At 42.9% G+C, this 135000-nt stretch overlaps 4 protein-coding genes and 4 non-coding genes across 13 annotated transcripts in view; 4 read left to right on the top strand and 4 right to left on the bottom strand.

Moving 5' to 3' along the window:
* The first annotated feature begins 10035 nt into the window (after positions 1-10035).
* LOC146984320 (helicase ARIP4-like) lies at positions 10036-54891 on the top strand. Of its 3 annotated transcripts, none has more exons than XM_085781390.1 (22): positions 10036-10288; positions 38226-38469; positions 39368-39501; positions 39688-39861; positions 43203-43423; positions 43623-43805; positions 44119-44252; positions 44981-45177; positions 45284-45487; positions 46044-46182; positions 46269-46446; positions 46988-47212; positions 47330-47448; positions 47529-47653; positions 48568-48667; positions 48764-48969; positions 49156-49331; positions 49558-49754; positions 50223-50440; positions 50808-50897; positions 51403-51492; positions 51670-54891. In XM_085781390.1, the coding sequence occupies exons 1-22, from the start codon at positions 10174-10176 to the stop codon at positions 52722-52724; spliced, it is 4524 nt and encodes a 1507-aa protein (XP_085637516.1). In that variant the 5' UTR covers positions 10036-10173; the 3' UTR covers positions 52725-54891. The 3 variants fall into 3 exon arrangements, with proteins under 3 accessions (XP_085637516.1, XP_085637518.1, XP_085637517.1); XM_085781392.1 differs by lacking the exon at positions 10036-10288 and adding an exon at positions 23082-23457; XM_085781391.1 differs by lacking the exon at positions 10036-10288 and adding an exon at positions 24757-25036.
* On the top strand, positions 25151-84362 carry rhoab (ras homolog gene family, member Ab). Of its 2 annotated transcripts, none has more exons than XM_085781395.1 (5): positions 25151-25159; positions 79503-79660; positions 81222-81342; positions 83412-83542; positions 83679-84362. In XM_085781395.1, exons 2-5 carry the CDS (start codon positions 79505-79507, stop codon positions 83850-83852), a joined length of 582 nt encoding a protein of 193 aa, XP_085637521.1. In that variant the 5' UTR covers positions 25151-25159; positions 79503-79504; the 3' UTR covers positions 83853-84362. The 2 variants fall into 2 exon arrangements, with proteins under 2 accessions (XP_085637521.1, XP_085637520.1); XM_085781394.1 differs by lacking the exon at positions 25151-25159 and adding an exon at positions 70001-70108.
* Positions 58220-65667, top strand: tmem115 (transmembrane protein 115). The gene is made up of 3 exons (XM_085781393.1): positions 58220-59699; positions 62043-62407; positions 64780-65667. The coding sequence occupies exons 1-3, from the start codon at positions 59208-59210 to the stop codon at positions 65084-65086; spliced, it is 1164 nt and encodes a 387-aa protein (XP_085637519.1). The 5' UTR covers positions 58220-59207; the 3' UTR covers positions 65087-65667.
* Positions 84363-95493: 11131 nt separating the features above from the next.
* The window catches only part of sema3h (sema domain, immunoglobulin domain (Ig), short basic domain, secreted, (semaphorin) 3H), a 65292-nt gene continuing 25785 nt past the window's right edge, over positions 95494-135000 (top strand). Inside the window, exons 1-8 of one of the 3 annotated variants that reach the window (XM_085781397.1) lie at positions 95494-95511; positions 99002-99121; positions 123923-124077; positions 129506-129568; positions 130734-130853; positions 132592-132685; positions 133027-133146; positions 134820-134965. In XM_085781397.1, coding sequence (XP_085637523.1) covers positions 99022-99121; positions 123923-124077; positions 129506-129568; positions 130734-130853; positions 132592-132685; positions 133027-133146; positions 134820-134965 — 798 coding nt within the window. In that variant the 5' untranslated portion in view covers positions 95494-95511; positions 99002-99021. Of the gene's footprint in view, positions 95512-98592; positions 99122-123922; positions 124078-129505; positions 129569-130733; positions 130854-132591; positions 132686-133026; positions 133147-134819; positions 134966-135000 lie in introns of those variants that run through there. The other 2 variants (XM_085781398.1, XM_085781396.1) reach the window with 2 other exon arrangements.
* On the bottom strand, positions 104653-104725 carry trnar-ccu (transfer RNA arginine (anticodon CCU)). The gene has a single exon. It is a non-coding gene; the product is annotated as a tRNA-Arg (tRNA).
* trnar-ccu (transfer RNA arginine (anticodon CCU)) lies at positions 105108-105180 on the bottom strand. Its single transcript has one exon. It is a non-coding gene; the product is annotated as a tRNA-Arg (tRNA).
* On the bottom strand, positions 106283-106355 carry trnar-ccu (transfer RNA arginine (anticodon CCU)). Its single transcript has one exon. It is a non-coding gene; the product is annotated as a tRNA-Arg (tRNA).
* trnar-ccu (transfer RNA arginine (anticodon CCU)) lies at positions 106742-106814 on the bottom strand. Its single transcript has one exon. It is a non-coding gene; the product is annotated as a tRNA-Arg (tRNA).

Raw genomic sequence — 135000 nt, forward strand, 5'->3', positions numbered from 1 at the left:
TTGATTGATCCACAATAGAAAAATAATGTTTGCATTGTGTTTGTGGTTCTCTCACATGTACATATTTACACATGTGTATATGCTGCAGAGCTGCACTGAGGCCATTTCTCTTATTCATTTTATTTAAAACCAAGAAGTGTATTTATGCAAACATGAGGAATATCAGCCAGGTATTAGAGATTGTTTTACTTACTCTTTTACTGTTTTAATGTCACTGTCACTGATCAGTGAGCTCTGGCTCAATATGAAAAAGCCTAAAGGTGCTTTGAAAAATGTTTTAACTGAGCTGAATCTGAGTTTTTAGAAAAGCTGAACCTGATGAAGTTCATGTTCACTCCCCTCCATCTTTAAAATCTGTCTTGAGCTGTTGCACAGTTTATGAGGAGACCCTGGCTGGAGCACTGATGTAGTAAACCAGGGTTCAGGCCTACAGAGCAAAGATGTTTCTGGAAATTTTAGTTTGGGCTTGTTTGAGGGTTAGAAGAAGAAGCGTAGAGGAATTACAGTAGCTATGTGTGTGTGTTTGTGTCTTGGTGTATATCTTGTATAACTTTATTTCTTGTAGTAAGCAGAACAGTGGCATTATTAGGCAGATGTTATGTAAGGCAGCTTATGCAAGCAGCTGTCTTCTCCCTGCCCTCCTTCCTCCTTTATCATTCGTTTATATTTCTCTCTCGCTCTCTTGTTCGCTCTCAGGGGCTTTCAGGAGGTAATTACATGGTGTCTGTGGGTGCATATGTGAAGCACAAAGTCATCTGTATTTTGTCTGTTAATCCTCAGTATGGAACACAGCTCTGGAAGAATTCACCTGTGTTGTTACTTCCCTGAATCAGAGGTGAATGTTGAGTCTGTGCAATGAAACAATGGAGTCTGTGTGTGCGTGTGTGTGTGTGTGAGACAACAGTGACGCCAACACAATTAATTTAAACTCAACAGAGCTCAGAGGTACAAGAACGTGGGCTTACAACAGTTTAATGGGGCACAGTGTAAGGCTGTGGATTACAACATGGTATAAGTCAGCCTGAGTTGTCTGGATGGTTACAAGAAACTCGATGGGAGAGGTGTTCACTGATCAGCAGATGAGCGAATGAAGAGTGAGGGTTGACGTTTTAAGTTATCATCTGTAACTTTTCCAGATGAAAATGTCATAAGCTGAACCCCATGTAACCGGCCCAAGATACTAGTCCAACAACAAAATGCTGAGTTCAGCGTAGGTCTCACATCCAGTCTTTTCTCTGAGCTCTCATCAAAAACTAAAAGCCTTTAACTTTGTACAGTCCCTTACTCTGTCTTCTTTGGTCTCTGCAGCTTATCTGCCATGACAAACATATACCCCTTTCCCACTGGCCAAAAAACCCGTTTAAACCCGCTAACAATCGGCTTTTGGTGGCAGTGGGAAAGGCGCACCGAGCCGCGTCGACTCGGCAAGCGACGCGGGTTAAAATCGCCTTTAATCGGCTCGGCTCCGAACGGCTTGCAGTGGGAACGCCAGACCCGCGTCAACCCGCTAATTTACGTGATGACACTGAACGTTATGTGACGCTACGTCATCACGCCGGTCGCGTCTCATATCACGTACCAAAACAAAGCTCTGCTCCACTCTGCTCTCATCCGAGACTGGGATCAAAAGATCAGAGAACACTGACCAAAAACGATAGAAAAAAAGAAAAGAAAAGAAGCGACAGTCTGTTTAACTGACGTGTTGTGTTGTGCCGCGGACGTCCGTCATCCGGCCGCAGCAGACTCTCTGTCCTCCGCGGTCCTGGTGCTCCAGGTCAGCCAGCCAGAGAGTCTGCCTCAGCGGACGGACACTCCGCGGCGAGCGGCTGTGGCATGACTGTGTGTGTCTCTTGCACCGCGGATGAGAGCGGGGCGACTGGTTTATGCTCTGTCTGATCCCTCAGCGGGGGGTCAGACTCGGCTCATTTTGGTCAATGGGAAAGGGGCCAAATGCCGATTGTTAGCGGGTCGACCCGCGTTTAAAAAACCCGCGTCGACCCGCTAATTTTAGTGGGAAAACGGCTATAGTGAGAGTAGTGAGCAAGCTAGCCTCTTGTCTTGTGGCAAGTCAGGCGGTGTGACGTGTTGCTGTGAAGTGATACATGTTCTGGTGAGAGTCAATGAAAGTCAATAAAACATCAAAATTATTTTGAAAATATCAAACTTAGGTAAAAAAAAAAAAAAAAAGTTTTACAGTGTTGCTTTAATGGAGAAAGCTGTGACGGTCCACCAGGAGTCAGGTGAGGCAGAGCCACACCCACACTACTGACGGACAGGTGGAGGTGGAGAACAGGGAGAAGTCTGAAGTCACCACTCCTTCTCCAAATGGATTTCAAACATCACATTGTTGTTAACGTCTTCAGACTGAACTCCGCAGGATACGTGTCGGTTTCTCCTCAGCTTCTGTGTCCGTCACCAGCTGTATCTGATCTTGTATCTGATCTCACGCTGCTGCCTCAGAGACGCTGTCCTATTTTTTACCAGAGAAATCGAGGTTACCCCCTCCCATCCCATCCCATCCCATCGCCGGGCATGGGGGTGTTTTTAGGACACCAGACAGACCAGACTGCTCCCCTCCCCCACACATCCTGGCTTTGTCCATCTCCCCTATCATCCTTTTTTTATTTTAACCATCCCACCCCCTCCCCTCCCCGCTCCTCCTGGGCTTTTTATATTTTGCCCTCAGCATCTTGTTTCCATTTTGAGTAAATTTAAATCTCTTCTCACTCCGTCCAGCCCAGTCAGACAGTAACACTGCTCACACAGAGCAGTGTTGGCTGAATCAGACGTCTGTAGAGCCCCCCCCCCTCCCCCCGCCTGCCACTTTGTGAGGTTATATAAGGTAGGAGGATGTGGGGGGTAATGTGGGAATGGCTTCTTTTATTGCTTTACTCTGGCTGTTTTCATGACGGTTTTGTGGCCAGTGTTTGATTAGTAGTGCGAGCTCTATCTGCGCACAATGGTCTATTTCTCATTTTTCTCGACATGAAATGATTAAATCGTCTCAGGCTAGCTGCTGAATGTAACAGTCTTGCCGGTGTCTTACTCCCAGCCAATAGAAATATGGTAAAATAGGAGGAGCTTTTGTGGAGCTAAGAGCTAAGTTCATGCTGATTTGTGGCAGATTCACTTACCCAGCTGTCACTCAAAGAGGCCCCGCCCTCAATCCTCCATACCTTTAGCAGTTAATTAAGTGTAAACAGGTGAGTTTAGATAGTTTGTGCCCCCTTTATTTAATTTTTCTTTAAATAAATAGAAAAGTATTTCTTTTTTCCCACTGTTAGTGGCTTATGATTAATTTGTTAAATAGTTTGCCTTTGACTTTTCTGCTTATTTTGTATTTTCTGTTTTTAACAACAACAACAGATGTAAATATTAACTCATTGAGTGCCAACCACGTAATTTCTCGTTTTTCGTTCCCATGCGTTGAGTGCCAAAAACGAGATTTCTCGTTTTTTGCTTTTTTTTTAAATTATGAAACTAGACACTTTAACACACCTTCTGTTCTGCATGTGGATGCAGCAGCTGCTCCGCTCTCACCCACGAGGCTCCAGCAGCTCGGAGCCCAAACAGGAAGCCCTCAGCCGACAGTCCCGGCCGTCAAAGCAGACCGGCATCACCGACCCGTACCACAGACGGACCGCGACCACCCGTGGGGCCGGTGTTCCCGACCTGCTGTGGCCGAGAGACCATCACGTTCCGCGGCGAGAGGCTGTGACACGGCACGGTGCGTCTGTGTTATTGTTGTTTAGTGGCGCCCCCCCCCCCCCCCCCCGCCCCCGATGGTGGTTTTGTGAATAGAACAACAATTGTTGTGTATATTTATCTTACACGAGCCCTTTGATCCAGAAATGCGAGTGTCAGAAGAGCGACAGGCACAAACAGAGCACCTTTCATAAAAGACGCTCTATCTCCTTTTCTAGAAAAAAAGGAGGGATTTTGGTGAAACCCAGCCATGTTTAGCTTGACTTTTCTCAGGAATAGAGGCAAGTAGAAACAAACAGTTTGTGGCCATTTGAAGCATAAAGTTTCACCTTTCAAATGATGAGGTATGTGTTGGTGGCAATAATATAGAATACACTGTGGCTCTACAAAAATCGTCAAAAATGGTCTAAATTGCCGGTACACTTGACTAAAACTTTGAAAAGGAGCGCGGCATGCATTTGAGCATCAATAAATTAGTGAATGATAAAGATAAACAGTCTTCATGAGGGAGGAACATGAATGTAGTTTTTGGATCTGGCTGTAAACATATTTGTTTCTGGGCACATAACATGGGGAATCTGAGGAGACTGGCTCAGTGTTTGAGACACGCTCTAGTGGTCACGAGAGGAACTGCAGCTTCAGCTCAGTTCAAAGTGAAAACAATGAGATTCAACTGGAGCAGGTACGAGCTGGATGAAACGCACTGTAAAGTTAGTTAAACAGTTTTTGCAGAGAGTGGATTCAACAACACAATACAACACCTGCAATGTGTAATGCAATCCAGTGCAACAGCCCTGCAATAAATCTCACCTCAGTGAAGCTCACATTTAATGTGTCAGTGATTTAAAGTCTCCTGTGTGGTTCAGTTTCAGGCTGTAATTTGTGGTGAACGGTTTCATTACAGTTTAATGTGCCAGTATAACCTGGACGTCATCTGTCTCACTGAATCTGCAGACAATGTTCACAATTAACAATTGCACAGCTGCCGCATCACACAGTTGTTCATTCTACATGTTCTCCTGCAGGTTGTTGAAAAGGTTGAGTGTGTAACGTACACAGAGCTGCAAACATATAATGTGTTACATAACAGTTATTTTACAGACCGCCCCACAGGACCTGTATACGCACACCCAACAGCCTGATTGCAATGGATCCAAGAGGTTTTTGGATGGATATGACGTTCAGGTCCTGTAGGAAAATAACAAGCTGTACAGTCTGTAGGAATTCAGTCCAAACGGAGTCAGGTTACTTTTAATTTTAGGGAATGTATTTCTTTTAACAAGACAAATGCCTCAGAGAATCAAGTGGAAACCAGTCGAAACATTTTTTCTTCTTAGTCGCTTAGATTCATGCGCTCACACCAGTTCTACCCTTTTAAATACTCAGAGAACCTGTGGTGGTTGTTGTTGTTGTTGTGTAGAGGTAAGAGTGCAAGATTTATCTACACCATAACCGTCTGCTTTTATATCAATTATACAGTTTGACCTTTTATAATAATATAATATATATAATATAATATATTAATATTATGATATCATTATTTGTTAAATGCGTATATCACCATCAAACATCACCAAAGGCTGAGACAAAGAAATGTGCTTTACAAGACACACAGGCGCACGCACACACACACACACACACACACACACACACGCACGCACACACACACACACACACGCACACACACACGCACACAGCCAAAATCTGCAGTCACACTTCCCTGGCATGTAATGTTACATAAGGAGGTCACTGATCCAAGTACTGTATGTGCTTGTTCCCAGTTTACTGAGCTGCTCCAGTTCCAGTGCTGGTTGTTAGTCTGCTGTTGATAACTATGAGGTGAGTGTTTCAATCCAGAGCTACACTACCCAAGTGTCCTTGAGCAAGACACATGGACCAAAGTATCTCAACAACATTTTTAATGGTTTGTCATTAAACATGTTTTGTATGTTTGTATGTTCACAACCCTCAGAGGAAAAATCTGTTTGGATCATTTCCCTGAAGTTTAGTTCTCTGTCGATTCTCCATCAGTGAGTCTTTCTGTCCTGCTCAACCACAATTTTAATTTTGTGTGTATAAATGCCTATGTTCTAGTTTGTAGCCTAAACTTTGCTTTGGTATCATGGTAATGCGCTAAAGCATAATGGTAATTACAGCGAATATGACCTGCTGTATGTTTACATGCACAGTGTTACTAAAGTTCAGCTCAACTCAACTCAGCCGTTTAATTTGACAGCTGTCCTTGATGCAGTAAATGAGCTCAGGAAGGAAATCAAGTTATTGACCAAAGTCTGTCCAGCTCTGCAAAATAGGAGGTGATCTCAACCTTTCATCTGGTTGGTATTGGACCTTTACGTCTTCAGGTCGCCTGTTAGCCTACATCGCAGGCCAAACCTCCCAAACAGGTTGGTTAGTAGCTACAGGAACTGGTGGCTTGTGCAGGAGTGAGAACATGGACGACTTTACAACTGTTCATTTCCTACATGCTGCAGCTTGTTACTGACTTTGTCTTGTTCCGTTACACATTTTGTTCGAGCTCGGGGTCAAAACATGACTCTGCAGTAGTTGAAGGTATTAATCATCTTGAGCTGTAAACACACCGATGCCACTTTTCACCTTTCCAGGTGCTGCTACGTCTGAGCTTCACCTTCACGCTGCTGTCGTGTACTGGGGTGATGACCCCGAGCCGTAGTTGATCTTTAGTTTCTCACTTATTTATTTATATCGCCCAGAACATATGGATTAACACGGTGACTTCTTTGACAGCCCTACCGTCACTAGAATCGTAACCATGGTGACACACTCAAACGGTCACTCCCTTTTCATATTGACCAATCACCAAACAGGACTGCAGAATTGCAAACTTCAATTTCATGTGAACCACTACATTTATGTAATTCAGCTAATAATAATAATATTCTATATTCATACACCACAGCTGCGACTTAGCTGCAGTCTCAAGAATAGTTTCAGTAACACCATGTCACTGATGAAGCGTCTCACACGGAGGACAAGATGAGACAGATTGGCTTCACCTGTTAACATGGTGGCTAGCAGCTCACACTCTCTCCACTTTGTATGTGCGCACGTGATGACATCATGTACTCAGTTTTCCTCATCGGAAAACTGTCAGTTGGCTTTTATTTTTGAGTTCACCAACATTTAAAAAAACTTAATCTGTGATGGCGGTTGGTTTTTCCCATTTGTTGAAATGTGTTTATGTGTAGTAGTAATTCAGGCTGAAACAGTCTGATGTGTTTGTATCAGCACAGTAAGTCAGTGGGAGAGACAGTGTCTGAATCATGGTGATACTAACCAGCATCACTGTTGTTGTCTTGGCGAGCGTCTGAGCTGCAGCGGTGATTTCTTGTGTTCAGTCAGGCGCTCTTCACTCGGCCCTTGAACTGATCCAAAGCACTTTTTATTTCACTCACTTGAACACGAGTGGGGTCAAATGAAAAATGATGAGAGGCTGATGGTTTCTCTGTCCGTCCGTCACCCTCGGCTCCACCGCATCGTCCTGCAGCTTCACAGAGCAGGTCTGAGCTCACCAACAGAAACAGGTCCTGTACGGTAGTTAAAGTCCCCCTCCCGTGACCCTTTTTGGTTATTTTAAAACATTCTCTGTGGTCTTTAAATTGTGATTATGAAGTTTTTAGCCCAAATCACAAAACCTTTTTTCAGGGCTCTTCTTCTGCACAGCACCAGCAGCCTTTCACCTCTGAGCCAGATGCAGAACGGGGCGGGAGCTTGTAGCACTAGTGCCCTCCCCTGGGGTTGTGACACGTCAACCCCAGTCTCCCTGAAACTGCCAGTTTGCGTCTGCCATTGGTTCACAGCAATTTGAAGGCAGAAAAACTCAGAAATGCAATTTTGCACTTCCTTTTCTGCTGATATGTCCTATAACACAAGAAAAATGCCACAGGAACATGTGAAAAGCACGAAAAACACGATTTTCATGGGAGGGGGTCTTTAAACAGTGTGTGTTTGGGAGCAGAGCGTCAGAGTTCAGCAGTGGTCCAGCAGTCCAGGAGGTTTAACTTGGTTGGATTTATGAGGCCTGTAAAATCAGGCCGTTGGACCAATAAGTCAACTTGGCTGCAGCTACCTGTTGTGTAATCTGCTGTGTAATGTTACGCAAGGTAAGCTGGCTGGTGATCAGAGGTGAAGCTCGCTGTAATTCTCCTGTGTGCCTGGCATCAGTGGCTCTGTATTGACGGCCTTTTTTCATAGCCATGATTCTTGTCCATGTCGGCAGAGAAAACATCACACTGTAACTCACAGGTGCTGCTAATTAATGGGAATTATATAATAATAGAGAATATTTTGATTATGATTTATTGTGACACAATTGTTGCCATCTGCTTGTAAAGACCCTCTGATCCAGAGTTTCACCTTGTTAATTTTTTTTATACGAGTGAAATAATAATCTGCACCATGACTGAGTGTTTCCATCTTGAACCAAGTCTCATAACACAGATTCACACAACTAGGGATTCATAAGTCACAGAACCGAGGAACCAATCCTGTCAGCCTTTGTGGACAGGGGGCGGAGCTAAATACTTTAACTTTGTGAGTACAGCGAGAGAGTTATTATTAGCACAATGACTAAAACTCATGGGTCAGCCACATACACTGTAAAAAGAATGGACGTAGCACCCGTGACGACACCCATTGGTTTGGGGGAGTCTGTTTTGTGCCGCTACTACGGGGGTTTGAACTGCACCATGTTGGATTTGACTTGCCATATTTGGAGAGGTGCGGCGGTTGGCCAGCCGAGAACCCGCCCACTGGCCTCGAAGTAGCGGTCCCCGGACCTGTCACTCAACGTTTCCGCGCCCTAATTGGCCGGTATTTTAAACCTAATAACAGTAAAACGGTATAGAGTTTTTAAAAAAATTCACCCCCCTCAGAGTGTGTTCGGGGGTAGAAACTATCGGTTGAGACCAAAAAAATAAAATGTACCAGGCTGTAGATATGTTTTTTTAAGCTGTAAAGTCGGCTATTTTAACATGGGGCTCAATTGGAGTTGCTCCCTTCTGACACCAGCCCCCAGAGGAAGCTGAGGGGATTGCAGTTTTTTGAACGCGGAAGTGAGCTTCACTTCTCAGACCGACAACTGCCCCCTTGGTCAGCCACTGCCAGTTATGAGTCATTACCAAATAAAAGATTCTTATTGGACTAGCCATTCTGAAAGGTTTTAACTGTGTTAACCGTTTTAAAAGACACAAACTGTGCTAACTGAAAAGATGCTAATTACACCAGCTGCTCTGATAAGGCGCTAACTGTTATTTGAATATGCTAACCAAGCATCTCATTGACTGCTCAAAGAAGATGCTAATTACACTAACTGTTCTGATAAGACGCTTACTACCATAATATGCTAACTAAGCCATATTAAACCATATTAAAAGGGGCTACACTATCTGTAAAGATGCTGACTACACTAACGGGTCTAAACAGTTTAAAACATGTCCAGATAGGAGCTTTAAGTAATGATCATGATCTTGTTGTGAACATGGTAAATGGATTTGTATTCATATAGCGCTTCTCTTGTCTCTACAACCACTCAAAGCACTTTATTTACACTAGGCTACTAGTCACTTTCACCCCTTCACACAGAGCTTTTTATTTCTTCTTGCACATTCGACATTTGGACGGTAGAATCCAGGGATTGAACCACCGAGCTTCTGATTAGTGGAAAACCCGCACTACCTCCTAAGCCACACACGCCCATCACAGCATTACGTCGCTTTAAAAACAAAGGAGCCAAACTTTGCTTTTACCAGACCATGGCTGACGTCCCCGGACACTGTGGTTTGAGTATATGAGTGTTTCACAGAGAAACGTCTTTGAGTGATGCGAGTGTAATTTTGCTGCTGCTAAGAGATGGGGCTTTAAAAGCATCTTAGAGACGGCTGAGAGCTCTTCACCTCCCTCACCGTGTCTCCCTGGTACATATCCCTCCATCCATCCCGTCTGCAGCTCAGCCTCTCTCTCTCTCTCCTCTCGCTTTTAAAATAAAGTCTATTCAAAACCCCAGAGCTGAATTTTTCCTACAGAGCAGCAGGGAGAAAAGAATCGGATGTACTTCCTTCCCTCAGGGAGAGAAAACACAAACTACTTGTTTATATCACTAAATACCAGAGGACACAGTGGATCAGGCTTCACCTTCAACTACACTTCACTTCATGGCTAATATTTATTGCTCAGTGTCTCATTGTTTTAGGCCTTTCTTCTTGATTTCACCTGAGTGAAGAGTAGAAAGAATTCCTCTTCCATCATTAGTCGTCCTGCAGAGTCTTACATTTCATTTATAAAGCATCTTAGCAGTGATGATTTAATATAATGGGTTATTTCACAAAAAATAGATTTTTTTATTGTCACATACCTCTCTGACTGGTCCTCAACTGTCCTCAGGTCTCAGGTGTGAATATGCTGAGGTAGCAGCAGCAGCAGCGGGTCAGGATGTCTGATGAAGAGGAGGAGCAGCTGAGCAGGAGGAAGAGGGACACGACCATATGTTACATCGGCGATGAAGATGAAGACAACGATGGAGGAGATGAAGCCGAGGGGCTGCCCAGTGAGTCAATATGGTGGATAAAAACTGTCTCACTCTGATTTCAATGTTCACTGTCACCACAGCGAACCGGACACAGACCAGTTTACTCAATTGCATCTCTGCTGTGACTCTACTGTACCTTGATTGTGTCTCAACAGCATCTCTTTTGAGGGAGAGTTACTTTTTCTTCATTTTAAATCAGTTTGCTAATGTGTCACTATGACATCAGCAGGTCAAGGAGACATGTCACACTTGAAAAATAGATGAGACCCCAAACCACGCCATATGAGACATGTGTGACGTGTGTCTCATGCAGGCAGGGCAGCTCTCTAAGCTGAGAACATGGACACAAAAGTAAAAAACCAGGCTGTTCTGCACCTGTGACGCACGCACACACGCTGTTAAACTGAAGCGTCCTCTCCAAACTTCTCCTGCTGTTGTTGTGATGCAGCTGTGATGCAGCTGTGATGCAGACTTGGTGTTTTCTGGTCTCCATCTCATGTTGCTTTTATTCTTCTGTGACCTCTGCTTGAAAGGTGCTGCACAGATAAACATTTATTCAAGTCAGTGTATAAAATTGTGTTTGTAGAGGGTTTAAAGATGTTTTCTTTTAGAGCGAACTGAAGCAGCAGCTCTATAGTGACTCTCCTCTCTCCCCTCCTGTGTCCTCGTGTCCTTGTGTCCTCCCCCAGGAAAACAAACTCCTCTAAACCCACTCCTCATTTCTTCTGTTGCCAGTGTGTGTTACATAACCCAATGAATCATCCATTAGTTCTATTAGATGCTGAGTTTGTGTGTGTGCATGTGTTTGTGTGTGTGTGTGGGTAGGAGTTAAGATGTAAATTTGAGTTAGAGAAGTAAACTGGCATCAGTTGTTTGATCTCTGTGGTTTGTACGGTAGTTGTCACTGTAGGATGTGAAGTGAGAGGTGGGGGTGGGCGGAGCAACACAAATCAACAACTATATATATTGTAGTGACATTTTGCTCATGAGCCAGTGACATTTTACTCAAGTGTCAACACAAATGAGAGATTTACCCACAGGAATAGCAGAAATAGAAAATAGAAATATTGATTAATTAATTAGGATTACTACAGATTTACAATTTTATAAGATTTTGACAAGGTAGGCCTACATAGGTTAAAAGACAGAAAATGATTTTGGGTTCATACATACTGTAGGATACAATCATTATTAAATATGTGCCACAGACTGATATGACGCTGTGGAATCAATGGATCCAACTGATGTCTGAGTTTCAGCTTCCACTTACAAAAACTGCATTTGTTTAACTCGCAATAAATCTATATGAGCCAGGGCTTCCTGTGACATCACAGGTAGGGGAGGGGCCAAGCTTACCTCCTCCCGCTTACCCTACTTTCACGCACACACACTTTGAGACACATTACATCTGTATACACACAAACCTGAGGAAAGCTGGTGATGGTGATGGTGATGATGATGATGATGATGAGTCATTAATCATTCATCAAACAGCCTCAGCTCATCGTTCATCTCTCTCTCTCTCCTCAGGCTTATAAAACATGTTGTGGTGTTGTTGTTGTTGTGCAACACTTTGTGTAACTGACCCAGTGCAGCAGCAGCAGTGTTGGGTCACAGAACTTTAGAAACCTCTCATCTCAGAACCAGAGCATGTTTTTAATGCGCCATCTTGGTGTTTAATCTCAAACAGGTGAGAGCGACCTCACTGAGGTGTTGACCTGTGTCTGCCTGTTGAGGCTCAGAGTGTGAGGTGTTGAATGCAGCCAATGAAAAAGCCTGAGCATAAAAACCATGTTGTGAGACTTCGTCAGGTCAGAGATCGTCTGACCTGCAGCAGTGACTGGACACTAGGAATGGGCGATATTTTACCGTTTGCGATATACCGTCAAAAAATTTCCCCACGGTAAGAATTTGTCATATCGCGTAATAACGATAAATTCCCGTTGGTGACGTTTTTGGGTTTTTTTTTTTTTTTACTTTATTGTATTCAGATTTACTCCTGTTTGATGATGTTGTGTGCAACCACGCACTCGCAGCCCAGCTCACGTGACAGGCACCTGCGTGCAGACCTGACCTCTTGGCTCACGTGAAGAACAATAACAAACATGACGGAAGGCGAAGCTGAGAGCGAGGAGCTCGTTGCTAAACGAGGCTCCAGCATTTGAATAAATGTTGAATCTGTTCTCACATTTCAAACCTGTTTGATTTGAGTTATTACAGTTTTGCAGTACAGGTGAATTGGTATTTTTTTATCGTCACTTTTATCGTTGGTATCGTTAGATAGTCCATATCGCCCATCCCTACTGGACACCATGTGACCAGATGTAAAACATGACACCATGTAATTTACTATTAACACAACAAAAGTTACATTTGGTGGCAGCTTGTGCTAAATAAATATCATCTGAAACTGTTAATATAGATATGTATTGTACAATAAAATGGAGCAAATAATGTAACAGCATCAGCTAAATGCTCCGTCGATATTGCTACATTTTAGTTTCATCTCTTAAAAACAGACTCAGAAGGGTATGTTATTGTCGAGACAGCAAAAACGAGACCTCTGAGAATAATGACATATACACAGTCACACACAGTGGCCCATGATTGGCTCTGATCGGCCTTCAATACCAGTGGAGCAAACAACACAATAATGGCGTCACAGTGTCTCTGACCTCGTCATCCATACTGAATCTGTCAGCACTTTAACTTTGAAGCTTGTGTGTTTTCAGGCATGTTAGTCTGGATGCACATTGTTTTTTGTTTTAAAATGAAAACATAGTTGTGCGGATGTAGACAAAGTGTATGTGTGAGTCTTCGTTTCAGCTTCTTTTCCTCTGGTTAAAAATCCACACAAGACTCAATAACATCAGGGTTTGGAAAAGAGTTGAATAATAATAAATAATAATACATTTTATTTATAGGCGCCTTTCTGGACACTCAAGGACATTGGTTAAAAACAGCACAACACAAACAATAATAACAATGGGGAGTAAACAAAATGATGATGATGAAAATAAAAAATAAAAATCAGGTTAAAATTACACAGTGCAAATGAAATCATAGGGAAAAGGGCAGTGTTACTAGTATAATAAGCATTGTGCCGAGAAGTAAAACAAACAAATTCAATATATCCGTATAGTCTATGGATGATTATTTTTATGTATTTAATTTTTAATTCATATTAAATGATAGCTCATGCTCAAGCTTTTGGTAACTAGCAGCTTTGCATTAAAGTAGAATATATGGAGTCTTATATTGTTATATTTTATATTATTATATTATCGTTTTTTCCTTTTTGGTGATTTTACTTTTGAAAATATTTATTTATTTTCCCACATTGTCAGTGGAAGTTAAAATTGGTTCTGTCGTCTTGTCACTTTTTTTAAAAGGTTGTTTGAACTCTCACAGCCTGTGCCCCTGTAGCAGGTATTGATCGATTGATTGGAACCTTGTGTTGTGTATTGATCAGTCACAGTTCAGAGGATGACTCAGACACATGAAGAGAAACATGAAAAAAACACATTTCCACGTTTGTCCTCCTCACTTTGTCATTCTATTTTTCCCCTGAGACATCATCACCCCCCTGCTGTTTCATGCGTCTATCCCTCTGTTGCTATAACAACCGTCACCAGGACGCCAGCCCCCTCAGAGTTGTGACAGTTTCCTCCTCCAGGTTAACCCCCCCCCCTCAACCCCTCTTTTCTCTATCCTTTTACTCCATTTTCTCTTCCACTTCTCACAGATTCACATTCATCCATGTTTTTTTTTTCTGTCCTGGCATTTTTATTTAAATCTTATGCAACTGAAACCTCAGTCAGTCATCCTGAATTGACTTCTTCCATGTTCTTCACCTTGTCACATTACGAGAACAAAGAAAGTTTAATATTCACGTGACACAATTGTCCCAAACAGAAATAACATTGAGTCAGTTTATCCACATATAAATTCCAGTTTAAATTTAGTTAAAATAACAGATATTAATATCACCAGTTACAGTAACAAATCACTGCTTCGTTCTTCTGATGCTAAGAAAATCTTCTTCTTGTTATATAGCCTGTATATATTTATTTTTTTTCAGTTGAAGGTAAGTTCACTTCTACAAAGTCTGATGATAATAATGATAATCAGTAGTATGATTCTCATTATCACAGTTTTTACTCTGAAGAAGTTCGGAGTTGTCATGGTGACCACTGGCTGCATGCTCAACACTTGTACATAGGCAACATAACACACACACACACCCACAAACACACACATACATATGGGAGATGACACGTTCTGTTGCTGCATTCAGATATTTTAAGAAAACGTGTTTTGAAAAAGTCGTCACATAAGAATCTAAAGTCGTGTGTGAAACTCTTAATTTTTCATGTTAATGTCATCGCCTCCTCGTCACTAGTGTCAAATCACTCTATCCTTCCCTTTTTGTAGGATTAACAGATTGAACAGAGTCGGACCTTAGACACGTTTACTAGAACAGAGGTAAAACCAAGAAAAAGTCTGTAGTTGTCCATGTTTACATAAGGCTCCTCTTCTTCTTCTGGTTTAATGCATTTGGCATTTTGCCACGCATCTCGTCATCTCCATTATGCCAGGGGGCTGCAGCTGGATGCTACTCACGTCTTGTCATCTCTAGGACCAGGCTAAAGGCCGGGGAAGCCCATGCTTTCTCAGTTATCTCACTCAAAACCTAATTTTTACTCTGTCGTTTGTAATCCACAGAGTTTGTGGTCTTTTATAATGTTTGAATGTACAAGTAATTATTATTATTACATGCTCACTTTAAATCAATGTGATGTTTTTCCAGTTAAAAGGGTCAGAAAACATGAATCTTAACCAGTTAGAGAGGAGCTTTAATGGAATTGACCCAGAAAAATACAGGAAATACACACATCCCAGAAAAGTGTGTGCTTGCGTGTGTGTGTGTGTGTGTGTGTGTGTGTGTGTGTGTGTGTGTGTGTGTGTGTGTGTGTGTGTGTGTGTGTGTGTGTGTGTGTGTGTGTGTGTGTGTGTGTGTGTGTGTGTGTGTGTGTGTGTGCGCTCTGATAGAAAAAGCAAGGCCATTCTTCAAACAGTGACATTGAGTAATGAAGTAGGGATGTGGGACCAGTCTCCTAAAATAAAACCACCCTCTTCAGTATCACAGTGGTACTGGGATGTTCTGGGTCAGGTGTGTGTGTGTGCGTGCGTGCGTGCGTGCGTGTGTACCTCAGGGTTTTTAATGCATACGTGGGTGGGTGTGAGTCTCTGTGTGAACAGATTGAGGGGAGTGTGCTGCATGTTATTGGCCCTCTGCAGCTCAGATGAGGCAGTCAGAAGGTTTAGTCACATCTTTCATAAGACACACACACACACACACACACACACACACACACACACACACACACACACACACACACCGACTCCAGAGAGCAGCAGAGTAATAGTCTGTTAATTAGCCTGTTGCTCCCCTGCCTGTGTGGGGGCGTTGGGTAAGCAGAGCTCACACTGAAGAAAAACAAGTAAACATGTTTCCTCCCACGGACATGAAGACACCTGCTGCTTTCATCGTCACGCATCACCTGTCAGAACCAGAACCGGGCCGGTGCACAGGTGTATGTTCACATAAGGACAGTGGGGATGTGTCCCCAGCAGTACAGAGGGAGGAATGGTCTCTGCAAGTGAACTCATTCTCACTTTGTTTGATCTCTGGCTCCTCTAGGCTACACATTAAAGGGACATCGTGTAACTTCTCCTGTTATCTATTCACAAAAGTCGATTATTTCGTTCAAAAATATGTTTTTCATTAATCAGTAATCCCCCCATCAACAAACTGAAGTGTTCCTTTCAGCTCTGAATGAGCCGTTCATATCATTCATATCTACATGGAGCGGGTAAGCTCGGTGCTGGCTGCCATGTCGTGTCACCATGTTTTTACGTTCAGTGGCAGCGTGACGGTAGGAAACTCAGGTGGAGGTGGCGTCTGTGAAAAGTCACCGCGGTAACGCAGTGAGGAGGAATGGAGCGTTACACTGATGCTGCATTCACCTGCAGTCGGGCAGACAGCCGTCGGTAACAAACCAGATGTCATTTTAGTCACAGAAGTCCAGAGAAAGCCGGTAAAAAGTGGGTCAGGTAAACAATACGACATCACCATGACAACATATTGTCACGTGTATTGTTTTGCCTCGTGCTGACGGACCACTTGTTCACATAGAGGCTTGTTTAAGCCGCTACGTGCAGCGGCTGTTGTCCGTCTGCCGTCTGCCCAATTTCACGTGAATGCAGCATGAAAAATACGATTGAGTTGCTTGCGATATAACCGCAACGCTAGATGGGAGTAATTCCTACACAATGTACCTTTAAAGTGTGTGTGGGCAAGATACTGAATCCCAAATAACCCTGTTGTATCATCAGTGTGTGAATGGGTGAATGTGAGTTGTCGTTAAACTCTTAGTATATACATACATACAGTCCTATCAGAAGCTATCTGATGCTCAAGTCATGTGAGATAAATATAGCACAGGTACCAACATCACCAGAAACATATCAACTGATGGTTTTGAACCACTAGCATCAAATATTTCATATTTTATTATAATATTATTTTATTATAACATAATTATTATAACACAAGATCATCTCTTAACATCTTAAGATGCTCTTATTTGTTAATTGGTCATTGTCACCATTAAACAGTCGATCTCTTAATTTTGCAGGGTGGGGTGAGGTTGTTGCTGTGTCCTCACCAACCGTCCGGCCTCGGCCTTGTGCAGCACCTGCAGATTATTAACGTTAAGTTTTTCTCTTCCAAACAGAAATGAGCAGCAGCTGCAGGATTATGTTCTGTTTTATTTAAGGATGACAGCTTTGATTAAAACCTTGAGTAGAGTGTGTGAAGTGAAAAAAGGTCAGCGGTAGAATTATCACCTGCTGCAGCTTTTAGCTTCGACCCAGCAGCAGCTGTTATTTCAGGAGGTCGAGCTCCGATCAACAGACTGAAGAGACAGAGACCGAACACAGGTGGAGTTACATTGATCAAAATAAAACTATAATCACAATGAATCAGTTGCTTTTAAAGTGATCATATTTCATCATCACTTAATTTGAGTTTCTGGATCAAACAGGTTCTGTTATGAGATATTTAAGTATAAACAAGGTATAAACCAAGTTCAAGTATTGACTGTACTGATCCTGTTCCAGGCTGCATACTAGACACCACGTTTTCATTTTGAAGCCAATGCGATCTGTGTCCAGATTGCACACCTCAAACACATACACAATCAGTTGCACTGACCAAGTAGCCAAAGTGAACAGGAAGTAGAAGATTGTCTCTCTGCAGTTGGTAAGCTGCTAAAGATCCTTTGAATAAGGAACATCAAAGAACTTCAGAGTTAAACTACACAATTTAACTTAAAAGCAGCTGCTGCAGCCGAGACAACAAGGTCAGAGACACTTTGAGCTATGAGTGGGCGTTACATCATCGTTCACACAAGTCTCCGTTTCCTCCGTCCAGAATAAAAAACACCACCAGAGTATCCAAAATAAAGCAGACTCAGCCGTGATTCCACAACAGTCTGATTTCAGGCTTTAAAACTCTGCAGGTGTGTGGACAGAGGAGAAAACGCAGCAAAAGAGACAAACTCTAATTGTCTAAATGGCAACACTTAATTTTCTATCATATGTCCCGTCATTCCGACAATTTTTGCCCGCTATGGTCGGAATGACGGTATTTTTTTCTTTTTTTAAACATCCTGCCTTTCCGACAAATCAAGCGTATAGCGTTAGGTCTAGCAGGTTAGTCCTAGTTCAAGCTCTAAATCAGCATCAAAAGCGTGGCTGATCAGCTGATGGCTCAGCTGACTCCCTGTGGCCGCTTCCTATTTGGAAATAGCATTCAGAGCGCGCTATTTAAACTGCTCTAGCCCGACGTCACCTCCCTTGCTGCTTCCTCTGCTGGCTTCTTTGCAAATTGCAACCCACCTCCACCCCAGCTCCTCCCGTCATTCGTTATGAACCTTATCATTGTATCTTGTTGGCTGCTCTGCTCTGTCTGGGTTTTCTTTGCTGCTGCGCTCTCTGCTTATGCCGTTCATGATGGTTCATGAAGGGCAGGAAGGTGCTCTTCCTGCCTCAGGCTTTCACACAAGCGCGTGGAAGAGCAGGGGGTCCCAGAACAGTACCATACCGCCAAATGAAACTTGTGCAAGTAAATCTAGATTATTTTGACAAAGTGGTTCTGACTGAATTCCTTTAATAGCACACTGGTTGGGCTTACAATGAAAGGAGTTGGTTAAGTTTAGTAAAAAGACCAGGTAGAGGCTAGACAGGCAGACTAGCCCCTGTCTGCGCTCTGCTGTGTCATTACACACAACCATGTGGGTATTCCTCTATCAGCATGTCTTAAAGAAGGGAGTCACCTGTTGAGTAACGCACATTTCCTTATATTGAAAGCCTTGTCGGAATGGTGGGACGTTCGCATGTCGGAATAGCGGCATGTCGGAATGGTGGGATGTCTAAATGGTGGGATGTCGGAATGACAGCATGTAACCGGACACAGCAGCTGTCGGTTTACTAAGCTGCAGGGAAGAAGCAGAGCACTGCAAAAGAAGCTAACAGTCTGAGTGTAGCATGTAGAGAGTTAATTAAAACATTGCCACCTCTGCTACAGCTGTTTGGGTTCAGTAGGATATGAAGATAATTTCTAGCAGAAGAGGCTAAGACAGGAGACGACTCAGAATCAACAGAAGAACAGAGTCGTTATGAAATTATGTTTGAAATTATGTGTGTGTGTGTGTGCATGACCTGATTCAGGGCTGCACAAAGTGTAGGAGGTGATACAGTAACACCAGCTGGTCTACATACTGATAGAGAGAACTGCCAGGTCTTGCTGTGCGCATGTGCGTGTGAGCGTGCATGTGGTGTGTGTGTGAGCGAATAACAGGTAACACTCGCCAGCCTGATGTTTTGGCAGAGGAGCTCAAAATTTTCCTCCCTTGAAAAACTTGCCTTGAAAAAAGTTAATAAAAAAGCAAAGAAAACTACAAAGTGCGAAAGAAAAAAGAGAAGTTTAAATCTTGTTGGAAAAAAAAACTAACGATTTTGGTTGAACATCTCAAGAACACAGCCGTTGTAAAGTTAAACCTCCTGAGCTGAAGGTTTAAAGTTTAAGATCAGAGGTGCAACGGACTTGAATTGAATCTTGGTTTAAAGTAAAAAAACAAAAAAAACGTTTTATTTGTATGAGATGTTTACAGTTTTTCTCAGTCGCTTACATTTCTCTGATCAGAATTGAAATTCTCAAAACTACTTGTTCAGTCTTCACATAATTGTATCACTTGTGCACATCAAAAGCAGCTTCTCATTTCTTTGAACAAGTTGCAAATGCTTTGGTACATCCATGCAAATGATTATGTACAGTTCTCTGCTGTTTATTGAACAAAATGTATTATAATCAATCAATCAATCAATCAATCAATTTGTTTATTTCGGACATGTCATGGGTCTCATCCCCAACAACATTTAGGCATTAGTTCATGGTATAAGTCTTGACATGCAAAATGGTTGAACAAGTTGTCATGATATGTCAAGGATATTTCTATACATTTCCATGAGACTTTTTTCTAAATCTGTCCTGAATTGGTAAATTGCTCCCAGGTGAATCTTGGCTTTCTCTAATGAAGGGAAATGTGTGAAGCATTAGATCAACCAATGATCAACCACTTTTCTGAAATAGCTCAAATGTGGATGAGATTTTTTGAGGAACATTAGGACGGTGTAGGAAAACTGCACTGTAATTCCTACAGCACTGCATGTACAGTTTCCCCTAAGGAGATTGTCCTATGTTCACATTTCTGTTATGCAGTGCTGTCTTTTCCTTTTTATATTGCAATGACATGGTCTGTCAACAAATTACAGTACAAACAGTAAAAGCGTAAATGTGAATCTTGTCCAGTCTCTTGCAATCAATCTCCCACATACACTTAGATGTAACTTACAATTTACAATAATTGTCATCAAAACTTTAGCCATAGTTTACCTCAGAACATCATATATATTGACAACATGACTAAGCAATTTGACTGTCTTATCCGTACCTCAATGACACGAGGACTTGTCATTCTGATGGCACTGACGTGTTCATTGACAGATATTTACTTTTGAGAGATGAACTAAGGATTTTGAGCAAGAGACTGGCCTTTGCAGGTAATCCATGGTGTTTTGCTATTTGTACGAATTGTTTTGAGAAATGCACTTACTGTTTTGCAAATGTCGAGGATGATTCGAAAAATGTACCAAAGCAAATGAGAAAAACTGTAAATGAGATATTTCTTCATTTTAAACTGGTTTGGTGCAACAGAAGTTCAACTCAAACCAGGATTTGCTCTAGTTTAAAAGAGTGACACAGCCTAAATCTCAAACCTAAAGAGGAACTAAGCAGGATTTTCCCGTGACTATGCCATTGTGCCAATGTGACATTTTTACCTTAATTAAAAAGCTCTGGAGTAATTGTGATAGTTAACTACGTGACTCGTGACTTGTTACGAGTGAGAACGGAGGCTCTGTCCCAACCTTGCAACATCAGTGTAGTACTTGGCCGCCGCCCCGGTGTTCCAGCTCTCGTCTCTGTGCACCGCGACACAAACACGCTCCATAACCCGCAATCTTTTGACAGTTAAGACGACACAAAATTACACATAACATTCAATGTCATAACATTGTATGTTATTTAACGTTATCCACTGCTCCATGAATTGATTTTTCACCAGTTTCGTTAAAAACAAGTGCACATGGCCAGGCAGAGGGTTACCAAAACAGAGGAAAAGCGACCAGACTTGCACAGTTACTCTTAGAAAGATGTTTTGTTGAGCTGGTCCCTGAACTTTCCCTTCAGACTTCAGCAGGATAGTTCTCCAAAATAAAATAGATACTACTGCCATATTCCCCTGCCCCTCCTCTTGCCCTCTGTATCTCCCCCATTGGTCAATCTAGGTTATGTAAACAGTGAAATGCAGCTGGTTTCCCTCACAGGAGGCGTGGCCAAATACCAGAATTGTGGTACTGTGGCAAAGGTGAATGTGTGTGGTTTGTGTGAGGGTAAGAAGTTTATATGTTGCTAGGCAGCCCTCCACCTCACATTGCTGCCATCTCCTCCCCCATCTTACTATTCTCTCTCTACCCCTCCCCCCAGGCCCTCAGGCTCAGGATCAATGTAGGTTAGTGTTTGTAGCCATGTGACACCATGCACTCACCTTCCACCTCTGTGTGTGTGTGTGTGTGGCTTTAAAGGGTCTTTGGGTTCACAGGTTGTTTTGCGGCAGAGCAGCCCCTTCCCTTCCTCACCTCATTCAGCTCCTGCGTGTTTGCACTACGTCCTACAGCTGCACAGCTAATCACAATGTAATTAACATCGCCATGGCCACGTGCAAATCCCAGGAGCTGCAGTTTTTTTTTTTATAAAGGTGAAATGTGTCACAACGTTGATGTACATTTTCAGCACTGCGAGTGTTGTGTTGATACATTGACAGCCTGGACAACAAATTATTTTCTTAAGACAAAAAGGGACAAATTTGTTCGGTACAAGACCCAACAAACAGCACATTGTCAATTTTAAAGTTCTTTTAGAGAAAATGAAGCAAAAACGACAATTCACATTACATAGTATATTCTCAAAATTATTTTATCATGCAGCCTCGATTGCTCCACAAATTCATCGTTGTCTCTGCTGATGGTTTGTGTTTTTATGTGTTGCTAAGATTTACCATTGATGCGGTGAGGGTGTTTATAGCCTGTTTATCTGTCTTTATGATGTGTGATCTCGTTATGTGAAGCCAAATGAGAATTTTTTTCAACCAGAAAGTCGTAGCTCACGACTTTAGTCACCTCCTTCCCTCCTCTCGTTCACTTTCTGCCTCCTCTTCCTCGTCTGTTCATCAGCTGCAGTCGTCCTCTGTCTCATGGCTTCATCCCTAGTGCACAATCACTGAGGTCTAATTGCTAGTCATCTTCCAGTTTCACAAATGTCAACAAAAATAGATGCAAAGTATAAATTAGGTTCCAAAATAATGTAGTAATGTATGAATTACCCCCCATTATTACAAGAAGAAAACATGTCAAATAAATTGTCTAGATTATCTTGTTAAAGAGTCTGATAAAGTTAAAAGAAAACAAAATGAAACTCATTGTCTGTATCATAACCTGTATTTGGAATGGATAAATTTGTATATAACACGTTAAACAGCAAACATACGATTTGTGTGGGCAAAACATTACACATTATAAATCCGTACTATTCCTTCGTAATAGCTTTGATATATAATTACCGTATTACGTACACATGCATATGATCAAATGCACATGTACATTTAGCCTACCATATTAAATTCATGTAAATGTTCATATGCAATACAATCATTTCATATTTGCACATCAGTTGATGAGTTAGGATTGTACACATTCATGATATTGCAGTAGTTCAGATCAGAAACACATAGTTTGTTGTGGCCAGGGGGATATTAACGAGATAAAACAACAAATGTAAATAAAGATAACTCTAAATATAGGTCTATACATAAAGTAGCTAAAAGAAAATATATGTCCTTACACTGACTGTAACATATAATACACAAAGTTAAAGCTGCAGGAAACAAACAGACAACAAACTTTTTTGTTTTCTCTCCTTCTTTCTTGTCTGTTGAGTCTTTTCCTGGTTGAACCCTATTACCCCTGTTACCTAAGGCAGCCTCTCCGGGGTGGGCGGGGCCTGCTGACATCACACTCACTCCTGTGTCAGTTGGCCGAGTTGGGGGAGGGGAGAAGGAGAGTGAGGGAGGGAGGGGGGAGGAGGATGTAGACAGGAAAGGCAGCACAAGCGGTTGAGAAGGTTGGGGGGGGGGGGCCACCTACACACGGCAGCACGGGGCAGCTTTCAGCGACTCATTGTTTTGTAATTGTCCCGATGGCCTTCTGTCTCAGTGGAGCCAGTGAGAGCTGCGAGACGAGGCTGAGAGCTTCACACCCTCACACACGCACAGACACACACACACGGTTTACGGGACTAGTTGAGACGGACAGGGTGAAGTGTGTGAGCAGGATGAAGGACGAGCTCTCAGCAGCTGGAGGAAGTTTGTCAGAGTGAAAGTGGTGGAGCAGCAGCAGCAGCAGCAGCATGGACTCAGAGTAAAACACTGCAGCACATGACATGGGTGAGTCTCAATGTCTTTGTTTCTCATTCATCAATGAGTCTGTTGAACCGCTGTCTGTGGATCAGTGTGTGTCTGCAGCCACTGGGTGGGGGCGGGTAGCCGGTTCTATCACACTGACCTACATGTGCTGCAGTGCCAAGTCTGTGACCGGGCGGCTCAGAGGTTTCATAAGGCTCATTATGAAATAAATACAGGAGTCGTACTCTCATGATGATCTACATGGGGTTTTTTTGTGTGAGTTATTTGGTTTAGTTTTTCTTGGAGAAGAGCCTGAATTTCGTTTAATCTCTTTTCTAAACCTAACCCATTCATAACTAGTTTTTGTGAGTAAAAGTTGCCCCCAGTCTCGAGGTAATGAGCCGTTTAATCCAGGGGAAGGTGCTTCCTCTGAGTTTCCTCACTGAAACAAATTGTCAGAATCAACCACACAAGTTTAAACAAATGTGCTTCCGGACTCTTTGTAAATGGATTGATTTTCACTTAGAAAGCTGCTCTGCTTGTTCTACAGCTCTCACTTTAACTAAGCTACTGCACCGTTAACACAACACTGGTGTGTTTTGTCACACAGAACTTTGACCAAGTAGACGTGTGAAAAACTTCTTTCAGAGTCAGACAGAGATTTACTGCTGAATCCAAGACATAGCTTGGCTTAAATTACCTGTTTAAATTGAGCCTTTGTTTAATGACTTCAGTGTGTGTGTCTTTGTGTGTGTGTGTCTGAGAGAGAGTGTGTCTGTTAGTATGTGTTTGTGTGAGGATTAAGATTTACTTTGGATGGATCATGCGTCATGTGAGTTTGAATGTTTGGTGTTTGTTGGTATTTCAGATGTTGACGAGCTCTCGGGGTCAGTGGGTCTCTGGCTGTAGGGCTTTTATTTTGAAATGCTCTGAGATGAGAAGCTGCAGGTTGTAACGGTTGCATTCAGTCCCATGTATTTTTGTGTTTCTTCTCCTCCTTTCTTTTCATGAGGCTGGTGATTAACAGGCGTTGTTGAGGTGATTGCGTTCATTTAGCTCCAGATTCTCTCTATCACTTTTTATTTCTTCCAAACACAGAGACAGACGGAGGGTTTGAGGTGGAGTGGGCGGCCGCTTCCGTGCATGCTCCGTGTTCCTCACTGTGTTATGGAGGAGTGGTTTCTCCTTTTTTTGGGCGGGGGTTGGGGGAGGGCGATGGAGGAGCTGAGCTGTCCGTTGGAGTCCCCCCTCAGCGGGGCCCCGGCTCCAGCATGAGGGTTATGTAAGTTTTTCAGCTGGCAGCCTCCTGCCTGCTGCTGCTGCTGCTGCTGCCTCACATTCACACTGTTACAGAGTGGAGAGCAGCACGGAGACCGGTCGTCCTGCGATCTGAGTCACTGAGTCACTAAGGCAGTAGTTTAACCGCAGAGGAGAGGAGACGTCCGCCTCCTGTCCACGCCAAGCCTGCCCCCCCCCCGCCAGCAGAGGAGGCTTGCAGAGTTTGACAGAGAGTTTAGAGACCGAGACAGGACAGAGAAGAGGACAAGGGACTCAGAGGAGACCAGCTCTTCTCTTTGCTCCACAGCCATGTTGCTCCTGGACGAATCAGAGTCATTTGCAGGTACGTGACATCACCACCACCACCACCCTGACCACCTGAGACCCACACCTGGAGGGAGGGGAGGGGAGGGGAGGGGGCTCAGAGGGTGATACTTCTGAGGGACAGTGGCAGAAACTGCAGATGGTTCATGTGGTGAGATGTTCAGGGATAGGATGAGAAAGCTGATGGAGGTGAGATGTTGAGTAATGGGTGTGCGGCTGCTTTTGTTTGAGGCTTGTTAAGTTACTTAACGTTGTTGTGTAACACGGGATCCATACCTACCTCTGCCGGCTCTCTCTCTCTCTCTCTCTCTCTGTATCTCCCTCTCTCTGTATCTCTCTCTCTCTTTGTATCTCCTCAGGTTTCAGTCTCTCTTTTCTTCTCCTCCTCCAGTTCTTCCATTAATTTCACCTCCCTTATCAGCTCTCCATCCTCCCTCCATCCCCTGAGCTGGTCATCTCTCCCCTTACGCTCGTTGTTGTCGTCACAGTCCTGTCCCTCCCCCCCCATTGGTTGTTTCTACGGTTACCTAAACCAATGCTGGCGCGTGATTGGTGGCCGCGGGCAGGACTAGGCCATGCTGGAAGTGTGAGCATGTGGAGGCAGGAAAACATATGGTTCATCAGACCAGTGGGTTAGGGGGGTACGCGCACGCGGCAGTGGGCGGAGCCAGAGTCTGCAGCTCATCTGAAGAGACGTGACACGAGAAAATTTAGTTCATAGTGATTTGATTGTTAACTGAGCTTTTTAAAACTGCATCAAGGAAAAGTACGTTTACTGAGACTCACTTACATCAACACAGGCTGAGCTGTAAATATAATAATATTATTACATCACTGTCATTGTACAGTGTATATTCAGCACACTGATCTAGGTATGTTTTTTTTTTTACCCTAAGTCTCTTTAATCTATTGAATTGTTTTCTGTATTTCATTTAACTATATATAATTGAGCCTTAAACTTTAAGTAAAAAAACACACACAGGATCAATGAATGAAAAAAAACATGGGACTTAGAGACGTGATGTTGATGATCAGGTGGATTTTGTTGTGTTATCTGTGTGTGCAGGATTATTAAATGTTTTGAATTAAAGCCACAAGACGCTTTAACTTCACCAGACAATGAAAACACTTCACTGTCCTGACTCTTTGGTCACTGTTAGAATAGAATAGAATAGAATAGAAGTTTATTTATATAGCACCTTTCACAGACGACAGTCACAAAGTGCTTTACAAAGCAGAGTGCAATGGGCAAATTTCAGTGACACATTGACAGACACAAATCACAAATCAACAAGCAATAAAAACAGTTATAATTACAACAGATTAAATACAGTTAATAAAACGCCAGTGTAAACAGGTACGTTTTTAGCTGTTTTTTAAATAAAGAAATGGAGGAGGCTGCTCTCAGCTCCTGCACTGTTGATTTGAGATCAGTTTGATCGAATCGAATTGAATTGAGTTAAGTTAAGTTCAAACAGAAACAAGTGTGAGGAGATCATGGGCTCAAGGCTTAGGATCTGTGAATCGAGTGGTGGAGGAATGAGACCTCGGCTGTGTCGGGCTGTGTGTGTGTGTTTGTGTTCAGGTTCTCACTGAGCTGCCGTTTATGTGTTGAGACCTTGACATGGAGGAATAAAGTGACGTCCACATGCTGGAGATTCCTCCGAGCGTCCGTCCCACGGAGACACTCGCTGCCTCGTCAAAGTGGCATGCGGAGGCTGAATGAAAGAAAGAACACACTGTTCTCCCTCACATCCTTCATGGAGGTTGTGTATGGGCGAGTGCGTGTGTGTGTGTTTGCACGCACACACACCTGTGAGTACACTCTGTTCATCATAAGAGAAGTAAAAGTGACGTCACGTTTTTACGGATGCAGGAACAACCTGTCCTATTCAGACTCGGCCCAGGTCCGGGCCAACGCCGGCAGCACGTGTAGCTGCTGCTTTCATAATGCCACAGTGAGGAGGATGTGGGCTCGGCTGAACGGACCACATGGCTCTGATCTCTCTGCTTCCTGCTCCAGACCTTTGTTCTCATCCGTGTAAATCTCCTCTTTTAACTTCTCTCGCTCTGTCGGCTTCTCTTTTTTTCCCTTTGTTCATCTCGTCGCTGCTCAGAGAGGATCTCTCTTGAATCCCTCCTATAGTTTATTTTAAATTCCCTCTCTTTGTCTGTGGTCGATTGTCTGCAGCAACTCTGAGTCCTGTTTCAGTCTTTCAACCACAGAGTGAACGTCATGAGGACGGTCAGTGAAGAGTCGGAGTCGATCACCTGGATCTTTTTAATCACAATGAACCACATGTTCCAGAAGTTTCTGAAATGATGTTGAGCAAAGATCAAGTAACACGTCAGTCACTGAGTCACTGAGTCTGGGCCCAACACCGGCCCAGACTCAGTGACTCGTCAGAACCAGAGAGAGAGAGAGCAGCCGTGATGGTTCAGTCGGTGTAGGTGAGAGAGGGAGAGAGAGAGAGAGTTTATGTAACAGGCTGTAGGACGACCTGTGTGTGTGTGTGTGTGTGTGTGTGTGTGTCCTCCTCCTCAGCAGCAGTGACACACTGGCCTACAAACTTGTTCCACCACCGCTCGCTCTCTTTCTCTCTCTCTGTCTCTCCATCACACCGTCATTGTCTCCTTACCTTCTCTTTCTCATACTGTTTGTGCCTCTCTCTCTCTCTCTCTCTCTCTCTCTCTCTCTCTCTCTCTCTCTCTCTCTCACACACACACACACACACACAGCCAGAGGGAGGGTTTCATAACTTATCTGCCTCACTCTAATAAAGCAGCCTTAATAACTCATTCAAGGCAGTCTGTTATATAAGAGAGGTGTGAGTGTGTGTGTGTGTGTGTGTGTGTGTGTGTGTGTGTGTGTGTGTGTGTGTGTGTGTGTGTGTGTAGCTCAGTATCTTAACATCAAATTTATCTTGAAGTTTTAAAAGTTTAAGTCGAATTCAATCCTGAAGGAAACCAATTTTCCACAAAACTTTGATTTGTCGGCACATGAATCATAGATATCACCGATCAATAATCAATCATTCGTAAAGTCTCCAGCTTGTTTGGGATCAGCTGCAGACGATGTAAGATGGAGGAGTGCTGTGGATAAAACCAAACCGTGAAGGTTCATTCCTCTCATTACTTCAGGTTCTGGATCTGATTGATGTATCGATCTGTTTCAGTCCATCGGCCCTTCCACCTTAAATCATCCCTGTCTGTCCACCTTAAATCATCCCTGTCGTTTTTACAGTCACTGCCGTCTGGAACAGTTGTAAAAATAAGAGGAACAGCGTGAACTTTCCTGAACAGCGCACACACACGCACACACACACACAAAGACACACACATGCTTGTACTTACTGACACACTCATCACAGTGTACAGTACGTACCACTGTGTGTGTCTCAATGTCTCGATCCTCTAGTGTTTGTCTGAGTCCTGCAGCATGCTGAGTGTGTGTGTGTGTGTGTGTGTGTGTGTGTGTGTGTGTGTGTGTACAGGACGTGAGGTTCTTGTGAGCGTGCTGGTTGTATAACAGCCAGCGGCAGCGGTTACATAAGCGTCCCCTCTCGTCCGACCAGCCTCAGCGTCGGTGGACTGTCTGTCTGCTGCACACCAACTTTCGGTCTTCACTTGTGTGTGTGTGTGTGTGTGTGTGCGTGCGCGTGCGTGTGGCATTCTTATTAAAGCAGGTTGTTTTATTATGCACCGTAGCCTCTCGAGACACTGGAAATAAAGGAGAAGAAGTTTCTGACCTAGATTCTTGACACAATCCACTGACCCTATTCACACTGACCCACCTCCGTAATCGTCATGGTGAAACTTTGACACCCCCCTCCACCCCCTCTAACCCCCCACGTCACACAAACACCTTGTAGAGTCAGAAGCTGCTGGTTCCTCAGATAAGGTCTAACCTTGTTCATCATCTGTTCTGCTGAATTTCTCAGTGATCAGCTACATGAACCTTGATCAAACAACCTTCACATCCACGTTGTATTTCTATGTGAAAGCAGGAAGTTCAGACTCTTCTGTTCATATCCAGAGTCAGAGGTCGTTTCTGGCTTATGGAGACACGGGAATCGGTTGTGACCAAAAGTAGTTTAAAGGGACAACGAGGAGTTTCTAATCGGTTATAAAAAAGTCTCACGTTAATGTGGATGAATCTCCGCTACCCACACTTGTTAATGGGCCCATTTTCGATAAATATATCATTCTGTCTCTATCGTTATTTTGTTATTATTAGTGGTGGCGGAAATGCTGGTCGAGCCGACCAGCGTTTCTTTACTTTCAGTTTCGCAACGAGTCATGAGAATAACGTAGCTGAATCGCCGTTTATTGATGAATGAAAACATGAGTCCGTCTTGCGCCGGTCAAAAGAATTTTACGGTGCGCGGAGGCTCATAAATGTAGTGTGAAAACGCTTCGCTTTTCCAAAACTCCTCGTTGTCCCTTTAAGTTTTGTCTCTGATGATCAGATCAATGAACCTTCATCTATGTTCAGCTGGCCAGACCTAAACAGACCAGTTCACATCCGTTAATGTTTCTGCAGCCTCCCAGTTTGGATCAACCAGCCAGAGCAGTGAAACACAGAGAAATGTAAACAGACCGACCGTAGAGTAAGCGGCAGTCTTCTAGGTGGAGCAGTCATCATATCAAACCTTCTGCTTGTTGGAAAGCTGGCTGTAATTGGTCAGAACAGATGGAAAGATGGTTTGTAATGAATCGATTCATCAATTATCAGTGAACACTGGTGGAAAATAAAATGAAGCCACAGACCAGGAAATGTTGGAATGATGAATTATTTATCATGGGAGATCATTGAAAAATAAAAGTTAGAGGAGATTGTGTCTGAGTGACAGGACGCTGCTGTGTTGTGTTTGGTACAGAAAAACAAAATCATACATTCTGAATATTGATGCACTCTCTGTTGTGTTTGTACACTCATTCAGTCAATTTGACCAAAATTGCAGTAAAGAACAAAGTGAAGGTTTTGACGTTGTGTGATGACGCAGCTGGTGGGAAACCTCCTGCTCTGTGAGGTCTATTATTATTATTATTATTATTATTATTATTATTATTATTATTATTATTATTATTATTATTATTATTATGATTTAGTGTTTTATAACCATACGTCAGCAGGAGGGAGCAGAGGGGAGCGGGGGTTATGTAACAATGAGGACACAGCGGTCGGCTGAGCATGCTCAAACTCGTACCTGTACAAGGGCAGGAGGGGAGGGGGAGAGTGTAAGGTGTGAGATGAGAGAAGAGGAAAAATGAGGGGTGATTAGTTTGAGGAGAGCAGAGGAGGAGGGAGACAGGTAATGAGACATGTCTGAGACAGGTAAGAAAAGACAGGAAGTGGAGAAGAGAACGGAGCGAGTGAGAGATGAGTAAGACAAAGAGGGAGGAGGAGGAGACGGAAAGACTGGTGAGAGGACAAAGAGAGAGACGGAGACTGATTCCATCATCAGGTTTCCTCACAACAAAGACAGACAGTTATTTGTTTTTAAGTGAAATCAATATAAAGTGATAAATGTCAATGTCTTCACACATCTCAACCAGATTTCAGATTCATTTTTATTTGAAGAAATCAGACTCAGAAAGAAAGTTCCAAAATACTCTGATAGGATTTTTTCTTGAAAAGTCACAGCAGAGACATAGAAAGAAAAGTTAATCTCATCCGAAGACAAGCAGAGTCTTCCTTCTCCTGCTCCTTCAGCCTACATGTCAAAAACGCCTATCAACAACATCCTCTGCCTCAAAAACCCCTTGATGTGCCTGATTGCCGTCCATTAACTTCATCTATGTCTGTGTCCGGCTCTTGTTTTGCTCTCGTCACTTGTTACACAATTCCCATTTCACTTTTCCAAAACATGTTGAATAACCACGAGAGAGAGAACAGACGTGTTTGTGGCCCCAGACGCCGAGCAACAAAACATTTTTCTCCCCCTGAAACGTCAGAGGGAGGAGCCAGATCAAACTCTGTGTGTTACGGTGAATCCTGTCTCCCTGAGCTTCCTGTCCACTTCCAGGAATCCCCATCTGTGTTCAATAAAGTGTGCGTGTGTGTGTGTGTATATGGGATTCTCCGTGGTGTTGTAGTAATTTTCTGCGTCATCCGTAATCTCCTTACGTAGACAGCAGGAGGCTGTGACACACACACACACACACACACACAGAGACAGACAGACAAATACTCACCACTTCATTCCACTTATATATGAGGTTTTATTTTGAAAATTGATGTAGGTCAGTGCTTCACAGGGAGGAGGAGGGAAAGTTTAGACATGAGGAGTTTGTTTGTGAAGGAAGCCAGACAGGAAACACACACACACACACACACACGCATGAAAACAGTGGATCCTCAGTTCATTCAGTCAGTGCATCTCTTCACCAGTGGGTGTTTGTGTGAGTGTGTGTTCGTCAGTTACACCGTGTCCTAGTGACAGAACTGGACCTGTATTTAGGTCAGTGCTCAGGATCTCATATTTCCTGTGTGTGTGTGTGTGTGTGTGTGTGTGTGTGTGTGTGTGTGTGTGTGTGTGTCCTCTTTTCAGCCTCAGTTCATCATTAATGGATGGTGATAATAAACCACATCTCCAAAATGAATTTAAAGCGAATAGAGGTTTCTCAGAGCCTGTTGTGACTGTGGCTGCAGGTCATGTGACAGACACACATTTCTGACATATTCAAAGTTTATCTCACTGACACAGCCACCGTTTCCTGTTTCACCATGAAACAATAAACTATTCCAAACGTCTTTGGTTTCAAAAAAGACACGATCTTTAAAGAAATGCTGCACTTTAGTTCACTGCTTCTTGAGTTTAGAAGTTGTGAAGACTGCTGTCAGTTGAACCCTCAGGGCCACCGTAGAGGTCACACTCAGCTCTTTCTCCGTCTGTTGTGATGATTGATTATTATGGAAGATGTTGCAGGACAGTTACTGCGCGTTAGTTTTTATTGGTGATTTAAATTGGAGGGAGGATGTTTCATCATCTGCTTCAGAGAGGGAGAAGAGGAACTTCTGTTTTTGCCTCTGTGAAAAGAGAAAGTGTTTCTGATGAATCACTGTCAGGTGGAAACCTCTTATCACCAATTCATCAATTTTCTCAGAGAATCAACAGGCGGTGACATGTCACCGATCAGCTGATCGTCCTGTTGTTCCTGTACCTTCATGATGCAGAGCCAGAGTTTCACAGTGTTTCCAAATGTTTCGTGTTTTCTCTCGTTCTGTTTTTTTTTTCCCACCGCAGGGAATGCCTCTATCACACAGACACACACACACACACACACACACACACACACACACACTGCTGTTGCATGGTTTGCGGTGTTGAGTTCCTCAGCTCAGTCTGAGGAGTTATATAAACACTTAACATATACGTAGTTATTGGTTACATAACCATGTGGTTGCAGAAAACACTCCACCATTGCGGACCCCCTTTCACCCCACAGCCCCCTCTGTGAAACACACACACACACACACACACACTAATCATGATTTTGTTCCCGGTGGTTTCACATTCTTCAAGTTGTGTTGTTCATGTGAGGAGCAGCAAATCTCAACCACTGGGTGTGTCTGAGTTGTGTGTGTTGTGTGTGTGTGTGTGATGGGGGCTGTGACGAGCGGTGGGTCTGTTCACTACGTCACTGCTGACGCTTCAGAAAATCATCATAACACTCTCTCTGCTCGAACAGTTCAGAGGTCAAACATGGTCTCAGTTTATTTAGTTATTTCTCTTCCTGCTTCCTCCTCCTCCTCATCATCACTCAAAGCACAGTGTTTGAGTTTGATTTGGTCGCCTAGCAACAATCACCTCTCCTACTCTTTAATTTTCGCCTCCACTGCACGTGTTCATGATGGAGTGTTTCTGTGTGTGTGCGTGCATGTGTGATTGTTCTACCAACTGGTTTGTTTTTTATTTGCTCACACTCACATCACTGGACCGAAGCAACAAGCAGCTTCTGTTCTTAGGTCTTGGCTTCTCTGGAGCTCGTTCTCCCTGCGTATACGCTCATGGAAATGTGAACACCTGGGTCACATGACTCTGACGCTGGTGTTTATCAGCAGTGATGTAAAAGCAGCCCTGAGATGACGACTTTCAGGGCTCAGACACACTTGTCCAGGCGCTGCCCCACCTGAGCTCCACCTTCTCTAGAGACTGAGCCTCAACAGCCCGAGGACAAGACCAGACAGATCGGCTTCACCTGCTGTTAGCTGCTCACCCTGTCTCCAGTTTGTGTGTCTCTTTGTGCCTCTGTTTGTTCTTTAAGTGCACGTGATGACACGTTAAAAAGGAAAAAGTATAGGCCTAACTACAAAATGTTGTGGGAAGCAGTAGGCGAATGTAGCTAAACACGCCTGACTGTGGCTGTATTAGTTTTGGATTCCTGCTGCTTTGGTCAGCATGGTTTCCTGTTTTTCCACACTGAATTCAAATCTCCATGGTAACGAAGAGGTTGCAGCATCAACAGAAAACACTGAATTTCACCTGAATGTGACAAAACCTGAGCAGCTGACAGATTCAGAGGGGAAAATGTTGAAGAGTGTGGTGTGAGGCCTCGGTCGTTACATCTGTCATGTAATCGAATCAGCTGAGAGACGAGTCGAGGTTTGACGATGTCATGATAAATGTGCGTTTAACATCAGTCAGTCAGTGAGACGCTAAGATCTTTATAGCCTATTTTGTTTGTTGTTGTATTGTGTTACTGTTTCCTGGAGAGGGACATGACAACAAGTAGCCTATATTTGTGCGTGTAACACTTGATTAACACCTATAGATTTTCTAGGTACGATTATTGTCTAGGTACGTCTATTATTGTCTAGGTACGATTATTGTCAGAGAAATAACGGTATTACGATTATCACGATTATTATACATTAATTAATTTCAAACACTATTAATGTGTAAAATCAAATATAGTCAAAATATAATTACATTACTAATTATTTACACAAAGTATCTATTAAAATATGACCAATTATTAAAGTGTTTGAAATATATAAGTCATTAATTGTCATCTATACCAAATGTTTAAGTTAATTTTAATCTTTTTTTTATTATTACAAATGACACTGACTCTAGCATTTAAATTCCTACCAATTCAATGCTACGTTAGGTAAATTGACCAGTAGCTGTGCATTTACCTTTACTTTGGTGCACATCCGCCAATACGGTTCCGACATAATCTTTTTTTGGAAAGTGACGGTATTTAGGAATCTTTACGATCAATTAATTGTGGCGTTTAATACCGCGATTAATTGTGAAAACAAGTAATCGTGACATCCCTAGTCTATACTGCTCTATAAAGAACAGGTGCTGCTTTGTGAATGTCCTGCTGTGAGTAGATCCGCCGCCTCCCGCAGCAGCAGCAGCTCTTTATCAACCACTGACGTGATGAACAGTTACACAGGTGTGAGCGCAGACGGGGACTCTCGTGCAGATGAGTGTGGGCGCTGCTGATTCCTCTGATAACAGCAGCATCTCGTCCAAACACCAGCTCCTGTTCAAAGTGACAGATGTAACGTTTTTTTCTTTTCACCTCTCACTTTATATGTAATTTAAAGGAGCAATCAATTAATGCCAATGATTAAACTGATGTTTTCGCACTAACCAGTGTGTACTGTACATAGATAGATAGATAGATAGATAGATAGATAGATAGATAGATAGATAGATAGATAGATAGATAGATAGATAATTTATTGTCTGGGGTAGCAGAAATTTGTCTTTGACAGGGCTCATCACTTTACATACACTCAATAAAAACACAGTAAGGCAATAAAAACATTTAAAAAAATAAAAAGCACAATAGCAGCAAGTCATTTTGGGTTGTTTAGTTAGTTAGTTGTTTAGTTGTTTAAGTAGAATTGTCACATATCTGTGCTTTGCTGCACTTTTTTTTCTGATGCAAATGCTAAAGATGGTGTAGGAACCCTAAATTGTGCTAAGTTCAAAATCATAATTTGAACTGCACTTTTTTTTTTTTTTTTTTTTACTTTTCCATTTACTTACAATACTTACTGCTTTTAATATCATAAAAAATGTGATACTGCAGCACAGTAAATATCTAAAATGTGACTTTAACTTATATCAAAATCATTATCTGGTAACATACTTTTTACTCAATTATTGTTTTCAAGTCAATTATACCGTAATAGGCTGACTCTAATTTACACGGAGTACAGTGTCTCTGACCCTGAGACTGGTCTCTTCTCTCAGCCAGAGCAACGTCCTTATCTCCTACACAGCAGATACACTTCTCTGGTAGAACCATCGACTGGCTGTTAATGCTCCTCAGTCCCGCTCACTGTCCCACCGTCCCGCTGCGTCTCACATCCCCGTGAAACCTAAACACAGGAAGTTCTGCACAGGACAATAAACCAGTTAATTGTCTTTGTTTTTGTGTTTATGATTATAATTAGTGATAGTAATATTATTATTAGTAGTAGCAGCCTAGTAGTAGTATTAGTTTTAAATGAAAAACAACAAAAATGATCATAATACAATTAAAGTGTGTTAAACAGCTTATAAAAACATATTTCATAACATTCATAAAAGCACTACCCCTCTCTCTCTCTCTGTCTCTCTCTCTGTCTGTCTGTCTCTCTGTCCTCTTGACCTGAGCGGAGGAAACACTTGTCCTCCTTCCCAGAATCGACGTGTGTGTATGGTGTGTGCTTGTTTGTGTATCACCTCACCTCCCATGTTTTTTTTAAATGTGCATGTGTGTACACCTCCTCTCGCTCTGAAGTGCATCTCTCTCTCTCTTTCTCTCTCTCCCCCTCTCTTTGAATGATGACCTCGCTTTCATCTCTCTCTCCCTCTACTCTTTCCTGTCTGCCCCCTCAGTGTCCCTTTAGAGTCCTTACTGCGCGTGTGTGCGTGTGTGTGCGTGTGTGTGAGAGAGAGATTTTCAGGAATCGTTACATAACTGTTCTGTAAGGTGGAGCCGGGCAGGCGGAAAACAGAAGACGCAGTGATTGAGTGAATGTTCGATTTAGAGTATTACCCTTGTCTGAAACAGCAGTTAATATAGATAATTATATAATGTAATAGATTTATGGTTTAGTAAAGAGTAAAATGTTTATGATGACTCAGACTGAATATTTCAAATAATTTACTGCATTAACAACAAACTCTGCTCAGAGTTTCAGTGTTCACTGATGTAATTCACTTGTTCCTTTTCTCCAGCAGAACTTAATTAAGTAAATAGGTATTATTATTCACTAGTGTGATGTGTTCAGAGAAGTTTGTTCACGTATGCAAACTGATGTTGAGTTTTATGCAAGTTGTTTTTGTAACTGACAGTAAACTCATCACCAGCCTCTGAGTGCGTCCGTACGTGCGTGTGTGTGTGTGCACATTCTCATAGTGAGCAAAACTAAAGCACAGGTTTTCCAGGAGTCACGCAGGGAACATGTCTTGGAGTGTGTGTGTGTGTGTGTGTGTTGGCAGTGTGTCCTTGTTTGTCCAGTCACCCCAGGCAGATTCTTGGCTCGACCAACCCACACATTTGTGCGTGTGTGTTTGTTTGTTATTTATGTGATGATTTATGTTCTTCTGAGAACATTTGTCCTCTGGAATGTGTGTGTGTGTGTGTGTGTGTGTGTGTCTCTCTCAGTGTGTGTGTCTCTCAGTGTTTGTGTCCTGTCTTGTGTTTCGTAAGTCGTCCATATTTATGATCCAGCTCTTACATAAGCCTCAGATCTGGTTCAGTGTGTCTCTGGCAGAACAACTGAGAGAGCGAGGAGGAGGAGGAGGAGGAGGAGACGAAGGAGAAGGAGAGGAAGAAAGGAGGGACTGAAATCCAGGCAGAGAGAGAAGGAGCAAGAGAGTAGAAATGAGGACAAGTTTAGAGAAACAGAGATGAAGGACAGCCTCTCTCTCTCTGCTGTTTTGCTGCTGATGTCGTTTAGTTAAATGTTAATTTGTGTAAATGTGAATGGTCTCAGGCTGCGACTGAGATGAGTCACAGCAGTATAATGAAAGTTTCCAATTCAAACACCAGAGATCTGAGAATAAAACATCAACACTTGTTTTATTCAATTTCTGAACTTGTACAAACAACTGGTCCTGGACTTTTTAAAGCTGGAAGGAGACAAATCAGACATGGTGTAACTGTCAGTGATGATGAGTATTCATTAGTTGAACTGGACCTTAATGATCTCTTATTAATAGTAGCAGCCACAAAAAAAAACCTAGTTAAAGGGATAGTTCACCCTAGAATGATATTTCGCTCATTATCTACTCACCCTCATGTTGACTAAGGGCTGGAAGAAGTTTCAGATTCCTCCGTGGCTTCTCTGAGTTACAGGGGGTCTCGGCGTAGCAGTGCATTTCAATGCAACGGTTGCAAAGGGACACCGGAGCTCTTCGTAAAAAAACACACACAAAAAAACATCCAAATACCTCCATGATGCTCGTATGTAATGTCCGTCTTGTGCTGAAGCCCCAAATTGCGTAATTGTCCCGAAAAAAATTAAATAAGTCTATATTTTAAGCTTGTTTGTAGCGGAAGCTTCTCAAAGCTCCTCTTCCTGGTCCGTCCAAATCTCGCGTGATTTGCGCCGGCGTCAGTGCGGTTACTGCGAATCACGCGAGATTTGGACGGACCAGGAAGAGGAGCTTCGAGAAGCTTCCGCTACAAACAAGCTTAAAATATAGACTTATTTAATTTTTTTCGGGACAATTACGCAATTTGGGGCTTCAGCACAAGACGGACATTACATACGAGCATCATGGAGGTATTTGGATGTTTTTTTTGTGTGTGTTTTTTTACGAAGAGCTCCGGTGTCCCTTTGCAACCGTTATATGGACATGCACTGCTATGCCGAGAAGGAATCTGAAACTTCTTCCAGCCCTTAGTCAACATGAGGGTGAGTAGATAATGAGCGAAATATCATTCTAGGGTGAACTATCCCTTTAAAGGTGAGATTCTGTTGATCCAAACTAGTTTGAAATCATTTTCAAACTAATCATTTTTATCTAAAACCAAGATTCAGTTCAAGTCTGTTGCACCAGAACATGAAACTGTGATCTCTGGCAATTTAGGACCACCTGTTGAAGAGGTTTATCTTTTATACCTGCTGGGTTTTTAAATCTAGATCATTAACATTCATCAGGTCCAGTGTGAATCTCTGCTCTCGTTAACTACTTCCTGCTTTATGACACATGGACTAACCATTACTTCCTGTCTTCTTGTCACAGACCAGTCCCACAGTGCCCCCTTCAGCGCCGAGAATGAGGCTCAGGGAGGCGACCCTGCTGTGTGGCAGTGCACGCCTCCCCCATCTACCTCACCTTCGGGGGAGACGCCGGCCCACCCTCCCCCCTCCCAGCCTGTGTCCAGACCGCGTTCCAGGCCGGCCAGCCAAAGCCCCTCCCCTCCCTCTGCCCTGACAGGAACCAAGAAGAGGGGCTCCAAGCCGGCGCACATGAGGCGCAACATCAGGTACTGGATACATCCTCCTGTCCGAGGTCACAGGTCACACAGACGTTCACTGTTTATTCTGATGTCAGATGTCACAATAATTCAGATTTGTGTGCAGTTGTATGGACAAACTTAAAGTCTGAATTAAATTGGACATTTTATTCCCAATCCATATCTTTATTTGTTTTTTTATCAATAATGAAAGTAACAATAACATGTGAAATAAACAATGGCCAAATAATTGTAGTGCCAATGCTATATGCCAGGCAGGTAGTGAGTATCGAGTTTAATGGGTTTTTGACAGTTTTCTTTCCTGTTGCATCCGGAAACTCCAGATACTGAACCAAAGAAGGCATTACTTTTGAATTCTCCCTCAATATTTAAAAGATAATGATTAGAAGACAGGGTTTCCCCCAGAAAACTTGTTAAGCCCGATGACAGGGTGTCCACTCACGGCCAAGTTTAAGTTTGCGACAGCGACGCAACGATAAACGGGAGGTTAGGGTTATGGCTAGGGAGTTAGGGGGGCAAGTCCAAGTAATTTGACATTTTTTAGCATTTTATAAAAAAGTAATGCAATAGTTACCTTTCCTGATAATTAGTTACTAATATAATGTAGGGTAACACTTTATTTTAAGGGGTCCTTGTTCCTGTGTATCTACCTAATTAATTACAGTGTAATTACCTATGTAACCGTATGTAATAACATGTACTTACATTGTAAATACACTATGTATTTACAATGTAAGTACATGTTATTACATACGGTTACATAGGTAATTACACTGTAATTAATTAGGTAGATACACAAGAACAAGGACCCCTTAAAATAAAGTGTTACCATTGCGTCTTCCAGTCTTTAATAAGTCATATGTGTGAGTTGTTTGTGAAACTGACGGTGTGTTCTGCGTCTGAGCAGGAAGCTACTCCGGGAGCATCAGTTGGAGGCAGTGACCAAAGCCGTCCAGCAGGAGGAGCTTGAGAGGAGGCGACGTCTGGACCAGCAGAGGAAACAGGATTTCCCCGTCCCGCTGCTGCCCGAGTACACGACCGGTGAGAGCATTAAACCCACATTCACTACAACACTCAGAGTAACTTCACTTTATCATCCTCGCTGTTAGCTAAATGTCAAAACTCTCCTTAACACACCTAGATAGCATCTTAAATGCTGCATTTCAGCCAACCAACCAATGTCTCTCTCTCAATCTGCTGACTCGTCGTGTCTCTTTCCCTTTCCAGGCGATGTGACGAAGCACGTGTCTTCATCGTCGACCTCGACAGCATCACTGCAGGAAGTGAAGTCGACCAGACAGGAAGTAATCCGCCTGGACTCCAGTAGCACGGGTCTCAGCGATGACGGCGGCAAGACGAACGTACCCGCCTCTATAACTGCAGAGTGCAAACACAAAACAGGTGACACAGACACACTCACACGCACAAATTGTGATTCTTATAACTCAAAGTTTTAACCTTGAAATGAGAGAAGTGTTTTGTTTTGTATTTTAAATGAACCTTTGAGCGAACAGTTCCCTCTCAGGTGAAGAGGTGAAGCTCAAAAAACTTAAGTGAACAGAGGTAAAAGGTCAATGTGGGCCTCATAATAACGTGGCAGAAAGGAGGACAGTCCTGACTCAGGCTCAGTGTGTTTACAAAAATAAAACAGTTCCCTCTTTAAACCAGCTGTATTTTTATGTATCAGTATATCATGACAAGTTAAGCCCCTCCCTTATTTTGATTATGCAACTAGGCCAGTGAGTCAGACGCTGCGGGAGGTCATGAAAGCAGATAGGGACACGGAGCTGTGAAGTTTATTTATTACCCATCCAGTTGTACATTCTGAGCTGTCGTCCAAGGCTTCAGTTAGCTACGTGCTAATGCTTCAGATGCCTGATCAGCACAGAGTGACCTGCAGAACGCCGTGTTAAAGTTTGTCTGAGACGTCAGAGTCTGTAGGAAGTATTGGAAACAAGAAGTATTAGTTTTTCAGTTCACGGCTGCTCTACATCTGTGTTCAGACTGACAGGCTGTGCACAAAAGGAGGAAACTAACTAAATCTTCTATTCATGGATCTCAGACACACTGCAGGTCTTTATAGTGAATGTCTGTATATATCAAAAATAAATTATTACAATTTAAAGGCAAGGCAAGGCAAGGCAAGGCAAGGCAATTTTATTTGTATAGCCCGTTTTTACAAACAGTTTGTCTCAAAGGGCTTTACATGGCATCGTAACAACATCCTCTGTCCTTAGACCCTCACATCGACTGAGGAAAAACTCCATAGAAAACCCTTTTAACAGGGAAAAATCGGAGAAACCTCAGGGTGAGCAACAGAGGAGGGATCCCTCACCCAGGACGGACAGACGTGCAATAGATGTTGTTACAGACAAGAAAACAGTTTACAGTTTGTCACTAAATGTAATTTGTAATTATGTATCTAAACAATTTAGATACATAATTATGTTATAAAATGTGACCGGAAAAAAATGTAATTATAATCATCATCATAACCATGTCCCTGTTGGCACAAAGTTGAAAAAACTAATTGTAATTAGTGTTTAGAAGACAAAAATTAGAGGTATTAGTCACTCACTTGAACCTATATTCGATCTAAATCCTAAATGGCCTCCATATATCCTCAAATATCTGGTGCTTAGCTTCTAATGGTAACATCTGTCTCATCACCTCACAGTCGCCATCAAACCACAGGCGGAGGCTCTAACACAGGGGCCGTCGGACGGCAGTTAGATATCTTGCTCAAGGGCACGTGTAGCAGCTGCTGAGGGGATGACACATTAAAACCAAATTAGCTCCAGACAAAAGCAGAGAGTTAAAAACATGAGTCAGTGTCAGTGGAGAACGGACGAGTAGACTCGGAGGACGTTGGTGATGATGTTCAACATTAAATCAAAAGCAGCGTTGCATCATAAAAGAAAACATCTGTCCAGACATGAACTGTGTCTCAGTGAAGACAGTGGAAAGGAGATATGGATTGTTATTGATTTTTCTTTTTTTCAAAGAAACTTTCAGGTTATATTTGATAAAGTCACTTTTAAAGTTTCCTCAGCAGAGAACAGAAACACTCAGTGGAAATATTTAAACTCAATTTGTGTGTGTGTGTGTGCACGCAGGGAGTTTTTGCAGATTAGCTGCCATGTGTATCAGAATATTTAAAACCTTCACAGGGTACATCATGTACTGTTCCCTTATTGCCTTAGTACACACACACACACACACACACACACACACACACACACACACACACACACACACACTCTGACACACAGATACAAAGCCACTCAAATAGTCAAGGATAAACACACACACTTTAACACACTGTTTGGGATAAACAGGTATTTCAGCGATCAAAGAGATGGCTGAACCGTGCATGCGCGCCGCTAACACACACAAAAGACAAAATACACATAGAAGTGAGAGAGAGGGATGATGGGAAGAAGTTTGTAGATTTGGGAGCAGAGAGAGAGAAAGAGAGAGAGAGTGTCTGTGGGGCGATCAGGGCTATAAAGCTGGCTAATCCTGGTTATGAGCCAGAACACACACTTATACAAACACACACACACATTCACAGTGGCACAGTGACATTTCTAGTTGGGGTTGCATAACCAGTCTCCCCCTCCACTCTAATCCTACTTGTATAACCAGCCATTCACTGCAGTTACATAAGCTCGTTTTCTCTCTCTCTCTCTCTCTCTCTCTCTCTCTCCCTCTCTCTCCCTCCCTCTCTCTCTTTTACACACACTAACACACTGACACACACACCGCCCGCCGTGCCCTTCAGTTTGCCAGCTTGTGTAACTTTCACCACTTGATATCACTGATGCTGACGTTCTGTTATCAGATATGAGTTTTGTTTCTTTTGCTCAGTCACCGTGGCGACGCAGCCACATTAACCGATCGTAACTGATCAATGATAATATAATAGGAATTGTGTTTATGGTAAAAAAGTGGCATCAGATTTTCAGCATGAAGTTTTACATGATGAAGACGATGCTTCAGTTTTCATCCAGACAAACAGGCTCATACATACAAAAGCCTTAGAATCCGACCAATCAGAGGCCAGAGGGAGATTCACTGTAGAGCTCTGTGCTCAGGTGTTTGTTAGATTATTAGTTTAAAGCAGAAGTGAGTGGTCCGGTCGTTTTCGCTAATGCTGCGTTCCAGGCAGGCTTTTGAAATCGTAAATTACAGCTTCAAGTCACAACTTACGACTTTGTAGCGTTTCAGGCAACCCACTCGTGTTTTTCCGACCTGTTTTACCGGTGAAAGTCACTATAACGGCCACTCGTAACTTCCGACCGGTGAACTCGTACCAGATCGAACTGGTACGACTTCACGGTCGGAAAAATACGAGTTTCCTTGAACGCACCATAACAGTCCTCGTCCCTACGTCACCACATTCACGGCGTCCCTTGGCTGCACACACAGCCCTGCATGCCGTTCTCTCTCCTCATTGGATAAAAACTGTAGGATACGATAAAAGTTTTCTCCTCGGCTCAGAGCAGAGCAGAGTGACTGACAGACCCGTGTTTCAGTCCAAACACTCTATGTAAGTGATTGCTGTCGGAAGATATAACTATTTAAGACTTATGTAAACACAAATATATCACTTACTTCTGCTTTAATATAAGAAATAAAAACATTAAACATGAAATTAAAGTGAAATTCTGACATGTTATCTATCTTTTTTGTCCTTTCTTTCTCTTTCTTTTTCCCTCCTCATCTGATCCCTCGTGCAGATGTGATCGACCTGAGCTCGGGGGAAGATGACGCCATTGCCCACATCAGCAGTGAATCCACCAATGAAGAAGAAGACAGCGAGCCGAGCAGCGCTCACGTCAACGACTCCCTGAACCATCCGGACGCACAGGGCCGAGTCCTGGTGAACCTCACCCACCCGGACGAGGACCCCGACGTCTTCCTGACGCCACAGCTGGCCCGAGCCGTCAAACCTCACCAGGTATAAACGACAGAGCTTCATCAGTGTAACAAACCAGATCTTCGTCCATGTGAACCGACCTGTTATATATGACAAATAGATAATAGATAAACGTCTGTAACATGTAACTACCGTATGTATGTTCAATATCAGCTAATGAAAATATCAAAATGATACATTTCTATGTGGTCTAACATGTAACCCCACCCCCCACCTTCAGATCGGTGGGATCCGTTTCCTGTATGACAACCTGGTGGAGTCAATGGAGCGCTTCAGCAGCAGCAGCGGCTTCGGCTGCATCCTGGCTCACAGCATGGGCCTGGGCAAGACGCTGCAGGTCATCTCCTTCATCGATGTCCTGTTCAGACACACGCAGGCTCACACCGTGCTCGCCATCGTACCTGTAAGCACCTGGGTTTTATGGGAGTTGATGAGTCAGAGAAGGAGTGGTCGGGTCGTTCCTGTGAATAGCAGTTAATCAACAAGCAATAAAAATTGCTTCAGTTCAATGATAATAATAATAATAATAATAATAATAATAATAATAGCGCAATTTGTAAAAGAAATGACCTGAACCAAGTCTTTCACATAAAAATATATAAAATAAACATAGTAGATAATCAAAAGTTAAAAATAAATATCACTGAATCTGTTTAAATATTCAGTTGATCCTTTCAACTCTGGTCTAACCCCACCCCCTCTCCCCTGTCTGTCAGGTGAACACGTTGCAGAACTGGCTGTCAGAGTTCAACACCTGGGTCCCGCCCGCGGAGGCGTTGCCCCCACACGCCGACCCCGAGCTGGTGACGCCTCGCAGCTTCAAGGTTCACATCCTCAACGACGAGCACAAGTGAGTGACAGCGACTTCCTGTGTGAAGACTTCGTCAAAACAGCTGCTGAGATTAGATTAAAGAGAAACGTGTCACAGGAGGTTTGAGTCTCTCTCAGACTTAACAGAAAAAGACAGTGCTGCTGACCGTCTGCTGCACTTGATCCCCTCAAACTTGTTGTCCACAGCTGCTCACAGCTGGAGGGGGGGGGGGGGGGGATTAGGGAGGGGGAAGAGGAGGGAGGAATGCTAAGAGATGAGTTTCCATGTTGGAATCTGTGAGTGACACAGTGACCTGGATCTGTCGACTGTGAACTGACTGTGACTGATTTAAACTGTAGAACCTGTTCACACGTGACGACGATTTATCATTTAATAAAAACTGTTCATTTATCACAGTTATAAATCACTGACTTAACACAGTGACGCTGTGTTGTTTCCTCTCTGACTCCGTATCATCAGCTTATCATTGAATCCAACATTTCTTTTTTCTGCCTCTGATAGAGATGCAGCAAATCATTTCTTTCACCATTTTTTCTCTCTTTTTCTTTCTTTTGCTCGTTTTTCTTTCTTTCTTTCTTTCTTCCTTTCTTTCTTTCTTTCTTTCTTTTTTTTCCCTCTCTTTACTTCTGGTGTGAAGAGTTAATTCAGAATAAAGTAGTAGAAGTCAAAGTCAAATCATTTTTCTCTCTGGCTAAACCTGAAGTTGAAGCTAAAGTTCTCCTTCTTCCTCTCCTGTTGCTGCTCAGGAACACAGCGACCCGGGCGAAGGTGGTGGAGGACTGGGCCCAGGACGGCGGTGTGCTGCTGATGGGATATGAGATGTACCGGCTGCTGTCGCTAAAGAAGAGTTTTGTGTCCGGGAGGAAGAAGAAGAGCAAGAAGACGGCGGGACCCGTGGTCATCGACCTGGACGAGGAGGACCGACAGCAGGAGCTGCTCAAAGGTCAGAAGGGGAGTGGGGTCGGAGAGGTAGAGGAGGACGGTCGGAGTAAGGAGGAGATGAAGCTTTAAGAGTGTGAACGTCATATTAACCCTTGTTATTCCTCCAGGTATCGAGAGGGCTTTGTCCCGACCCGGCCCGGACGTGGTCATCTGTGACGAAGGCCATCGCATCAAGAACTGTCACGCCAGCACGTCCCAGGCTCTGAAGAACATCCGGACCCGGCGCCGTGTGGTCCTGACCGGCTACCCTCTCCAGAACAACCTGATTGAGTACTGGTGCATGGTGGACTTCGTCCGTCCCGACTTCCTGGGTGAGGACCAGCACCTCACAGTCAGACACTCGCTGACAGAAGATGTTTCAATAACTTCTTTTAATTATTGAATATTCAGGCCTAATTTTAAAAAGTTCAATTCAATTCAATTCAATTCAATTCAATTCAATTCAATTCAAAAAACATTATTGTCTATCGCAAGGATAGAAAATTGTCATTAGTTTGGGCTCCAAAACAGTCAGACATACAAACACCAACATAAAAAATCACATTAAAAAATCTCACATAAAAGCTATAAAATTCACATGACACTCACATAAAAACTAAAACAGCAAGTAGATCTTGCCCTAAAAACAGGTATCTATCTCTTTTCAATCAAGAACTGTTGAATTAGGCACAAACACCGAGTCAGACTAAGTGATGAACTTATCTGAGTTTGACTGTCAAAGGTCAAGTGTGTGGTGAAAATGTGGTTTTGGCCTTGAAGAGCACAAGATCTCAGTTACACTTTGATCTTGTTACGCTGACCCTTTTTTGACAGAGGGACACAAGACTCTAGAGAACTAACTACAGTTTCCACCTGTGTGACCTTCAGGTACACGGCAGGAGTTCAGTAACATGTTCGAGCGGCCGATCCTGAACGGCCAGTGCATGGACAGCACGCCTCAGGACGTCCAGCTGATGAGATACAGGAGCCACGTCCTGTACAGTATGCTGGAGGGCTTCGTACAGAGGTGAGAGGTCGTGACCCCTGCAGCCGTCGTCTAGAAAACCAAACTTCAGTTTACAAATATTCACTGTGACCGTTTTCTTACTCCAGACGAGGCCACGACGTCCTGAGGGACCAGCTGCCCTCGAAGGAGGAGCATGTGATCCTGGTCCGTCTGTCCCCTCTGCAGAGGGCGCTCTACACCGAGTTCATGAACCGCTTCAGAGAGGCAGGAAACACCGGCTGGCTCAGCCTCAACCCACTCAAGGCCTTCTGTGTCTGCTGCAAGGTGAGGGGCGGTTAGAGGTCAGAGGTTAGGATCCACAGTTTGATATTGAGCTCAATGAAAGGTTTTATTTTAGTTTTTAACTGTGAAAAACTTAATCTAACTGATGGGGAGTTGAGTTTTCCCCTTCACTGCCACTTGTTTTCATTTTTTTAGGATTAGGACATTTGTTAAACACAGTCAATCAATGTATAGAACTTCTACAAATGTTCTAATACAAAGTGCTAAAAAAAACAAACATTTACACACTGATAAACAAATGAACTCGTAATAAAATGGAACACAGATATAATAAGACAATAAATAAAAAGAACTCAGTGCTGAAGGTTAAATAGTAAAACAGAGACAAATTAAAGTAACACAATGAATAACAATCAGATATAAAACAGAAAATAATTCAAATCATTATGAAGCTTTACAATAAATTTCCAACTCTTTTGTATGGTGCGGTTCACTTTCTCATTGTTCAGTCAACATGAACATTAATCTCTCCTTTTTGTAAATCAATTAATCATCACCATGACGACTTCCTGTTGCTCCTCAGATCTGGAACCACCCCGACGTCCTGTACGAAGCCCTGCAGAAGGAGAACCTGGCGAGTGACCAAGACCAGGACCTGGACCTCGATGACATGACCTCCACTGGACCCGCCCGCTGCCCGACTGCGCCCAATCAGAAGTCCAAGCCCCTGGAGAACCCCGCCCCCATTGGTGGACTGAGTCTGAACCAGCTGCAGGAGAAGGCCAATCAGGTCATCACCTATGAATGGGTACGTCAGGTTAATGCTCATTTAATAATAAAGGTCTCGGAAGCTGCTGCAGTTAGAACAACACCTGATCATATCAGCTCTGAGTCTGAACCTGAATCTAAATCGTCCTCCTCTCAGGCGAAGGACATCATGTGCGACTACAAACCTGGCGTTCTGGAAAATTCGGCCAAGATGGTGATGCTGTTCCACCTGATCGAGGAGAGCGTAAGGAAGGGAGACAAGCTGCTCGTCTTCAGGTAAAATACCTCACACCTTTTTACTGACATCACTGAATCCTCCCAGTCTGCGATCTTCATCCCCCATCTTCCTCCTGCAGCCAGAGTTTGTCCACGCTGACTGTCATTGAGGATTTCTTGGCCAAGAGGGCAGTGCCCCCCTCCCCCAACGCGACCAACAGAGACAGACCCAACCACAATTGGGTCCGCAACCTCAACTACTACAGTACGTTTCCGTTTACTGTCAATAGAAGATGTTTTTTAATCCATAAACACAGTCAAACAAAATAAGTTTAGAGGAGGCGAAAGAGAAGATCAATCCAAATCTATTTGTAATCTATTTATTGATTTAAAGGTTTGATTTTTCTATACATGTCATCCACCAGGTTATCTCAAGTGTGTTTTTCACCACAGAGGTGTTTTGAGTTTGTGCCGTTGTTCCTTTTCTCATTGATTTACATTCAGTGCTGCCACCTGCTGGTCTCTCTTCAAAACACCCAGACGTCTCCACAGACTCTGAGTTTAGAGTTTGTCTGTTTTCATGAATCCAATCGTTATTTTCTTTCCTCTGTTCATGATTACGGTGGCCCTTATGGCTCACTTATGACTCACTACAGGTTAAGAAAATGCATTCAAAGACACAAACATGCAACAAACTCTCACAACAAAAACTTTTGTTGTCAATCAGTTGTTTTTTGAATTCGTAGTTTATGTCTTTGCAAGTGTTTTCTAATGTCGCAGTGTGTTGAGGTACAACATAGATAGATCATGGCACTGAACAGCAGGTGGACAATTAAAGAACAGGGATAAAGTTGCACAATAGTAAAGTCTGTTTTTGATTTATTAAACTCCAATTCACAACAGACGTTTTCTCAAGGCACTTTTTAAATAGAGCAGGTCTGGACCTTCTCCTCATAATGGTATTTAAAAACCCAATAGTTGCATCAAGAACAGCACAAGGCAACGGTGAACCAATAGTGAACTCACTTTAATCAGTCATGCTTGATCTAATATAATTAATATACATCAAATACAGAGAGAGAATTAAAAAACACATCATTAGACTTTGTATTTGGTGCTGAACTGAGTTTGTGAAGCTGCTTGTTTCAAATCTGCACTGGTGTGTGTGTTGTGTTTAAGGACTGGATGGCAGCACCACGGCCTCGGAGAGAGAGCGACTGATAAACCAGTTCAACGACCCGTCCAACACCTCAGCCTGGGTCTTCTTACTGTCCACCAGGTAGAACCACAGCAACAACAACAATAACGTCACCGACAATGCTGATGAGTTGAAAGTCCCCATGTCCTCACTGATCGCCCACTCTTTGCTCCTCAGGGCCGGGTGTCTGGGTGTGAATCTGATCGGGGCGAACCGCGTGGTCGTGTTCGACGCCTCCTGGAACCCGTGTCACGACGCCCAGGCCGTGTGCCGCGTCTACCGCTACGGCCAGAGGAAGCCGTGTCACATCTACCGCCTGGTGTGTGACTTCACGCTGGAGAAGAAGATCTACGACCGGCAGATCTCCAAGCAGGGGATGTCAGGTGAGCTGTCAAAGCCCCGCCTCTAAAAACAGAAATGTAGATCGATTTAACTTAAAGCAGAAGTATCAAATATGTATCAGGCCAGATTCTGTGGAGGTACTGAATCACTGACCCTGGTTTTTATCTGTCTGTTATTCTACTCTACTATTTTACTTAGTTTATAATATTTTCTACTTCCTCCTCCAGACCGGGTGGTGGATGACCTCAACCCCGTGCTGACCTTCACCCGGAGGGAGGTTGAGTCTCTTCTTCACTTCGTGGAGGAGGAGCCTGACCCCTCCCAGGTGCGGCTGCAGCCACAGGACGGGATGGAGAGCGTCCTGAGGAGGGCGCTGCACCTGTACCCCCACCTCATCACCAAGGTACTGGAAACTAATCTGAGACTGTTCACCCTGCTTTTTATTCTCATCTACACACACCTGTGTTTTAGTCACCTATTTCTATTTTTTATTGTAAAGTGCTTTGAGCTGCAGCTCTTCTATGTAAAGTGTTTAATAAATATAGATTTTTTTAAAACAAACATACTGTATTTATTGAGTTTTCTACAGATTACTATAGTGTAACTGTGTCTTCTCCCTCCCCCCACAGCAACCGTTCCCCCATGAGTCCCTGCTGATGGACCGCAGGGAGCTGAAGCTGAGCAGCGCTGAGAAGTCGGCAGCGAAGAAGGGTTACGAGGAGGAGAAGAGGGCGTCGGTGCCGTACACCCGCCCGTCCTACGCCCACTACTACCCCGCCAGTGACCAGAGCCTCACCAACATCCCAGCCTTCAGTCAGAGGAACTGGTCAGCGTTTGAGCTCATTATCATTATTACTATACTAAGTAGTAGCAGTAGTAGTAGTAATAGTAGTAGTAGTAGTAGTACACATCAGTGGCAACATTGTATTAAAATTATAATTACTACATTACAGCTGAAATCTATATTTTCAAAGTCCAAGGTTAATTAGTTTGCCCAGTTGTAAATAGTTTTTACTATTTTATTCATATTTTACTATTTCCTTTGACAAAAACAAGTATGTGTTTTTTGAATATGAGATGCACATAAGTATCAATTCATATTGTGTTAAAAGAAAAATCATAGGACCAAGTGATATCGAAAGATAAAACTCGACTACAGTTTAGCTAGATACATTTTGAAACTTAAAAACTAAGATCAAATGTAACATTGAACTGAATCCAGGAGACAAACACAAAAGCGATTTTAAAACACGAGTCATAAACTAAGAGAGAAACTGAACTCTAACCCCCTCAGGCGCCCCCCTCTTCGCACTGAGGAGAAGCCAGTGGCGAGCGTCCGGCCGGTCCAGTCAACCCCGGCTCCCATGATGCCGTGCCAGGCGCCTGCAGGCTCCGCCCCCAGTAACGGCTCCGCCCCCAGTAACAACTCCTCTGAATCCAGCCTCGGAGGATTTCCAGTCAACTGCCTGCAGAAAGCCGGAGTGTTTGTGCAGAAGATTGTCACCACCACAGGTACAAATATCAACACTGGTTCTGCTGTTTAAACCTTGTGTTGTCATGTTGATTCTCATTTAATCCTTTAATCTGGATCTTTGATTAGAAATTACCTGTATTCAGATTGTACAGAAGGAAACAGATCAAAATCTACCCCTTCGACACAATTTAAACTGGCTCATATTCTACATAATTGCACATATCCAGCATCAAACACCAAGGAAGACTAATAAAACCTTATTACTTTCTTATTGTACTTACAACTCATTTCATGTTTTGTCAAGCTCATTTATTAAAGCTCTGGGTGTGTGTGTGATGATGTGCAGTATCCTTTACTTTTACTCCACTTTGATTTCAAGTTAATGTTTGAATTTGATTCTTTCAGACATCGTGATTCCAGGAACCAACAGCTCCACAGATGTGCAGGCGAGGATCACAGCTGGAGAGAGCATCCACGTCATCAGGGGCACCAAAGGTAACAGATTACCAATCCCATTTTTAAAAACAATTAATTTGTCAAATTTTTCAAAATACAGCGTAGTTGAGAAGGAAATATCAAAAATCATCAAAGAGAAAAAGAAAAGATAGAATCAGACAAATGAATGAGTTACTTGAGGGAATCCCTTGAGATAAAATATCCCTCCCGTCTAGACAGATTAACATTTAGTGAGACTGATTCAGAGTCCACACACAATCACAGTGATTGATTTGTACAAACACTGGTGTGTCGGGTTAATCTCATCAACAATGGAGAGAGCTGCAGCTCAGCATTCACCCACAATCCACAGGTGATTGTTGAAGCTTGTTCCAGCTCCTCACTCCTCAGAATACAATGAATTTATCTTTGTCACAACAAATCAGTGAACCACTTAAACCAGTAAAACGATAAAGGAAAATTGTTTAAATGAGTCATAGATCAGAATAAAAAATCTGATGTAAAGTTTCAGTGTGTAATGATTTACTTCCTCCGTGTGTCTCAGGGACCTACATCAGGACATCAGACGGTCGGATCTTCGCCATCAGAGCAGCTAATAAAGCCAAAACTGCAGAGGAGCCAGCACCACCTAAAGGTCAGAACAATTACTCACCTGAACTGAACCCAGTAAAATATCAAGCTTGGATCAAATATTATGATTCTTACTTTTACACAAACTTAAAAGAAAACCATTGACATTTTTATTATTGATATAAACCTGTTGAATTATTTTCCTGAATCTCTTTTCTGACCCTGTGTTCCTCCTCCTCAGACTCACCGGCTCCACCTGTCGAGGCTTCAACCAATGGCAGCAACACCTGTCTGTCACCTGACGAGAAGCAGGGTCTGACCCGCCCACTTTCCCCTGACAGCCCAGAGATCATCGATGAGCTGCAGCGCTACACGGCCGGGACAGGAGGGGGCGCTGCCGCCGCTCAACCGGAGAGGGAGGGGCATGCTGGGGCGGGGGCGGAGAACAACCTGCCCCCGACTAAACTCCCTCAGACCAACGGCAGCAGGAGGAGCCACCACGATGCCTCGGTGCCCCCCGGCACTGACACCTCGGCCCCCCAGGACCTTAGGACCGGCTCCAAGCGCAGAGCCCCCAGCCCCCTCGCGGAGGAGCGGCCCAGCAAGCAGCCGCCGGCAGGGAAACACTCCTCGGCTCCTCTGGCCCCACCCGGCTTCCCCTTCAGCGGGGGCTACGGCCTCCCCCCGCTGGGCTTCAGCCCCTCCATGCTGAGCGGGTCCCTGGGCCACCCTCTGTTTGCGGGGGCTGGGTCGCCTTACTTCCAGCCCCCCCACACTCAGCTGGGAGACCCGGGCTACATGTATGCAGATCTGTTTGGCCTGGGCGGAGCAGGCGCTCCCCCCGCCTCCTCCTGCTCCCCCTCATTGACCACGACCACCACGGCTGCCGTCTCATCTTCCTCATCGCCCTCCTCTTCCTCCTCAGTCAAAGCTGCCAGTCTGGTCCCGGGGGCTCTGCCCCACTTCATGCTGAGCCCCAGCATGGTGGGCATGGCAGGGATGCTCCCCCCAGGCTTCCCCCTCTCTTACCCTCAGTCTCTGGCGAGTCTCTACACCGGCTCCATGCTGCCGGGGGGGCTGCCGGGCCCCGCAGCCACACCTGGCCCGGCCGGAGCCAGCTTCCTGTCTCAGTATCCTCCCACCGCCGCTTCCAGCTCCTCCTCCTCCCCCTCCTCCTTCTCCCCGTCAGCGCGCTCCGAGGGCCACCGCGGCCCCGTCCTGATGAATGGCAGCAACCTGAGCGGCGTCAGCAGCTCGGATGATGAGGATGATGTCATTGAGGTGGGGGGGCAGTGACCTGACTCATGTGACAGAGTTTGATTGAATTTAATGATCATCCCAGTTAGGAGGACGTTGTGTCCATCAGGAGACGAGTTCACGAGACCCAAGTTCAAACAAGCCGAGGCCTCGACGCCAGGGACACAGACTGAAGACAAGACAGGGTGAAGTGGTGATGGAGCCTGAAGCTTCTCATCTGTTCTGTCTGGAGACTAAAGAGACAGAGAGACAAATGGACAGAGAGACAGAGACATGTTATTGTGATGCTGAATATGTGAGGAGAGGAGCAGCAGAGGGACGGACGAGGACAATGAGACCCTGAGGACTTTGGGCTTCCATGTTTGCTGTAGTTTTAGTTGAATAATTGCATTGAGACACTGATCACTGGATGTGGTGCTGCTGACCTTTGACCTGCGGTGACCACACACAGCCACTAGTTGTACTGTCGACTTTAGAGATTCTAGTTCTGCAGCTTCTTGCTAAACGTGGAAACTCGTTTGCTTTGTTCAGCTCATTAACTGATAACGACGTCGGGAAACAGGAGTTTGACTACGAGGCCGAGACGTCAGTTCAATTCTCTGATGGTTTTTGTTTTGTTAAATATTGCTACTGAATATTTCTTAAAAGATCAAACAGAAGTTTTCAAGGTTTATGATTCACTGCCAGGACAGGGGTAATGTAAAAAAACAAAACAACAAAAAAAAAAAAACAAGGAGTGGGGTGAGGGGTGGGGGGTCTTCTGTTTTCTGGGGGATCTTGAATTATTGAAGAAGCATTTGCGGTTCATTGAGGACGAGGTTGAAACCTTTAGACTCTAGTGAAAGAATGTACGTTCAGTCAGATGCCTTCAAACCAGGCCTTTGTCAGACGACTCCTCTTCAGGCATCAGACGTGGGAAGATCTGATTCTTCTTCTCTTTTTCTGTCTGTGTGTTTTTTCTATCGATGTAACTTCTCTTCTCTTACTTTGTAAAGAAAATCGATTGCCTAAAATCAGCCAGGTGAAAACCAGATTTAAAAAACAAACAAACTGTGTTCCACTGAGGAGGCGTCGACCTCGTAGCGGAGAATCCACCAACAGAAGATGCCTTTCAGCCTCCATCTTTGTGAATGTTAGCCGTGAGAGGTGCGGTGATGAGGGGCGGGGCTCTGATCTCACCTCAGTCTCACCTGTAGCCTAGAGACAAACGATGCAAACACTCACTCAAGCCTATACGTGTTCTCGTACCGACCCCCCCCCCCCCCACACCGAGCCCTGGTTTTGCTCGTGTCGTTCTTTCTGTCCATGTCTGTACGTTGTCGCGTTGTTAAGGCTTAAAAAGGAATAGTTTAAAGCAGCAGTTCCCCCTGGTGAACAGTTTGGGTATTACAATTGTAAAACATCTGCAAAACACACAAAAGATGAGTATCATGAAATATATATAAAACGATTTTTTATTGTCTTAAAATGCAAAATTCAAGAGCTTAAAAACCTCTTTCACCACTGAGAAACTCTTCTCATGAAGTCGGCCATTTTACCACTTTGCCACATCGTGCACCTGCCTGTTATCCTCATATAGTATTTACATCTGTTTGACTTCACAGTAAAAGACAATATCCATGTCACAAGCTGGAGGAATTAAAAGTCCTACATGTTAATCACTGAAATATAAAGCACTCATCATTTGGCCTCCAGGTTGTCACAGGGTGAGAACTGCTGCTTTAAAGGAAGTCAGTCGCTCGGTTCGGTGACTCGTTCTGATTCCACCTCTGATTTTCTTTCATCGTCGTGAAACCAAACTGATTTATTGTTTTGTTTTTGTTTGTTTTTTGAGAGACGGTGAAGTTTTTGCCAAAAAACGAGAAACACAAAGCACATCACTGGGGAGGGGAGGAGAGTGTGTCTCAGAGACCAAACTAACAAGATTAAAGTCCCAGCAGCACATATCCACCTGTGTGTGACCTGCAGGCGGCCCTGTTTACTGCACTCTAATGGAGACACACATCTGTCAAGACAAAGCTTCATCACATGACCAAGTCCCCTGTGATAAACCACTGACCCTGTTCTACTGTTCTGATCGATCCCCTGATCACACACACACTGATCAATAAAGTCCCAGTGTAGAAAATCTTCTCATCCAAAACACAGGCTGCAGCCGGAGCTTTAACCCTCCCCCCAGCTCTGAATGAAGCATTTCCTGTTCGCTCTCTCTTCCATGTTTTTGTTTACTCATGTTTCATTTTTTGTTCTACTCTTTTTACGATGTTTGAATTTACCAAATTAATTTATTTATGATGGTGCATATTTATTCATTTTTATTTTTGTACAATGTTTTTTTTTTAATCTCCTGTTTTTCTTTTTCTTGTTTGTAAAAATTTTTCTGCTCTTGTTGTTACTATGAAAACACTTCAGTCTTCTGTGTTAAGTGTGTTTTTATAAAGCGGTGACACTCTGACCCAGAACATGTGAACCTGAGCAGAACTTACATGTGGACCAATATCACATCCTGTTTACGATCGCTCTGATCAGCTGCTGATCTTGAGAGGAAAAAGGAACATATTGATATTAATATTGATATTGATATTGATATTGACCTTCATCCGAACATGCAGGATGTTCTGAGTGAATAAATTTGAGCCATGTGTGAGCGTGTAAGTGAAGATCAGTCACATGTTAAGAGTCAGAAGCCCAGGTAGTCCAAGCACTCACTAGCAGAAAAGAAAATTTGATATCAAGTGCTTTCTTTTTCTTTTTTCCTTGTTTTTTTTGTAGTTCTTCATCATCATCATCATCATCATATCATGAGAAACGAGCGTCTGTGTCGTGACTGTGGCAGCAGACGAGCGACTTCCCTCAGTGTTGAACTGTCTGCTCTTTGATTTCACAGCTTTCTACTTGAATTTACATATTTATTTATATGAATTGATGCGACTCTGAATTCCATTTCAGCCGAGGAGAAGATTAACGCTGCTGTCTGTGAGGACTGGCTCTGGTCGAAGCCTGTTGTGTAGTTTATCGATGGACTATGTGTTTGACCTTGGATTTACTTTTAGATCTTTTTTTTTTTGTTTTGGCTTTTTTGGAAGTTTGTAAATAAAAAGAAACATGTTCTGAATAAGACTTTTCCTAATGTCTTTATATTCACAACAGCAAGAAACAGACATTAAACACTTACATGAAAACAATATAATTTACTATCATTACATATTAACAGTTCAATTTTTATTAGAATTTATTAGACAGTTTAAACTGTAGGCTACTAAAAGTATGAGGATTACAAGTTTCATTTTTGTGTCAAATATAACACTGAAAGTAACAGGATGTCTTAAATATAGGCTGATAACTATTATCAAAAGTACAAACATTAGTCATCAGTCAGTTAATTATAATACAACAGATAGAGAACTAAAGAGTCATGGTCTTTGCATGTGTTTTCTCAACATGTGAGCTGAACCCTCAGGGCCACCATAGAAAACAGTTTTTAAAACGGAAATAAACTTAAACGAGTTGATCAGAATTTAGTTGCTCTCATCTGTTTATTCATTGGGTCATCAATGTTGCTGCTCTGGACAATGTTGTCATCATTGCCATAATGACTATCATCATCATTCTGTCCATGTCAGATCGATGTGGCACAGTGTGGAGGAGGGTGACATCTGGGTTTGGTTTCTATGTCCCCAGCAGGTAAACAGATGTTTACAGAACTTGTGACTGTCAAAATAACAGCCTTGAGGTCGGAGGGCAGACTCCAGCAGATGTTGTTGTTGGTGCTCCCACTCTTCCAGCTACAGGGGACATGATGGATGCTGTGACCCCCGCTGATCTCCATTGAGAGGAGAAAAATGTTTGAATGACAACAAGTAGTTTGTTGCAGTTTGTCGCACTTCCTGAAAAGAAGTGACTGAATTAATACAGTTCACAAACATCAGCTAACCACAGAACCTGTTTTTGTTTTGAATCTACTCATTAACCTTTTTCATTTACGAGCCCACAGTGATTCACTATACCACAGAGCACACAGGAGCATTTTTCTACAAGTTACTTATTAGTGTTGTGACGTTCACGAACGAACCGATTCTATTGAACGGCTCGTTAACATGAACGATGGGAACCGAGTCACAGCTGGGAACCGAGTCACAGCTGGGAACCGTTCTTTTTTTTTTTTTTTTTTACATCTCTGTGTGTTCATAACAGTCAATTGAAGCTGCTCCATTGGCTACGTAAGTGGCATGCAAACTCAGATATTAGTGGGATATCTAATTTTGTATTATTTTGTTCCAAATCTCACCCCATTATTTCCAAGATAAAATGAGTTACCACCAGGCTGGCTTCTTAAAACTTAATAAATATTTTTTTAAAAATCTGTCAAATGAGCCAGTTTTTTGAACGGCTCTTTAAAAGGAACGGCTCACCAAGATCCGGCTCCCCTCAAAGAGCCATAAATCCCATCTCTACAAGTTATGTGCCAAGGTATCGTCTGTGCACTTCAGGTCATAGGTGACAGAATGCCTCAGGGTTTCCAGCTATTTGAATTAGAAAAATTCAATGTCTTCAACAACTGAACATTCATGTTGTTGAACTAAAGTTAATTTGCATCTCATGATGTCCTTTATACAAGAGACAAAATAATGTTCAGAAACTAAATTTATTGTTTCTTTCTTTGTTTTTTTTTTGTTTTTTAACTCATATGCCACTTACCTTTGCATCATGGGAAGTTTTGAGGTTTCTGACCAGTGATTTATTCGGGGAGACTGCCCTGCCTGTGCCATGAAGATTAATGGCGATAAACGTCAGTGATATTTATCTCGTGTAAACTCCTGTTGGTGTTTTGTGTGATTTGTCTTTTTGTGGTTCATGATTGTTCAGAATAAACTGAATGCATCTTAATTGTTTCAATGTCCTTTTCACTTTATTGTTACCAGAGTTTCGTTCTGCTGCAGGCACAGTTTGTTTACAGAATAAATAATTATATTACTGAGATGAATAAAACAAGAAATTGCTTCTTCTTCATAGCTGTAGCTAAACTGTGCTGCTGTTTGAATTTGAATGAAAAAGCCCTTGAAGTTGTAGAAAGGGAAAGGGGTAAAAAGACGAAACAAAACAAAAAAACTGTTATGTGAGCAGTGATAACTGTCCTAAGTCCTATAAAAGAGTGAATAAAAATAATAAAGGTATTAATTTAGAGGGCTTTGCTGCTGTATAAATAAATAGCCTAAGAATACAATTTAAAAATTAATTTATAAATCCACATTTGTTTATTTTCCAGATGCCACACTTATTTAGCCTATCATCTCACAGATTCAGACCAAAGGACCAGCACTCAACTCAGACAGACTTACAAATAATTTAGTTATTTGTGTAGCTATTTATTATTCTAGGTTTAGATGGCAATGATACAAGACGGCTAAACTTGCTCTCCCCCCCCCCCCCTGCTTGGTTGCGTCTTCTCGCTGAGAACTCGATTTCCCATCATGCTCTGGGGCTCGAAAGTTACGTGACTTGACGTTTTTTCACTGATTGTTGATGACGGTGGCAGACAGCGCAGGTCAGTGTCTGAGCGCTGGTGCTGGAGGAGGAGTGCCCCGCTAACATCTTATAATCGTGCCCGGCGACCTGCTCCTAAAACCCGGGGAAGCAGCGGAACCGTCCCCCGAGGCGGAGGAGGTTTGTTGAAGCCGTGGCCGCAGCTCCGGTCGACGCGGGTTCACTAACGGCTCTAACGTTGTTGTGGAGGCCTGTTGCTAACTCCGGGAGATCCTCGGGCTAGCCCGGTAGACACCGGGGCCGAGAGAGGACCGGGGCTGGAGCTCCGTGGGCCGGAGTGTCGGCCTTAGATTTGTTTTTTTTTATTTTAATTTTTTACCGCCGTTAAGTTAGCTGCTCCGTCTCACCGCCACTGCTGCTCGGTGGCGGAAAACAAACACCCGTCGTCGGTCGAGACGCGGTTCAGTTTGACAGCTTAGCTAACGTTAGCTCCGCTGTGTTTACAGGCTAGCTCCGCCGAGCTCTTCACTCAGGTGAAGTGGTGTCTGTTAGGATTTGCATACCTGGATGCTGCCACCTGCCTGAGAGCCGGTAGCGGTTTGTGAACTGGTCCGGGCCCGACTGAAGGTTGCCAGCTCGGCAGTGAGGTCACAAGGTCTCTCCGCTGAGGTTATTATCAGGCTCCGGGCTTATCAGAGCAAAAAGTTTCTTACCTAGTCAGGACTTCGTCACCACTGTGCTCTCATTAGGCGTTGGGACTGCTGCACAAACTGTTCCGGTTTAATTGTGACATACTGAGTTTTAACACAAAGACTAACAGGTCTCTCCTGAGCTGACCCCCGACCTGTCTCCACCCAGCCGGGAGCCGCTGTCCCGGATGAGGGCTCACAGAGAGGTGCGGTGTCTGATGCTGACGGGACTCTCGGGTGTCACCACCTGTTCTGCTCGGCATTGTTAATCTCACGCCGGCATCATCCCAACATCTGCTGCGACCGATCCGCTCCGGAGGGATCCTCCCCGTCTCGACAGCTGCTGGCCATGAATCGTTACCTGCCCGTGGCGCGGCAGCACTTCCTGGCTGCTCTGGCCAGCACCAGCGTGGTGGTGAAAAGCATCGCCGCCGTGGTGGTGCTCCTCTACCTGCTGTCATGGGCCGTCGACACTCCCTACGCCCTGGGGGTGACGCCGGGATACCTCTTTCCACCCAACTTCTGGGTGTGGACACTGGTGACCCACGGGGTGGTGGAGCAGCACGTCTGGGGGGTGGCGGCCAACGTGGGGACAGTTATGGCGTGTGGGCGCCTGCTGGAGCCTCTGTGGGGCGCCCTGGAGCTCCTCATCTTCTTTGCAGTGGTTAATGTGTCTGCGGGCCTCCTGGCTGGGCTCTCCTACCTCCTCACCTATGTGGCCACCTTTGACCTGGACTTCCTGTTTGCTGTGCGGGTCCACGGAGCAGCTGGGTTCCTGGGAGGGGTCCTGGTGGCGCTGAAGCAGACCATGGGGGACACCACGGTGCTCAGAGTGCCACAGGTGAGGCTATATTGAACAGCAGGAGGGGTCCTGCTCCTCTCTGAGGTCTGCAAATTAATCTAAACCATCACACCACTGAGGAGTCAGGAATGTAAACAGCACAGGAGACCAAACCACTGGCCTCTGGATGGGCACACTACCACGCCTGTGTCAGAATAAGGTGCGGTCTCATCCAGGATCATCCAGTGTTATTATAGGGAAAAAAATATAAAATGCACTTTGCTATGTTAGTTCAAGTCAACATAGACTTTCATAATGGAGACACAGAATTACCCAACACCCAGCGAAGACAAGGTGCTAGTTAGAAAACGTTACTCTACAGAAATCAACAAATGATTTATTTTACTTTACTTTAATGTCCTTTATCTCACCAGACCACCCCATGGAGATAAACAAATCTCTTTTACAAGAGATCTGTCATTGAGATAGCAGCCACACAGACACTCTACATATTCAAATGTAGCATTAAACATAACATGACAGCAATTTGATCTCATGTGTATATGCAAAGTAAAAGGATGGGTGCTGGCTGCACTGTGTAAAAAAAAAAAGTATGGTAGTAATACTGTCAAAATAAACTCAGGTGTGTTTAAAGGAAAGGGGAAAGAGTTTGTTTAAAGGAGGTCTGACTCTTTAAGTTAATAGTCCTAGTTTCCATTGTGGATATTCTCAGTTAATGTTTTTTTTTTATTTTTTATCAGTGATGTAACTTTGAAGGCTGTAATTAAAGCAGAAGTACGCGATCCGGTCGTTTCGGCTAATGCTGCGTTCCAGGCAGGCTTTTGAAATCGTAAATTACAGCTTCAAGTCACAACTTACGACTTTGTAGCGTTCCGGGTAACCCACTCGTGTTTTTCCGACCTGTTTTACCTGTGAAACTGCACTATAACGGCCACTCGTAACTTCCAACCCGTGAACTCGTACCAGATCGAACTGGTACGACTTCACAGGTCGGAAAAACACGAGTTACGGGCTGCCTTGAACGCACCATAACAGTCCTCGTCCCGACGTCACCACATTCACGGCATTCCTTGGCTGCACACACAGCCCTGCATGCCGTTCTCTCTCCTCATTGGATAAAAACTGTAGGATACGAGAAAAGTTTTCTCCTCGGCTCAGAGCAGAGCAGAGTGACTGACAGACCCGTGTTTCAGACCAAACACTCTATGTAAGTGATTGCTGTCGGAAGATATAACTATTTAAGACTTATATTAACACAAATATTCCGCTTACTTCTGCTTTAAATACAATATTAGAAAAGTTCACAGTGGCCCTCTCAGACCCTGTGGTGACTCTGAACCACCAACAGCTCCTCTGAGCATCTGCACATTATGCTAATTGATGCAAACAAAGCCACAGTTGCTATTAAAAGGCACCAGTGTCTCCAGCTCAAAACTTCTCTCATATCAAATATCATGGACAAAAAAAAGAGCAAGTTTAGATTTAAAAAAAGAACTCATATACACCATGACATAAAACACAGAGAGACAAAATAGTGCATTTCACCAAATATCAAATGTCCTACTACAGTCAGTGAAGAAAGGGAAACTGAAAGAGGCCTTGGACAGCAGACGTCACCACCAGCTGCTTCATGACACACCAGCTGAAGGTTTAGATGCATCCTCCCAGTCTGTGTCTGAGCTGAACTCCCATCTCAAACCTGTGGGCAGATCACAGAGCTGCTGCTGCTGCTGCTGCTGCTGTGAGCTGAAAATATCTCACATCTGAAGTGATGTGGCTGAGAGAGAGTTCCTAAATCAAGAGCAGGGAGACTCAGAGCTGTTGGTGATATCCACTACAGGGGGAGGGGAGGGGGGCTTAGCTCTGTGCTGCCTGCTCACACTACTACTACTTCTTAACAGAGTGTGTTATCAGAGTGTGTGCTCTGTTCTCTGGTTTAAACATGTGATTCTCCTCCAAACATTGACGACAGCTGATCTGTTCATTTACATCTGACGATCGACTGTGAGGCTTCTCAGACAGCAGAGCAGTGTTCACTCAGCGTCCAGATAAGGCTTTATTGTTTTTGCGTCATGCACACATTAGGTCACATCTCAGAAGCTCTGCCGCTGTAGCTGCTGTTATTTGGGCTTTTTCATGAGTTTATATAAAACCTGGTTGAGTCTCTCAGCTCAGGAAACGTTGATCAGGCCTGTGGATGTTGACACTGACCCCCGCCTGCGCCCTGGCATCCCATCAGCTATTGTTTGGTGTTCCCATTCCTGAATCTGGCTGACCTGAGTGCATTGTGGGAATTGGCTGGCAGACCAGTTTCTGCCTAGTAATGTTTCTTCACTCTTGTTCACAGGAGCTAAAATTTCCTCTTTTTTTTCCCCGTCTCAGGTGAGGCTGAAAGCAGCGCCGGCCCTGGTGCTCCTCTTCCTCGCCTTACTCCGCCTATCCGGACTGCTCGACAGCTCCGCCCATCTGGCCGCGTACAGCTACGGCGCCCTGTCCGGCTGGGTCTACCTGCGCTTCTACCAGAGGCACAGCCGAGGCCGCGGGGACATGTCGGACCACTTTGCCTTCGCCAGCTTCTTCCCGGAGGCGCTGCAGCCGGCCGTGGGGCTGCTGGCCGGGCTGGTCCATGCCGCGCTTGTGAAGCTGAAGGTGTGTAGGAAGATGGTGAAGAGATACGACGTGGGGGCGCCGTCCTCCATCACCATCAGCCTGCCGGGGACGGACCCACAGGACGCCGAGAGGAGGAGGTGAGTCGGAGCGAAGAGGGAGGAGTAAAACATTCACTCTCCAGAGTCAGAATCTGGTTTGTTAATCCGTAGGTTGTCGACTGAGACAAGGTTTTCAACTATGTGTGTGCTTTCACACATGTCAAATGACTTTCAAAGCTTTGTTAAATGAAATACTGAAATATACACATGCACTCTCACACCCTTACAGTCAATAAGCAGCAGAGGAAACACAGCAGAAACGTGTTGTATTATTTACACAAGGAAGGTCTGCTGGCTCGCTTTCTCTCCTCACAGTTGACACATATCCTCGCTCTACCACACACACACACTTTGTCACATTACTCACCTCTACTTTCAGTCTGTCAGAGATAATCTTTCCCCCTGTGACAGTCACACCTCACACATACTACACACAGTTAGTTTACATTTTTGGGAAATTAAAACAAAATATGAATAAAGGCTAAACAAAGAAAAATCTATACAATATTTCATTGAAACTGTTTGCACAGGTGTAGTGTGTATATAACAAGCAACAGCTATAACGTTGACAAGAGAGTGTATGGTTTTTCTATATTTAATTATTTCAGTCCTGGCTGTTCAGTTTCCCTCCCCCAGTCTGGCAGGTCAAACATGACTGCCGTGTGACTGAAGCTGAGGCGGCGTCTGAATGCTTGATTGATGATTTGCTTCTAATTAAGAACCGAAAGGGAAATTACGCTCATGGTGATGAGTTTGAAAAATAATTGGTACTTCTCCAGGATGAGAAGGAGATGTAATCAACAAATTATCTGTGTGTCATTCAAAAGCAAGTCTCAGTTCTCTGCTCCACAACTTGAGCTGTTTACCTTCGTCAAGAAACAGACGAAACATTACAGAAGGATCGTTGAATTAGATGATCACAGAGCAACACTGTCTCTGTCAGAGAGCCACAGTAGGACAAGTTAATCTCCAGCCATTACAGTTTTTTCCGATTGCTAAAACACAATTTTGCAAACTAGGCTGGTTTTATCAGAATACTGAACACAATTGACAAAACCACACACCCAAAATGCAAAATACCTCATATATCCGGCAAAATGAAGCACTGCAACCAAAACTACATATAACATTATCAAAATCAAACTTTTGCACCAAATGGCGCACGATTCATTCATATTCAGATTTTTGTCCAACCAACTGCACACTGTTGTTGGGCATAATGAAAAGCACTCTGATCGTTCGGCTTTGCCATTACACTAAAATAGTTCAAATTGTAGAGAATTCTTCAGATTGTGCACAGAAATATTTGCAGATACACACATGTGCATTTATTTTATTTTTATTTTTCACCAAACAAGTCAGTGCAACATATGCACAGCAGATATGTTTACATAGGAGTGAACAAAACTGAAAAAGAAAATTGCAGAAAAAATATAGAAAAGCTCTCACCATTCCTCTCTCTGCAACGTCTTCCATTGTTGTCAAACAAACAAAATAATGCCCACCTGTGGTCTTTTATTGCTTACTTCCTGATTGAAGTGGTAACAATTAACCATTGAGGTGTTTGGCCAGGTGGCACATACTATATTGGTCAATTAGCTCATGTAGTGTCATTTTGAATGGCAGTGTTTTGAAATGTGACTTTCTGTCAGATTGTTGTTTCTTATGCAGAGAACCGTGTGCATTTAAAAAGTGCCATTTTGAATTGCAAATTGTGTGTAAAGCAGAAAATGTGTTTAAAGTTTTGGAGACCTGAGAAGAGGTTTGCTATCTGTGTGTCACACAGGGCACAAAAAAACTGTGAAACTTCGTAAAAGTTCTCTTTCTGATTTCATCTGCTCTGACTTCCTGGTTGAGAAACCTGGCTCAGGCCTTTAGCCCCGCCCACCACCTGCTGGCTCCAGGTGACAGAGCAGAGAGCATCAAGATGGTTAGAGGAGGAAACATCAGAAGGACCCAGTCTGACCCAGACTCAGAGGAGGAGACTGTTGAGACCAGAACCAGAGACTAGTAGACGGACCAGACCTGTTAGCACAGATAGCATCTTTTAGAACGGTTTTAGGATGGCCTGGTTGACGGGGTTGGTTCCTCAGGTCTGTGGTGTATGAAACCCTGGCTGTTTCTGTCTTCTGTCTTCATGCCTCTGGTTCAAGGTGGAAACATTCAGTTCAGTCTTGGTGTTGATGATTATTTCACTCATCACACAAAAGCATCATGTTGACATTAACGCGTTAAAGCTCTCTGAGTTTTAGTTGAACAGATCCTAAACATCTACATCATGAATTTGCAAAAGTTGTAACTGAGCTTTTTCTGTCAGTCGACTGTGACCATCACTTTGCTGCCTTTGACTGAGCTTCTCTCCGTCACAAAAGCATTAACGGTTTTCTTCATGACTGCTTCCCTCCTCCCAGACAACTGGCCCTCAAAGCTCTGAACGAGCGTCTGAAGCGCGTGGAGGACCAGTCAGCCTGGCCCAGCATGGACGACGAGGAAGACGAGGACGAGGACGAGGTCAGAACTGACACGCAGCCACTCCTCCCGGGTGGACGCGAACCCTCCTCCTCCTCCTCCTCCTCGCTGCGACCAGCGGGGGGGCCCGCGGGCGCCTCCTCCGCCTCCTCCCTGATGTCGCAGAGCGGCGGAGCATCGACGGCGAGCGGCGCTCAGCACCCGGAGTCCAGCATCATCAGCTTCGAGGACGCGCCCTCCAGATCGTAACCAACAGAACGCACGTGTACAGATGCGGCACGCTCCGTTCGGCACCACCGGCGAGTACTAGCGTTCAGCGCCTCTGGCTAGTGTACTAATATATTCAGTGACAGTGATTGGGCATACACTCAGTATCGCATACACCGACACACACACACACACCTTCGAGCAGTTCATACACACAAAGCGTGCACTCAACACACACACTCTGTCGATGTCATGGTGGAGCCGGAGAGGTGGCGACTGTACAGTGCTTTCAGTTCAGACGTTTGGTTGTTAACGCTCAGTGTAGTGGAGCAGATCCACTCTTAACTCTTCCTCTTCTGTCTGCGAAACACAGGAAGTCGGTCAGATGCCCTCTGTCTTTGTCTGGAGCTAATCCCAACACGCAGAGCTCTGTCCACTGCTTCATGTCTCTTTCTCTTGGTTTCTAAATAAATAACAACATGGGTGTACAATATTCTTTTTGTAAATCATTTCCAGAGCAGCCATATTTCCTCTCCGCCTGCTGCCAAGACGACAGAGACTCACAGTTGAAGTCTTGATTCTGGATGAAAGGCTGACTCCAGGCATGGCAGTTTGATTAGTGCCGGGAACTGGCTGCAAGTGATGATGGTGGTGCGTTTGGTTTTCGACTGCTGAACCAGACAAGAGAAGCTGCTGCAGGTCCGACCTGCTGATGAACTACGATACAAAACTTAAAGATTTAAAGAAGTTGAAGAGTTTCTCTGGACCAGGATCATTCACCTCCTGGTGCCTCTGGAACAACAGGCAAAGAAATGGACTGTAACCCCCCCTCCCCTCCCTATTTTTTATTTTATTTTAAGTTCCCCTGATTGTTGCCCAGCGGAGAAGAATTAGGTGTTTTTATTCTTCTTCAGTCTGTTCATCACATAAAAATTAAATCAACAAAACAACCAAACTTTGTTTCTGTGCACTAACAAGACGTGTTAATGGAAATACACTCGCACACAGATCTGTGAATGGTGATCATGATTCTTCTTGTTTTACGACTTCGTTGTGGTTTTAAGGTTCATTGATCCTGCGCCATTTCCACTTCCACCCGTTTGGATCTGAGTGCATACAAAAAAGAGAAGAGATCAGTGCCATGGTTGAATGAGTTATGTGAGGAGTGATGACGTGCAGGAGGAGGTAGAGGAGCACTGAGCTGGTTGAGTTGTATCCGTGACGTGTCAGACTCTGACTCATGAGGATAAACGACCTCACAGACAGAAGGTGCCTGAACAGTCTGACACACTTTTCCCACTCGCGTCCTCTGCGCATGTGGCATCTGTCCTTTCTAAAATCCTACAATCACAGCGCTGAGCTGAGTCATCATCATCATCCTCCCTGCAGGTTGAACTGTTCAATCTGAAAGGTTTCATGAAGTCTTTGCAGAGCGAAGGGTCGGGCGATTCATTCATTGTGTGCAACATCATCACTACAGATGTCATATCCTGTTACAACAACAATTAAATCAGTAAATTCCCGATATCTCACCTGTCCCTATCGATTAGAATCAGTCGCAACCAATAGATTATCTCACATGCTGCGATCACAGTGATGAAACAATATTTTTAAACTTGTGATCACAAGGTTGAACGTGTCATTTTTAATTTAAATGACAGTGTCCAAGTGGTGAAGAAAGTGAAGGATGAAACATGGGCTCAGTAGATAGCTCCTGGTCTGACAGCTGGTGTGTCTTTGCAAGAAACAAATGCCTTTAACATTTCTGAGATGAAATGAGACAAATAGTTGCACGTGATGTTAACTTCTGTGGAAACCAACAGTTCACTGTCTAGACATGAAAGTTACTCATGTAATAATATGAAGGAAAAACCAAAGTTTGAGATGTTTAAGCCTCGGTCACAGCCCCAGTTAGTTGATTATGACGAAGCACTGACCTTCTGAAAAGGGTTAGAGTCATGTCACCAGTTGAAGTCAGATTTGGATTAGATTTCATTTGGTCCCCTTTCTCTCTTTTGTGCTCATGTTTTAGTCTAGGAGGAAATTCCAGATTAAAACTTTATCAATCCTGCAAATTCACATTAGATATGTGGTGTTTGAGTTTTGGCTCCAGCCACTCAGCAGCAGGTGCTTCTCACCTGATGGAAATGTGTTATATAAGGGAAGTGATAAGCCATATTAGTGTGATGAAACTCTGTAGGTTCTGTCCTGTGTTCCTCTGCTCATTTATTTCTCTGTGCTTTTATTTTGGTGAGCCGATGTTTATGTGGGCGAGTGGGGCCGGTCTTTAATTACATATGAAAGAATGACTGATAGTATTTACATGGATGAGGAGGCTGAGCTGAGATCACAAACTGTTTTTACAGTTAACAGTGCAACCACAGCTTCATGTTGTCATTATCATACATCTCACATCCAAGTTACCATGGAAATGGCACTGTGTTTTTTGAGCTTAGCTTAAATAAAAAACAATAGGGACCTGTTGAACAGAACACCTTAAGATTTTCTTTATTTTTGTCTCATACTAAAATAATGATCAAAGTGTTGCACAAAAGACCAAAGTTCACCGTGGCGGGTATCACAAATGCAAATCAACAGACTGAAAAAGTAGAATTTTGCTGCTGTAACTGCTGTAAATTTCCTTAACTAAGGAAACCTTTTAAGAGATTTTGTGCCTCAGTCTTAAGTAACTCCCTCGGCTAAGCAGAAATGAAACCTGAAGTGTCAGGTTTAAGTAGAAAACTTAAGGTGTTTTGTGCAACCGACCCCAGCAAAGCAGCAGAGCGCATTGTGACATGGCTAACGGCAGATAAACTGTGAGGTTGTGTAATCTGAGGTGTGAAAAATCGCAGAAATGTTTTAGTGAAGAGGCTGAGGTTCCTCCCTCCTTCCCTGTTCTCCTCTTCGCTCTGTCTTTTCTCTGTTGTCTCTTGTTCTGGCTACAAACTCGGTCACATCCTGTCTGTATGAGTAACTCCAGGCGGCGCAGACGGCAACAAAGCCACAAGTGAAGGTGGCGAATGATGTGTGAAAGTGGCCAACGTACGAGCAGTCCAGTTCAGTGACATGTCCGGTTCATACGTGTTTTCTCCTGTTCACTAGTATCCTGTCATTACTGCAGATTTACCACACACGTGTTGGTAAAACTGTGACGGCGGTGACACCGGTGTCCATAGTTTGTGGGTGAAAGCTGTTCTCCCACCACAAAATGAACAACGGATTAACAGTGGCTCTGCTCTGTGTTCACATTCACAACAAAAACTGCTTTCTTTTTTTGTTTTTTAATGGTTCTCACTAGTTTCATGTTCCTTCTTTTGCACCAACAGATCTTGTTCACACTAATGACCGTCTCTTACTCTGTGCTGTGGCTGTTCCACAGACTTTTCTGTTTTAGCTTTCAGATATATTTCTTTATCTCTATATGAAATAAAAGACGATTGTATGAAATTAAACTGATTGTGTCTTTGCTGTTGTGATACTCTCTGTCTCGCTTCGAGTCTGCCACAGAATTATATTATGACATAATTGATAAAGGAAGTTATAAAACTAGCTGAGAGTCACAAAAAGAGTCAATATACTGACACACTGGCCATCTGTTACTGATACCGTCCAGTCCAACCCAATAAAACATCATCCTGATCACACCATAATAGCAGAACGGAGAGTAAGCTTCTCCTTTTTAATTTTGCCCTATTTTTACATTTGCAAATAATAAAGTAGAATCCGAATAAAGTTGAATACGGAGGACAGGATTTGTTTCCCAGACTATAGAAAAAAATACTAAAAAGTGACACTGTCAGACTGTGGTAGTGGTCTGTGGACTATTACATAAATACATAATGTTGACTTTTAGGCCAACTCCACATGCTGAGCAAAATGTGTTTTATGTCAACTGTAGGATCAATCTTAGTATTTAGCTTTATTTCGCACTGAGTAAGATAGTCATAGAACAGTGGAATAAAGATATATAAATTAATGTTGCATTTGGGTGAGAAAAAAAAAGTCAAAAGTCTGACAGAAATAAACAAATGTGGAATTCAAAATAAAATATTTAACTTTTACAATAAAATGGTATCTATTCATCCACGTAGCTATTTAATGATCATTGACTTACCTATGTTACATTTATTTATATATTTCTGCATTTGTCACTTTACCTATTTATATGGATATTTTGATGACTCAGTCACTCTTATTTATATTCATATTTATGTTTATTATATATTTCTACATATTATTTAATTTCAGGGATTATTTCATAGCCGTATTTTTTTTTTTTATATATATATAACTAATGTATAGAAGTAGTTCATGCAGTATGTATTTTGTCTATTTATTAGGATGTTTGTGGGTTCTTCAGTCCTGTGTGTAGTTACCTGACCTGGCCGCCAGGTGGAGCAGTGGGTTCTTTTTACAGTCTAGGGTTCAGGACGGTGACATGTGTCTCAGTCTGCTGCAGTGTAGTTAAATCATCTGGTTGGCAGAGCTGTGTTGTGTTTAATTAACTGTAATAGGGGAATAATAGACTTGGCTCCGTGTCTCCTACATCTCAGTGGGGATATGAGCCAGGCACGGACGGGTGTGTGTGCCTACAGGCTGACTTGGGCTAGAAGTAAATATTCTGCAGTGACTCCATTTCTGATCCCAGTTTAGGCTACTACTAAACAAAAGTTGTAAACATGTAGCAGATCTCAGTCTAAAGAACTGAACCCGGTCCATGTCTGTAAATACTTGGTGTTGACTGCTCGACATGATTACACTGCTCCGACGGGTGGTCTCCGTACAGCTGATGATGATGAGACAGGAACTCAGCCCACAGCGCTCGGATACGCGGCGTCGTGCCCGCGCAGGTGTGGCTCTCAGGCTCGCTCCCGCCGCCAACCCTCCCCCTCAGCTACAAACTACAAACCCAGGCTGCGCGCTCCCGTGAACTAATTCATTGTATCAGTCTGAGACAGACGAGAGGAAACGGCGAGCGACTCGACTGGTGGAAGAAGCAGCGCTGCTCCGCACGGAAAAAAAAAAACACTGAAAAACCCCGACTGCTCGCCACAGAAACTGAAGGTAAACTACTTTTATTGAACACCCAACGACTGTAAAACGAATTTACCGCCGTATTGTACAGTTTAAACGCGGACAGGGCTGTTTTATTTAAAGTTTTCCCGAGCCTTGAGAGGCCGTGCTAGCAGGGCTAACAGTTAGCTTTTCCTCTAACCGACCTCAGCATCGCGCTGCTTCCGCACTCACGGCGCCGCTGTGCCGGGGAGAAAACTGCTGTGTCCCGGGCACAGGAGCTCATGTGATAGGCCAGACTCCACACGGGGGACCGCTGGTGAACTGTGGTAACTTCAGTAATGCCCGTAAACTGAACAGTAAAGACCAGCGAGCCAGCCGGAGGCAAACAATGAGGCTCTTCTCCTGACTTGCCTCGGCTGACCAGGCGGCTCAGCCTGACTTCATGAATGGCTGCGGGTGGTAGCTGCTCAACACTAATGTACAAGTAGCATTTTAAACAATATAGATGGTAATATACCTCTAGTAAACTTTTCTTCAACGCCAACATCCGTATTGTTTTTATTTTTTACATTTTACAGCAGTGGGAATAAAGCACGACGTAAGATTATAAGTTAAACGCTTACGTCCTTTTTTTCTGAAATGAGGTTTTGTCATTAACAGTCAACGCCATTAAAAAGTCACACATGTATATAAGAGTATGCTCTTATATATGTACTGTTTGTGTCGTGTATATGCTGGGTGTTTAGTTTGGATCGGGGCCACACACCCATTCTTCCACTGCGGACACACTAGCCATCTGTTGCCTCTGTGATGACGCCATCTTTCTGGTGACCCACCCAGTCAGTGGCTCGCTGGTTTAAAAAACAATGTGTGACTGAACACTGGGAGCTCTCTCCGGCTACACACACACACACAACTTCTCCTGTGTGCTGCAGATCACACCGAGCCTCAGCCAGTTCACTAAAGACAGCCACAGAAGAGACCACGGAGGGGCCTGGTGGTTTGTCGTCATGTGTTTGTTGACCACGGCTATTAATTAATGATGAGACTTAATTATGTGTGTAAGATAAAGTGATACGGCCCTGTGGGGAAAATAGCAGTCATGTTTTCCCGAGTGGTATCAAAAACATGAGTACATTTTACTCCTTTTTTTTGTGTGTGATCAAATTTTTTATCATTCTTTCGCCTCGAGCACTGGTGGTTTCATTAAAAAAGAAGCATTAGTTCTTACAGTCATCGGTAACATGCCACTGTACTACAAACAAAATGGAAATCTGCACATCTAAAGGAAACCAAACAAAGTAAGAAGATAAAAATACATTGATATGCATCTAGTCTCTGCTTTGTACAGGTGAATGTGCTTTGAACAAGTAAACTTTCCATTTTTGTTATCCAGCTGCCTGACAAAGGGGTTGTTATCTACTCTTCCGATACTAGTGCCCCCACCTTCTTTCCTAAGGTGGCACCTGAATGAAACAATCCAAAAAATTTGATTGCAGATAAATACGATTTTTTTTAAAAGCTAGACAGTATCTACTCTTGTAGCACAGCGTCAAGCTATAATATTCACACATAGATGATTTCTTGGAAGCATAGTATACCTGTACTATTTCCGATTTCTAATGGGTGAAACATCTTATTGAGTGTACAAAAGTCTCTTTAGTTGCACTTCTACCATACTGTGGGCAGCTTTGGCTAATGTACATGAAATTGGACTGTGATCAACCATGTCATTTTTCTCCATTACAGAATGGAGGATGTGATTTTGGGTGAGCGTTAAGACCTCCCACTGACAGCAAGCTTATTCCGAATCCCAATACATTTATGTCAGTCACTGACGAGGCAAGCTTATGGCTGTCATTGACTGGTTGGTAGTAGTTATCTAATAAGCATATTAATTAGCCTACCTTACTAAAGATCAGTTTTTTATTGCAAAGGTCACCATTTTTTAATCCACTTAAAATGTGTCTGCCAGCAGGACTTTGTGTGCAAGTTGAAATGTATTTAAATTTGACATTAATTGTAATATTTGTGTTTATACAGATTTTAGGTCAAAAAACCTAAATTCAGCTAAAAACATCTGGTTGATCTGGTAATTCACTGAACCACAGTGTTCTCTGTAGTGCACGTTTTCATAATGTTTGTGTTTATGCAGCGGTAAATAAGAAATATTCTTCTCTTGCTTTGACAGTCATTAGTTCATTCAAAATTTCAATGCTGAGATAAAATTCACATCAGGTGGCAGAAGGAAAGCATGTGCCAAGCTTCTGTCTGAAACCGAAACATTCATCAGTTAACCACCATTAAGCTGGGTCTGATTTTCCATCCCGCTGACTGCGTGGGGTTTTTCTAAGCATAAGCGCACACACACAGGCCTTAGGTGGGACTGTGTGGGGTTTTCTAAAGGACAGCCAGATGAATCATAAAGCACAGTAACCATTGTAATAGTTCAGCTACAGCTGTGTCATATGAGGAGATGATACAGAATGAATAGTGTTTTACTTAAACAAGAGATTGATCACAATTGAAGTGGGATTGACTGGCAGGTCTGGTGTCAAAAAACATTGTCTACTGGAGATTGATAGGTAACAGTTAATAGATGGTTTATGGTGCTGGTTATATACAATGATTTATATTTGGTAGATATTGTGATTTAAGTTAAAGAAAAATTGCAATTTTTAATTAGGCTATATTTTTGATTAATTGTGCAATGGAACAACCGATCGTTTTATTGGTATTGACAGTGTTTGTTACAGGAGTGTGCCCTGTTGGTCTCTGCTCATCTCTGTCATTCATCCATTGTTTGATGTTTAATTTGTTTGATCATCTGTTTGCTAACGTGCAGGTGAGGGCAGCTGGTCTTTGCTATCACAGTGGTTCCCAACTTTTCCCAACTCATGGCCCACATCCAAACCTGTAACAATATGGACAGATCAATATAAAATTGACAATGTGATGTAGGCCTGTTACAATTATTGCCTGATCACAGTTATTTGAGTTGACCACAATTATTTTGCATGATCGTTTAAACTGTTTCCATTCATCTGTACATAACAGCTGGATGAAACTAACAAATGTTGTATTTGCATCACTATTTCCTTGTCGTTTTCCACCAATTGAGGTTTAACTGGTGCTGTTTTAATGACACCATCACGTTGCTTCTTCTGCTATGGTTTAATGACACACGAGTGGCGCGCCACAAACTGTTTATCTCGAGTCGCTTCATTTCTAATATTCGACGACCACATTTCAGTGAGCATATTGACATTGGCAACATGGATTTAGTTGTAAAGCCAATAAATGGCTCTTCTTCTTCATAAGGTATTTGCATTATTAAACTATGTTAAGGCTTATACTATAATAGTGGCATAAAATTATTGGTTAATCGCAGTTATTTGACTGGCAATTACCTGTCAACTAAAATTTCATGAATGTGCCAGCCGTAATGTGACACCCTGTACGTGGGACACATGTCCCTTTTACGTCTCAAGTCGGGGCTCCAGACAAACTTCACAGTGGCCCCTAACATAAAATTTTAGGAGTGCAAGCAAATCGCCCTGCAAATCAAATATCCACATTTCCTTTTAGTGCTGTGCGATTTGATAAAAATGTGCGATTGTGATTATGGTGGAAAATATTGCGATTTACAATTTGCCGTTGCAATATTGTGAATCAATGCTGTAATGAGTCTAATTGCTTGATTATCAAGCACAACACAGGAAGTAATCATATTTTAGGAGCGTATTTCTCAGCTCAAACATACACACATACATGTTCTTTTTATTAAATAAAAACAGGTAACTTTTTGTGCTGTTTCATAGTCTACTGCGTTGCCATCATTTATTACAATGCATTTCTCCCCCTCCCTCCTCTCACAGCACACAGCTGCCTCTCACACCGGTAACACAGACACACACCCACACACACACAACGGAGGAGAAGAGAGGAGACAACAGATGAGTGTGGCTGTTACCGTTAAAAAAAAAAAAAAAGACAGAAAAGAAAACCAAACACCGGAGCTTTCTGGTCGTTCGCCCCGACAAGCAAATACATCTATGTTTTTTAAACGCACCGCACACGTCGCAGAGGAAAACACAGTTCGCTCTGTGTAATGCTACAAAGGTCCAAACCCGCTGTAATCACGTAACGCGGGGAGACGGTCCTGCAGCATACGGACTGCTGTCTGCCGGGTGGTTAAAAAAACATCAAATTTACTGGTTGTACACGCACAAGTAGATGAAAAATGTACTTGTACTGTCTCAAATTTTAGGGGCAAAATGCCCCCATTTAGGTTCAGTCTGGAGCCCTGCAAGAATATAATTTGTTGTGCAGGGCATCCCTGTAGCAACACAACATGCTAGCACTCATGGTGCTAACAATACATTAATCGTTTTTCAAAGATTGTTTTGTTATATTCACGTTTACTGTATTGTTTTGCCAGTGTTTTTCAGACGACTTGCGGTAATTTTAGACCCCTGATTTATCAGAGCTATAATTGATCAGGGGAGCTGCTCTCAATACGTTGTGACTGTGGCCTCAACATAAGCCAACCTTGGAGTGAACACTAAAATCTGTGCCTTGAAAGACGATGGTTTTGAGTGGGCCATAATGTGTGGCCGTCCTCGGGCTGCACTTGTTACATCACTTTGATCATCTCATACATGTACCACTTAAAACTTAACAAGTTTACAACTTTATAAGTCTGTCTAGTTTCAGTGTGACTGGGATGTCTGTGCTGTTTGGGTGTTTGCCAAAGTGGCTGACAGATAACAGACTGGCAACAGCCCAAGATAATGGTGACGCTGTGCGTGGTTGGTGCCATGTGGATGCAGCTCATGTTTTCTAATTATCACCCATATTTAATGAGATATTTGGATGCAGAGCCACCTTCGTCCAGGTTTCTATGTCATCTCCTGTTCACATGTTATTAAAGAGCGGTGACTTGCGGCCCCACATGAGCTGGTGGGCATGTTCACTGTAGAGCTGCTCATTTACTTATTGAGCTCAGAGCTGGTGTCGTTAAGGCCTGCTGATTATAAAAAGAGACCATCTCTGTGAACAATTGGCAGTTTTAACTCTTTTCCATTGGTTAAAAAAATGTGCTGATCATGTTGATGAAGGTCTTTGTGGACAGGGTGTTCCCTTTGATTGTTAGCTCCCGTTGTAATGCAGTAGTAGATGGAGAGTGTGGGACAGTTCACTTATGGACCTCCTACCTGTTGACCCCTTCACATATTATTACTTTAATGACCATTACATTTACATAACAGGCTGTGGTCTCACCTCTGTCTGTCCCTTGCTTTTCTGAAACAAGTCCAGACATAACATTCTTCACTGCTAATGGTGATTTTCCTGTTGTTGCCCCTCTTGCTTTCTATCTCGATTGTGCCCCCGCTGAGTGTTTTCCTACTTCTCTTTCTTACCATGGAAATGTACTGGGGCTGCACAATTGATCACAGTGTAATCCATTGAAAATGAAGGAATTCACACTGAAATCACTAAAATCATTAATACCTCAAAGCTGCTTCTTTTTTATTACCGTTCTCAGTACTGTGTTGGCTGTTAAGCAGCTCTAAAGACCAATTAGTAGCTCTAATGACAGGGATGCAAACAGCGCGCCGAAAAGCGAAACTCGCTTTTTTCATGACCAATTGGGTGACTTGTGTGAATCGTTCAGATCCGAAGAGTTTTTGTTTTGAGGGGGGGGGGGTCTCAGCGTCTCAGCTGGGGTCAGTAAAATGTTTTTCTAACAGGCTGACAGTGACAATCACGTGAAACTGAGGCGAACTCATTCATGGTTTCCTCTGATTATACTGATTACAGCCTACCTATTCACCTCCGATGTAGACGCGCGACGTGCGCGCTCGTTACCCAAAGCGGCGCGTGCATTCGGTGCGACGGCGACGCCGTTTTTCCCCCCTTCCCGTCCGTGGAGCTGTGCGCCGCGGACATGCACGGTTCCCTACGTTGCTGTGTCAGGCAGGTGTTTCTGCCCCGTTTCAGAGGTGAAAGCCCTGAGTGGAAAGACGTCGCCTCCGCGATGTAGAATGTGTTCAATTAAAGTGAAACTAACACATTATATAGGCCTATATGTCCATTACACACTGAATGAAACATCCCGTGTCTTTATTTATTCAGTTTATTTTAATAGTAATAATTATGACTAACAATCAGTGAAGACCTCAAATTCAGTATCTCCAAAATTTAAATTTTAAAGCATTTCTAATATAGAAATGTTGGCCTTCTGAAAACTATGTCCATCTATAATCAATCAATCAATACTTGGTTGGGGTTGAACTACTGGAAATTGACTTTTCCGTGATATTGTAATGTACTTATTTGTTAATGGTGAGCACCCCCCCCCCCCCCCGGGAAATTCCTCTCTTTTTTGGTCCTGACCCGTTTGCATCCCTGTAATGAGTTAGAGGCGCTGAGGTGGCATTTGTTGGAACGAGGGGACACTGTTATTGCCATTATACCCTCCGGTCAAACACTGCAGACACTGACCATACACTCCCCTCCGGGCTAAAGCTGCCCCCATTTCTGTCTTTTCTCTTCTCCTTGAGTCACAGCGGCAGTGGTTTAATCTTTTTTGACACTGCTGTCCTACTTAGAGTTTTCATCTAACATTTATAGGATGCTCAAAACACCTTGCAGCTCTGTGGAGCATCTCAGGGTCACAAACTAATGGGACAGAGGGCAATAAAAGCCAAAACTTGAAAGACAATTATATTAGAGAGCAGTAAGTGACAGGATTTGTTGCAGCACGTTTTGTCTGTATTTCAATCGGCTCATTGGGTTGTCACACTTTAACACGTGAATGCAGCCAGTGTTCCCAGTGGACCACAGCAGGTGTCTCATTTGGGAACATTACCCCGGGGAAACGTGGCCAAATGTGCTGTGGGTTAGAAGAAGGCTTTTGATCGGAGGAGGGCTAAAGAAAATATAGAAAACAGACAAACTACTGTGTGGGCTAGAAAATCAAACAACGGGGCAAACTGAAGAGGAAGGAAGTCGGGACTGGTTTGGACCAGAGACGTCTACTGATGCAAGGCAGATTTTTACAGCAATAGACCGTCACTCAGAACGACCAAAGTAACTCAGGTCTCCACTGAAGTCACACAGGAAATCGAACCTGTATTGTCAGCGGTGGCTTCTGCTCCAGACCTGCTGCAGATCAAAACTGCAGCACATTCTTCGTCCACACAGCTACATTTTTGTTTTAAAAACCATCTCTGTCCACGCTTTCGCACCTGAAAACACAAGTCACATGACCGCCATGTACGAGCAGGTGTAATCCCAAAGTTAGTTGGTTGGTTCCAATAAAATAGAATAAAAAATGCAACCCCAGATTTTTCAAAAATTAGAGTTTTACAAAATAAATCGATACCCCAAAGCTTTCAAACTAACATTGGGTAATCAGAGTTTCCAAAAATCTCAGTATATTGGGCGCAAACTCTGGAGCGGCAGCAAGGAATGTGTAGAAGTGAGGGTGTAGTCCCGGAGAGCGTCACCACACCTCCAGCTGAGTGACTGCAGGTAGAGAAATGATGTTCAGGGATCTGATATTACCGTATCTGTGGGAGGTCCTGTTGTCCTTGTGCCTATAGAAAGTACACAACACGTCTATTGTGTTCGTGCCGTGTTGCCTTCATGACAGATGAGTTGTGTTTGATGTTGGGGCTCAATGACTGGAGCCCTCTGAACTCACTCCTATGATGGGAAATGGCCATTTTCCTGTTTTGTGTTTTGATCTCACTGTTGGTGGTAAAATGTAAAATAGTGTTTTCAGTCCAGAACATTTTCACATTATTTCCTGTGTTTGTGACTTTCTGGTGAATGTCATTTCCCAATATGGAGAGATCCAAGCTGCTCTCAGCCAATCACACACAACACTGCATGTCACTCATTTGCCCCAACTTCCCTTAACTCAATTTGGCAAGCTTGTTCTCTCACACCCACACTGTGTGTTGGTCTTTTACTGTCATGAATTACTGGAACAAAGGCTAAACTGTACTTCCTGGTAGTCTGATACGTGAGTTGCAAGTCATATCTGTGTCGAAGCTTGAGTGAGGACAGGGCAGGAACAGAACTTTGAACATTGCACCAACCTCTTATCCTGATGTTTAATACACATACACACACATGCATCTGTCCAAGACTGATATTGAGCTATCAGCATCTCCTATTGGGACAAACTGCACAACTATTTTTTTATTTTTATATTGCACATGCACTGAGCAGCCTATTACAGAACAAACTATTACCTGCTTGTGTCTGGTCACTTGTAAAATCCTTAAATTAGCCTCAATGTTTATAACCCTTTCTTATTTTAACAGAAGCTATTTACCACAAAAATGAAGATGATTCTGACCTTTTGGAAAGTTTTGTTCCATTAATCATCTCATCCCCCCGAGGGGCTCTGAACCTCGGGTAGAGAACTGCTGCTTTTCCAGCTACGTGGTTAAATGTGTCAAACGTGGTGGTGCATAGTGAACCTGCACTATGCACCACTAGACACTTGTTGGTTTCTATTTATGTCTCCATGGCAGCAGTCGTGTTGTTGGGTCGCCTGTTGCTAACCAGCTATCAACTCTGATTCTCCCGTTGTTGCCATGGTTGTGATCTATAGTGTAGACGGGCTGAGATTGCAAGCAGGCGTACAGTGTGGTCTGACAATAAAGAGGCGATGGACCTTGATTAGATAAGAATGTTTGGTTTAAAACATTTAAAAACATTAGGCTTGTCTTTTTTACTGGGCTGTCACAGCTAACACAATGACATGTTAATGCAAATTCCTTTTAAGCTAATTTTGAGACGAATAATTAACACATATTCTGTTATATTGACCTTTGACCCAGTCAAAGTTTGAATCAGTTGCTGGAAATGACTTGGCTGCAGTCACAACCTAAACCATCTCTGCTAATAGTTAACACTCACATGGCATCACAGTGGATAATGGGGGAAAAAAATGATAAGTTCAGCTACAAAGTCCTGTCAGAGGGTCCAGATTTACAGATATGTGTACATACCCATCTACAAACAAATGCCCCTATTGTAATTTTATGTTATATTTTGTTATAATTATATTTTGTCACCAGGATTGTTCTTTTGTAATGATTTGTTGGCCCTCGTGAAAAACGGAGGTCAGATTTAGAGCAAACGTCCACTTGGATTCAAGCATGAACTGGTTGTTTTTGGCGGTCTAAAGGTTTTTTTGGCTACATATCACTTTGTATGCTAATTCTGACTAAATATACCATTATTATGGTATTTCTCCCAAGTTTTCAGCACATAAATAGTGGAGGTGTTAACTCCAGTTGGAGGAGACCTTGAATGGACTGTTGGAGATGTTTCTCTTTATCCGATCGAATGGTGAAGTTTGTCGTGATTAACATCTGTGATTCTAACTGTTGTTTTCCGTCTCTGTTTCCTCCTGCAGGGATGGCAGCCATCCGCAAGAAGCTGGTGATAGTGGGAGATGGAGCTTGCGGGAAGACATGTCTTCTGATCGTCTTCAGTAAGGACCAGTTCCCCGAGGTGTACGTCCCCACCGTGTTCGAGAACTACGTTGCCGACATAGAGGTGGACGGCAAACAGGTGAGGTGTCTCTGGTGGCCGACTGATTCAAACGTCAGTCAAATCCAAAACGACTCTTAAACTTTAAATAGACAAATGGATAACTTTTTCTGACACTGCTGAGACGCACTTGTGTTTCTGAGCTGTCGTAATTCGTCACCGCCTCGTTCAGTCTCAGAGACAGTTCTGTGCTGGTATCTGGGCTCATTCTGTTCCCTCGGTGCTTAATCATGCTCAACGCTTTAATTCTACCTTCAGGGCCAAGTGAGTGTTGATAAAACTGTGCTGTTCCACTTCCACGTCCTCCCGCACACTGCAGCAGTCATCTGTTCTCCCTGCAGATGCTTTGGTCGGGCTGAGTCACAGTCCTTCACATTAATCTTCGCATTCATTTTCAAACAGAGAAACCGGCACGTTACTCCGACTCTGGTCTAAACCTGCAGTAACTCAGAAATGAGAGGGACATTAGATTTTACACTGTGCTGTATGTGTGTCACACCTCACCAGCCACAGACCCACTCATCCTGACCTCATTCCAGTTTAATGGGATTCTGGGACGTGGACTCTTTATGGGCTGGTTGGTTTCTGACCCTCTGTGCTGCGGGGGACGACTCAGGCGGCTTCTCATCAGGCGGCGTCACACTTTTCTAAACGTCTCGATCTGGTTTCCTTTCCCTGTTTAGCCCTGCAGTCTGCTCACTGAGGTCACTGCCACTCGTCAGTGATTCAGTCCAGATTATTCTTGAGGATGTGCAAAAACTAAACATCAGTGATTGTAATTATATCACACTGGCATGTGGTTTTTAAGAGTTTTTATGGAAGTGAAGCCTCGAAACAGGTAAAATTATAAACAAATATTCATGTTGCTACTGAGACAAGTGACTTTAAAGCAAAAAAAAAAATGCAAATGATCTATGTTAATTAGTCATTTTTATTTAAAATACGATCTCCACATGGTTAACAGTCAGAGTTGTGGCCCTAATTCATTCATTTCATTAAATAACTTAACACTTCTCAACAAAAGATTTCACACTCACCCGCTCATCAGTGAAGAAGCACTCAGTCTCCATACTAGACCAGTAAAGATGGCTGTTAAAGCAGAGCTGATGTACCAGTGACCCATTTTGACCACAGTCCCCTAAATTTATCTGCAGTTTTATAGAAAATGTTGGTCTCTCCACAATGTAAAGTTCATGAGCACATTGTAACCAGTCTGCTAATGTGAGCAGCTGGTTGTAGGTACTTGTCTGCTGTAGATCCAATATTCAGTGTTATGGTGCTTAAATATGTTGGAAGAACATATTACATTTAAATGTAAATAGCTGATGAAAATCCACATTTATATCATTAAATAGGACCAGTTAAGGGTTTCCAACACATTTAATATTTTACTCAATTAAAATTTTATAATGTTTAATGCTTTGTGTGAAGCTCTGATTTCTAGTTTCTGTGTAAAAAGAAAATTTAACTGGTTTTCATTGTCTCACTTAAGATCTTTGTGTGTTATCTCAGTTTTTGTTTTGGGGGTTGTTCGGATCGGGCAAGGTTCATTAACTTCTCTCTCCCTGTGTGTGTGTGTCAGGTGGAGTTGGCTCTCTGGGACACAGCGGGTCAGGAGGACTACGACAGGCTGAGACCTCTTTCCTATCCAGACACTGACGTCATCCTCATGTGCTTCTCCATAGACAGCCCTGACAGCTTGGGTGAGTGTGCGCACAGACACACACACACACGCCTCCTATATGAATTATGATGAGTTTCCTGTGAGTTAGGGTTGATGATTATTTGCGGCCTGTCTGTGCCTGTGATCTTCCTGTTGTGAGGCGGCTGCTGCTTACATCAGCTTCCACACATCAGCACACACTGACACAAATCACTGGTGCTGCGGCCGAGTTATAAAACTGGAACACGTCCTCTCGTGATGATGAACGGCTCTGCTCTGATCATATGGAAACGGCTTTTCATAAAATGAGGTGATAAACGCTGCAGATGATTGAAGTGCTGCTCGTTAATTAAAAAGAACGAAGCGAGAGGACGTTACAGTTGTAATAAAACAAAGGCTCATTGTTCACAGTTGTTTTACACAACATTACATTTCTGTGTAAAGCAGCATTTCTGCTGATTTGAACTCTCAGTGCAGATGTAAAGGGTTTGAATTATCTCTGCTGCATTCAAATTAAATTACGGTACTTTGTAAACGTTAGAATAATCAATTAACTCACGTCAAGATAAGCATTACCGCTGCGTCTTCAAACAGCTCTTGTGCAGAGTTTTCATTGTCAGTTGTTGTGTTTTTATTCAGTTGCGGGAAAAGGAATATTTTTTTTATCAGATTTTCAATTAATGGTGATTTAGGTACTAGTGTTTCCAGTTTATATTCCTCTACCTGGCGACAGTCAGAGCACCAGCCTTGCTCTCAGGTCGTCCGTCTCTTTCTCGTATTTTTTTTTTTTAAACTGATTTGGAAAAGGCAATTCCTTTTTTTTTTTTTTTTTTAATTCTCTTTTTATTCAGATTTAATCACTTCACACATACATTAACTCAGTTTGTCAAGGATACAATGATGTTGTACATACTGCCCTTCTGGAGCTTTCTCCCACGGACCCAAACCATTCCAGGTGGAAGCAATAACACAAAAACAACAAAGGAAAAGGCAATTCCATCATACAAAATAGGATCAAATACCACAGGGTCCTTTCCAGTTTTCTTTTTGTGTACAAGTATACATGTGAAGAAGCAGAAATAAAAGAAATGTGTAAGAACCACGGGAGCCATCTGACATTTCATCCTCATCTACCAGAGAATTTGTCCTTGTATGGTCGTCTGTACAGTCAAGTTGAACATATTCATCCTCCAACACATCTACATTTTCTCACCACACATGCATGCAGCTTAAATGCTTGTGCAGATTTCTGCTTCAATCTCTTACATACATGTGAACTAGGGGAGCTCACATTTTTTATTATTTCCACCAAGACGAGGAAAAGGACATTAAACACTGGAGTCATACAAAGTCTGTTGGGATTGGGATTATACATTCAACACATTTACTCCAAATTTAATAGAATTAGAAATATCTCAGAACAACTCAATTTTTCCATCCTGAATATTTCCAGAATTATTCCATGCCAATCTTCCAGTGTAGATGGTCTTGGGTTTAGCCAAGCATCAGATTTTTAACTTGTGGCCAAAAGGGCCTGCAGCAGCAGCAGCAGCATCTTTACATTCCTCCTCAGTTTCAAGCACGAAACCCGGCCCAGGTACATATACGCTCCCAGTCGAGGGTGATTTGAGTCTTGAACTCTGTTAACGTTTTGTGAATGCCACTCCAGTAAAGGTTTAGTTTGGAGCAGCCTCAGCATTTATGAAAGTGCTTTCCCTCTGTTATGCCTTATTGTCTCCATGAATTGGAGTTGGTTTTCTTATATTTTCCCTGATGTGAAGTCTTCATGACCAACCAGTAACTCAAGTTTACAGGCATCTCATGATTATTTAGTTTATTAGCCTTTTTATTTTTTCTTTAAGTGACGGCTCACAGAGCAGAATCAGGCCTGGTGCACAACTCACTGGAAAATACCGTTAATGCAGTTGTGTCACTTTTTCCTTCGTCCAGCTGCAGCCGTCAGAAAGTTTATTCCACAGCTGGAAAAATGTAAATACAGTAAAAGATTGATCATTTCACTGGCAGAGTTCCCTCCGACGTACAGACACATGCACACAGCAACTTGTCGGTGTCTGGCCTGTGATTATTGTTCTGTTCCTTTGTCCACAGAAAACATTCCTGAGAAGTGGACTCCAGAAGTCAAACACTTCTGTCCCAACGTCCCCATCATCCTCGTAGGAAACAAGAAGGACCTGCGCAACGACGACCACACACGCCGGGAGCTGGCCAAAATGAAGCAGGTACCTGAGCGCCTTGTTTTGGATTTGTCTGAACTACACCGGCGTCACGTCTAGACACGTGTACGTTTTCACTCACGGTTTATCAGCTTGTTTTTGATCAGTGAACGTCTTGGTTTTTTTTCTCTTTGTCCTTTAGGAACCAGTGAAGTCAGAGGAGGGGCGGGACATGGCCGGACGAATCGCAGCGTTCGGCTACATGGAGTGCTCGGCTAAGACTAAGGACGGCGTTCGGGAGGTGTTTGAGATGGCCACCAGGGCGGCGCTGCAGGCCCGCCGCGGAAAGAAGAGCAATAAATGTGTACTGCTGTAAAATGGCCGACATATTTGGACTGTTTTCACCCTGGGCTACTGTACATGGGACTGAGGGTTTACTAGACGGGGGGGAGGGAGGGTGAGGGAGGGGGGGAGGAAAAGCAGTAAACTACTACCGCTGTAAAATGGCTGTTTGTTGGACTGAATTTACCCTGGGACTGGGGTTTGGGAAGCTTTGATTGACAGGGTTGGGTGGGCGGACGGGAGGCGGGGGCGGGGGTCGGGGCGGGGGGGCGAGGAGGAACGACGGGCGTTTACCTGTGGGACGTTAACACCAGCCTCAGGTGTCACCAGACACCTCCACTGATGAAGACCTGGTCCTGTCTGACAGGATAAAGCTGACAGTTAAACTGAGAGAGGAGCGGAGGAATTATGGGATGTTCCAGTATAGGTGACTGGAAAGAGAGAGGAAGTAAGTGGGAGAGGAGGGGCTCTGTTAACAGCCCCCTCACCTGTTTGCTGTGGAGCTGCACTGAATGAAGCACAGTGTGTAAAAAAACATACAAAATTGTCTGTTTGATTCATTCAGGGTGAATGAATGTGACTTGATGTCGTGTGATGTAACATGATGTTGCCCGACGTAATGTCACGTGACGTCATGTGACATTATGTGACATTGTGCAATGTTACGTTACGCTGTGAGAAAGAGAGACCGGGTTTGTTCCGTTGTGCTCACCTCTCTCTCTCATGTTTAACACGCTGTTGAAACAAAAATGTCATCAGGACTGAAGCTGTGGCAAATTAAATGTAATATTAGTCTAATAGAACAATTATTAGCTTGATGCATTAATTGGAAAACAAGTCAAATATTGTCAAACAGCATCAACCCGACACTGGTCACATGCTGCTGTTACCTGGACACGTTCTGTCAGACCAAACATCAATGAGCTGAGAGTCACACCTTCAACAGGTTTGTGGTTTGAGGAGCTCACAGTTGTAAAAGTAGGAAGTTTGTCCCGAGAGGGCTGCCGTATCCTTATCAGCGTGTTGTGTGGAGTTACAGCTCACCCGTTCAACTCGTTGTGGCTGATCTGTGCACAGTGACGAGCACACAGACACTGTGACGTCGCTGGATTAACAGGTTGAACTGGAGAAAAACTGTGAGGAGGCTGTATGAGGTCGTCGGGTACAGTCGGTCGGAGTGTCACCTGTAGGAGAAGAAGGATGAGTTGTGTGGGTGGGGCCGCTGAAACGCTCTGACACCAGGTTTAATGTTCGCTTTCCTGTGGGAGATGTTCAGTGAGTTCAGCTCTAATTTGCTGAGCAGACCGTGTGTGTGTGTGTGTGTGGAGGACTGCGGATGTTGAGTGGCTGAGAAAATGTCTAACCAGAGGAGAGCGCCGCTCTGACGGAGCAGGAGGCTGAAAATCTTCTACAGGAAGCGAACGATTAAACTTCAGATTGTTTGATCTTTTAAAAGTTTTTGTGGCTGCCGGGGCACCGTGTGACTGAATCTACTGGTGATAACCATCACTCAGAGTATCAGTTGTGCTTCCAGTGCAGCAGAGTGAAGTTCTGCATTTGATTTGATCAGCTCTCACCTGAAGCACAGTCTCTAGTCTGAATCAGTGGAGGTGGCAGGTGAACCGTGGTCCCACCCTTTGATACAGGTAACTTCCTGCCCATGGCTCCGCCCCCTACACCCCCCCCCCCTGTAACCACATAGCTGACTGCTGGTGCTCATCTTCCCCTGGTTTCAGACCAGGACAAAGAACAAGGAGAGGAGAGGATTGTTTACATGCACACCACTGATTTCCTTATTTGGGATGAACGACTATTCATTCTTTCTTTTCTTTTTTTCTTGTGAGTAAAAATCAAATGAACCAAAACAAGAAGGAGCTGATGTCTGAGAGAGAGAGAGAGAGGGTGCCTGAACCATGTCATCCACCACTCCCATTTGCCTTTCATTGCCTGACACAGTTAACAGACAAACGTGACCTTTTTACCCAGATTTTCTGTGCATGGAGATGCCGGAACAGTCAGGTTGGGCAGTGGGATATATCGAAAGTAGAAAAGGCAGGTCATCAACATTGGTGACGATTAATCTCCTGCTCATTGTTGGAAAATCTTTCTTTTATTTTTAGAAACATCCATGTGGCTGTTATTTGGGATTCAAGCCACTGATCTTTCCTGACTCCTCTGAGCGTTTATAGCCAGACCGAGGCTCTCGACAGTGTTGTACCCTCCTGTTCTTCTTCCTGGCCGACAGGGAGGAGCCTGTTCCAGAAACCTAGTTTTGTGTTGTTGTTTTTATACTTTTGTTTCCTGATTTTTTTTTTTTTTCTTCCTTTTTTAAAAAAAAAAGTCATTAAGTATGTTGTCTATCAGTATTTAAAAATAGGAGGTGGAAGACTAGGGGACTGCTTCTGTGTTGTCGCTTTAGTTTATTCTTCTTTTTGTGCTTTACCTGAATTTTTTTTTTTTTTTTTTTAATGATGATTTACTATTGGTTGTAACGACCCGTCAATCATCCCTCGCCAAATGCTGTTGTAAGGCAGTCAGGAGAAAGGCTGGCCCCTCGGCTGCCTGTCTAGAGCATCACTAGGACACGTGTGCTGGCTCTTTTTCTGTTTGTTGGTTTGTAACACAGACGTGGCTGAAAAGGAAAAAAAAACAAATTGAGTGTTCTCATGATTCTGTACAAATCATTTTATTTCTCCTTTTTATTGTGTTTTTAAATCCTGGTTTGCTGCTGCTGCTGAAGCAGTGACATAAACAAAGGAACAGGAAAACCAAGCTGTATGCAACGTCTGTAAATATGAAATATGGGTTTGTTCATACTAGACTATACAGTACACGTGCGCAGGACTGGAAACTGTATTTGTAAACTAGCTTTGGTTTGTGTAATAAATTACTTTCTATAACACTCAGCTTATATTCATTATGGTGTGGACAAGTTCTGAAACTCAATCAATACACATGAAATATGAATGAGTTACGGGGGTTTTACGAACTGCTGGGTTATAATCCTCCCTCTGACGACAGCGCAAGTAACACTGACTGCACACAGAAATGAAGAAAGAGGAAGTGATGAGACAAGGGCATCACATAACTTTTGGAAAATACCAAACACTTTGTACAAAGAAAATACACAGTCATAACAACGCACAAGCATAACAATTATTGTTCTGACAGTTTTAAACTCTGCAAAAATCCTCTGCTGTGATTCATATTCAGCTGAACATGTTTTCATCTCCTCTGACTTCCTGGTTAAGAAACTTCAGGCCCCGCCCACCACCTGCTGCCTCCAGGTGAAAGAGCAGAGAGCATCAGGATGATTAGAGGAGGAAACATCAGAGAGACTCAGCCACAGTTTGCATCTGAGGAACACTATATGGCAGTAAATATAGATAATTTATTAGTGATGCTCTGTCTGTAGCATTATGGGGTTTAAATCTCTGGTGCAGAGCTGCGGTTCATTGCAACAATAAAACTCCCTCAGCACCTTATTGATTGGCTGAGGATTCCACACAGCTTCACCTGATCATAAACCAGGATCCGTCAGAAGCCCCGAGATCGCTGAGAGTGAACGGCAGCTTTTTTTTCTTTCTTTTTTTTGTAGATTTGGGCTGAAAATCAAACCAGCACACAGTAACTGAGTGTGGAGCTGATATTACACTATTCTGTATTCTATAATATTGCTTAATGCTGTATATCTTCATACAACATTACAAACAATGAAATTAGTTTTCTTAGCAATGCATTTGCCAGAAAATGCAACAGAAAACTGAAAGGTTAAAAAACAACAACTTGTCTTTATATGGAATAAAATATCAATACTGACCTAGATCAGTATTATATCTGTAGCTGCAGATCAGTGATAGGCTCTCTGAACTTGATCTCATAAAGCCTGTAACTGCTTAAGCATTAAAAAAAACAAAACAAGGCAAGTTGCTGAACAGATGCTGGGGGATACATAAAAAAAAACACTGCATTAAAATGACATTAAAAAACAGTAAAAACATTTTAATGAGTAAAGTTTGGCAGAAACTGTTGTGATATTAAAAAAAAACACATTAAAAACAAGAAAATGTACATGTTATTTTTGTCACTAATTATTGATAAGCAACTGTACATGTGTTGATCTGTGATGTGAGTGAGCTGACGGGTTCAGCAGGTATGTCAGGTGTTACAGGAAGCTGGTTCCACAGGGAAGAAGCAGAGAAACTAAAAGCTGCTTCACTTGGTTAGAGAACCTGTCTCCAGTGGCCTGGTGGTTTGGATGCTTCATGAAGAAGAATGTAAAAGTAAAAGATCTGACAGTACAGGATTTATTTAAATAGCAGCTAATGTTTGCAAACAGTGACTGACTGGGATATTGTTATATGTAAGTCAGTTTGTTGACATTACCTCAGTCCCTCTGTGTTCAAACAAACGTCATTCATATTAAAAGCAATAAGAAAATAGTTGGTCAGACATCCAGTGTGTCACCCTGTAATTGCAGCCTGTGTGAAAGGAAGAGAAAACAATCCCCAGTTCACTTTCCTGATCCTCCCACAGACTGATCCTCGTTAAAACACTAAATGATCCTTCTGGTTGAAGAGCAGCAGGCGCCACAGTCCTGAGAGAGGAGCCGAGGGCTGAGCTGCAGAGGAAGCAGAGTGTGTGGGATGCTGAGGTGAGGCTGTGTGGGATGATGCCGGATGGTGTGGAGTAAAATAAAGAAGGTGTGATAGTGTGCAGAGAAGAGAGAGTCTGTGATTGTATAAAGCAGCATGGAGGAGTAGAGTCCAGGAATAAAAAAGGATGAATGTACGAGCAGGATGCTCACTCGTGTAAACTCAGTAGTTTCATATGGGAATGTTTAATCACGCATGAAGCACACGTCTACTGCTCTCTAAGCACTGACAAAGCAAAATCGAATCGAAATTGTGATAAACATCTATGTCTGAGTCTGACCAACCTCACTGACTCAACAATGACATCATAATTTGTTAGTGTGAACAGTGTTCATCAAGGGTAACTGTTCCTCTACTTCAGCTCATACTTCAGTGACTGAAGGGTTAAGCAAACATGTTATTTTGATATTTTTCAATAAGTCAAGGGGTCGAACAGGAACAACTCCTGAATTCCTTCAGGAAAACAATGATGGTCTCTGTTTAAAAAAAAAAGTAATGTCAAAGGTGAATGACTAAACCAGCACAACAATAAACTCTATCATCACAACTTATCTCACTGCTAATGTAGCCTACCTGTGTGTTGGTGTGCTATCATCACCTAGCTAATATAAACGTCATGACATAAAATTAACTAAACTGTAAATCAAGGCTGAAGCTAAGTTTGCTCTCCCTCAAAGAAACCGGCGGTCTGTAGTTGTAATGGTAAGTTTAGAGAGAGACCGAATATCGACAAAAAATACAGAAATAATATCATCATATTAAGTTTAAAATTAATTTACATTCGATCAAGTGAAATACAGGCAAAAATCAGCAGGGAATCAAATACTCATTTTTCCCACTGTAGCTAAACTATAAGGTCTATAACTTTATACTATAAGTTAAAGAGCCAATAGAAATGATACAGTGAGTCCACTGTAAGGATGCCACATAATGACAGCAGTATTCAAACACAGGGGGTAAAGCCTATAGACACAAGCCTACTGTAGTACCTCTGTGTTGGCAGCAGCTGAAGGGAGTAAATCAGCAGCAGTCTGATGAGAACATGTAGCCTACAGATACATCCCAGGCTTTCTTTCTGCTATTCCTATCATCACACAGCTACCATTCAGATCACAGGTCAAAATGTTGTTCAATCAGAGAGATGTATAGGAGATGTGAGTGGTATGCTGGGAAGAGGAAGAGAAGGTGGGAAGTACAGGTGTAAAAATATGAAAGGATGGATGGTAGGAGGAGGAAGCCTCCGCTGATGGACTATAAGAGGAGGAGTGGGTGGATCAGCTTGGGCTCCTCTTACTGAAAATGACTCTCTGCAAATCTGAGAGGAAGAAAAACCCTGCCCATCGCTGCTGTTTGGCATTAGGCCTGGAGTGGATTCCAGTAAATCTGCTATGTCGCTTTTTGTTTTTATAAAGGAAGACAAAGGCTGGTGAGAAACTAACTTCCAAGTTCCAGCAAGTGTGTTTTCTCTGTCAAAGCCAAGATGGCTCAGCTGGTGCAAACAGAGTGTGAATTATACAATGTCAATCAGAAGAGTGGGAGCTCACTGTGTTTCACTCTAGTATCTCACGAGTGGAGTATGAAGTAGCCTAATACTTCCTCTCATATGGCACTTCGCTGATCAGTGGTGCAAATAGATCAGCCAGTCTGTCTGTCAGTCAGTGGCATTCATCACAAGAGACCTATACTGTAGCTAGTCCTCATCGTTGTGGTCCAGAAGGAAGAGTTAAAGACCAACTGAACCACCACAGAAACACTGACAATAAATTAAACTGTGTTGATGTCAACACGTCTTTCTACAATACTCAATCCTCTGCTAGCTCACTATTCATGACTGAGCACCACTGTTTGCTTAGATCATATGACATTTTGGATTTATAACAAAATAATACTGGTAATAAAAGCTGGCTCACATGAGTTTGCTACACCAGTGGTTCTCAAACTTTTTCACATCAAGGACCCCTAAACTGACACAAATTAGACCCCGGACCCCCTCATTGGACAACATTTTGAAACAAACACGGGAAATACACAAATATTTGTTCTTGGACTGAATATCGTTACTTTTTTTAGTCACTGTAGGTTCAAATTACAGGTATTGGCATGAAGTTTTGGAAAATATTTCAAGAAATGTTTGTAAAAAAAAATGTGGTAAAATTTTGAGAAAAAGTTGGGGACCCCCTTGAACCCTTTCAAGGACCCCTGGGGGTCCCCGGACCCCACTTTGAGAACCACTGTGCTACACTATAGCCTAACTTAAAGCTATTACTCAGCTCACTTATGACTTAGTAGCCTTAGCCTAAACATAAGTATTCACCCTTAAATAGGCTACTTAGTCTAATTAATAAACTCTGAAGGTAAAAAGTGTAAGTAGGCTAAACTATAGCCTATTTAAATTCACCTGAGGGATAAGGGGTAAGAGATTTGAAGGTGTGGGCCCCCAAATTAGTGAAGCGGGCAGATGGCACGTTTATGATTCATGTTGTCATAGCCTAATTACTACCATATGCAGTTTTTACATTTAAGCAACTGGTAGGAGGCACAGTCCTGTGTCAGGCACTTAGGCGTAGCTACAACTTAAAACATAGGCTACAGTTAAGTATCATTACGGTTAAGAGTCTGAGTGACTTGGTGAAACCCTCGGTTCACAGCTCGTCTCTGAGGAGCATTCAGACCGAAACCACAGGGCGAGGAAGGAAGGAAGGAAGTTCGTCACTGCCGCCTCCACCCTGCCGGTCACCGGGCGCCATGTAAGACACGACGCTGCCTCTGGTGCAACACTTGTGGAGGAATGAGTTGGGGATGAGGCTGCTGCTGGTTCTCTGTCTGTGACTCGCCCTCTCTCTTTCTCTCCTTCTCTCGCTACTACTCCGGCAGCCAACCGGAGCGCAGTAGCGCACAGAGCCGCTCCACCGCCGGTTTATATACCGCTCTATTTTTAGCCCCTCGTAAGTCCAACTATTTTTAACCAATATGAGCTCATCGCCTGCGCGGCCCGTCCAATGGGAGGACAGGGAGAGGAAGGGAGCCGTCCAATGGGAGGGGGGGAGAGGGCAGAGGGGGCGGGGGTTACACAAGAGACACACAGCGAGCGAGGACACGCTGACAGGAGGTCTCACTCTGCCGCTTCTCTAAGCCACCACAAACTTTTGACTGTAGAGATATAGAGACAGTTTCCAAACTGTTACTGTAGAGGCTGCTTGCCAAAACCACAAAAAAAGAAGGTCTAGATCAAATTCTTTAAATCATAATAATTATAATAATAAAAAAAAATAATTAAAGGCCACTGCTGCGCCATGGGTATAGGCCTATGGTGCATACGCAGGTGAAAGAAACTTAATGTCCATTCAATGTTCAGTTTCAACAAAAAAGGAAGTTTATTTAACCAAATAGAAATAGAAAGAAATTCCTCCGTGCCTCTCCTGGTCTGGTAAAAAATACATCAACCCACACAGGTGCATTCTGGTCCCTTACCAGTGCCCTGCCTACATACAGTAGTATATCCTTCAGTGCCGACAATATGCCGAAAAATGAAATAAACACACAAATAATAAACAAGGAAACAACTAAACAAAACAAATAATAAACAGAATACTAGCAAAATCTAATCATGATGAAACCAATCCTTGATCCTCAGGGGGAAATTGGGTTCAGTTACAGCTACCCCCTGAACAAAAGAAACACTAAACAACAGGTCAGGAAGTAAGATTGTAATGACAAAAAGATACATTTTAACATAAATTATGCCATTATATCATGGTATACAATTAAAAAAATAAGTAGGCCTATGTTAAGGTATGTGCCACTTATATTGAAAAGTGATAGAATATTAAAAACAAACAAACAACATAACTGTAAACTGTAGGCTACAACATTTTGTGTAGTTATAGGCAACAGTTTAAAATCAGACTTGACTGAAAGTGTCCTAATGATTTGTGCTGTCCTTTCAGCTCAGCAATGATTAAACAACCATTATTTTGATAGCATTTTGTTGGCAAAGTCATTCAGCTTTGAGGGCTCTTACACATGTAAATATGACACCATATTTTGTGTGTGTTTGTGGTCTTCTGTGTTCACTGAAACTAACTGTGCACAGTAATGATGATGACGTTGCGGGTGAGCAGACTAAATCTGAGAATTGGAGAGTCTGATGCAACATGCACTACTTCCTGTTCCACAGAAATATATCCTATACTATCAGACTTTTGCACCTGTCCCCAAAAGGCCAAACATTAATTTCATTACTGTACTTTCATGGCTGACCAGGTGATACATGGTCACACAGGTGACGGGGCTGGATCAAAGCAACAGCAGATCACAGTGATGCACAGACACTGGAGTGGTCTCTGTAGAGCAGCAGCCGTAGGAAATACCAAACATGGCTGCTCCTAATATGTCACAAACCACAAGAGTGTGACGTCATGTAAGTGTTAACTGGTGCATTTTTGAAAACGACTGAGTCCATCCGCGTCACTGCTGCATTAGAGCCCAGTGGCAGTGATTGTGTGATTCATCTGTCCGATAGACGATCTCTGGTTGTGGCTGGTGTGCTTGGTAGGACTTGGCTACTCTGACTCTGTCTGTATTTTTTTTGTTATGACTTTTGGAGAAGGATGTGACAAGGATTGCCCCAAGACCGTGAGTCATCCCTACACCCACCTATTCTGTTGTTTCCCAAAGTTGTATTTTTAGCACCGAAACACAACGCCCAGCGACCCATGTGTCTCTCTCTCCTGGGACCAGAGTTTGTCTCCATGACACATGTCACTAAATAAAACTATTGTCTCGTGTCTCCTTGTGTGAACTGACCGCAACAAATCCCCCATCAATTTCCCTGAGGTCACTGATGTTCCCTCTTTATTTCACAGTGTATAATTTACTGTCACTGCCTGCCATTCAGCACCGAGCGCGCTCCCGCCAGCCGCGCCCCCACACAAAAAGGTTCCAACACAGCATGGCGGGAGCGCGCAGGCCGGTCAAACCCTACTCCCTCCAAAATAAGTCACTCCACCCTGTCATAAAGTCCAACACAGCTGGTAAAGAATTTAAATTCAAACGGTTATAGTAAGCCTGACTGGCCAATTCAAGAAAAAATAAAATAACACTCAGAATCATAGTAGTAGGCTAGTATCAGCAAAGTAGGTAGGCCTAACAGTTTAAGTCTGAGTCCTCAGAATGAGACTGAACTAGCTATAACAATTAACTGTGTATGCCATTATGTGTTGATAAATTTAGGAGATTAAAAACGTATCCAAAATATAAATAAACTCGTTAGCTGAGTGATGGATTAAGGTGATTTGTCTCTGGATGTTATCTTATTATTATTATTATTATTATTATTATTATTATTTTTATTTTTATTTTTATTTTTATTTTTATTTTTATTTTTTTTAAACTAGATATAGGCTAAAAAATATATATCTGACCTCTCTTAATGTATTCCCTTTTATATAATGAAACCCTCTGTGTATAGGGAGCAAGAAATAGGTCATAAAAGTAAATTGGTGTCTAGGATTAAAGATGGTGTCCACTGTTCGGCCCTGTGGTGTAATTTAGAGCAACTCTGGGCTAATCAGCTCTGTGTGAACTATCTGTGTCATGCTGCACAGTGAATGAATTATAGTTAAATCATTGTTATGATTCCTGTTCATCTGTTCATATAGGCTACACATTGATATGTTTGGTAGGCTAATTGAAAAAAAAAAAAAAAGTTCGAAAAAACGCTTCTTTTTGAAAACCCTCTCTGGGGACCTAAATATCTATAGGAAGTCTATAATGTTAAATTCTGAGTAAATGTACATACTTTTAAATGTTTCTAATTCTGTGTGTGTGTGTGATCTACAGTGTGTAAATTTACACAGTCTAACACTGACCTCTAGCGCTGCAAACACGTCATTACATATAAAGTGTGTTGCGTTTCACTGCTGTTTGATGCTGTAACTTTTCTGTTTATGTAGTTTTCTGTTTTAAGGAAAATATTTTTGCTGATTTGGTTAAATTTAAATTAAAAATGTAGCCTATAAGTTCGTGTAGGCCTACAGGCCAAATCTCGAAGGAATTCTCCCAGTCTCGCGGGAGTTTGGCAGGCTCAGGTAAGCAGCGGGAAGAAACGTAAGATGGCAGCACAGTCTTACCTGCGAAAGGTAATCAGTGATATTTCAAGAAACCTTTGTCTCCGGTCATCAGCACGCAGTCTTGAACCAACTCCATTTTTTGGTAAGATAATAGTCGTCATGACATTACTTTTTCAGTTTGTGAATTGTGGTTAATCTTTCTCACCATGAATCTGCGACACAAGTAGGCTATGCCTAAATTATAAAAAATGGATTTAAACGCCCCTGAACGAGCTAACAGTATCACAAGTTTACTACCGACCCCAATACTGTTATTTCAAACTATTTTTTTATTTTTTTTAAGTAATGTGTTATAAAAGTTTATATTGTGTCAAATAGCTAATTCAACTCAGGATAAAATAGTTAAAAATCACTGTCAGGTGTTTATTCATTCGTGTCTGTGAATAAGAGTTTATTTTGTAGCCTATGCCAATGCAATTTCATTTAACACTATTATTGTGCAAATCGGAAGTTACTTTCTTAACACATTTAAACGTCACAGTATAAACAACAATATAGTGAGTACGTTTAGGTGTATGACTGTGGCATTATGGCTCAGAAACACATGGTTCCGAAACTTCTGCACATGGTTCAAGAGACACACATGGTGGTTATATTCAGTTGATCTTATATTGCTGTTGATGTGCCTGAATGTGTCTTATAGTTTACACATTTCACCTGTTTGATTATTATTGTGTTAACATAATTTAGTCTGAATATTGATCATCACTAACTTCACCATGTTTGAGTCCTACAAGAGACTTTAAAATGATGGAGAGACTTATGTGTAAACTTGATGTTGTTGTCTAATGGCAGAGAAAGTAAATCTTCAGAACACATCTGTTTGAAGTGTGGCCATCATCTGTCTGTTGGACCAGTGTAGCTGCAGCTCCACCACTGCCTTCACCTGCCCAAACAGCCACTTCAGGTAAGTCAAAGTCCTATGGAGTTGTTTAAACCTCATTGTATCATTTGAGTTTGTTTTCATAATCACTTCATTCATTCTGAGAACCATTAGTAGCACACACGCTGTGAGTTACTGATATTAGGCTTCATATCAGTCTATGAAGAGAACATAAACTTTATGAAACTAAACAGAGCTCATTAACTAATGCGTTACACGCAACTCATGAAACACAGGGAATGTGAGTTAATGGACATGTTTTGTGTGTGTGTGTGTGTGTATTTGTTTGTGTTGATGGAGAATAGCAGCGGGAGGATCAGAGACCAGTAATGATCTCAGCAGCTTTAGTTCACAGACTATTTAACTAATTGACGTCACTTGTCAGAGAGAAATCAGAGGCTTTTTGTTGGAGCTAGCTGGGAGGTCATTAGTTGTAATTAACAAGATGACTGATCAGGTACGTTCACTGACGAGCTTGTAATTATCCTGACTTAACGAGAGAGAGTTAACCAGAGAGTTGTCGGGCTCCTGGTTAGGTCAGATTTATGGTAAGACCTTAAAGTGGGAAAGGTGGAAGTGACATTAGGAGTTTTTTACACCAACAACAAGGGTCTCTACATGGTCCATGTTTGGCCACAGATCCAGATCTTTGACTTTGGCTCCATAACACAGGTCACTGCTGACAGGTCCAATACACACCCTATGAGATTAAGCAATTTTCATTCAAGAGGAACCAAAAAGCAGCTGGAGGTGAATCATCAGCTGAGCACATGTGTTCACATGACTATACTGATGCTACTGTCGTATTATTACAAAACACCAAAATATTAAAGCTGCACATTCATCAGAAAGTAGTGCACACCACGAAGGCTGAGTCCTAACTGCAGCAGCCATCAATTTGAATCTGAATGTCATATCCAAATCTAATGAGCTGCAATTTTGTTTTAATGTAATCTTCAGTATGGTGCTCTCTTTTTCAAAGTCAGTTTCTTGTTTAAACTCACTAACAAAACAAGAAATTAATTGGGTCAAACTTGTGTTTTTATTGTGCACATGACAATTAACTTCTTGAATCTTGAATCATGACATGTCAGCAGCACCAGATTTTTTTGGGTGCTACGGAGACGCCACAACCTACAAGATCATTCTTCAGTCCTAACGAAACAAGATCCAACAAGTTTTTACTTTTTTTTCTCCTGTGAGAATCCAAGTAAACAAGTAAACCAACCTGCTGCAGTAGTTCTACTGTATCTTAAAACAATGCACATGTTAGTAGTTAATTAAATTAAAGGGATGACTGAGTTTTACTGAAACCAACAAGTATTTTTGCATTACTATCATCAGAATCATTTAATGTTAATTATTTAGACTTGAAGCTTCAGTGGCATCATATTCAGTGTCCCTGCAGGGGGACATCGGTCTGTCGCAGCAGCGGGGTCAAAGGTCAAAGCCAAAGTTACACAGGCACACAATTGAAAGAAACTTGCGTTGTCTAATGTGCTACACAAGCTTAAAATTCTATAAAAAATGATTCAGCAAGTATGAATTACCATTTAAGTAACACTACACTAAAAACACTACACAATAGCATCTACAAAATGCATTACCATAAATATTCAAGATGTTAAACAAAAACTGAAAAATTGATGCTATGCTCAATTTGTATTGAAAGCCAGCGCAAAGAGTTGGGTGGAGCTCGTTTAACCACAAAGCAACGGTTAAATAATTAGGTAACTTATGTTATCAAACAGGTTTGACCACAGTTGCCCTCGTCAAACTATAAGCCACGTGAGGTTGTGTAAACACTGGGCAAGTTGTGGGAGATATTTAAAAAAAAAAAAAAAAATCTGCACTAATTGCACAATAACAAAGAAGTGTGGATAATAAATCATTTAGGAATCAGGAATCCTGGGAGGGAGAAAACACTCGTTCATTTGCACGCAACCTAAATTCATTATTTATCCCAGAGAATGCATAAATTGTCCCCGCTAGCCTGCAATTGAACTTGAGCTAGTGAAAAATTCAGCCTGCGCTGCCGTACCCCAGTGAGCCGGCGTCTAATGAAAGTAACAGAGGCAGAGAGGAGGCGCAGGCTTTAATGATTGCATTTGGGTTACGAGAGGAGACGGAGGAAATAATAAGAAGGAGGGAAGAGGAAAGTTTGGTGCAGAGATAAAGAGGAGGTGAAAGTTTTTTTTTTTGAAACATCTTGTTTTTTAAATGTGCCAGATTACAGCTCCTGTCTGAGGTCTGGGCGTCATGGTAACACTGGACAGTAATGGCTGCTGCTCTGACAAACTCAGCCTTGAAAAATCAATGAGCTGTTTTGAACAGCGGCTGAAAACCTTGAGAGCCGCATCATGTCCATATATAGACACTGTTTCAGTAATGTCCTAAAGGAACGTCTTCAGATTTATGAGCTGATTGGATTTTAGTGCCTCAAGGTCAAAGGTCAATATTAAGGTGATTTTTTTTTTAGCTTTTTGTTTTCTTGCTTTGTGAAAATGACATCTTGAAAACTCAATTGGGGAACTTCATAAAATTTGGTACCAACATTCACTCACCAAAAGAAGAACTGATTCATTCTTCAAGGTCAAAGGTCAAGTTTACTGTGACCTCTTAAAACACTTTTTAATTATTCAGTCTTCACACAGTAATTATGACTGAATGTCTTGTTTCTTATGACTGTGGATAAACACCATGTAACCTGAAACCGGTCAGAGTGGAGGGACAAGTGATTCTAGTTTATATATAGTTTTTAAATATTTATTTTAGCAGTTTAATACGACTGTTCTGTTGTTTCACTGTGAGCCTTTTACAAAGCATGCAGCAAACAGTTGTAAAGAGAGACAGGAAGAGTGAGAGAATAAGTGTGAAAGAAGAGACTGAAAATATGAAGGTGGAATAAAGATGAGCTCTCTTTTTTTTCTTATTTCTCTACTTTAACGAGGTTTTTCTGGAGGAGACGAGTCTGCCTGCATCTGTGTGTGCGTGTGTGTGTATGAGTGTGAGTGGCCACAATGATCGCGAATCTTGCTGCCTCCGCCTCCCAGAGAGAGAGAGAGAGGAAGAGAGAGAGAGAAAGAGAGAGAGTGAGGGAGCAGTCACATGCAGAGAGGAGCCGGGACGAGAGACAGAACAGAAGAGAGCTGTCAAGCTGCGAGGAGGCAGCGGAGAGACGACTTAGTTTTTTCTTGGAAGACATTTTCCCTCCATCTCTGAAGCCCACACACACACACACACAACATAAACTGGCAAACACACAGATGGTGAAGTGTGTGTGTGACTGGTGAATTATCTGAGGGATCTGGACTTACTCACGCCCGACACACTTGGACTCTCAGAGTGTTTGGATTCAGCTTCTTTGTGACTTGGACTTTAACTCAGATTAGATTCAAATTGTGTCTTTAACAGTTCAGCACAGAGAGTGTGTGTATGTGTGTGTGTGTTGACCTGAACACACACACACCACTGAGCCTCTGACTGACACTCAGGCTGCCCCTGCACTTGTCAGATTGGACTCACACGTGAAGGATGTGCTGGCCAGTGACCGTGGTTGTGCTCGTCCACCTTGGCGCCACCGTAACGGGAGCGTGGAGAGCGTCTCAGCCGAGGCTCCAGTTCACACACTCCGGTAAGATGCCAACATTTTCTCTTTTCCTTCTTCATGTCTGACACATCTGTCACTCTCTCCAGAATCACACACAAACACACGGCTTATCATCTTTCACTTTTTATTCTGTCCTCCCCTGTGGATGCCCACTCACCCACTCACACACAAACACATTGTTATGCAATATGTGGAGCACACATTCTACCTTTACCTTTTTCTCACATTTCCTCAGACGCTGTAATCACCTGTATTAAATTCTTCTCTCAGTCGCCCAGTTTGAGTGCGAAAGCCTCGTCTTTGGCCCCACCCACCTCACTTTCTCACCTTATCCCTACTACAATGTGAGGTTTATTCCTAAATTATAGATTCAGCTTTGAAAATTGGTCTTTGCATATTAAGGGCAGCTGTGAAATTTGGGGAGACAGGTTGAATAATGACTTATTTAGAATTAAAATATCAAGTGGGCACATCTGAGCTGTCATATTAATCTCATATTGCACAGGAAAACTGCCGCTGCAGTTTTACTTACTTTACAGTAAATCAAAGCTGAAGCAGGTGATCAGACGACCCGAGATCGTGGATGTTTTTACTCCTGATAGTGGGGCAATAATTTAAGTGGACACTCTTTCTTTCATCCAGATGCGACTCAACTGATGATTTGTTTAAAAATCTGTGCTAGTGATTGACAGTGTGTTGGTTTAAAAAAAAAAAAAAAATTCCCCAGTTGCATCATGATTTTCCTTTTAAACTTTTACTCTCTGCTTCTTTGGCAGATACTCTCTAAACTCTCTAAAATGTGTATCGTCATTATCCATAACAAAATGTTACGAAGCTAATGCAAAGCTTTCATTTATAATTACACCCCCCACCCCCACCCCCACCCACTCTGTAGACGTACTCCCTGTCATAAAGTGACTTGTTGATGGCACAAACACCCCCTCGAGGTTTGAAATGAAGTGTCTGTGTCTATTAGTTTCAGCCGTTGGTAACAAAGAGATTATTGTATGGTGGCAGAAATCCCAGATCCAGATCACCACCAACTTAATTATTTCTTGGCTTAGGGCCGATGTATCCACCACAGTGAAGTCCAGGGTGGTGGTGGAAAACGCTGCAGACGGGCACTTCAGTACTTGACCTCCTTAAAATATGGAAAGGAAAGCTAAAACTCCTTTGAACTATAAAATAATTTATTTAGCACACAAAATGTGGTGGAAACTGGATCGTGCTCTGGTATTCTGGTGTATTCCTCCCTTTTTTTCCGTCATTTCCCTCAGTGCACTTCTGCAGCACATTGCATAAACACATTGTTGAATCAACATGCCGGTGCTGACAAGGAGCACAGGCTCCTGCGTCGTCTGTGGTCTGCTTCATGGTTGAATTGGAGTCGACAGCTCCTTTTAAAAAGGTGCAGTGCTGCTGCACAGGCTCCTAATGGTTGTTGGTGTTTGTTATAAGCCTGTGGCAGCAGCCATGGGGTGGGGTCTGCCTCACAGTAGGATGCAGACAGAGGATTTGAACATAATGACTGTGTGATGGAAGCTCTGAGGTGTCCTGAAGCAGTCTGCTCCTTCAACTAATGCAAGACTTTCCTCTTTATTCACTCAGCACCGCTACTAAAATGTCAAACAATCTTTAATATCAACAGGCTACTAATGATTTTCAATTGTACTGTACACTGTGTTGGCATGGCACCCATCGCCATTGACTGGTGCAACAAATCTACCTGGATCCTCCTGAAAGTGGATTCATGCAGATGTTAATGTTAGAGAAGTGTAGCTGCTTTACGTCAGAGGTCAATAGGTGGAGCAGGGGAGCAGTACATGTTCAGTCTGAGCTGCAGTGAGACAGTTACGTAATAGAAAGCGCAGCTTCTCATGATCAAGAAAAGTCGGATGTTGTTGAATACTATAGAACTTTCATCAAAGCGCTTTTGGAGTTCCGGGGGGGTCCGGCTGGCAACAGATTTTCATATAATGGCAGCAGATAGAGTTCACTTTTGAATCATCCAAAACACACACTATGAAACATCCAGATACCTCCATACTGCTTGTCCGTACTGACCCAAGTGTCCTGAAGCCGTGACATGAAAAAGTTGTTCGGAAAAAATTAATTTGATCTCTGTTTTTAGCTTTGTTGTAGTAGTAACTCCCAGTGGCTGCGTGAGATGCGCGAGATTTGCTGTGAGATGTTCTTCCGTGTTTACATCATACATCCAACATTTTACGACGAACGAACATCTCGCAGCAAATCTCGCGCATGCACAAAAATATCAACAGAGCCACTGGGAGCTACTACTACATCAAGGCTAAAAACCGAGATCAAATTCATTTTTTCCTAACAACTTTTTCATGTCGGGGCTTCAGGACACTTGGGTCAGTACGGACGAGCAGCATGGAGCTATTTGGATATTTCATAGTGTGTGTTTTGGACGATTCAAAAGTGAGCTCTATCCGCCGCCATTATATGAAAATCCGTTGCCAGCCGGACCCCCCCTGGAACTCCAAAAGCGTTTTGATGACTCCGAAAGTTCTCCAAACCCTTCCTTGGCATGACAGTAAGTAGAAAATTGGTGAATTATCGATTTTGGGAGAAGTATCCCTTTAATAGAGCCTGTTGCTCCACGGGGGAAGGTTATCCTGGCTAAGCTGCAGTGAAATCACCATCACTGTCCAATAAAGCTGGACATACACTGTACAGTTTTAGCCCGTTGTTAAGCTGACTTTTGAGCCGCATGACTCATTTTAGGCTCGGGCTGAATTTCAGCTTCGTCGGTGGTGCAGTGTATTTTTTTATTTTTTTATTTTAATGTTTATTTTGCAGGGTTAGAATCTCATGATTTAATCCGATACACAAGTCAATTCCCCAGCGTCAGACCCTTTTTCTCACAGTGGTTGCGCAAAAGCTCAAACAGAACATGTAAAAACGTCACGGAGACACAACACTGGACGAAAAATATGGAGGTCAGGTTGGTGTTGCTGTGGCAACCACTGCTGCCTCTTTGATGTTTCCCCTCCTCCTGTCACGACCGAAGGAGAGAAGAAGCGGCGGCCTTATTTTTTTTTTTAGGTTTGTCACACAGGACAGCATAGATTACAATGGCAGCATCTTTTTCTGCCTTGTTAGCGTTGATGCTAAACAAACCTGCCTCAAGCTTTCAAACAAATCTTTATTGACAATTGTCATTCAGTGTGATCATTGAGGTCGTGGCTGACTCTCCGACTAATGTGTGCTAGACATAAACCTTGTGCTCTGGACGATTAACTCCAACAGTGTGAGAGATGGGATTAAACCTGTGATGGGCCGAGCCCCACTGGTGGGGAATAGAGACATGACAGGTGGGTTTCTGAAGCCTACAACCAATTAAAATGAAACGTGCTAAATTTCTGAGCATGTATTCCTCGGACCACCATAGCGGTCATAGACAGCTGGTAGACCACTGTGCCCTGCTGTGGCCAGCTGTGGCTACAGGTCACAGGAATTATTACAATGTTTCCCTTTTGTGGTTGCTTTTTTTTTTTTCTCACTAGTTATTGTTTTCATATAACATTCATTTTAATGGGGAATGGGAGCAAGCGAGAGAGAGAGAGACTTGTTAGAAACGAAGAGAGGAAAAACACAAAGAATAGACATTATATGTCCAGGAGACTTTGCCCTGTCCTCAGGACATGAGTGAGGGAGGATCAGCTGGTGGCTCAGGTTTGTTGCTGAAGAAACTGACAGTGTCAGCTGCACATCTGTCAGCAGGTGTGCTCCACGTAGGTACTTTACAAACTTTATTTTGTAAGAACAAACTAGATCTTGATTTTGTAAACAGTGACATGTTGGATATAAAAACCAAGTACGTAATATATGATACTCACCCTCATTTATAATTATTATTGAATTATAACTTAACCTAGAAAATCTCTCTGCTGCTATCCACCACCACCAAAAAAATTTAAAAAAGGGTGGGCCTGAAAAATTCCCCCTTGTCCATAGTGGGGCGTGACAGAAAAGTTTGAGAACCACTGGATTAAACAACAAGATTTCAAACATACGTATACTATTAATTTCTACAGATAGGCTAAATGTCAAAGCTGCACAGAGGACAAACATGAATAATCCAATCTATATAGATCCTTAGGTCATGAATACAGGCTGACAGAGCTGCTGCTGAGGCAAATTCTTGGGGAAACTCTGAACAGTGTGACCCACGGGTGGGTGTTTTGTTGTGGCGGGGTAACAAACGTGACCGTCAAAAGTAATGAAAGAGCAAAGATCTGCATCTGCTAATTAAAACAGGATTTGGGGTTCAGTCTTTCACCCTCTGAGCTCTATTTATGGTGAATCCCCACCAAATTAAAAGCTTTTTTTTTTTTTTTGAAGAGTCCAGGTCTTTAGTCATGGCAAGATAAGCGCAACTGCCTTTAATCATGTTTACCACAGACACTGTGCAGAGAGTTAGAAACCAACTGATTACACATTCTTACATAAGCCCATACACAAAGGGTCTGTGAAATAGACGTGATAAGGCTGAAGTCGACCGATCGTGACCTAGAAAGTGCAGAGAGAGATGGGGAGAGAAGGGAGAGGGGAGACCTTGTCGTTCTGTCCCAGGTGGGAATTTAGCTCTAATGAAATCTGAAAGTAAAAATGTGGAGAGCTGCTAAAGTGGCTGTGTGTGAGGACACGTGAACTGCATGTGTGGATGTGTTTGTGTCCTTGAATCAGGGTGTGTGCGGTTGCATATGCATGGATTTGGATTTTGAAGATGCAAGTGTGTGCGTGCATACTTAAGTAGAGTCGCAGGATCTCTGTCCGCGTCTGTGTTGCTGTGTGTTCAGCTGAGACACTTTGAACAACAGAGGTGTGTGTGTGTGTGTGTGCGCGCGCCTTTCTTTGTGGAAAGAGAACAAAAAATGGGTGATGCATATTGGTTTTATGATGAGCTTTGTGTCGACCATCAGTGTATGTGTGTGTGTGTGTGTGTGTGAGTGTGTGTGTTCACTCACACTCTCTTTCTCTCTCTCTCTCTCTCTCTCTCTGGGAGCTTCATGCTGTGGTCATTTCCTTTCTCGTCACCATGGAGGTTGTTTCTTAGATTGATGGTGGAGATTCTTTGTAATTAGAAAAGGATTTCAGCTCCACTGAAGCACAGTAACTTTTGGGTTGTTTGGCAGCTATGAGCCACCGTACGTTTAGATCGTTCTTCATTTGTGGAGCGTAGGGCAGCCAAATAATGGAAAAAACAGTACAGTCTTGACATTTAAGTGAATTACTTCACCCCATGATTGGAGAAAATTGGCCCATATTAACAGCTGTGAGGCAGCAGTGAATTAATAATGAAGCAGAGCAAGAAACACAGATGATAACGAGAGGACGGTTAAAGAAGATGAAATTGGAATAAGTGCAATTTCAGATATGTAATTTAATAAATCTGTACAATATATTCATATCACGTCATTGAGCATTTCATATGATTCATAAAATACAGTTAGCAGAGGATGGTTTCGATCCATCGACCTCTGGGTTATGGGCCCAGCACGCTTCCGCTGCGCCACTCTGCTGTATGTCACCCCAGATGGGACTCAAACCCACAATCCCTGGCTTAGGAGGCCAGTGCCTTATCCATTATGCCACTGGGGCTTCATGAGTTTGATTTTGCAGTGATAAGGTGACCTATGACAAAAAGTCAGGGATTGAGGATGCAAGAGGCTGAACTTAGTTTACGTTGAGGGTTACTGGGCTCAGTCTTTGAGATGTTACGAGCTCTGACTAGAGCTGCTGTTCTTTTTGCGATTGTTGGGGTGTCTTCTCTTGGTGGCCTCTCAAGCTCATTCAAATGGTAGGAAGCCTCGAGGTTGATCCGAAGTAGCTATGAAACCACTTTTTCATCTAGTATTTCAGCTGTCCTGGTCATACTGCAGACATCTATGGTGTAAAATGCTGATAGCAGAGGATGGTTTCGATCCATCGACCTCTGGGTTATGGGCCCAGCACGCTCCCGCTGCGCCACTCTGCTGTATGTCACCCCAGATGGGACTCGAACCCACAATCCCTGGCTTAGGAGGCCAGTGCCTTATCCATTAGGCCACTGGGGCTTTGTGCATGGGACCTGAAAGTGCTAAAGTTGTTGCGGCTCTGACTGTCGTGGATGCTAAAACCCATGAGCTTTGGGTAGTGACCAAAAGAAGGGGACTAAAGATACAAGAGGCTGAACTGAGTTTTCTTTGAAAGGCTGCTGGGCTCAGGCTTAGAGATGTTAGCAGCTCTGACTAGACGTTCTCTTCCTTTTCACTGAAACCCCCAATTCCAATCCGCCCCCTAAAGACTCAGGCCCTGAACCCTCACTGACTAAAGTGACATCAGCTGAGTGTGAGAGTCTGTGAGGGTCCAGATGCTGTAAATATGAATGGAACAGCACTTACACACTCTCACGACATGTTACCTTGACAACAAAATGTTGTTGACTCCGGTCTTGGACCGATAATTTACGTTTCAACGCGCACAAGGTGTGTGAGGGGGACGGACTCAAAACAAAATGTTCCCGGATCAGATCTGATCAAATCATCATCAATAATCACAAACTGCACGTTAATACTGACAGTAAACTTCTTCTTTCTTTTTTTCTTTCTTTCTTTTTTTTGGTTGTTGCTCCTGTCCATTAACAATAAAGAGAGCGGCGGAGCTCTCTCTGTCCACATGTGTTAATTTACTCTTTTTTTTTTTAACACTTGCGTTCCGACGGCATCTCATGTGTTTGACTTCACAACGCTATGAACTGTGGGTAATTCCCCTACCCAAAGTCAGCATCGGTGCTGACTTACGGTAAGGGGCCAGTAAGGGCTCATTCACTGACTCACTGACTTGGTGATCTGACAATGGAACAGCCCTCACACACTCACGGACTTCCCGTGAACGCGCCTCTAAGTCAGTGAGTCCGTGAGGGGTCGGATTGGAATTGGGCCAAAGACTGCCACTGAGTTGACTTCCATTCGCGACTTTCCAACTAGTTGTAGGTGTTGAGGTCGTTGAGGTCAACTTAAGGTGGCATTGACTACTATTTTCATATGGTTTTTCCAATCATTATGGCTGTCTTGAGGCCACCATGGTGTAAAACGTTGATAGCAGAGGATGGTTTCGATCCATCGACCTCTGGGTTATGGGCCCAGCACGCTTCCGCTGCGCCACTCTGCTGTATGTCACCCCAGATGGGACTCGAACTCACAATCCCTGGCTTAGGAGGCCAGTGCCTTATCCATTAGGCCACTGGGGCTTCGTACATTGACCCTGAAAGTGCTAAGGCGGTTGCAACGCTGGCCGCCGTGGATGCTAAAACCCATGAGATTTGCGTCGTGACCAAAAGAAGGGCACTAAAGATACAAGAGGCTGAACTGAGTTTTCTTCTTAGGGCTTAGGGTTCTTTTTCATTGAAAGACGGCCACTGAGGTAGTTGAGGTCAACCTAAGGTGGCATTTACTACTGTTTTCAGATGGTCTTGCCAATCTGCTTTGTGGAAGCATGTGGGCTGTCTTGAGGTCACCATTTTGGCTGTCTTGAGGCCACCATGGTGTAAAATGCTGATAGCAGAGGATGGTTTCGATCCATCGACCTCTGGGTTATGGGCCCAGCACGCTTCCGCTGCGCCACTCTGCTGTATGTCACCCCAGATGGGACTCGAACCCACAATCCCTGGCTTAGGAGGCCAGTGCCTTATCCATTAGGCCACTGGGGCTGTGCTGTATTGCCTGCTCAGTTCTCTTCACTTGCAATAACTCTCATTGCAGTAGCATGAAGCGTTAAAATGTCGGACGACACAGCTATTGTGATGTTGTCAGAGTGAGAACAATGCGGAGGGGCCCAGGACACATTCCTGCTGAAAGAATGTGAACACATGTGGCCCAGACCTTCAAATGAGGTCCGAGGGATTGGACCTCAGATGTGGCCTCACACCTGAATGATATTGAAATCAAACCCACACAGACCTGCCAGCTAAACATCCTTTATATTTGGAGGTTTGGGGAAGGGGTTGCTCTGATTAGTTAATTTTAATCAGACTGAGTGACCAGGCAGCTTCATGTGCCTGTAAAAAAACAACAACCCAGCTTTAAATACTTAAACACAAGCCTGATTACCTCATTACCCCCCTCCTATCTCAGTCTTAATTACTAAATTATCCCAGTTATACACTCAAACTTCATGTCAGCCATATGCAGGACACACACACACGCACACACACACATACAAAAGTGTAATGGGTCCATTATCCAGGCCATTCAGTGAATGGTCGTGTGATTTTCTTGATGATACATGGCAGTTTGAGATACCATCTCTGTACCTACCACACACACATGCAAACACACAAAACAGACATTTTCTAGCAGAGTATTAGGTTGAACATGTATAGCGGTCTTCTGCACACAGAGATGGATACACACACACACAAACAGACACACAGACTTCAAGCTTCAGTGTATCAGAATAAAACTCGGACAACGTTTGGATGGTTTATTAACTCGGTGTGAATCCACATCCTCACATACAGCCATGTATTATTCATGCTGCATTCACTTAGTGAATTAGTTTGCACATGGACATTTAATGTTAGTCAGTCGCTGGAGAATATTTGCATTGAATCGTTTGAGTTCGGTATGAGTTGAGATGCTGGCTTTGACCTCTCACCTCTGACCTTCACACCACTGATTGCTGTGGATGAATTAAACGTGGGCGTCACAGTGCTTCCTGCTGCGTCCTTCTGGACAAATGCCCTAATTGTAATGTAAATGTAAATGAGTCCTTTTCAATTTCATGCTATTGGCATGCAAATTGCCTGGTTATGCTACACAGTAGATTAGTTCATCAGCGTCCAGATGCATGTTCACTCACGTTTGCAAAATTCACTTTAGGTTTTGTCAGAGAAAGAAATGTATTGCAGTTTGGAAATTGTCCTCGAACGCCTTCCAGGCTCATCTGACAGTTGTGACTTAATGAAGGAGAATGAGAAAGAGGAGACGTCGATCACTGAGCTGGAGCAACAAAAACTTAAAAATATGAGAAGCCACAAACAGCTGCTTCTGTCCAAAATCCAGACATTTCATGAGCTGTTTCTTCAACATTTTCAAAGCATACGTTATAAATGTTGATCTCTCCAGTGTCTCAGGAACACAACAATATATTTCTATACATTTACTGTGATCCTACAGTATTTTGAATGGACCGATTCAAAGAGCTTGTTATGTTTTCCTTCTCTAGGAATCACGTATATATTAGATCAGGTATGGGCAAGGCACGTAGCAGGACATTTGTATTTATGTTTCATCCATTGTCTGTTTGTAGGAGATAAGAAGTGAGACTGGTGGTCCTTGTGCGTGTTATGGTGAATCTTTCTCCTCTCTCTGTAACCTCACCTTTCTCTTCCCTCTGTGTACTAATAAAGCACAAAAGCCTTCAGAGCCGTATTAAAAATCAAGAGATATTTCATTATTCATTTATTCTTTCAGATCTGTTTCTATCTAGGCCAGTGCTTTCCAGGCTCTGGGCTGGGGATGTTGCTGAGATGTGGATTTCACTGGGATGGTTATCTGCTACAGAATAAGGATATTCTCTATTATTAATTTTAACAGCAGCAATCATGGTGGCCGTGCCATCACATGACTACTAAAGTCAAACAGAAGCCGATTACTCATCCTCGAATAAGATGGTCCTGTTCTCTGGAAGAAGACTTGACTCTGCTGGCTGTTTGAATCTTGGGAAATCACTTGCCCAGAAAGTGTTTTGCGGACCTGATTATAAACGTTCTATCGAAACTTTATGAAGGTCTTTACCAAGACATTTTCAGAAACCCTGATTAGGGGGCTCTTTGCTTGAGGGTTTTCTCCTCTCTGGACAGACATGGTGGAAGGAGTCTAATTACATCCTTGCTTTGGCAACAACAGCCCCTGACAACAGTGGCCCTGCTGTAAATTTACCCTCGAGAGGCTTCTAGCGTTAATATCAGAGGCTATCTTTAGCCCGGAGCCTATAATTAAGCAAAAAACCCCACAAGCTTCATATTTCTAACATTTCCCTTTTAAGTATTAATTTTCTCCAATCAGTGCTGCTGTCAAAAGCTGAGGTGACTGTCTCACCTCCGTCAGTGTGTCTCAGCATCTCATTGCTGTATAACATTCAAGAAAAGTTTTTACTCCTGTTGAAAGATTTAACTCAAGCGGTAGTGAAACTATAGAAATGCCAAACAGGGGCCCAAAACATAGCTGTAAGTGTTTTATTAATGAGCTAAGGCTAAAAAAATGTATCAAATATTAACAACAGTCCAGCTGCAGAAAATGTTTCAGTCGCTGTGATCCGGGCTCACATTCCTTTCACTTTAGCTCCACTTTAATCCACAAAGAGCCACTTGACTTGTTGGCCACATGGAGCCAGAAAGAGACGGGATCAGCAGCGTTAAGACCAGCTCCAACCAGGAGTTTACCTCGTTACTGGCTGCAGATCAGGGCAGGATGGAGACAATCAGAGGTGCAGCAAATGGAAATGTGTATTTAAAATAATTTATCACAAGCTTTGTCAGTAAAATAGTTGTAGGGGTGGAACATGTTTTTACACTCTGAGCTAGAAGAATTTCTTTTCAACCAATGAGCACATTCACATGTTATTGTCATTTCTATGAGTGACAGAAAAAGGAGACATAACATGTTCTTTGAGGTTTTTTCCCTAAATGAGCACAAACACAATCATATTCCCATAATGCTGTATTTATACAGACTAAGTCAGTAACACTTGGATAATTAAATTATTGTTAGAATTGGAATAATTGCCTCTACATAGTCCAAAGTAACTAAGTGCGAAAGTTTACCCCCTCAGCTTGTTCCACACACTGTTGTGAGTGACAGACACATTTATTTTCTTTCTTCATGTTCCAAGATGTATGTATGATATACAGTATGTTGCCCTTTACAACAAAATAAAACCCTGATTTGTTGGATTTTCTTCGATACAATAATACAAAATGGCAGGTAGAGCAGTGGATCTCAGATAAGATGCTGACTGACACACAAACATCTCACCTTTAACCTTCTGTTTTACCAATCTGAATTTCCCATAGCTGCGTAAACAAGACGAAGCCACAAGAATGTGATTCTCCTTGTTTTGTCAGTGATGAGAAGATGAGACAAAGCGCCACAAAAGGTTGGAAGTCGGACTTCCTCTTCCTGTTTAAACAGAGCCGGGACTTATCAGAGCTCAGAGGATGTACAGTGACTGATTGTGGTTTTATCGTCTGGCTTCGGCTTTAAAGCAGAGATCTGTGATAAATCTGACCCTCACAGCTGATTGTAAATTTAAAGCTGAACTTTCTGCAGACACCACCACCGTCCATAACCCTTGCAGGACAGCTCACGTTTTATGTTTGCCCCATTTTCATGATGTAGTGATATTGTTATTGCCCATTTGCCAGAGCAAATGTCCGCGAAGCAAAGCGTTAAGTGCGATGCACTTTGAGTTTGAGCCAAGAAGCAGAAGCCGCAGACGTTTTAAAGACTGCAGGGATCTCTCACTGTGCTGGGTGTGGACCCACAGACTCTCCTGACTTCACTCTTGTGTGGTTAAATTCATGCTGATGGTTGTAGCTGCTGGTCTGTGAAGGTCTGTCACCAGCCCAGACCACTGAGGTCACTTGTTTCCTCTGGTCGAGAATCAGAAACGTCACATCTCAGCAGCACAACTTAGTCAACTCCGTCTAAAACTCTAAAGTCAGATTTAGCTTCATAAGAAGAAATCTCCAAATATCAGTTTGGATTTTGTCCGTCTACAGTTACGGTAAACTGAATATGTTAAAATTTCATGAAGGAGAACACAAGACATGTGTAAGAGGCCAGTGTTTATAAAATACATCCAAATTAAGAATGAGTGAAAGAACTTTCATGTCAAAGGATAAATAAATAATGATGCGTGAGATGATAGTGTGTTTGGTTGCTTCTGTGTACATGTTTCTGGGTTTTTTATTTGTTTGTTTGTTTTTTGGTCCAGAGGGGTCAACACCACGCAAACTAATAATTGATTTGAAAATGAAGTTATGAAAGAATGACTAGAAAGTACATAAATAAGAAAATATGAATACACTGAAAACAAAACATTGCTCATTTGTGACTATTACTATTACATAATCAGGAACTTTGGGATGTACCACTTTTTTGTCAGTCACCTTCTCTGACCCCCCCCTAAAAAAACAAAAACAAAAAAACAAATAAAACTATTAGTTGGTTATACACCAGCAAAAATAGTTCCCCCACAACAAGGAACAAAAGGTGATTTGGGGGTTTAATCCTTTATTTGACAGGCTTTTGCTGAGCTGCTTCGGCCACTGTAGTTTTGACTCTGACTGTGACAACTCGAGCAAAGTGAGCATGATGTGAGGATGTGAGTGTAGCGGCGCTGCACTTGGTTAAAACTGAGGAAGATGTTCCTCCATGGTTTGACGAAAGCAGAATTGACTGAAGGAGGTGACAGGAAGTGGGCTGAAGCTAAATCTAATAATACATTTGAATGATCAGCATGAGGAAAGTGACTGACCGTAACTGGCCATCACAGGCTGTGTAGCTGTGTAGCTGTGTCGCTGTGGGCTCGGCTCCCACATGAGACTGTGTGTAACGTCTGTGAACGAGAAGCAGGGAAAACAGAGAGCTGTCTGAATGAACGTTCTCTAGATAAATACAGATTCAAAGATAAGTTAGTACGTAAACAGTAGACTGACCATAGTGTGTGTGGCAGCATGGCAACCCGGTCAACAGGCTGATTATGATGAATCATCATACACGCTGAGGTCGGAGGTCAAGCTGTCCACGTGGGTCTGGTCTGCTGGTGACACAGTCCAGATGTAGCGCGTATGCATGTGTTTGTCTGTAGTTTGGCTGTGGTGTGTGTGTGTGTGTGTGTGTGTGCACAAATATGGTGAATATGTGTGTCTGAGAAAAGGTTAACCTGTAGGAACAGATAGATCAGTTGTTCACAACAGAAGTTTTTTAATATTGACTACGACATTCACTACTAGATATTAAAATAGCAATTTACACAAAGATTAACAATATTAAGTATATAATTGTTTGAATGAAGCTCCATAAGGTTGGTTATTTAATCTTATTTTTTATTTTCACTGAACTGTAACTTGGATCTTTGGGAAACGTGTTGTCATGGTTAGAGGAGTGTGTAAGGTTGTTATCATATTATTATGATTTGGTGCTATACAAATAAAACAGAATTGAATTCTATTGAATTAAGGCGACACAATATGAATTTATCTGGAGAAAATGGCGATGCATAGTTTCTGTGTGTAAGCGTCAGTCATGTGTTTGAATGTATCTGGAACCGCTGCGTGCATGTGGACACATGTGTCAGACCCGACCTTGTCTGTGTGCACATACATGTGCATGTCTTCACATCGGTGCCTATAGGCATCGTTCCCAGGCTTCCTCGGGCCCTCCGCAGTAATTGCACCAGTAATTGGTGAAGTGATAACCCCATTTCCACAGGAAATGTGCCCCGGTTTCCTCGCCTCCGCCATCACCGCCCCTCTCTGGAGGCGCAGCCAACAAAGTCTTCCCCCTGGGAACGTTGCACCAGACAGCTAAAGTTCCCCGGGGCTCAGCAAGTAGACGAACAGATGGATAGACAGACGCAGAAACAAAACTGCACACATAGGCAACTGACAAACACACTGAAATGGACAATCCTGAAGGCTTATGTGTGTGTGTGTGTGTGTGTGTGTGTGTGTGTGTGTGTGTGTGTGTGTGTGTGTGTGTGTGTAAAACACCAGCAAATAACAAAGTTGGACTCTGGAGAGATAACGACTGAAAGGGACTCGATTCTTCCATGATGCTTTTTTCTGATCTGTATCTTGCACATCACTCTTGTTTCACTCAGCCACACTGGCTCACAGGAGTCATTACACTCAGTTTCCTCTCCTGTTTCCTGTTTGCTCATTTGAAAACGTCCTACCTGTCTAGCAGTGTGCGGGTCAGGTCGTCGTGTGACCCCTGAAGCGTTGTTGTGATGCCAACATGGAAAAGCAGTTCTGACGCCCACCGTGTGTTTAGCTGAGTCACGGCTGATCTCAGAGCCGCTTCACACATCAAACAGAGACACAGAAAACTTTGCCGACCACTGGTGAACAGTTTATTCTGGGAAACAAACCTGCTTCTTCACTTCACTTTTCATTATTTGCTGATTTCTTATAAATTAAGACACTTAAGCTGTAAAATCTTGATGCAAGCAGACAAATTCTTTGACAAGCAATTATTAAATACTTGTAAAGGTGTTTATTGAAAGCTTTGTTTGTCAATGGGTGTGTGATATCCAGGACGATCTTTACTTAAACCTCTGTTATTCTGTAGTTATGATTATGTTATTTGACATTTACTCTTAATTAGCTTTGAGAAACAATTTATTTGATTGGTTATGAGGCCTTTTGTTGGGTACCTCAAAAGCACACGGGACGAAAAACATGCAACGCATACATTTTCTACTTAAGTCTGATAATTAGGATTTTGTTTAGGATTATGATTAATGCACAAAATCTCCTAAGGAAAAAAGTACAGCAGTAAATTCCAACTGTTTCCATGGAGACTGTTGATTAGCACCTGTCATCTTGTCCTGCTGTTGTTTCTCACAGTGAAACCACACCAAGGTGGTTGCTAAGCCCTTCTGTGCAGTGGTGTAACTGAACTTTAATGATCCTGATGTTTTCGACCAAGTTGAGGAGAAAACCTTAAAACCTCGGCGCCCCTGCTCTTTGTCTCAGTGAACGGATCCCGAACTATTTATGTAAATCACATTAGCTTGTAATGAATCCATTTGAAAGTCACTATTTGGTATCATATGATTAAGGTGTAACCATGTAGCAAATGAGATAATGCACACGCAGAGCTCATCATTAATTTAAACTCAGCCTTGTTTTGCTGTATCAGAGATTTACGTGAGAGAGCGACAATAGTTTCTCTTTTCTACATCTACACTCACAGAATCAGAAGAAGATGCATCAAGGAGTTTGATTATTATTTGTTTTGGACGGGTGCACGAGACAGCAAACAAGCTAGCTAATGTCTGAAGCTTCATGTCCGACTGACGTCAGGTGGTATCTTTGGTAGTTGTGTTTGTTCATAAAAATGCTGCACACAGATGCGTTAGTGTGTGTGTGTGTGAGAGAGAGAGAGAGAGAGAGAGAGAGAGAGAGAGTATGTGGTGCAATGCAGGAATGTTCTTAGCTGTATCACACGCCACACATTTACTCTAATCACATTGAGGTCCATCAGAGCTCCCATGACCAGCAGCCTTTAATCTAATGTTCACCCTGGATAAAAATACACAACCACTGACACAACACACTCATATAAACACACCAACGGCATCTAAACAAAAAACAGACACTCCAATAGCAAATAAGAGCAGGTTGACTCTCATATAAAGGAAGCATTCACACACAGAAGTTTTCTACGTGTGTGTGCGAGTGTGTGTGTGTGTGTGTGTGTGCGCGCGCACCGCTAGGATTATGTCTTAGCGTCTCTGTTCTTTTATGTCTTAACCTTTCTGGTCTTTGATTCCTAGTGACAGGAGTCAAAGGCCAATTGGCTTGGATCAGAGGTCACAACCCTCATTGACCCTGCTGTCAGCTTGATGCTGATAAGAATGGCTGCGTTTTGCAGGCGGGAGTGTGTGTGTGTGTGTGTGTGAAGACCTGTCTGTTACATGATTCTCATGTCGGGTGTGTCTTACCCACACAAAAACGTACAAAACCTTAAGATTATAACCTTGTTTAACACACCAAGCAAACAGTGACTTCAGTTTGAATGGTCATTTTTGCTCCATTTCATTTAAGAAAATATAAAACTAACGTGATGGTTGTTGGGTCTTGTACCAAACAAACACGTCCGTCTACATTTGAGAATATGATTTGTTGTCCACAGCGTCTCCATAGCAAGCAACACAGCACTAATGGTGCAGACAATGCACAACAATGTTGTGACACGTTTTACCTTTTTCCAAAAAAAAAAAAAAAAAATGCAGCTCCTGTGATATTGCACTTTGCCACTGCCATTTCTATTTCTAAGTTAGGAAGCTAACTTTATTTGTACCTGTTGGTAGATTTAGTTTGCAGTAATAAGAGTCATCCATCATGTGCACAGAGTAAAAAAAAACATCCATTAAAACATTATTTCTGTGCAGTGCTACTAGAGCTCATTCACATGCCGTTGCTCTTTACACCGTTTAGTTCTGCACTGTGGAGACGACACAAACCTTCATCCAGTCGGAAGCAGCTGGGCTTCACTGTTCAGAGGCCGTGCATCATTATTTAAATCGGAGCCGTCTCTCCATTGTACCTGTTCGGCTACCGGACCAGTTAATAATTTGATTGAAATAATCCCTGCTCTGTAAAGACGGGCCTCTGAACCGTGACACCTGAGAAAATTATTCAAATAACCTGAGCTCTACACCCTGTAGCTGCTGCTCCTGCTGCTGCCTTGAGTGCAGTTTGTTAGCGGTGCATACATTAAAGTATAACGGCAACCAGACCAGGGGAATAAAACCACCTGGTCACAGTCCAGCCAATCAGGATCCAGAATTTTCAGAGGCCGTGCTGGATCAATACAGATGCAGTTCAATACCATGGATAGAAGTTGTAGTCACGACATCTGACCAACAGGTGTGTGTTTTATTCTTTTATTTGACTGTGAAGCACTGAGTTAACATCGTGCTAACTAGAGTTCAGAACAAAATAAAAGTGATGTCAGCATCACGGACGACTGCAGCGATATGAAAGTTAGTGAAGTTATTAAAGAAGTTATTCTAAAGTCTGTGTTGAACCCAGGGAAATTGTAAACTGCACGACCGTTTGAGAATGAAACGATAATTTGTGAAGAAACACTGCACAGTGAAGTCGCTGTCTATCTTCACAGAATGTAATTACAGCCTGTCTATAATCTTAAACCAGCTCCTCCCCACAATATGAAACCCCCACTGATATTTTTCTGATATTCTTTGCTTTACGTCTTCTTCTCTGTGCCGCATGACAACTCGCTATTTTGGTATTAGATTGCCTCCTCCAGTGTTCAGTGCAGTTTGGGAACTCAGAGTTATTTAAAAAAAAAAAATCAATTTTAATTCAGAGTTTGTAAAAGGCTGCGGGGCTGGAGAACAGACGCCTCTGGGTCGATAAAATCACCACAAAGCTCCACATACGAATGCTCAAACTTTCTGTAGCCTAACAATTTCTATTCAGAAGTTATGGTGGAGTGTGAGTGGGTTGGTTGACCACTTTGAAAGTGTGTCGGGTGAATAATGACTAAGGATTAAATTTAGTCTTGGCAGGTGAGAGTGTGTGAGAGTGTTAAACATCCTGTTGAATGTTGGCAGTGACAGATAGACAGGCTGCAGGACACCGATGACGCTCTCTCTCCTGGATTATCTGTAAATGTATGTAGCCGGTGGTATGAATGAATGTGTGTAGTGTGTGTGTGTGTGTGCGTGCACGCCCTCCCATTAACTAAATGGCTTTCATGTCTTGGAAAAACACTCCATTATTCCAAACTGCCCTCTGTGTTTTAGCCAAAATGTTGATGAGAGGTGTGGGCCAAGCGTGTGTGTGTGTGTGTGTGTTCTTGTACATGCTACGTTGTGAGGACCGGAACGAGTTTTTAACCAACAGAGTGAGGACATTTTTGGGAAGTGAGGACATTTTGGCCGGTCCTCACTTTTTCCAAGGGCTGTTTGAGAGTTAAGATGTTAGGTTATAATTAGGTTTAAGTTAGGTTAAGAGTAATGGTTAAGTTCAGGCATTTGTTTTGGATGGTTACGGTTAGGGTAAGGGGCGAGGGAATACATTATGTCAATGACATGTCCTCACAAAGATAGATTTACAAAGATGTGTGTGTGTGTGTGTATGTGTGTGTGTGGCATGGTGAGTGAGGGATTGGGGTGGTAAGAGAGCAAGGCCAAGAGACACCCCTCGACACACCACACACACACTCACACACAACCTCACAAATTATGTCGGCATGGTTGCTGTTGCCAGGGCAACTGTCCCAAGAGTAAGGGTGGGGTGGGTGCAGCTGGTGTTTCACAACTGAGTCAGGGGTGTGTGTGTGTGTGTGTGTGTGTGTGTGTGTGTGTGTGTGTGTGGTGGAGAGAAGAATGTGTGTGTTTTTTCATAGTGAATAAGTGCTATTCATCGTTGTGAGGTCGAGATAGGAAATGTTTGACTGGCATCATTTTTCAAAACATGTGTGTGTGTGTGTGTTTTTGCGTAAAGATCAAAGAAAGCAAAAAAAAAGAGTTGTTACCAAACATAATGATTGTTGTTTGTGTGTGTTTGTTTATCAATCAATCTGAGTTTATTTGTAAAGCAATTTTCATACAAACAATGAGACACCAAGTGATTTACAGAGTAGACGCTCTGTCTCTCTCTCACACACACACACACACACACACACACACACACACACACACACACACACACACACACACACACACACACACACACACACACACACACACACACACACACACACATACACACACTGCAAACACACACACTTACAGAGCATCAAGTGATACAGTAAAACCAGAAACTGAAGAAATGCTTCATGAATTTTCATCTGCACTGAAAAAATACTGAGTAACAATAAGATACTAAAAGAGGACATGATTAAAACTAAAGATAAAAATAGCAGAAGAACAAATGAAAATGAAGACAAATAGTAAAATAGCAAAGATATAATAAAGAAATGATAAACAGAGGAGATGTGTGTAAGAAAATAAAACCAAAAACAAGTAGGACTACAGGAAATAACCAGAATGGATGTTGAATCTTAGTTTCAGTACTTTGAACTTTTGTTGCTGATTCACTCATCACACAAACTCTCTATCTTTGGAAATACATTGCTCTGTCTATATACAGTATATATATAGATACATATGTGTGTGTGTGTGTGTGTGTGTGTGTGTGTGTGTGTTGACGAAGCCACTTTCAGTTCCCTGTCTCCTCACTGCGAGGCTGATTTAACTCCGTCTGAGCTGTAGGATCTTGTGACGGTGACAGACGCTGAACGTTGCCAGTATTTTCACTGCAGAGGACGTTTCACAATCACTTGAGCTGAGCTTCTTATTTCTTTTTTAAATGAACCAAGGTCACAGCGGCTCTCGTGGCAAAACGCTCTGTAATTCAGATGAAGTGCCGGGTGCTCGAGTGGGGTTTGATTCCCTGTGAAGAGGGCGGCTCTCACATGGAAGTCGTATAGGTTTGTAGTTTGTACATGAGAAGTTGACGATGTGGGATTCGAGTACTTGAAGCTGTCAAAACACAGTAAGACCACTAACGTGAATGGACCTCCCTCAAAAATGTTGAACGATTTTGTGTTGTTTTTGCAGTTCAATTTGGAACAAGTTCAGAGTAGAAACCTAAAGCTGGAGCCAGCATACACATCACATTCATTTAAATGGAAAACAGAAAACTTGAACTTCTCTTCAAAGCATAAAAAGCACATTGTTGTTTGAAGTTCATCCTTAGTCATGTGTTAAACTGCTGAGTCAGGCCTCGAACCCAACCCATCAAGGTGAAGGAGCATTGGGATGGTTGGAGCAGGTCACATCAGATGCATCAGAGCGGTTAGTGAAGTTACCTATGAAACCCAGACTGTTTGAATCTGTGTTTATGAGACTTTGGTTCACTGCACTTCAAGGTGGAGACGACCGGTCACGGTGCTGATGATTATTTCACTCATAAAAACATCACGGGTTGTATTGGAACCAGGCTTTTTAACGTGAACGTACACTGATACGTGATTAAAAACAAACCGAGATCTTTCTTCTTGCATCCCTGTCCAGCGTCTCACATCTGCAGGAGACGTGTGAGCAGGAGAATCCTGTGTGTGAGCGTTTCGTTCCCTGAGGCCAATCGAATCGTAAAACCTACAACAAAACAAACAGAAAAGTCACGATTCTGCTCGTTCAGTTTGGTTCGTTCGTTGTGCGGCTGCTGTTTCTGCTGCACCCGCTGAGATTAATGAAACCAGCATCAGTGTGAAGCAAAAACAATTTCCTTCTCTGACGTCTGCTGAATATTAACAGAGCTCCCGGTGGGCGATGAGCAGAGGTTTCCCACTGAGCTGAATACAGGTTTCTGTTATCAGCCGTTAGAGAGAGGAACTTTTACTCTGATCACCTCTCCACCTCCACCTAGTCACGTCTCTCTCTCTCGTTTCCCTTCTGCTCATCCATCTCTGACTGTCAGCACGTTGTGGCTCCTCTCATGTCTGTCTTTTTCTTTGGTCCTGCTTCTCCTCCTTCTTTTTCCTCTTCTTCAACTGATTTCTAAGCATTTTTCTGTGTCTCATTTTACTTTCCTCTCTCTGCCACTTTTCTTCTCTGCTCCTCTCTGCTCCAATCATCATTTTTCACCCTGTCATCACATCATTTATCCTCTCTCTCTCTCTCTCCCTCTCTTTCTCTCTTCTTCTCACCTTTTTTTCCACGTGCCTTCCTCCTCCTTCCCCTCCTCCTCACTATCTATCCATCATTTTTCGCTCTGTTATTACACGACAATTCTCCCTCACGCTCTCGGCTACTCATCCTCCTATCACAGTTGGTATCACTTCCTGCTCAATCCACCGGTACCCCATCCCACCCCCCATCTCAATTTACAGCCACTCTCTCCGCTACGTTTATCAACCTTTCTTTCCCAATCGCCTCCTGTCGTGTCCCATTCTTTTCCCTCCTGCTCATCCTCATCCTCATCCATCAATATTTATTAATTTCTCTCTTTCATTGCGCCCCCTCCGCCCTCTTCGCCCCCTCCTCACTTGTCAATCATCGTGTCATGTGTTGACATTTTTCCCATTCTCATCTCGTAGCTGTCTTTGCCCATCAGACTGTTTTCATCTCCTTGTCACTTTGCTGTGTCGTTTTTCTCATATTCTCTCAGTTTCCTCCTCCTCCTCCTCCTCCTCTCTCTATTTCTGACTTTATCTCTCTGTGTTATTTCACCCAGCTTCTCTCGCTCAGTTTGTTATGTGCACAAAGAAAAATAAAGATGTTAGATGTTTGAAGACATGCAGATTCAAACTATTTTTTTTGTGTGATCACAGAAGTTTTATTTTGGCCCTGGAGAAAAGTGTCTCCCCGCGCGTTTTGTAATATCTGTTTATGTTGAGATCACATCGTTACAGCCTGAGAAGGGGCTGCGAACAGGAGTCACATGGACTCACAGCGTGGAGCCAGTTAATTGGACAGAGTTGTGGGAACCTGTCATCTCGCTGTGTTAGATATGTGGAGACATGTTGCTCAGGTTTCTGTAAATTAGTTTTGTTTTTAATACAGACGTCTGGGGAGGTGTCTGTCTGACGCTTGGGGCTCACCGTTCGCTATAGCATCTAAAATTATTAGAGCGAGAAAATCCATATTTGTGTAACTGTGTGGAGGTGAAAAGACACCAGCGAGCAGCAGCCGCCACGCCTCCGAGTCAGGGTCCAACAGACGACACGGTTTTATCGACTCGGGCCTGAAAACGTCCTGCTTCATCACAAAATATTTTACTCCGCTCTTGTCGATTTGACCAATAGAACATTTATCACTCAAACTTTATTTATATCCGATACATCAGCATAAGAGATATACAGTATAGATAAATATCTCCTATGCTGATGTCTGGAGAAAAGACACCTAAGATAATTTACACCAAACCAAGATCTGTGACCCCAAAACCATGATACGAATCGAACCATTGATTTTGTGAACTGTTCTAGTCTTTTATTATTTATAATAGCCTAATTAATAGGAGGTAGCAGTTGGTCAGAGCTTGGTACTGTGGAGATGTTTGTACTGACTGAACCATCAGTCAGTCTATTGAGGAAGTTGCTTTTTCAGCAGGTCAGTGTTTTTATTTTGTGCAAATAGTTTCGTTCCTAACTGACCAAACCGGTTTCATCCATCCTTCCACATTACATCCAGCCCGTCATCATTTCATCTCTGTCTCAGTCGTCTCGTCTCATCATCTTTTCCGCTCATGTGGATCGATCTCAGCGTCTCATCAGTGTCCCACTTCTCCTCACGTCTGTCAGGATTTCTTTGTTTTCCGCCTCCTCCTCGACACGTTTGAGTCTCCTCATCCGTCTCTCAACTCTCTGCCTTATTTTCCTCTTTCCAATAAACCCACCTGCCAACTAAGATGATGCACAGCGCATAAAGAACAGATACAGCGCCGCGTTGAAGGTTCTCAGTCGTTCATCACATTTCTCTCAGGACTGCTGATGATTGCTGTGTGCTCGTCACGGACGCCCGTCTGGGCCAAATATAAATAATAACGACAGAGACGTGTCATCAAACCAATCGAGGATAGATCTGTGCTTTTTGAGGAGTGCGAATGTGGTCGTATGGAATTTTCATGTTGTTTAGTTACAAATCAGCCTCTCTGATTTAAATTTGTGAAATCTGTTTTAAATTTAGTGTTTCACAAACTCTGGTTGGGAGTGGTGTATACAGTATGAGTTGTTTTCAATATTACTGTAAACCAACTCATGCAACAATGCTCAAACAATATTATCAAAAGTTTGTGCAAACACTTTTGAAGAAAAGAAGAAAAGCAAACGGTGACTGATGACAAATGTTTCCCGAAGAAGTCGAACAGGTTTGAACGTTATCAGCTCACACCGAAATCTGATGCAGACAGATTGGGCTCTGTCTGTACAAGCCAAATAAGACATGGGCTGGTTTTCTATCGCAGGTTTACATCGGTGTGACCTCGATCGGGTCACTTAAGCATCAACTGCTGATCCAGTCAGATTCAGTGAAGTCGAACTTGATTTACACAGAAACCATCAGAGCTGGAGACAGAGGGCGTCGCGATGCCTTCAGGAACATTAGTCTGATCATGTTCTGTATGAAACACGTGAACATCTGAGTGTCAAGTGCATGAAGAGAGATGATGTGCAGCGTCTGAGAAGTGTCACCATCACTGCAGACACGCACACACACACGCACACATACACACACAGACGTTAATAGGAGTGAGCTGAGTTTGCTGAGCAGTGAAAAATGATAAATCTTCTATCTCTTCTTTAAATCTTTCCCTGACTGAAGCTGTATTGTGCGTCGAAGCTTCACTGGACAGTGATTTATGTAAATGAGAAGTTCTGTGTGTTTTACGCACTTGACACCTGAAGAGTTTTCTTTTCTTGGGTCCCTTTGGTATCACTTAATATAAAATGCTGCCGAACGGCCGGGCTGTTTATCGACAGGAAACCGTGTGCACTTTATGAACATCATGGCTCAGATTTTATGGGTTTTGACGTTGAAACGCTTTTTATGAGCTCTTTTCTGCCTCTCGCTGCTATTTGGAGCGGCCAACGTGTGAAGTTGCTCCTGCTGCCGCTGCTTTAAAGCCTCGTATATGTTATGTTTTTATGCTTTTAGCTTTGCGAGCCGCTGCCAAGTCCAATCCACCGACGAATCACTTGGCAGTTGAAAACATCGAAGCTAACACAAGACAGACGGACGTGCGATTCATGTCCTGGGCTCGGCTATCGGCCCATCTCTCCCGCACCATAGTTCTCATAGTTTACATGGTGGGAGAGTATAATCATTTAGAAAACATGTAATCTGCGGCGTTCGTTATCTGCCTCGTTCAGAACCATGGCTCGTTATCAAAGTATCTGTCTGGAGATGAAGTTCACGTTCACTCTGTCTGTATTCAAGTGTCAGTGTCTGTGTTTGTTTATCCTGAAAAGAAACATTGCAGATTGTTTAGTTTGACCTGAGATAAGAGACATGAAGACAAACAGCTGACAAGTGCGTGTGTGATAGATGCTGCAGGTGTGGGAATCTTTCTGTCTTTGTCTAATGCATTTGTTTATCTGGTTACGAAATAGTTTGTTTTACCTCTCAGACCATTTATTAAATGAACAGATGGTCACAGATGATGCTGTGTTGAGTGTTGATCCTTATTTATAATCCACAGTATGTCTGTGTTTAAAACACAAATCCTGTTGGGAACATGAAAGATTGACTGTAGCTCTACTCTCATGAGTCAATTAATTTAACTCATCACCATAATGATTCCCTCCACAAACAGCCAGCAGGGTTTTTTTATTGTGTCTTTTTTAAATAACATTTGCAAATGAACCACATAATGATGTTTTAAGCCTGAATACAATCATCAATACACTTCACAGTCAGTGTCACCACCACTAAACTTCAACTTTAGGTTCATTTAGGTTTATTTATTTAGCACACGTTTAAATTCAATGGTGCACGGAGGGAACGAAGCCGATTGGCTTGTACATAAGTTCCACCCCTATAACAAATTACAACAAGACAAATTTCTATGACTTACAAATAAACATTGAAAAAAAGGAGATAAAGTGCATACATAATCAACGTTATTTGAGCAAAATGAACAAAAATGAGAAAAAATGGAGAGATAAAGAGCAAAGTGATCAGTAACAAATAGAGACAATAGAAATAAGGTACAAAAAATTCATTAATTGAAATCATAAAAAGACAGAGTAAGGATGTGGGATATGGAGAGAGCGGGAAATTCAAGAGAAGTTGAGATGTATTTTTAGCTGCTTTTTAAAAAGTGGATAGGAAGAAATGGATCTTATTGAAGGAGGTAGTCCATTCCAAAACATAGGACCCCTATAAGTCATATTAAACTGATGGTGTGATCTGTGTCTGACGTCTTCTACAAAAGCTGGAGGAGCTTAGACGAGCTAAAATACAGCGCTCGCTTTAGAAAAAATAACAAGCTGACGGAAATTGATCTCACCGCAGACTTACCGTCTTTGTCCTTGTTCCTTTTGTCAGAGCTGGTACAGAACGGCCGCCTGCTGACGCTGCCCCTAGTGGCCGGAGACCTGCACTCGCTGCTGCCCGACGAAGACGGGAGGCGTCTGTACGTGGCCATGAAGGATAACCTGCTGTCTACGAGTCTGGACGACATCACACAGAACCCACGCAAGGTTAGACGCACACACTCACACACACACACACACACACACTAACATACCATCTGAGGCGAGCAAGGATACTGACACACAGCAGACACGTTCATGGAGAGGACCCTGAGACAAACACAGAGGCAAACAACAGTAGGTTGATAACGGATTTGTCAGAGCTTTGATGAGGCTAATTACTGGAGATACGAGGAAGAGGAAAGTCACACCCCCTCTGACTAATGTCCCATCACCTACAGCTCAATAATTCCTCATCATGCTCATCACACAAACACATCCGACCCTGATAAACTCTCCTTTAATCACAGCTGGAGAACTGTCACTGGTCAACTAAACATCTCCTTTCCTTGTCACCACAATCTGTACTATAGTTTATATTTGGAGAGGTCTGAGAAACCTAATGAGTCTCAGTTTGTTACAAAGAGATAGCGACGTATAAGCGTCCAGTCAGACCTCAAATTATTTTCCGCACATTTCTCACATTCCTCCTTCAACCACTGTCCATGTTCACTGCCAGACAGAAGACAAACAGCTCAAAACCGGATCAGGTTACGACTTCAAGGCTGGAGCAGATCACCTCCACATTTTTACATCACCGGTACTCTGTGTAGTTATTTAAAAAAATCAACATTTTATATCAACATAGCAAGATTTTACCAACCAGAAGTTTTCAGTTTCACTGTCAGTAACATGAAGTCTAACGATATGATAGTTAAAACCCTGAGGCAGGAAGTGTCCTCTCAGCTCTGCCCTGTCTTCATTCAGCTGGTCGTGTTCCCGCCCACTGCCTGCCAATCATCCTAATGAGGCCAAGCTGTGCACTGACTGTCTGCGATGGTGTTGCTTACAAAACATGTTTAATATCAGCATTAAGAAATCTAAAACTCAGAGGAGCCTCAACCCAGATTTACAACAGGAAACACAACGTTTAAATTAATCAGAATAAAAAATTTAAAAAAATCTGAGGTAAAACTACAGAATCAAACTGCATTTACAGAATAAAAAAATACCTTAGACACCTTATCTTGTTAGTACGAGGTATTATATTTGGTAGTAGATTAAGTAAAAGCAGTGTGCTTCAGTAGAAATCTGCTTGTTAACAATCATTATTGAACATGTGCAGCTGTTTGACACACACTCCCAGTCCCCTGAGCAAATACTAATGTAGTTTGAATTAACAAATAAATGACCTATTATGGGGTTGTTTCAGAGTCAGACAGACTTGATGATGCTTTGTCGGTCAGGTTGATTTCAGGGTCAGAGGAAGGACAGCGACAGAGGCGCCTCCTCATGACTGCATCCTGACTGGTCCAATCAATACCCTCATCAGTCAGAGAACATGCCGTCTGTTAGAGAGCCAGGCAGGTGAGACACAGACAGACAGACAGACAGACAGACAGACAGACAGACAGACAGACGGGCAGACAGCAGCAGTGGAGCTGGCAGCCACCCACTCATTGCGGCAGTGAGCCAACCACAGGACAGATCGTCTCAGTCAACTCATAACTCAGCTCTGTGCAGCCTGTAAACTTAGATATTTGTACCTTCAGTATTTATAGTCTGTTTGTGCTTTTCCTCTGTGGTGTTAAAACCACTCTTGCTTCCATTTTCTTTTCTTCTCTATTTATTTTCTCTGCTGCCAACATCCATGGCTTCTTATCAGCACCGGGCGGCGCTGGCTATTATTCAGGAAACGTAGGAAATTATAATGTTTGTTATTATGAACCTCAAATCCTTTTTTGAGGCTTAAATAAGCTTGAAAACTCACGAGAATTTGCACATGTATAAATTCTGTACACATTTGAAATGTACACATTTTATGGGTTTTACACACAGGTATGGAAAAATGATTCAATGGCGCCACAAGGAAAAACACTTTATTTCCACATCATATGTGTTCAGTCCAATCTTGAAATATTTGTGATGCTAAATTGCGCGGCTTTTGAGTTTTCATAAGAGGACCTTTGTTCACCATGAAACAGGAAGTTATTATACAACACACATTATCTAAATGTTTTTTCATCCAGTCTGCTCCAAACTATAACGTGTTTGATGACCCCACTATACCAAAGACACCTGCAGGTTAATCTGACACCACAACATATAGCAGTAATGACAACAATAATAATTGTTGAAAAATCAAACCTTTTTATTCGTATTGCACATTTCAAAGTTCTCTACATGAGGAGAAAATAAGAACAGTAGTAATAAAATCACAGTAAAAATAGAAACTACGCCCTGAAATCTCGGCCACATTTCTCTTTGATCAGGTCAGAAACCATTGAGACATTCCTTCTGAGTGACGCTGCAGCTGGAAGCCCACAATATACACAGGGTCAAACACACACAGGGCCTGTGTGTGTTTGTGGCTTTTTATTGTGTATTTGTTTCCATTTTCTTCGCTGCTGTTCGTTGTCAAACACACGGACATTTAACCTTTTTCTTCTTCTTCTTAAAGATCTTCTTTCTTCTCCTCTGGAGTTTTACAATGAGGAGCTCCAGGTCAAGTTTTGCATTTAGACTGGATGTTTTTTTTTTTAAACTGCCAAAAAAAATCAACTGAAACAGAAAAAAAGAGGAAACGGAAACTTAATTTGACTGAAGAGTTTGAAAATATTCTGGGAAACATCTTCTCTCCTTGAGGAATGTTTTGTTTGAGTCCCAGTCTGAATGGAGAATCTCTTATAAAAACACATTAACACATTTTTAACATCCCTGTCTGCATAAACCCACATGCTGCTTACGTGTTGTATAAACTGACGACCAGCATGCTGCTCGCAGACGGGTGTATTTCCATTAACGCGAGACTTCACCTGGTGAGAATCCTCTGCCGGTGGTCCCTGCTCCTGTCAGTTGGTATTTGCAGATAAGGAGGAGGAGGGGCAGGCGGAGAGGGGGGGGGGGCTGCGGTGTCTTATCTAATCTGATGGTCTCTGCTCTACGGGAGTGACTCCATCGGGGAGCAATTACCAGCCGTCCACAAACAGTTTCCTGAGCGCACCGTCGTTGGTTATTAATCACATTCAGAGCGGCTGCTGTCGCGTTTTCTGCACCGAAGCAAAAACTCAGACCTGCAGCTTTTATTTTCGAGCACAGATCATTTGTCTTAATTATTGGTAATGAGTTGTTTTTTTTATTTGGCTGCTGAAGTTTTGTCACTTGTTTGAGTTGTGTGAACTGAAACAAAAGCAGAGTTGCTCCTCAGTAAACTCTGCAGCGTCTGTGGTATGTGGAGATAAGTGATCACTTATCATATCGATTCGATCTCTGTTTCACCACCGAGCCCTCAGAGGGAATGACTGACTCAGGGAAACATTCACATTAGTCATGTAGCTGCCATCTGACACTGAGCTTCACCTCTCCCTCCCTCCCTGTCTCCCTGTCTCCCTCTGTCTGTAATTTGCTCGACTATTGGCTTCACATTAAAGCCTCATTTTTGGAGTGTTTTTATAATACGCTGATTAAATTCACATCCATGCAATCAATGCAATTTGTTGTGATTAGAGCAACAAATGTGAGAATCGTGTTCGTTCCAACAGACTCGTCTTTTTCAGAAATTAGTCCACTGGTGAAGTCATCTGTTTTCTGATTGCACTCTGGTTTTTACGGGTGATTATCTCACCTCAGCCCACCGCGAACTCACTCATCTGCTTTAAAACCAAGAAACAACCCTAGGTGCCGGTTCTGAAACAACCTGTGGATCTCTCTGTGGCTTCAAACACGTGGCACTCGCTGACTGTTCTGCCTCTAATCTGTTTCAGACCCTCACCAAACACTTGACTCATTTCACGTCTCTTAAAGACACAGAGGCCGTTTTACAGGATTTATCTCCTCACACCTGTTCACCTGCCTCCACCACAGGTCTGTTACTCAGCTCCAGACCTTTAACAGGACCCAAATCACAGGTTTCAGCCTCCATACGCTGGCTCTCAGAGCGTTTTAGAGTTGATATTAGGATCCTACTGTTGTAAACCTCCTCACAGCCACTCTCCACTGTTTATACCTGACCTTTAAACAGAGGAACCTTAGAGTCTCAGGCAGAGGAGCTCTTATTGGTCGTGGTGTAAAACTAAAAAGTTTTACATCCCAGCCAGTCAACAAAGTTTTATTGATTTTCTGTCTCATGTTAAATGCATTTAGAACATTATTATTATATTTTATTATCTCCTTTGTTCCACAGGTGGAACAACAGGTTTAAAGACTTGTTTTTCTTTTAGCAGAAACATTAATCTTAGTGTTTGAGGGTGACGATAAAGAGCCCGCAGTCAATGTAAGAGACAGAACATAAACAGAGTGTAATGCACTGCCCTGTGTGCTGGCTGGTGTCAGAATGAAGATGTGAGTCATGTATGGAGGTTTCTGTGTGGGGAAACGGAGAGCAAAACAAAAATCACCCAGCCTTTCTGCTCCAGAGCCCAAATGTTGCTCTATTTTTTTTTTTTTGTTAATTTTACATAACGTACATTGGGTGAAGACATTTTACTCTCCTTTACTTTCTCAGATCATCCACAGTTTTTCAAAATGTAAGAACTTTGTACAGGAGTTCAGGAGGTGAGAGGGAGCATTAGAACAACGGAAAGTGTGTGTGTCAACGGGGTCTCATAGAAAATATAATAAAACTAAGATGAATAAAGGAAACAATGAGGTCAGATTAAAATAGCATTACAGGGTCAGTCCTTCAATTACTCCACACATTGTCAAATGTTGATCCACTTTGTCTACAGTTTAATGAATCCAGTTTTCCTCAGCTTATTTTTTCCATGAAGTTTAATTTATTAAATCAAACCAGCGCCTTGTGAGCAATTTTGCAAAAATACCAAACATAAATTCTTCTGATCGTTGTCAATTTCCTGTGGAAAAGTGTAAAGGCCTTTGTCATCTTGGAAGAGAAGGATGTTATAGTAGTAGCCTTTTGGGACACGGTCCATCTTGAATTGTTCAATTTGTAAATGAAATATTACATACTGTATATAATTTGTTCTGGAGACGTCATGGGTCAGATCCTCTGGACTCTTCGCCATCAAAATATTTCACAGCTGTAACAAAACTACTGGCACAGCTGTATTCTTGTAATCACACAAACAATTATGATAATGGTTTACACATAAGAACAGAGATCATGTGATTGCCTGCTCTGACAGTTCAGCTCATCATCACCATTTGGTTTTTATTTTCCCTTTGCTGACACTAAACAAGATGAATTAACCCCCCCAACACACACACACACACACTCCCTCTCCTCTTCCTTTCACATTAGTCATGTTCTGATGTTTTGTTGTCTCTGATTCGCTTCCTCGTAAAACACCTGCCAGACCCCAAAGCCTTTTTATCGGAAACCACAGGGTGAACGGTAAAACACAAAAACACACTGCTATAATCACTCTCTCTCTCTGTCTTTGTTTTTTTTTTTATCTCTCTCGCCCGCTCTCTGCAGCTGTACTGGCCCGCCAGTCCAGATCGGGTCCAGGAATGTCTCATGGCTGGGAAGGATCCAGAGGTGATTCAACATGCATGCACACACACACACCAGATTGCATAAGCACAACAACATGAAGAAGACATGAGAAGTTAGAAGGTGAATTCACACAGACAATGATCTATGATATTGATTAGTGGCTCACAGGTCGGACCGAGTTGTCTTTGTCCTGCCTCACAGCAGGAGCTCAGAAACAACAGAGCAGGACGGTCACGTGACAGATTAGGATCTGGAGCGGAACTAGAGCTGAATGAACCTGATTCATTTAGGAACAATAAACAAACAGAGATGCAGGCGAGGAAACAAGATTCAGGTCAGAGGGACACAACGATGAGTCGGGGACACAGCGGACGGACAGAGACGCCTGTTCAGTGTAGGCTAATTTATCTGTATAGCAGCCTAGTATACAAGCATAATGAGAAAACTATGGCGGCCCTGAGGGCTCACTGCAGCTTAAGAAAACACACGCAAAGACAAGTGTTTCCAGGGACACAAAAAAGTGACGGATTTTGCTAAAGATTGGTGCTAAGCTAACAGTACGTAGTATCATAACATCTGAATCATAAGATATTGACAGTTTAATAAACCAAACAAGCTCACTCTAGGTGACCGTCAAGAACAATTGAACTAAAGCGCCCCACAGTCCGTCACTTTTTTGTGTCCCCAGGAACCTGTTCTGAGTTTTTGCAGCTCATGTATTGACAAATTGATGAAGTTCAGGGTTCCTATGCAAGTATGGAAAGTATGGAAACGTATGGAATTTGATTTTATGCATCTCCAGGTCTGGAAAAGTATGGAAAATGGAAACTATTGTATGGAAAAATATTTATCTTAATACTTATCTGGGTTTGGTCTCATCTGAAGTTATTTGGGTTAATTATTTGTATGCACTATTATACCCAGCTACAATCTCCAGGAAATTATTTGGTTTACACATTCAGAATAATGAAAACAAATGATAAATTGCATGATTTTTTTATGTTATGCACATCTATTTACTCAAATATCACAAATAATTTGAATTTTTTTACAGAGAAGTCTGGAAATTAGGGTCTGGAAAAAGTATGGAATTTGGAAATTTAAAATGTGTAGGAACCCTGGAAGTTGTTTTCTGTTATAATAATTTCACTTGAGATTCCTTGTGGGTCCTGTCTGTGAAGTCTCACGCTGTGTTTCTCTCTGTCAGACGGAGTGCGCCAACTTCCTGCGAGTTCTGCAGCCGTTCAATCAGACTCACCTGTACGTGTGTGGAACCGGAGCCTTCAACCCTCGCTGTGCTTTCATAGCCACCGCCGTCTTCCAACGGGTACGACTGCAACCACACACACACACACACACACACACACACACACAACCAATCAATTTTCTTTGATTAGTTTGCTTTGTTTGGTAGAAAAATTGTCACAGTGATTAGAGGGAAATCTCTGAAGTGTTTTACAAGAAAAACAGGACCAGATGAAAATAATCCAGTGTGAACATCATGAAGATAAAAATCAAAAGTCAACAAACATCTGTCAAGATCTGTCTCTTATTGTTTGAGCAGCACTTTGCATTCACACATTTCTCTGTCAGCGAGGATTTATATTCAGATTTGATCTGCTTTGTTCACACATAAAAACATTTCAAACACATGTGTATAATTTTTTTAAGGGAGATAATGTGGAGGGCTCATCAACGTAGAATAAAGATTACATCAAAGAAAAAAAAGGAAGAATATATTCAGCGGAAGTGGAAAAAGAATTAATAAGCAGCAAAATGAATATATAAGATAGTGGGTTTAAGTGGACGATTGAATCCTGAACAAATGTACATTTATGCAAGTGTCACATGTGCTGATGTTTTAGGTTTTTCACATTTCTTCAGTATATTCATCTTGAATTTTAAGGTTGAAAAGTATTTGATGTGTCTGATGTGCAGTGGTTTTATCTCCACGTTCTCCAAACAGCTGCAGCTCTGCAGCACAACTAGGATACAGGCTAATATGGGTTTACAATGTAACACATAAAAACCAAAACTGAAATACTAAAAGGTTGACTGCAGATCACACTGCTGTTCCTCCCACCCACCGCCCTGTCTGTGTGTGTGTGTGTGTGTGTGTGTGTGTGTTCTGGCCCCCATCCACAGGCCTATCAGCAGCTGAAACATCATACGTGTGGTGTCTGCCCCTATGCCCATATACCCACCAGGGTCCAGTCTGTGCCATCTGTCCATTACATACACAATGTACCTTTTGTCATTGAAGCTGTGGTGTGGTGGTGGGGGGGGTGGGGGGCAGCAGCGACTGGACACTATCTAATCTTTATTTGACATTTTTATGTCAATTCTAATGTGAATTGAGTGTTGGAGTCTCCTTCACACGACTCAGTCAGATTTGTCGTCATTTAGACACATGTGGGTTATTGCTCTGTCAGAAGTAGGCTAATGATTCTAAGGTCCCTCAGTTATGTGTGTGTGTGTGTGTGTGTGTGTGTGTGTGTGTGTGTGTGTGTGTGTGTGTGTGTGTGTGTGTGTGTGTGTGTGTGTGTGTGTGTGTGTGTGAGGTTTAACCCTGTCCTAGTTGCGTGAGTGTGGGAGTTTATATGTGTGCGGGTGTGTGCATTCCTACATTTATGGTTTGTGAGGTTGCATGACTTTTAGCTGTGTGTGTGTATGTTTGCATGCGTGTGTGCATTCATGCGTGTGTGCGTTCATGCGTGTGTGTGTGTGTGTGTTAGCTAGCAGTTAATCCCATGAAAGGCCGTGTGAGATCAGAGCAGAGGTTCAGACGTGGTGCTTAGAGGAGCTGGTGGTGCTGACTGATTTAAGACTGGACTTCACACATTTTAAAATCCCTCCACTTAGCCTGATTACCCCAAATTAGCAGTTCACTCTCTCACTCTGTGTGTGTGTGGGTGTGGGTGTGGGTGTGTGTGTGTGTGTGTGTGGCCCACTGGTTCAGATGACGGCTTCTCTAACAGAATCAATTGATTAAATAATCTGAAAGATGAAGTTTGTCTCCTGTCTCCAGCTGGTTCTCCTCACCTCAGTCTCTGTTTCTCCTCCAGTCGGAGCACCAGACTCTGTCCTACAGTCAGACGGAGTGTGGGAAGGGGAAATGTCCCTATGACCCGTTCCAGAAAACAGCGTCCACTGTGGTTGGTAAGTCCGTTGTCACCTGACGTCAACATGTCTGAGAGGTTTCACGTAGTAGGTGTGGACGATCGTGAGTTTCTCCTGGGAAACAGAAAATGTGTAGGCAGAGAAGAATCTTCTGAATGTGTGTAATCAATCAACTCATCAAACAAACAACAGAACAAAATGTGGGTTTGTTGCACAACAGTTGACTATATTTTCTCACAACACCACCACAGTCCTGCAGCTGAACATGAACCTTCATTTTTGTGACTTTTCCTTTGACATCATGTGAAAATTCAGCATCAACCAGTAGTTCATGTTAAACCTAAAACACCTGTTGTTGAATCTGTCGTTGCTTTGTGAAGATGGAGAGCTGTACGCCGGGATCACCTCAGACTTCATGAGCAGAGACTCCGCCTTCTTCCGTAGCCTCGGCAACCGTCATGTCATCCGCACCGAGCAGTACGACTCTACCTGGCTGCAAGGTGAGTGTAAAAAAGAAAAGAACTAACAGAACAGAAAAAAAAACTCTGTGTTGATACCTTTTAGAAATCAGCATAAAATGGTGTTGTACTAATATTTCATCCATGACACAAATAAAATGATTTTACCCTGTTCTTGTCTTAATTAACCTTCTTCATCATGTGTTTATGGTCTCTCCCCTCCTGACTTAGTTGTCGGGCATTGTGTGGTTGAATTACAGTATGACGTGTGTAGCAGTGCTAACATGCTAACACTCCTGAAGTGAAAACCTCTGCACACAACAAGATGGAGACCACGACTAACTGATTTGTACAAAGAGCAAAAAAACTCTGATACCTATTAAAAGCCTAACTAGGAACGGGAGTTGGAAACTAGCATTAGCTATAATCTCTGTATGCAGAACATCAGTCACATTGACTTGTTTGTAACGAGTGAAGTGTTACTGCATTATCCCTATCAAATAAATTAATATTGATAAATATAATATTGCAGAGTTAATGAAAAAGAGTTGATTGGTGCGGTTTTGCACTAATTTAGGTCTGCCCTCTATGTCTTAAGGCCTCTGCACACTGAGTCTGTTTTTTTTCATATGCGTTTTCTTAATCCGTCATGCAACAAAAATCGTTACGCACAGACCCCTTGCACACTGAGTCCGATGCCTTTTATTACTATGCATTTTTATATGCATAGTAGGGAGACAAAAGTCGTCACGCAGTGAGGATGATTTTGTGGTCCACTTGTCAAGAAATAAAAAGATAAGAGAAAAAGAAAATATTGTGTCCATCCAATCCTGAGAGGACGCCAAGAGCGAGGGCACCTGCTTGTAAATGAGCTGTGGAATTATCATGATCACTTCAACAGTTTATTTTAGGATGTCAGTGGTCCAGTTTGATTATTAGGTCTACTGGAGCCACACATTACATTAAAAAGAAGACGACCAATTTCCATGATCCTGAACAGCGGCCGGCACACACACACACACAAACACACACACACACACACACACACAGGCAGCTCGGCGGGATTTAACAGCCTTGAAACACCGATGTGAGTGGTCAGAAAGACTTTTCACGGATGCGAAAAACGCAGAAAATTGAACCTGTTCCGAATTTTTTTAAGACGGACAGAATTTTCGGAGTCAGTGTATAAACGCAATTAACACAGCATGAGGTCGAATGTATTTTTTGACGTGCGGCAATTTCGGACGAAAAAAATTGACTCAGTTTGCAAAGGCCTTTACTCTGTGTTCACTCTAGGACTGGAAGGTGTCTCTTATTAGTCAGGAGGTGTGTGTGCGTGTGCGTGTGTGAGAGAGACAGACCTTGAGCACCTGCAGGTTTGCCAGTCAAAATCAATCAAATCAATTATCTAGTAACAACCGAGTCTCTCCTCACATCATGTTCTTCTGAACCAAACTGAGAATCGCTTTCTCTGAACCGTTTCCCACTCGCCCAGCTGGTGTTTTATCAGACCTGTGTGTGTATGTCGTCTGCTGCTGATAACAACAAGATACATGCTGATTCTCTGCAGCTCAGAAAGTCAATTGTGTCTCTGTCGTCCCTTTACTCTATCTCTATTTCTACATGCATGTTACGTGCCCATCACCGGAGCTTATATATAAGTGTGTGTGCGCACACATCTCTCTCTCTCTCTCTCTCTCTCTCTCTCTCTCCAGATGCCCAGTTTGTGCGGGTAGCGCCGCTGTCTGAGACTGATAATCCAGAGGATGATAAGGTGTACGTGTTCTTCACTGAGCGCGCTCAGGAGGCAGAGGGGGCTGCTGGGAAGGTGCTGTACTCCAGGGTGGCACGTGTGTGCAAGGTACGGAGGAGCAGATACAATCCAGAAACCGTCTG

The sequence above is a fragment of the Trachurus japonicus genome, chromosome 7, assembly GCF_045865225.1.
Source record: "Trachurus japonicus isolate A0001 chromosome 7, Traja_1.0".
Classification (NCBI taxonomy): Eukaryota; Metazoa; Chordata; class Actinopteri; order Carangiformes; family Carangidae; genus Trachurus; species Trachurus japonicus.

Excerpts from the sequence above, each read along its gene's own strand:
- LOC146984320 (XM_085781390.1), top strand. The coding sequence starts at position 10,174 with ATGTCTGATGAAGAGGAGGAGCAGCTGAGCAGGAGGAAGAGGGACACG. Across the intron at positions 43,806-44,118 it reads CCGTGCTCGCCATCGTACCT|GTGAACACGTTGCAGAACTG; the intron begins GTAAGCACCTGG and ends CCTGTCTGTCAG. Across the intron at positions 50,441-50,807 it reads GAAGATTGTCACCACCACAG|ACATCGTGATTCCAGGAACC; the intron begins GTACAAATATCA and ends TGATTCTTTCAG.
- tmem115 (XM_085781393.1), top strand. The coding sequence starts at position 59,208 with ATGAATCGTTACCTGCCCGTGGCGCGGCAGCACTTCCTGGCTGCTCTG. Across the intron at positions 59,700-62,042 it reads CGGTGCTCAGAGTGCCACAG|GTGAGGCTGAAAGCAGCGCC; the intron begins GTGAGGCTATAT and ends TCCCCGTCTCAG. Across the intron at positions 62,408-64,779 it reads CAGGACGCCGAGAGGAGGAG|ACAACTGGCCCTCAAAGCTC; the intron begins GTGAGTCGGAGC and ends CCCTCCTCCCAG.
- rhoab (XM_085781395.1), top strand. The coding sequence starts at position 79,505 with ATGGCAGCCATCCGCAAGAAGCTGGTGATAGTGGGAGATGGAGCTTGC. Across the intron at positions 81,343-83,411 it reads AGACAGCCCTGACAGCTTGG|AAAACATTCCTGAGAAGTGG; the intron begins GTGAGTGTGCGC and ends CTTTGTCCACAG. Across the intron at positions 83,543-83,678 it reads AGCTGGCCAAAATGAAGCAG|GAACCAGTGAAGTCAGAGGA; the intron begins GTACCTGAGCGC and ends TTTGTCCTTTAG.